The sequence below is a fragment of the Glycine soja genome, chromosome 8 (genome assembly GCF_004193775.1).
Source record: "Glycine soja cultivar W05 chromosome 8, ASM419377v2, whole genome shotgun sequence".
NCBI lineage: Eukaryota > Viridiplantae > Streptophyta > Magnoliopsida > Fabales > Fabaceae > Glycine > Glycine soja.
In genome coordinates this window covers 20,027,006-20,171,184 of record NC_041009.1, presented here as the reverse complement: position 1 = coordinate 20,171,184, position 144,179 = coordinate 20,027,006, and the positions used below count along the sequence as shown (strand labels likewise).

General features: G+C 34.0%; 4 protein-coding genes, 1 non-coding gene and 2 pseudogenes across 11 annotated transcripts in view; 4 read left to right on the top strand and 3 right to left on the bottom strand.

Moving 5' to 3' along the window:
- The window catches only part of LOC114422641, a 10,539-nt gene extending 301 nt beyond the window's left edge, over window positions 1–10,238 (bottom strand). Inside the window, exons 1-11 of one of the 4 annotated variants that reach the window (XM_028389109.1) lie at window positions 9,968–10,237; window positions 9,302–9,354; window positions 9,162–9,205; window positions 6,222–9,039; window positions 6,058–6,129; window positions 5,399–5,551; window positions 5,079–5,242; window positions 2,788–2,935; window positions 2,576–2,698; window positions 2,133–2,220; window positions 1–196 (exon numbers count right to left, since the gene is read on the bottom strand). The exon at window positions 1–196 is cut by the window's left edge and continues 301 nt beyond it. In XM_028389109.1, the coding sequence (XP_028244910.1) occupies window positions 1–196; window positions 2,133–2,220; window positions 2,576–2,698; window positions 2,788–2,935; window positions 5,079–5,242; window positions 5,399–5,551; window positions 6,058–6,129; window positions 6,222–9,023 (3,746 nt within the window). In that variant the 5' untranslated portion in view covers window positions 9,024–9,039; window positions 9,162–9,205; window positions 9,302–9,354; window positions 9,968–10,237. Of the gene's footprint in view, window positions 197–2,132; window positions 2,221–2,575; window positions 2,699–2,787; window positions 2,936–5,078; window positions 5,243–5,398; window positions 5,552–6,057; window positions 6,130–6,221; window positions 9,040–9,161; window positions 9,206–9,301; window positions 9,355–9,967 lie in introns of all 4 variants that reach the window. The other 3 variants (XM_028389110.1, XM_028389108.1, XM_028389111.1) reach the window with 3 other exon arrangements.
- An 18,053-nt stretch (window positions 10,239–28,291) lies between these two features.
- TRNAR-CCG lies at window positions 28,292–28,364 on the top strand. The gene has a single exon. It is a non-coding gene; the product is annotated as a tRNA-Arg (tRNA).
- Window positions 28,365–38,183: 9,819 nt separating this feature from the next.
- On the bottom strand, window positions 38,184–40,348 carry LOC114422828 (annotated as a pseudogene).
- Window positions 40,349–56,774: 16,426 nt separating this feature from the next.
- On the top strand, window positions 56,775–62,491 carry LOC114422640 (G-type lectin S-receptor-like serine/threonine-protein kinase At1g67520). Its single transcript, XM_028389107.1, has 8 exons — window positions 56,775–57,816; window positions 58,240–58,499; window positions 60,094–60,201; window positions 60,292–60,491; window positions 60,824–61,034; window positions 61,428–61,665; window positions 61,753–61,903; window positions 61,997–62,491. Exons 1-8 carry the CDS (start codon window positions 56,861–56,863, stop codon window positions 62,309–62,311), a joined length of 2,439 nt encoding a protein of 812 aa, XP_028244908.1. The 5' UTR covers window positions 56,775–56,860; the 3' UTR covers window positions 62,312–62,491.
- A 2,159-nt stretch (window positions 62,492–64,650) lies between these two features.
- LOC114422639 (CST complex subunit CTC1) lies at window positions 64,651–79,111 on the top strand. 2 transcript variants are annotated; one of them, XM_028389105.1, is made up of 16 exons: window positions 64,651–65,808; window positions 66,263–66,381; window positions 66,860–66,934; window positions 67,030–67,108; window positions 67,206–67,268; window positions 67,356–67,433; window positions 67,627–67,824; window positions 71,016–71,120; window positions 71,754–72,032; window positions 73,266–73,751; window positions 73,873–74,511; window positions 74,596–74,687; window positions 74,971–75,172; window positions 76,040–76,154; window positions 78,103–78,368; window positions 78,702–79,111. In XM_028389105.1, the coding sequence occupies exons 1-16, from the start codon at window positions 64,780–64,782 to the stop codon at window positions 78,870–78,872; spliced, it is 3,996 nt and encodes a 1,331-aa protein (XP_028244906.1). In that variant the 5' UTR covers window positions 64,651–64,779; the 3' UTR covers window positions 78,873–79,111. The 2 variants fall into 2 exon arrangements, with proteins under 2 accessions (XP_028244906.1, XP_028244907.1); XM_028389106.1 differs by lacking the exon at window positions 78,103–78,368 and having other exon boundaries at window positions 78,702–78,866.
- Window positions 79,112–93,071: 13,960 nt separating this feature from the next.
- Window positions 93,072–94,596, bottom strand: LOC114423998 (annotated as a pseudogene).
- Window positions 94,597–123,096: 28,500 nt separating this feature from the next.
- On the top strand, window positions 123,097–143,354 carry LOC114422638 (ribosome-binding ATPase YchF). Of its 3 annotated transcripts, none has more exons than XM_028389102.1 (11): window positions 123,097–123,461; window positions 125,518–125,706; window positions 125,855–125,908; window positions 126,142–126,252; window positions 126,487–126,546; window positions 126,635–126,889; window positions 128,075–128,221; window positions 128,566–128,593; window positions 128,948–129,018; window positions 134,272–134,331; window positions 142,916–143,354. In XM_028389102.1, the coding sequence occupies exons 1-11, from the start codon at window positions 123,243–123,245 to the stop codon at window positions 143,057–143,059; spliced, it is 1,338 nt and encodes a 445-aa protein (XP_028244903.1). In that variant the 5' UTR covers window positions 123,097–123,242; the 3' UTR covers window positions 143,060–143,354. The 3 variants fall into 3 exon arrangements, with proteins under 3 accessions (XP_028244903.1, XP_028244904.1, XP_028244905.1); XM_028389103.1 differs by lacking the exon at window positions 142,916–143,354 and adding an exon at window positions 141,892–142,363; XM_028389104.1 differs by lacking the exon at window positions 142,916–143,354 and adding an exon at window positions 141,869–142,363.
- Window positions 143,355–144,179: the final 825 nt, after the last annotated feature.

Sequence of the window (144,179 nt, the reverse complement as noted above, 5' to 3'; positions counted from 1 at the left end):
CATTTAGATGCTTTATTGCCCTGTGTTTTGGTTTGGCTAGCTGCTGCTGCAGACATTATGCGCAAACGACTGGCAATTTCTGTGAAGGATGGTCTGGCTGCAGGATTGGGTGCCCAACATTGTTCCATTAGTGCTCTCCATTCATGATCACAGTTGCTTGGGATGATTGGCCTTAATGTGTTATTTACAATCCCACCTGCAAGGGGAGACAAATTAGTGATCAGTTCTACACAAATTATAGCCTGTTTGTTTTGGCCGGAATTGTTTTGACCAGAATCACATTTAGGGACAACGGAATCGATTTCAAGTGTGTCATTAATGTGTTTGTGTAACTCTCACAGTGTATAAAAGCAAGGTTGCAGTAGATAGAATTGATTTTGTGAGAAATGAAAATACTTATTAGTGCAGCAGCCACAAGATTTTTAAAAGCATACCTATGTGTACCCTCCAAAAGTGATTCTACTTTACCAGTCAAACAGAACCAAATCTTTTAAACTCACTTTTAACATATCATTTACATACTACACAAATGAATTTGTTTAGCATCAATATTTTCCAAAATTAATTCTACTAAAATCTGAACCATACGGACCCTCTAGATAGAAAGCTAAAAACAACCATAAGTATGCGGGTGAAATAACTTCTACAACCATTCTAAGGTAAGGATACAAACATTGAATGTGAGCACAGCATGTTTCGTTTTGATAATTTTTCAGGACAATGGCTTTCAATTTTCTTCCAATAGATTTTGATTAAAAAAACTATTTGGAATACAAAATAAGCTAATCCAATCAGATTAGTCTATCAGTTTCTTATAAAAACTTGATCCATTTCCAAAAAAATTAACATCAACAAAGCAGCTGGAGGAATGATAGAGACTTACAAAAGAAGGCTGCTTAATTCAGGACTCATTAGACTGAAAAGTATATTTTTCTCAAAGATTTATTAATATCCACCATTTTCTCTAGTTACTTCACCAACACTCAAGTGGATCCAAGAGTTAATTTAGTCAGTCCAAAAAAGCAGAATAGACACATGATATTATTTCCTTCTAAGCAGAATAGACACATGGTACGAAAATAACATGAAGGTTGGAAAACAAGGGTCAGTATCTTCCTTTTATAAAGACCGCAGGTATTTTTCGAGACCAATAGTTAAACTAGAACAATCATGTAGACTGATTTCCCATTATTTAATTGTTACTCTGGTAGTTATCAGTGTATTCCAACAGGAGATTTATCTTTTCATGGTTTTTTTAATCTGTTCTCAGCCGTTTGAGTAATTTTAGTTTAGGCATTAGATTTTATTCGGTTCAAAAGATCTAATATAAAATCAACAATTTCTATACAAGTCCTATCACATAGAAACTAACATATCTCTCGTAATGCATAAAAGTCCCAGGTATAAACTTAACTTCTTTGCAGCTTAACTAATATTCTTTAACCATATTTTAAAATGATATCAGCTAGCTCTTTCAAAAGCCCAACCTCTCCCCACCTAAATCTCAAGTTCTCAACACTAATTTGTCAATTCAGAAAGAGCTGGTGAGGCACAGTTCAAAGAGCCTGCAATATAAGCTTTCCTCAAATTTTTGGGAGAATTGAAAGAAAATAAAATGAAAACAAGAAAACTCAATTCCAAGTTGTCAAAATCGCATTTTAAATCATGGAATTACACAATTTTGCAATTTTTCTGTGTGCTTGCAATCTAAAACGCAAGCAAAGTCAGTTTCTAGTGGAATTGGTGAGTTGGGAGTGCGGAATCATGAAGTCAAAGCAACTCACAATTCTACCAGTTTAAGTTCAGTTTAATGATGTGATTTAAAGGTTATTTTTATTATCTGTTATTTTCTAAGCATCTTAATGTGCGTAAGTATAATTTTGCAGTTTTAGTAGGATTTTACAATTCATGTTACAATCCTGCTATTTTGAATCTTTTACGGCCAGTCCCCCCTCCCCTCCTTTATCCTGATCCTATTTAAAATCTCAATTTTGACAACGTTGCTCTATTGTATTGTCTATATTATCTAATGCTAGTTACTTCAATACAAAGAGCCAATTTCAAGAGGACACAAAAAGACTAAAGTTCAGGCTCCACTGCAGTACAGATAAAAAAAGAGCATAAGATATTACCTATAATTGCACCATAGTGCATATTAGCATATGGCTCCTCACCCGTCAGAATTTCCCATAATACTATGCCAAAGGAGAACACATCAACCTACACAGATAAGGGAGACAAGGGTGACAAACTAAAATAAATTTGAAGAATTTTCTTCCCAGTAATGATTGAGGTAAATTCCAAATATCCCATATGAACAATAGAATTCAAAAGTAGTAAAGGAATGAAATAGGAGAATTTAAGTGCACAAAATTTAAAATGAAAAATAATTATACAGGAAGTTCCTGAAGACCAGAGTATTGTGAACTGGTAAAGAGAGTTTTGTTATCATGTGAGAGTTAGGAAATTTCAACATCTAGAAAAGAAATCAATACAATTCATTTCCCTGGTTAAATTTCAATTTTGTCATGCAATTGGAGGAAAGCCTTTTGCAAGAGATAGGTTGAAATATTACCTTTTCAGAGACCTTGTTGCTGCTTCCATTCAGCAGCTCTGGTGCCATCCAAGGTAGAGTCCCACGCACACCACCAGTAACCAAGGTATTGCGTTTAATTTTTGATAAGCCAAAATCACCAACCTGGGAAAGAAAATTTCTTAGTCTTCTTAACACACAAAAATGTGACATTCATACTGATAGAAAAATACTACCAGACACAGTCTACATACCTTGCATATTGGACGTAAAGGATCTTTCAAGTTTACTAGCAAATTGTCACATTTTAAGTCAAAATGCACAATGTTTTTTGAGTGCAAATATTCCATTCCAAAAGCTGCATCCATTGCAATTATCAGCCTCTTGCGACGATCAAGATACCTTAAAAACAATAATGCTAAGATTCTTAAACCAAATTCGTAATAAAAATAAAAATAAAAAACTGGACATGAAATTCATCACTCAAATGCTCTTGCTGACACAATAAACTTTAGTGGTGCCCATGACTTCAGATTCTACCACATCATGAAGTTATCCTAACAAATATTCAGAAAAATCTGTTCAGAGGTTTCCAGGTGGGTGCCAATAGAGTGGAACTCAGCATTTTACAATATGCTGATGACACAATATTTTTTGGTGAGGCGACAATGGAAAATGTCAAGGCAATCAAGGTCATTCTAAGGAGCTTTGAACTCGTTGCAGGTCTCAAAATAAATTTTGCAAAGAGTAGTGTTGCTGCAATTCGAATGCCTGACCAGTGGAGCCAACAGGCTGTTACCCTTTTGAATTGTAGCTTGCTGTCTATTCCTTTTGTTTATTTGGGTATACCAATTGGGGCAAACCCAAGGCGATGCCAACTATGGGATCCTATTATCAGCAAGTGTGAGAGAAAATTATCAAAGTGGAAGCAAAAACATATGTCATTTGGGGGGAGGGTCACACTGATACAGTCTATCTTAACATCTATTCCCATTTATTTTTTCTCTTTTTTCAGGGTCCCTTGCAAAGTGGTAGACAAGCCGGTTAGATTACAAAGACGATTCTTATGGGGTGGCGGAGCTGATCAAAATAAGATTGTTTGGATCAAGTGGGAAACGGTGTGCCGTTCAAAGGAAGAAGGGGGACTGGGCATCAAAGATATTAGAAACTTCAATCTTGCACTGTTGGGAAAATGGAAATGGAGCCTATTCTACCACAATGGAGATTTATGGGCAAAGGTGCTAGAGTCAAAATATGGAGGTTGGAGGAACCTGAATGTAGCATCTTCGGACCCTACTGATTCCATTTGGTGGCGGGACCTAAAACAGGCCCTCCACCATCAACAGCTTGCAAGCGCTTTTTAGAATGGATTATCGTGGAGGGTTGGCTGTGGTGATAGGATAAAATTTTGGGAGGATAATTGGATTAATGATGACATATCTCTAGTAGCAAAGTATCCAAGACTATATTCCATTTCCAATCAGCAAAACCACGTCATACAGCAAGTGGGAGCTCACACAAATTCTGGGTGGGAATGGGACTTTAGGTGGAGGAGATCATTATTTGATAGTGAGGTTACCATTGCTGACAGCTTTTTAAATGATATTGAGGGCAAGACAGTTCATCCATGTAGAAGAGATGAGTGGGTTTGGAAAGCGGAGCCAAGCGGCATTTACTCGACACAAAGTGCGTATAATCTGCTGCAGGGGGAAAATCATAGAGGCCAGCAATTATGGAGTTTTTGCGGAGCTATGGAAGTTAAAGGTCCCAAAGAAAATTTCAGTATTTGCTTGGAGATTAATTCAAGATAGATTGCCAACAAAGACAAATTTGAGAAGACGACAGGTTGAGATGAGTGATTGCTTGTGCCCATTTTGCAGGACCAGTGAGGAAACTGCAGGGCATTTATTTTTCCAGTGCAGTAAAATTATTCATATCTGGTGGGAGTCATTATCTTGGGTTGACACCTTCGTGGCTTTACCAGAAAATCCCAGGTTGCATTTCCTTCAACATACACTTGGTAGGGCTGCTGGAATAGGGGCTACTAGATGGAGGTGTTGGTGGCTGGCTTTGACTTGGACAATTTGGAAGCAGAGGAACAACTTACTTTTCTCTAATGGCACCTTCAATGCCAACAAATTGCTGGACAATGCATTGTTTCTGTTGTGGACTTGGCTCAGAAATTTTGAGCCACATTTTGTAATCTATTATAATCAATGGTCCTCTAATCTTAGAGAATGCTTTGGATAGGATATATTATGTATCTGGCTGTCAATTCATGGCCAATTAGTCAGTTTGGTTCCCTTTCAGACTGTCTCTAGTCTGATTTTGGAACCATTTGCTTGACAACCCTTACTTGTAATCTTTGTACCTATGGTACTTCAATATATATATATATATATATATATATATATATATATATATATATATATTTATCTTTGCTGATCAAAAAAAAAAATCATGCATTTCATAAAATTTGAGGCAAAGTAAGCCTTCATGTTATGCACTATAATAGGAATGCAAGACCTATTTTCAAATGCATTACCTATCCTTGCAAAGTAATACATGCCTAAGAGAACCATCCACCATATATTCTGCCACAGTGGCCATTGTTCCTCCTGGCCCATGCTGTACCACACCATAAAATGCAACCACATTTGGATGATGAAGCTTGGAAAGAATGTCAGCTTCCCGCCAGAACTCTACAGTCTGATAATAGAGTCAAATTTCAACTCACCTCAAAATATATCCTTCTCATTAAAGAATTTTCAAACAATCATGATAAAATGAAGCTTTTTCTTATTTCATTTTAATTAAAACAAAAAAAAGTGCATGCTATTCAACAGCCATTAAATAACAACTTACCAGTCTCTCTTGCTCAGATGATCGACCAGTGAAGCAGCTCTTCTTTATTCTTTTAATAGCAACATCTGTTCCTCTCCACTTTCCATGATACACAGTCCCAAAGGTACCAGAACCTAGTTCTCGCAGCTCTTCAAGATCTTCATTCTTAATGACCTACCAATTGCATCAGAAACAATGAACTATTACTACAAATACACACTTCTGAACTCTGAAAAATTCAACTAAAATTATGTAACCACAATTAAAGAAGTAATTAAGAACCATGCCTGCAATATGTCATATCCAAACATTTCTTATTAGCTCTAATGCACGGATATATGAATAAAGACAACTAAGCATATGTGATCAACAGAGATATAGATACACACACATATATTATATTGTTGTACCCATAGTTAGAAAATTGTCAAATTTGTGAATTGAATCATATGCAATACTCATACCCTTATCCATGCAATGCAACATAGTTTATTACCAATTATTAATACATACACTAACAATCCATTTACACAAGTCAGATAATCAGTTACTAACTTTCCAGCAGGTGAAAGGCTTTGAGAGGGCTATAGAGGCTTCAGTTTGCCAAAAATATCAAAAACATGTTCCATGAATCATAAAAGTACATAAGAAATGCAGCATTGGTAAGAATGAGATTGTACCTGCACAGTACTCAAATCTCCGAAAGAAGGATCAAGTGGAGGTAGATTGCTATTTGCATCAAATTTGCCATCCTAAGTTAAAGCAAAAGATCTTTTGTTAGTGGAAAAGCAGATCCATGCAACCTTAACCAAAAAGAAAAAAAAATGAAAACTTGAAATAGTACCTCAAACTCTGACTCTTGCATTCTTAGATTTTCCATCATAGCATGAAACTGCATACTCTCGTTTTCCTTAAGTTGGGATTGATTATAATAGGACTTCAGAACAGTGGTTTCAGTTGCAATCATTCTATGCAAGTCCTCTTGATTTTCTTCATTGAAATTGAGATGGGAATCTTCATGATGTAGAGGATGTCCATCAGTTGTTAGTGGCGTAACATGATGCGTTCTATTATCTCCTGCTTTTACTATCACGGGTGAAAAACCAAGATGATCCTGATCAATTAGAGAGACATTATCAAGCCCTTCTTGTGCTAACTTGTGAAAATATGACCATCTTTTAGGTTCATGATTTTCCATATTTATGCTTAAGCCTACTCCATCTCCAGGCGGTGGATGTAGACTGGAGGGATCTTCTCCAAGTATTGCTTTAGAAAACATATCAGAAAGTATTTCCCGAGGAAATCGATCATCAATATCAATAAGAATGTCACCTTGAGATTGTTCAGAAACAACATTTGGAGGGAAATCTTGATAAACATCTTTGGTTATGTTCCCAGTTACAAATACAGGTAGTTCTTGTACCATACAGCCATCACAAGATTCCTTCCCTGAGGCTTCACCCCAATCAATCTCAGGAAGATTGGATGCTAGATCATCAAGATGCTTACCAGACGAAACATGATGAAAAGCAGGAAGATCTGATTTACCATCTTTGGTTTCGGTTTCATCAACCAAGAGCTTGGTGTTGTTATCTTTACAATAATTTTCAGTTTCAACATCTTTAGTTCCTTCATTGCTGGGCAACACTGACTTCAACTCAGGATCTGTGTGCTCAGAAAGTTTGGACTTAACCAGACTGTTTGTATCAGGCAACGGTTTGCTCATTAGATTTTTGGATAACCCATTGTCAATGGTATGGCCATCTGCAAGCAAGGGCTTTGTCACAATACCCAATTCCTCAGTTGGATTCAACATTTTACCATCATGCAAGTTGTCACCAGATTCTGTTAGACCCTCTGGGTTGACATCAGAAAGTATATCTGACACATGAATTTGAGAACTGTGAGTGTCATCTGACTTGGAGGAACGATTCAGCAACTCCACTTGCTCCCTCGGAGTTCTTTCTGAATAGTAAACTCTCTCAGGAAGTGGAGGAGGATGAAGACAACTCAAATCAATTGCATTGGTGTGGGAATCAACATAAGAAGGAACAAATGTACTGCTAGAAGTAAAAGAGGCCTCTTCATAATCCTTGTGCTGAACCTTTTTTGTTGAAGGCAATGAAGGTGGATGCCCCTCAGGCATGGTAACTACAACCGATGCTTCAGGAAAATTACTTTTCAAGCAACTATCAAAGGGCTGTGAGATAGCAGGGGATGGGGTTTCTGAGGATAAAACTTTACCAGGGTCACTCCCTTGTTTAACTGAACTATCGCTTATCTTTTTTACCTGCATTGTAGATAACTGAGAATTTTGTACTTGTAATCCACAAGGTAGATTATCTTCATTCAGAACCCCTTGTTGATTGTTCAGCAGATGAGGAGCCATAGGAACAGGAGTCTCTCCAACAACAGGGTTATGACTGGAAGTAAGGCCATGATGAACAAAATATTGACGACTATAATCCCAAACTTGTGTCATTTGATCACCATAAGACAGTCGATTGATTTCATAAGCATTAGAGGCATTTGGTAGAACTGGTTGTGAAGAATGAATAGTCAATGAAGAGTCAGATTTATTACTCAAGGGAGCATTGCTGACACCTATAGATTCTACAGTAACTCTACAAGTTTCCCTCTCCGCAGTTTGCCTTTCCAATTCATGTAGATCATCTGCTGAAAAACTGACACCTAGTGGGGTTGAGCTGTTTATCGATCCAAAGTCCATGGCATTAACAGCAAGAACATATTGGACCTGAGAATCACCACCTATGCTACCGAGAGCAAACTGAGCATCTTCTAAATCACTCAATGAGAACAAAAACAACCTAAGCTTTTGTGAGCGTTCTCTATCTTCTAGAAGATTACATTCCTCCATCATATTCTGCAAATCCTCTTCAGAGGATACAGATACCAAAGCATCAAGATCTTCCCCAGGAAGTTGATATTTTAGTACATGAACCAGATTATAGATTAGTAATGCTTTCTGCATGAGCTCCTGCCAAGATATGTCCTTTCTTAGACGAATAATACGAGTTTGACCTCCAACATACCTTAGCTTTCCATCACTTGGTCGTGGTAATATTCTTCCACCAAAGCTACAGAGACACTTCATCATTGTTGATGAGCTGTCAGAACCAACAGAAGAGCCATACCCATGTACAAATCGACTATTCTCCTGATTCAATGAAGTTCTTGGTATTGATCTAATTGACCCATAATTGCTTCTGTCTCCATGTAATGAAGTACTCTGTCTGTTAAACTCTGTTGAACCTTTCTCGGCTTTCGAAAGCATAGAAATGTCAGACCCACTTTCAGAAGGTGCTTGACTGATTCCTAAGACGCCTTTCAGTTCCATACAACCAGTTGCGTAATTGGAATTGGAATCACTAACATTTGAAAATACGGGCTTCCTGAGATTCACCCTATCGCGCATGAATTCAAGAGCAAATTCCTCACCTGTCTGTATTGAATAATTAAGTACTGGTTTAAAATCTGACATGCTATAGTCAGGCGGTCTTCTGATAGTATGCATGCCATCCATATGGTCCTGAATTACTGATTGAGATCCAGACTGGAACTCTTCATTCCTAGGTTCCATGGTATTGCATTGAAACTGTTTGTAGAACCCCGATTGTTCCATCATGACATTTTTTCTATTTCTTAAGAGAACAATGCATTAAGAAACCAAAAAAAAAAAAAAAAAAATCATTTAGTAACTCTTAGACACCATATAAATATGTGACAAATCTGAAATCTTTGAAACTCTCAAGACAAGACTAACTCTCTTTTTCCAACAAAGTGCAACTTAATTGTACAGCAGTTGCCCTGTGAACAAAATGGAATCAAGGTAGGCAGTATAAGCAACAAATTAAAATGCACCAATATGGTCACTACAGATGGAAACAAATGAATTACACACACCTCTATGGTCAACTATAAATGCCAAGTTACATATTGATAGCCTGGATAATTGGCTGAAAAATAACATAAAAAATCCATTAGGACGCCAAGTAATTACTAATTTATAAAGAAGCATAAGCAACTTCAAATTTTGAGACAGAACAATGAATTTGCACAGTAGAAAAATGCCATTTGGTGGACAACGCTAGCTTCCTTTCCATGGCCAGGGGACCATTATGTCTCTCATGTGTGGCCATAAAACTGGGTATAACATCTAAAATCTCTTTCTCTCTCTTACTAACACACACACACACCCACATTTGATAACCTATCTTCATTTGGGAATGACTTGTATGACAATACATCAATGTCACAAAATGCAAGCTAACAAGCGAAAATTTTCTGTGGGAGTTGATTAAGTTCTAAATAAATTGCACACAAGCATCTAGTCCTGCAACTACAGTTATGGAAACTTGTAATCTCAGCAATCAATTTAGCCCATATAATTTTTTATGAAATAAATTTCATTACCATAGCAGCATGCTTTGATGATTTCAACACACAAGACAGACACGTCATCAACACAAGATCATCATCATCATCAACTTAGCATTCTATTACTCTAACGTTCTACCATTCTGTTACAGCAAAAAACAGACAACAGAACATGAAAATGAATCTAGGTACCTGATGAAAAAGGAAAAACCTTGTCTTTGTGTTTGCTGAAGTTGAAAAACGGAAAGATTGAAAATTAAAAAAGAACGAATTTTGAATCAGAAACAGAGGTTTCAGGGCAAAATCAAAAGAACCCATTTCCGGTTTCTCTCGTTTTCGCCCATTAAGCTATTATCTCTTCAGAGTCTGCTCTTGCTTCGACCCTTTATCCCGGAAAATGACGGCGCTTTATCTTTCTCTCTCTAGAAAAACGGAAAATTCCCTCTCTAAATTTGTTTTCTCCACACCGCTACTTTCTAATACTTTGTGTTGAACATAGTTTTGGATATTTTGTGGAGTTACAAAAATACCCTTGCAAATATTTGAGTTAGGCTTAATTCTACTTTTTATTCTAACTTTTTAATTTGATATATTTTACCTTCAACTTTTAATAATCTTGTGAATTTTATTTATTCATTTATTCATTAATAAACACAAAATTTTAGGGTAAAATTTCTCAAAAAAAAAATAAAAAGTAAAGGTAAAATTCACCAAAAAATTAAAAAATTGAAAGTAAAATATGCCAAAAAATAATAAGTTAGAAGTAAAAAGTACAATTATGTTAGTAGTAAAATGAAGATTCACAAGAATTAAAATTTTGGGAGTAAAATTTGCCAAAAATTAAAAAATTGGGAATAAAAAGTGCAATCAAGCCTTTGAGTTATTATTGCTACATTATCTGTAGTGTGGCAATTGGAAAATTTGTTTAGCAATCGAATAGAGGAAAGGTTTTGTCGTCCATAGTAATCCTATCTAGCTCGAGTAGGATTGTTTCCAATATAGGAGATGTGTCATTTAGACAAAAAAAATGATTGTGTAATTGATCATGTAATTGAAATACAATATAAAATGAAGAAAAATAAAAGAGAAAGAATTTAGAGAATAAATGAAGATTGGAGAACAAGTGTAGAAGTATCGAATTGCATAAAGTAAATTTATCAAAAGAAAATGAATGGCAGAAAAGATAAATTGTGTTAAAATGCAGGTCGAACATACACATTGTTCCTAGAACCGATAGACTTTTCACGTGCGACATGGTGGTGTAAACGAAACTTGTGCAAATGTTCTTCCCAAGGAAAAATGACTATCATTGTGCCTATTTATAATTTTTCATCTCAATGGCCAAAGTTCAATATTTATACACATGTATAGCTTATTCAAATAGATTATCTAAGATTTTGTCATTTGCCCTTTCATTTCGTCGATCGAAAAAACCTTTGATAATTGTCTTCATTTCTTCTATAGGAAAATCACGGATAATTGTCTTCGAATGGGCAATCGAAAGTATATGTGTCTTCAATAGATTTTTGTTTGTGTTTTTGAATGATTTGTCTTCATAAACTCTTTTCACAAATCGAAATCACCAACTACTTAGAAACTTTCTAAATGTTTCATCAAGCAAATCTCTTTATCAACTTTCACATTTCGATTGTTCATTGAAATGATCATTACACTTCAAGTAAGCTTCTATTGATTTGGTAATCAAATCCTCATTCGATCATGCAATCAAATGACTTCCAAATCTTTCTAAATAATATATGCACTTTATTCGAATGTCAATACTTAACCATAACATCAACTTATAGAAAAACATTTTCGACTCAATCATAATATACTCCTCATTGAAACACCAATCAAAAGCAACCTTATATCTAATAAATCAAATCAAATCAAACCAATTTTTGAACATGACATAGAATCTCTACACTTGGAAAATTTTACTCACACCCCAACAAAAGCCCCCAAAAAATGTTTATTTGAAGCATGAAAATAATACTTTTTAAAACCAATTATTGCCAAAGTGAAAATATCATAAAACATTTTAACACTTAGTCAAAATAATGTACTAAAATACTTAATCGAATTGGTCTATCAAAAAGACCATTTTTATACTTAGTCGGAGACTGTTAATCGAGTATTGAAACCCATATGTTGCCATTGATATTCGCACATTAATGAATTATAATATAGTTGGTCATCAAATAATGATATTGAACTATATGTTATGTCAATTGAAAATAGCATTAGCCTTCTAAGAATCATTTTTATTTATTTATTTATTTATTTTAACTTCAATTTAGTAATCGAAGAATTGTTGGTCATTATCAGATTTTGTAATGCCCTAAAATTTCACTAACTGTAAATTGATGTTTAATGTATTTCTCGTGTTATTTGATTATGTGATTTATTTGGATGAGTTGAGGGTGTGAATTAGCCATGTTTGATTTGTTTTATGTAGATGTTGAGTTATGTGGAGATTTATTGACTTAGGTTGAAATTATGAGGTTCCAAGTTTTGTCTCAACCTGTTCCGGTAAAACTGCAATCCCAGACTTGTCAACCGTTGGATAGCCTTCAAATTTGGGTTGTAGGTTTCTAACTTATGTTTTCACGTTCTGATCGTTGGGATTTACAAAATAAATTTTTTTGGCATCCCTCTTAGCGAGAGAAGCATGCTAAGCGTAATTCCAACCCATGAGGAATTACGCTTAGCGCGAAATGATGCACTTCGTGCAAATCCCAACCCGAGAGGAATTGCTTTCAACATGAAAAGTTGCTTTGAGCTAGTCTCACTAAACGACATCTACAGATTATAAATACGTTCAACAGCATAAAATTACGTGTTTTGAGCTCTCTTCCTTCTCAACCTCAGCCCAGAAACCCTAACTCCTCCTCCACCACCACTCACGACCATTGGTGGCCACCAGGAGTCGTCGTTGCTTGTCGCCGAACCACCGAACGGAGAGTAATGCTTTAATCAAAGTGTAATTCTCAGAACTCACCTCAAGGATTCAGTATAGAACAAGCTCTCAATCCTTTCTTTCGTGATTTCTCTAAGGTAATATTGACTTCTTTGTCTTTCTCCTAGTTAGTTTGAGCTTTTCTTAGTGTATCTTGTGTTTTGGGTACCATAATAAAATGTTTTTACACTCCCTTTCAAAAACCCTTAAAAATGAGATGTTTAAAAGTTCTTTTATAAAATTGATGTTATTTTCATAACCTTCCCTGAACCCCGATCACATTAGTGTGATCAAAATTTCAAAATGGCATCTCTTTGTAGTAGAACCTGAAACACCCCTTAGCCCTTTTTGTTTTGATAAGGGTAATTGACCCCCCTGAATGTTATTATTAACTTTCTTTTTGAAATCTATACTAAATTTTCTTCGATTTGGTATATAGAACTCTGCGTTTGAACCGACGAACGTGAACGAGAAAGGTCTCTAAGTGACGCAAAGAGGAGTTGACAAAGAACTAACAATAGGTGAGGGGAGTTTATTATAATTTATGGATTTGATACCATAATTATGGAAAATACTTGTACTTGGGGGCATGTGACTCAGTTTGGAACTCCCTTGAGACTCAGGCTAATCACCATGGGGGGAGTTTCCTGTGCATGCCAGGGTTATCTCGACACTTGCTGCTTAGTTTTCCTAAGTGAGAGTGTCGTGTGGACGCACGTAGGCTATTTTTTGACAAATGGTACCACATTGCATTTGAGAAAATTTGACACAAATAATCTTGGTAATAAATAGATATAATTCAACGGTTAAATCAATTGAAATCATATTTTATATCAAGTTATAAAAATAGTTTAGTAGTTGTCAAAGTTACACTCGTATAATTTGATCTCTCCTTATATATATATATATATATATATATATATATATATATATAACTTACTCCCACTAGTTTTTAAAAAGGAGTAAGGTAACATTCAACACCTTTTCTTCTAGACAAAAAAAAAACCTTTCTTTTGAAAAGTAATTTACAATAAAGAATATTTTGTGATTTTATCTATACTCTCTCCCATCAATCAAATTATCCCATAAAATCTTCTAAAATCACACTTGCTATCACATGTTTCTTCATTCCCTAATTCCTAATTTCTTTATTTCTGGCATAAAAAATGTGGTATAAAGAAGTCAATGATACGTGGTTAAAAAATGTTGGCTATAAAAATACATATATGTGGTTATATAAATACATATATGTAAATATTAAATTTACATAAATTTTTACATGCATAATCCTCAAGATGAATATATGTGTGTTTGGTTGATAGATTATTAATGTTCATTACTTTTTTTTTTAGAAGGAGTATGTTGCAAGTTACAACTTTGATTATCTTAAATACACCTAAAATGTAATATGTTAAAATATCTTATACAAAAAACAAATGAATATACATTACTACAACATTTTTTACTTTAGGCCGCAACAAGAAATCATGTCTAGTGTGTAAAAACCATGGCTTCAAATTTAAGCCACAATTTTTAAGGTGCACTCCAAGTGGTTATGGTATATGCTAGTAGACCTTTTTTTTTTTTTACTTTCAGCCACATAGTACAAGTTTTTTAAGCAAAAAAATTGCTAGGTAATCACAATAGAAACCCATAATCCCAACTATGTTGGTACCATGAGATTTACCATTCATTTGCCAACAAATCTTAAATATTTAAAATAAATAAAATAAAAGACAAACATGGGACATAAAGCCTAAACCCATGAACAAATAAACAAAAATGATAATTGAGTAAACCCATTTTATCCCTAAAAGACCAAGAACTAATGAAATTAGGGACAAGATTCCACCAAATGTAATTTTCTACTTGTAATCCATAGTTAGCAAGCCTACTAGCACAATAGTTTTCTTGATGATATATGTGAGAAACCTGAAACATCATTCTACGAGTATAGGTAAGACAAATAAGCCAACAATTTTAAATTTTCCAAGGATATGAATTATTGAAATTGAAAACCTGCACAATAGACTTGGAATCACACTCTGTTAGACAAGTGGCCTCAGATATCTTAAGCGGGGTTTAATTAAGATATCACAAACTATTTCCTCAATTAAAAATTTTACTCTTCTTTAATGAAAGTTTCAATGCACCCTTATTATGAATTATTATAAGACAATTCAAACTAAACTTCCTTAAGGAAGAGAAAGTGCAAACTCAGTTTATACTGGTTCGATCACACCTTGTGCCTACGTTCAGTCCCCAAGCAACCCACTTGAGATTTCCACTATCTTGTAAAAACCTTTTACAATCTCTGAACCACACAAGGACAACCCTTCCTTTGTGTTCAGATCACTTTACAACAAGAGACTCTCGGTCCCTTAATCACTTTTCTTGAGTAAGAAGAAAGAGAAGAAGATATCTTTCTTGTAAGAAACAGATTGTACAATGAAGCACTCAAATAATTCCTTATTGAATTGCAAGTGTTTTGGCCAAAGAATTTTTAGAAGATAAGACAATTTAACCTTTTGAGAGGATAATACTTTTTGGTCAATGAAAACTCTAAGGAAATTTGTGTCCCAAGTCACCTATTTATAGGCCTTTGATGGCCATTCAAAAGTTAAATTATAAGATGTGACTGTTGGGAATTATTTTCAAAAATCCTTACTGGTAATCGATTATCATAATGGTGTAATCGATTACATAGTTATTTCTGAAGAGTTATAGCTCTTCTTATTTGAAATTTGAATTTTTAAACACTGGTAATCGATTACCAACTCATTGTAATCGATTACATAATTTGAAATTTAAACTCAAATTTCTTAAGGTTGTTTTAAAACATTCAAAACCACTGGTAATCGATTACATGCTTTCAAAAATATTTGAAACCATTTAAAACCTTTTTAGAAAGCATATTGGCCACTAGTAATCGATTACCAGAGGCTGTAATCGATTACTAGAGTAAATCCCAATTTAAAATGATTTAGATAAAATTCTTTGGTCAAACCTTTTGCTTTTTCAATTTGGAAACTTCTTCTGAAGACTCTAGTGATCAACTTGGCTATTTATCTTGAATTTCTTGATGTATTGTCTTGAATTAAACTTGAGAAGCACCTTTCTTTGGCATCAACAAAACATCATGATATCTTGCTTCTACACACTCAAGCCATAACATATTCCAACCCTTGTTGTTAGTTGTCTTAACAACAACAATCATAGTTGCTTCCAATTTTCCAAGAAAGCATTTGAGATTGACATCGACTTAGAAAAGCAACCTAGGATATCCCCTACACGATTTCTAAAAATCCCTCCACAAGTAACTCGACTTGGACATACAAGAGTTGCTCCATCCTATTTATGGTGGAAATTCGCTTAAGTAATTGAAATGGAACTAGTTATGTTTTCCCACTTAATTCTAATCAATCACAAACAACTTATTTTATTTAGTGTGACAAAATCGCAATTATAAGTTCTTTTTTATTTAAACCAACATTTGTTATAATTTTAAATTAAAAGAATTATGAGATCAATTGAATAGAGATGATCTTATAATATAATTATATGTTATTGTATCATATTCAAAAATAACCATTTTGATGATTAATCTTTGTATAAAATGATATTTTCATAAATCAATGTATAATTAGGCTTTTAATCAAAATACATTTTTCTCAAGTATGATTATGAAAGTAATTTTAAGTAAGATTATAGTTTTTATATTAAAGATGTTTTTAATAAGTAAAAATATGTAAATTGGCTGAAAAATAAAGTTAGAATGCAAGAAAGACAAAAATTAAATGTATAGTGCTTTAAAAGGAAATCAAATTGAAATGTAAAAACATGATAAAGATTGCAGAATGTAAAGTACATCAATTAAATAAGTTCGAGTTTAGAGAAGAAATGGTGATGAGAATGAGTTAAGAGTTTGGAGAAGAAATGTTCCATGTCAAGGACCTCTTTGATTGTGTTGGCTAGATGCCATTTTTTGGAGAAGTTCAGTTCCTGACATTATGACCCTTATGCCCTCTTTTGGGGAACTACAAGGCAAGATGAGTAAGTATTAGAGGGAACATCAAGGGTAGGAGGTGATGATTTCTCCTATGACCATTAATATTGTAAGTGATTGTTTGATGGAAGGTTTGTTGTTTGACGAGGACTGGGAGAAAGATATAAACCAAGAGATGGTGGATGATCGAGGTCGTACCCGAATCAAATAAACATTAAAAATGCAGTATCTAGGAAGTGATCCTAGGTCGTCTCCCAATGAGCAATGGTCAACCAAACGTTCATAACAGATAGTAATAAAACAGTAACGAATTGGCGGGGGGGATTGTTTGTTTTTGTAAATTAAACAACAAGCAAATTTGAATTAGAAAATAACATAATTAAAACATGTTGTTTCCCCTTGATTCACAAGCAAGTATCTTATCCTAGGTTACGAGAATTTATCCTTAATCAGTTCAACCACTTAATCCAACCCTAAATTAAATTACTAAGCAAAAATTAACACAAGGTTGTCATTATGTGATTAAGCAACACATACGCCAATTAATCATGAATGAAACTGATCATTAAGCATGAACGTAAATTAAGCGCAGAGACAATTAATCAAGCACTAAGCATGCATGGATTAATAGCAACAAATACAGAGTAATTGGTGAAGAGGAAAAACTAATAAGAATTCAATAGTAATAACAAAACCTCAAAGAGAGTTGTGTTTGATCCTCAAGAGAAAACAACGCTGGAGACTTAGCCTTGCATTAATCAGTAGAAAACGAAATTATAGATTGAAGCAAAAACGAAATTGTAGAAAACGAATTTTATTCTACGTGAACAGTGCGCATGAACAGTAAAAACTAGAATTCTAAAATCCTAGAATTATTCTCCTCTCCGAAAAAACTCTCTAAACTAAAACCCTGGTGTTGTTATATAGGTCCTCAGCCCCAAAGCTTACAAATCTATTTTAAGTCCAAGCCCATAAATAAAATAAAATCTGGACAAGATAAGATAAGATTGGATGAAATAAAATCTAGATAAGATAAGATAAGATTGGATGAAATAAAATCTAGATAAAATAAAATATGGATAAGATAAGATTTGATAAAAGAAAATTGTTTGCTCTCTTCAAGTCCAAGCCCAATTCCGGATTCAAGCCCAATTGCTTATAATTCTCCTGAAATTAAATTAAAAACACAAAATTAGTCAAGTAAGCCCAAATGATAAAATTGCATAATTAATTTGACAATTAAGGCTAATCAGTAATTAAAATGGTGACAAAAAGGGTTAAGAAATAGGAGAAAATAATGACACATCAGTGGATATCATGTTTTATGGTAAAACCCATATAGATACAACAAATAAGAAGAAAAATGTCAATTTCTTGAGGACTACAAACCTCACTTGTATGTGCAGACTCATATATAGTTTTCTCTTCAACATAGTGATGTCCAAAATTGGGTTAAGAGATTATGTCAGTGACAAAGATAGGTTTTGCATGTCAAAGTGATGGCGGGTGGAAGAAGGATTTTGACATTGTGCCTGACCACAACATCTATTTTGTTGTGGTCTAACTCACTCCAGATTTATCTTCACTCATCATGTGTAACCTATCATTGAAGAGGTGGATTTTGATGTTGAGGATGCAATTGATTAGGAAGCTCTTGCTGTAGAAGTCTATGATCCCCCTCAAAGAGTATGCCAGACTCATCGAGACTAAGCTTCTAAGAATGAGAAAAGCACTTGCTCAAGCTTTGGAAGACAAAACTTATGCTAAGAAGGAAGCTAACAAGTGGTTTCTCATTAGAGATTACTTCTACAAAAAGCTTACTAGATGAAAGCCTCCTAAAACTCTTATTCCTCTAGGCAGTCCTATTCCTCTATCATTAGATTCTGATGATTCTAGTGATATGTTCTTGAGGAAGCTTGATGAAGAAGCTGCTAAACAAAAGGGGAAGAAGAAGTAAAAGACGAAGATCATATAGGGAGGAGAAGTAATCATCTGAGGGGGTGCTATAGTCTGAAAAAGTAATCATCTCAAGGGGATATCTTTCACTTGTCCTTATTTTTCCCTTTATTCATATGTTTTCCTTTATAATGAAAACACATCCTCTTGATGTGAAAAACTTTGATGACTAAAATGAGATGTTTTCTAATGAAAGAACAAACTTTTTTTTCACATATCAAATTATTTTTTGCATCTAATAAGATTATGATTATTGCTAACTGATATACATTTTTAGTCTGCCATCAACTTTTAAATTCGTATTTGTTTGACATCATCAAAAAGGGTAGATTATTAAGTAAAAGACATTTGTGTCTTAAGACAAATCAAAACTCCTAATTATTTTGTGGAGCTTGTAGGCCTTGGATCTTCTTCATCAATGAAGTCCTTTGCTTCTTGAAGATTAATGGTAGCGGAATTGAGAAGGAGAAAGATGATTAGAGACGCCACTTCAAGAAGAAGATGAGTCAAGAAGAAGCTCACCACCATAGGAAGCCATGGATAAGAGCTTGAAGGTAGGAAAAGAAGAATGGAAGGAGAAGGAGAGAGGGAGCACGAAATTTTGTGCCTCAAAAGAGGTCTGAACTTTGAAGTGTAATTCTCAAATGATCAAAGTTGAAAAAATGCACACACATGGCCTCTATTTATAGCCTAAGTGTCACACAAAATTGGAAGGAAATTTGAATTTTTATTCAAATTTTACTTGAATTTGAAATTGAATTTGTGGAGCCAAATTTTCACTAATTATGATTAGTGAATTTTAGCTATGATTCAGCCCACTAATCCAAGATCAAGTCCAAGATTCTCCACAAAGTGTACTTAGATGTCATGAGGCATGTAAAGCATGAAGGACATACACAAAGTCTGACTATATGATGTGGCAATAGGGTGTAGCAAGCAAATGCTCACCTCCCCCTCTAAAATTTAATTGGATTGGGCTTCTCCCATTTCAATTAAATTTATTTACCAACACACACATCAAATATTCACTTAATGCATGTGAAATTACAAAACTACCCCTAATACAAAAACTAGTTAGGTTCCCTAAAATACAAGGGTTGAAAAATCCTACATTTCAAGGGTATCCTACCTACATTATGAAGTCCTAAATACAAGGCCCAAAAATAATGAAAACTTAATCTAATATGTACAAAGATAAGTGGATTCATACTTAGCCCATAGGCCCGAAATCTACCCTAAGGCTCATGAGAATCCTAGGGCCTTCTCTTGCATCTCTGGCCCAATCTACTTGGAATCTTCTATCCAATGCCCTTGCAGGGTAAGATTGCATTAAGTGGTTTTTCTGCTGAAAATTTTTACACAAAAATCAATCAGAGTGGTTTCATTGCATGAGAAAGGATGTGCATTTAATGCAATCATTAAATGCTCCAACAACAAACATAATTAGACAAAGCTTAAGTGAAGAAATTCATCTACTGTGAGACAATGGACACTTAAAGATGAAGACCTATAAATACTAGAAACTTTGAAGAAATAGGACATGAACCTTATATGCATTCATTCAAATTCTTTCTATAAAAATCTATTTGAAAATTCTTGTAAAGTTTAGAAAATCTCTCAAAACACTTTGATTATCTTGAAAGAATGAACTAAGTGTTAAGATTGTATATTCGTCTATAAAATGCTCAAAGAGTTAGTCATTGTGCAAACATAAACAACAAATTTTTATGATTTTAAAGATCCAACAATGACTTGGTAAAACAAAGAATATTAGGTTGATTAGAGCTTGGGGTAGAGCTTGATTTGTAAAAGTCAGAAGTGATCATGACAAAATACTTATAACTTGCAATAAATTAGTGAAACTTGGTGATTTGCTAAGAATTGGATGTAGTCTCAGTGGTAGAGACGAACCAATATAACTTCTTATGTTTGATCTTCATTTATCTCTTAGCTATTTTAAGTGACCTAGGGTTTGAATTTGATTTTGGTATTGAAATCTCTTTTGTTGTATAAAATCTGTTTTCATCGTCTGAATGTGTTTTTCTGAAGAACATTTACTTGTCTTACAAAGTTCTCTTCCAAATGATAATTTTTTTTCCTTACAAAAATGCCTTACAAATTTCTAAATCACAATTCAATCCCCCTTCTTGTGATATTTTCCTTTACACAAGTGTACAAATTATTTGAATAACCTATCTAAGATGTTGACACATCTGTTTTCATGCTTCTTTTTGGAAAACCATTGATAATTGCCTTCGTGCACATGATCGAAAACCATGCATCTTCACTAAATATTTACCCACATATTCGAGGAGTGTGCAATTTCAGTAACTTGTCTTCATAACTTGATTTTATCCGAAACTTAGTGATTTTAACACCTTCTTACCAAACATGACTTAGTCTTCAAAGTTTTAATATTTTGATTGCTCCATTGAACTCAACATCATATTTGAACCCCTTTCCAACCAACAATTGAACATGACACCTTTATAATGTTCTTCAAATTAAATTAACTCCAACACAGATTCTAAGTTTCCATGCTTAGGAAATTTTACATGCACCCCTTACACATCCGTGTTGCATTTTGTTTATCCAAAAGGAGGTTGGTGCCTAGACACTTGAATTATTTTAGAACACATCCCACATGGTTTTTCCATTTCAAAGTTATGCAACTTCACAGCAAAATTGACGCAAAAATGAGAAATTAGGGGAAATTAGTGAAATCAAGGAGAAAATTACATTGTCGCCAGTGAGATCCAAGCAATTTGAGGGCGTGTAGGGTTATACGGTGTTGAAATTTCAAGCCTTTGGTGTGGTGACTAAGAAGTTTGATAGTGATAGTGAGAATGAAGTTGTTACAAATGTTGGTAATGAAAACAATGATGATAAAGCAGGTAAGGCAGAAAATGTTGATGCTTTTCAATTTGAGTTAACAAATTTTATCAATGTTGGAGTTGATGATTTTTCGCATGATGATGTTTGCGAGCGAACATGATGTCTATGAATGGTATTTTGCCTATCCAAATGTCATGGGTTTGGCATTAGGAAAGATGAGGTTGCTTATGATAAGAAGCATAATAGGGTAATGCATAAGTTTTTATGTAACAAAGAGGGGTTTAGGGACAAGAAGCATTTCATAAGGAATAATAGGAAAAAGGATCACAGACCCCTTACATGCACCAATTGTGAAGCAAGGTTGCATGTCCGTTTGGATAAGGATACCGGTTTGTGGGTAGTAAAAACCTTTTTGGATGGTCATAACCATAGATTATGTCCTAATGATTATGTTCCCCTAATCCTAACCTACTGTGGATTATCTTATGGAGACAAAGCGGAGGTTGATGCTTTGCATAGGCAGGGTGTGACAACATATCATATTATGGGGTTTATGCTAGATCAAAAAGGGGGACACATAGGGATTGGGTTCAACAAGAGAGATTTGATCAATCATATTAAGTGATTGAAGTGTGTCAAAGTCGAAAGAGGAGATGTATTGGCTGCAATTAATCATTTGCAAGTTGACAATGATGCTATGTTTTTTGCAAGATACATGCTTACAGAGGATGGTAATTGTAACGACTCACCTCGTCGATACGATATCACTACTTTAAACCACGTAAATTTCAATTTTTAAATGAAAACTCCGTTAATTTGCTTATGAAAAATGAGAGTAAATTTTTCGCAATATACATTCACCAAACAACGCACAATTACTTGGAGGAGTATGTATATATATATGTGTGTGTGTGTGTGTGTGTGTGTGTATTAACTCATTACACATCATTCACATAACGGAAAGTAAATTAGTTCATACATATAATTAAATCTAAGTTACATCCTCGATTCAAAAAGAATTATAGAACCAACTACGGAGGAGTTGATTAACAAAACACATCTCTCTCCCAAAATAATCTCAATGTCATCACGTTGGCTTGGCGGCTCCACAAAAGAATCTCACTTCACGTACCTATTGATGTCCATCTGCACCCATGAACGAAGGTTCGTGATCATCACAGGTACCAACCACAAGGTACAAAAATTGCAAGGGTGAGTTTATTATAAAAGAAATCAACACAAAAATCAAATGACCATGATTAGTAAGGAAACATTAACAAAGACCATAATCATACAAAACATCCATTAGTCCAACATACACTCAACAAGTAGTCATCAACCTTCCATAATTCCAATTAATCATGCTCAGTATGATGCATGCACCAGACCTCAACTCTCAAATGCAATGTGATATCATTCATCAGGAAATATCCTAAGTGTGTCCACATGACACTCTCACTTAGGAAAACTAGGCAGCAAGTGTCGAGGTCACCCTATCATGCAAGTAACTCCCCCCTCCCCATGGTGATCAGCCTAAGTCTCAAGGGAGTTCCAAACCGAGTGACATGCGCCCAACTACAAGTATTTCCCCTCATGAGAAACTACAAGTACTTACTGACAAAGTTTATACTATTTTCAGGCAATATGAAGTATGAAACATGAACTCCATCAATGCACTGACCGTGAATAATCAAAGATTCTAAGTCATCCCCCTCTAAAGATGCTTAAAACTCTTTAATCACTTTATTTCCTCCACCAGGGATATCTATCATGGTCACTGCACCCCTCATGTACATACAAAACATACATCATCATAATGACATTTTCAACATCAACAACATTTTGTCTTAATGTCATTATCAACATCAACATCACCTCATCTCAATGTCATTCTCAACATCAACATCATCTCATCTCAATGACATTATCAACTTCAACATCATCTCATCTCAATGACATTATCAACATCAACATCATTTCATCTCAATGATATTATCTACAACAACAACATTATCATTTTATATCAATATAATCATCAATAACAACATCATACTCTTTCAACATTATCGTAAACATCAATGTCACCTCATATCAATTAATTCATTAATAAAAATATCATCAATAAATCACATTCCACACATACATACATACATACATACATATATACATACATACATACATATATAGTTCATGCCTGAGATTCACACTCCCCAGGTCTTCAAACAACACAAGTCTAATAAAACAATAATGTCATTTATCAATAATAGATGTATCACATCCCATTAGTCAAAAATATTATTTTTCTTGAAAACCAGCATACACAGGGACAGACATACATCACCATAATTGGGTTCCCTGACCCCAATTATGACATCAGAGCCATAAAATTATAATAAACTTCCCTCAACTATCGTGAGCTCTTTGTCAGTTCCTCTCTGTGTTGCTCAAAGACCTCTCTTGTTCACTTTCGTCAGTCCAAACAAAAAGTTCTATATACCAAATCAAAGGAAATTTAGTATAGATTTAAAAAATAAGGTTAATAATAACATTCGAGGTCAATTACCCTTGTCAAAACATAAAGGGCTAAAGGGTGTTTTGGGTTCTACTACAAGGAAACATCATTTTGAAATTCGGATCACGCCAATGTGACCAAGGTTCAGCGAAGGTCACAAAAATAACATCAATTTTATTAAAAGATAACTTTTACAACGTCTCATTTTCAAGGGTTTTTCAAAAGGATTGTTAAAACATCCTTTTACAATACCCAAAACACAAGAAACACTAAGAGAAAGTCAAACTAACTAGGAGAAAGACTTAGAAGTCAAGATTATCTCAGAGAAGCTATGAAAGAAAGGATTATAGCTTATTCTCCACCGAATCCTTGAGGTGGATTCTGATGATTCTGCTCCAATTAAAACGTTCCTCTCGATGTGGTGGTTCGACGGCAAGCAACGACGGCTCGTGGTGACCACCGGTGGTCGTGGGTGGTGGAGGAGGTGTTAGGGCTTTGATGGGCGTTTGGAGAGAAAAAGAGTGAAAAATCGTATTTTTTATGCTGAAGAACATATTTATAATCTACAGATCTCGCTTAGTGAACTCATCTCGCTAAGCGAGAATGCACTTTTCGCGCTATGAGCAAACCCCTCTTGGGTTGGGATTTACGCTGAGCATGACAATTTGCACTCAGTGCAATTCCCTCTCAGTTGGAATCACGCTTAGCGTGCTTCTCGCACTAAGCGAGATATAAAAGATTGTTATTTTGTAAATCTCAACGGTCAAAACCTAAAGACTTGATTTGTGAACCTATAGTCCAAATTTGAAGGTGATCGAATGGTTAATGAATTCAGGATGCAGTTTTACCAGAACAAGTTTAGGTAAAAATCTGAAATCTCATAATTTGAACTTAGGTCAATAAAACTGCACATAACTCAACATCCAAATCAAGAAAATCACACATGGACAATTCATACCATACCTCAACTCATCCAAGTCAATCATATAATCAAATAACACGATAAATACATTTAAACATCGATCTATAGTTAGCGAAATTTTAAGGTGTTACAGTAGGTTGACAATTTTATTTTGGGCAGATGGGACTAGTAGAGCTGACTTCCAATGCTTTGGAGATGTACTTGCTTTTGATGCAGCCTATGGTAATCTTTTCAAGTAGAAATCATTATAACAAAACAATGATATTTGGTGTTGCTATTGTATTCGATGAAACAATTGAAACTTAGAAATGGGTGCTGAATGTTTTTTTAGATTGTATGTGTAAGAAGCAACCAAAAGTTGTAATAATTGATGGAAATAGAGCAATGAGGGAGGCAATAAAAGAGGTTTTTTTTAACACTAATCATAGGCTTTGTGCTTGACACATGCAAAAAATGCATCTGACTATGTGAAGAATAAAAAACTTCATGAAGATTTCCAAATAGCCATTTATGGTAATTTTCAGCTGGAGAAGTTTGAAGTTTTTTAGAAGCACAAAATTTAAGGAAATAGTTAGGTTGCCCAAACATATAAGAAGAAGCAAAATGTGGGCAACTGCTTATCTTAGGGACACATGTTTTGCACGTTTAAGGACTACTTCATCGTGTGAGGGGGTGAACTCTTGTATGAAAATATATGTAAAAAGGAAGAATTCAATTGTTTTCGGTACAATGAGTTGTTTTTAGATTTTAACATTTTTTATACTAAACCTTATATAAATACTTCATTGCCTACGATTAAGCGGGAGGCTGCAAATCTATACACACAGAATGTTTATGATTTAGTTAAGAAGAAGATTCTCAATGTCGGAGGGGTGAATGTTATAAATAGATGTCAAGTAGGAGACAAGGTTACTTTCAAGGTAGACAAATTTAGTATAGTAAGGGACTTAGTCAATATTTTGTTAAGTATGACAAAGTTGAATCCAAATTTCAGTGTGACTGTATGATGTTTGAGTCCTCCGGTATTCCATGTTCGCACATTATGTGTGCCATGCATCTTGACCACATCCATGCATTCCCCTCAAGCTTGATTTGTAAGCAATGGTTGAAGGATGCAAAAATTTCTTTATTGACTTCTCCTGTTCCATCTAAAACCAATCCTTACATGATGAAAATGGGTCATTTTGGGGCTTTATCAAGTTGCTGTAATAAATTATGTGAACTAGGTTCAAAAGATGCTAATAACTTCAAGTTTGTAAGGGATGGATTACTTAAGTTGACTGAAAGGTTGCAGAAACGCCTAGATTTGGGTGGTGATCCTGTTAGGCATCCTAGTGGTATGACAGATGATGTGAAGAATACTAATGTGGGACAAAAGGTGCACCCCGAAAGAAGAAACAGAAAAAAAAACTCAACAATGCTCCAATTGTGAGGAGATTGGACACTGTGCAACAACATGTCTTTTGTTAAAATGTATGGAAGACGACCTAAGTTGCGGTGAAGATTTTAACTTCAATGATCCTTCTGTTAATAACACTGAAGGGGCTAACGTAAGTTTCAGTCAAGATGCAGCACCGGTTGGTTGTACTGAGACGCCTGTTGCAATGTCGAAAAATGTAAGCATATTGACCTTAGTTGTTTTGGATTATGGTGTGTTTAATTGAATGCATGTCATACTAACATGACTAATAATTTGACTTGTATTTCCAAGCAGACAATGATACACAAAAAAAAGTGGAGTAAACCAAAATTAAAAAAAAGGAAGTATGTACGTGTATAGTATATGTCAGTGTGGACATATTTAGTCAATATTTTTAAGTACTTATGTTGCTTATTGTTTGTAGGCAAATGCCAACAAAGTCATGGATGAAGTGGGTGTATTAAGCGAGCGGTTAAACATGAACAATCCATTGACTTTGGAACATAAATCGGATGTTATAAGTATATTATTGAACATGAATTTGTTAGACTTTTGTTTTATAAGTTTATATTTACTATGATTCATTTTTCAGAACATGGGTGGTGAAATATGTGGATCAAGTAACCCCATTCAGACCACACAAACTTCTGATAATAAAGGTGCATCCATATATGGCTCAACTAACCTAGTTCAACAACGTTCAGGTTTCTGGCTATAGATGTAGTATATATCCTGGATATTTTGGTGGTCCCCGAGTACATCCTATGTACACTCAACAACAATTGCAGTAATACATGTTAAAACTAAGTTAGCTTGATCAAGAGGTACATTTTTCACAACAACTATTTTGACATAACTGCATTTGCAATTTATTTACCAAAAATATTTATCATGTGATACTTATTTCAACACAAAAATAAAAAGGATTTATCATTTATTAATCCAAGCTAATTGTATGTTTACTTAGGTGATCAACTTAGTAGCTTGTGTTAGATTTGGACGATCACTTGTCTCATCTATCTTGAATTTTGATAAATAACAAAAAGTATAAATTAATAATATTCTAATGAGTTTTTGACAAGTGAACATATTTTATTCTTAAGAATTAAACAATACATTGTATGTTCAAGAAGGATTGTTATGTTAACCATTTATCCAGCATCTAACACACTAAAGTCAAAAGGGGTCCACTCTTTATGAAAATTAGTGTTATATGATTATTCCATGTGTGCTCAGTAAATGATTCATACATCCTTTAGAATGAGGGCTTTACAACCCCCTAAAATAAGGTTGTGCCAAATAATTAGCCAATCCATAAAAGAGTGTTAGGAACACATTCTTTCAAATAAACTCTAACTATTTTTTTTTATTACAAAATAAAAAAAATCATTGAATACAATGTCAGATCCATCAAATTTTGTTAATTATAATAAATTTCAACCAACCAAAAAAGTGTGTCAAAAAATATGTTCCATAAAACAAAAAATTATTATTTTTACTAATTCAATAACAATTATAAAAAGAATTGTAATCAAGCACGCTCAAAACATTCATTCAAATATGAAATTTTTGAGAAAGAAAAATGTTTAAGGAGATTTTATATATATATATATATATATATATTCTTTTTTTATTGGATTTTTTTCTCTAAAATATAGATAAATAAACCAATAGATTACCTAGACCATTTTTTATAACAAGGACCCGTATCTTCCAACAGTTAACCCAAAAACACGGTTACTCTCCATTAAGGATATTTTATTATATCAAAGACTATGTTTATTCGTTTTATTTATGTTATTTTGTTTGATTTTGGTCTCTTATGTGGCAATTTAAACAAGTAATGAGGGAATTAAATAAAATAGTTTTAGGACATAAATATTATATCTGGCCACTTTAAATAACTGATCGCGTGGCCTAATGGATAAGGCGCTCGCCTCCGGAGCGGGAGATTGTGGGTTCGAGTCCCATCGCGATCGTTCCTTGCCTTTACAACCTTTTGTCAAACATACTTTTCCATGCCAGAAAAAACTTCAAAAGAATTAAAGTTGTAACCATCTATGATTTTAACATTTATGTTTTTATATTCATATATATGATAATAATTTTTATTAATAAGTATTTTTTAAATAGATTATTCCCATTATGTTAGGCTTATAGATGTGCCACTTCATCTGTTAAATACAAATATTTTTTTTGCCGTTGTATAATACATTGGGTGTCCATACTAAAACCTGCTCACAAATTATTTTTGAGTAAATTATTTTTTTAATCCAGAATTTTTTATTTTTTTTATTTTAGTCCAGTAGAATTTTTTCATCCTTATTTTTATTTTTAGGATTAACTTAGTATTTTGGTCCTTTAATTTATTATTTAGGTTCAATTTAGTCTTTTAATTTTTTTTGGTTCAATCTGATCTTCTAATTTTTTAAACTAATTCAATTTGATCCTCTATTTTTTTTTGTTAAATTTGATCATCTGATTTTTTTTAAATTGATTCATTTTTTTGTGTGAAAAATATGTATTTTCTGGCAGTTTAAAATCACATTTAGACCGAAAGACTAAACTGAAATAATTTAAAAAAATTGAGGATCAAATTGAATCTTAAAAAAATTAAAAAATCAAATTAAACCTAAATAATAAATTAGAGAACCAAAATACTAATTTAACCTATTTTTAGTCCCTAAATTTGTTTCCATGATTACTTTTAATTCATTTAAGGGACTAAGTGAGGACAGAAAAAAATTAAGGGACTAAAAGTAAAAATAAAAAAAAGTTGAAATACTAAAATTATATAAAAAAATTCAGGTACAAAAATTATAATAAATTTAAGGTTTAAAAAGATAATAAATCCTTTTTTATTTCATTATTATATTCAAAATCATATTTTTAAATATAATTATAACAAATATTACTCATTTATTTATAGAACCTAATTATAGTTTAATACATAAAACTTTTTTATTTTCTTTCTCATTTTTTATGTATACTTTTATAAAACTTTTACATGTATGTTTGGGTTGACTCCATTGGAAAATGTAGTCTCTAGCAAGGTTGAAGGGCACGACTAGTGTCGGTTAATAGTCAGATAGGCCGACTCTATTTGCGTCCGCCCCACGGCCTACACTAATATTTGGTAGCTAATTGCCTGCCCTCTTGTAGTGAGGAGAGCTAATGGATAAAAAATTCGATATTAAAAAGGTACAGAGGCACCAGTTCTCGCCTTGTTGGATGTTTTAAGATAATTATTTAGCGTGGAAGAACATTATTGAGTACAAGTAGTAATTGTAAATGTTTAGTTATATTTCTTTTTTTTTTATTATTGTCTTAAGTTTTTATTTACTTTCCTAAAAGAATTATTTACTTTTCTTGAAGACTAAAGTCTTACGGCAAAGTACATGGTTGCATGTCTGACATGCAGTCAGTTACAATCTTTGCCCCTGATTTCTTAATATGGGTAAATTGAGAATATAGAAGGGGACTAAATAGATTTTTTTAAAAAATTTATTAATTTATTCTTTAATTTAATTAAAATGACTCATTGTGATTAATCAAATTTTTCTTAAAAGATTGTTTCAAAATAAGATCATGTGAAAAATAGAATTTTTATGATCCTTTAAAATCAATTAAAATACCAAAATAAATCACAAGATTAAGGGTTTGATAGAAAGAGAATTACACAAAAGTTTATATTAGTTCATGCAAGACCTATATCCCATCGTTCTTAGACCTCTTAAAATGTTCACTTTAGAGAATAAGTACAAAACACTATGCACACATAATTTCCTAAAAGAAACTCTAATCTTTCTCTTGAAACCTAAAAGAGAGAGACCCAGATTTAAAACTCTATCAATTCTCCAAACTTCTTGGTAACTCTAACCAAGAATCACAAACTAATTTTTTTTTAGAAAAGGATTAAATGCACTTGAATGTATAAATCTTTAATATCTTCAAGCTCTTCTCATAAGATGATCGAATCATGATAGGTGAATGAATGCTTAATTCTTTGATCAACTTCAATCTTCAAACAAAATGCAATGAAATTCCTTTAGAAGAGTCTCTTGAAATATTTATCTCAAAGATATAATGTATCAAGAGTCTCTAATGAAAAGAACACAAAGGATACTTATAAATTTCAATATATAGGTAAAACATATCTAATCAACTATGAAAGTAGACAATCAATTAATATGTCAAAATCTCTTTTGTTTTGTATTTTCAGAAACTGGGTAATCGATTATGAAATTGGGCAATCAATTATTTTGTTTCAATTTGAATGCTTCTCATGCTTATATGTTTTTTGGGATAATCGATTATCACTTCGGGTAATCAATTATAGAATTACACAAAGAGCTCCGCATGTTTCTACAAGTAGGATAATTGATCATCTAGGAAGACAATCAATTATCCTAAGTTGCAGATTCTTCCTTCTTCTAAAACGTTTTGACACTCAATTATCAAGTTGGACAATTGATTAATTTGATGGTTTAAGCCAAATTTCAAGTAGAAGTAAGTCATGTTACTTTTACTTAGGAAGCTTAGAGAAAAAAAGACAATTCTTTCATTTCATATTTGATTCTAACTAAGTATGAAAAAGACTCTAGACTATATCAAACACATGTCTAGTCTAAAACATTCAATACATATGCTACATCTATTAAACATGTTTGACATTACAAAATTATCAAATCAAAACCAAAACTAAAGACTTCAAGCTTTGATTTAACACTTTATGAACATGCTACACTATTTATGTAACTGATTTTTTTTTTTTTTGGCTGCATATTTATATAACTGATTTGATGCTTCTAAACTTTATTCATATGGTTTATTTATTTTCTCTTTGTTAATTTGTCTCTAATGCGAATTTATTTTCACTAAGTTACAATTTTCTCTTTGTTAATTTATTTCCATTTCCTTCTCTCTAGCTGGAGCTTCTGCCCTCCTCCCCCAACCTCAAAGGCTTTAATAGATATATATACTACTTATAGTAATATATATATATATATATTTGGGTTAGATTATAATTAGTGACAGCAAATATTATTTAAAATATTAGTATATAGTCATTTATAACATATATTATTAGATTTATTAATTAATATATATATATATATATATATATATATATATGATAAGAAATTAATAGTGATATATTTCTATGACTTTTTATCAATTGTTTTTTTTGTAAGAAAACATTTTATCAATTATTATTACCTAGACTAATTATGCTTTGTGTATTATTGTAAGTTTCGTTTATCTATCTATATATCTATTTATTAAAATTAATTATTATTAAGATTAAGATGATATTGTAAACATATTTATATATAATTTTTATAAAATTTGATACATTTAGTTATTAGGATCAAATATTTATTTATTTTCTATATTTACAAATCTTGTATTTAGTCCCGGACATTATCTTAATTTAGTCCCTGAAGCTTTTTATTGAGTTGAATTTAACATTTTAGTTAATTGGTTATTTAAATAATTATTTTTTATTGAGTTGAATTTAACATTTTAGTTAATTGGTTATTTAAATAATTATTTTTTATTGAGTTAAATTTAATATTTAGTTGAAAAGATGCCAAATATTAGTTATTTTGAAGCCATCAAATTAATTTGATCAAAATTAATATACTTATGAAGTTAATATGTGTATAAAGTACTAGATATTCACAGGAAAATTTAAACTTAATTTACGGAAATGAAATTTTTACTACTTTTATCAATTAAAATCAATATTTATTTTATCTAATTAATATATATTAAATCAGATAAACCAAATTAAATCCATATAATAATAATTGGTTTGTTTAAGAAAAATTAATTTTTATACAAATTAGTATTCATTTTTTATTAATTATCTTCGCACTTAATAAATTATTCAATATTATTTTACCTTGATAAAGTTTAATTTTCTTTTATAAACTAATCTATATATAAAATAAAACACATTCGGATGCAGTTCTTTTTAAAGAAAAATACACTTAATTCAAGGAGATAGTTTTATTACTAAACAAAATTACTTTTTTTTAATCTAATTAACATATATGTAATTACATAACAAAAATCAAATTTAATACATGTAACAGTTATTTGTTTTTCTTTTCAAAATTAAAGTCTAAAATAAAAATAAAAAACATTAACCCATGTAAATATGCAATAGTTATTTGTTTTATGGGTAAATTATTAATCATTTCCTATTTATTGTCTTCTCAATTAATAAATTACTCAACATCTTTTTACTGCGATAACTTTTTTTTTTTTTATAGATTAACATGTATAAGTAAAATTATTAAAATAAGAATGATATACTAAATATAACACACATGGATGAAACTTTTTTTATGAAACGAAGTATGAAAATTTACATTTAACCAACATTAATGATTTTTTTCAATTTTTTTAAAACAAAATTAATTCCATGTAATTGTTATTATCTTAATCTTGCAAAATTAATGTGTAAATCAATTTTTAAGCACATGATGATTCAATCTTATTTATTATATCCTCACTTAATAAATGATTCAAGATTTGTTTTTAATTGGACAAACTTTTTTTTTTTTTTACATTGATATATGTATATAACAAAGAGTTTAATTTCTATACACTACCATTTTAAAGAATTTTTACATTGTAATAAGAAATTGCATTAAGCATGACTTACAAGGTAGTTAGTGTAAAAGCCAAAAAATTATCATAATGGTAATTTGTGATTAATTAGTTGACAATGTAAAACACTTTACAATTACTTGGGGGGTGGTTAGGCAAATCATTATTTATTATTACCTTTTTAGTTAAATAAATTATTCAAGATTTTCTTTTACCTATTGTTAGCTCTATTATGTAAAATTGTTTAAGTTATGGAATTTATATGATTTCCATAGAATTTGTTTTGAGGATGACAAAAGACTATGTTAAAAGATGACCAATAAGTGCATTAAAATTCAAGAATTTGAGTTTCGTTATCAAAGAAGTTCATTTTGATAGGAGTTAATGTTTTCAACCAGTCTATGAAAGCACATGGGGTTTGAAAGCACTTAGAAGTAAGATCGTTTCGAAATTCGAAATAATCATTGAAGTTGTTGATGGAAGAAGTTACACGAAACCATTAGATAACATTAGATCTATATATTTAGAAAATTGTTATATATGTATCGAAATCATAGAATTCAACCGTTAGTATTAGAAGTTTATAAATAAAACCTTTGACAATCATTTTTGGTGAATTGAATCATTATCACTTAAATCTTTAAACATCGACAACTTTGCACGTCGAAATTGATTACTGGTTCAGAGGTCATCATGCATATATTCATTCTCACTTTTAATGAATTTGTGTTTCTTTTATTTTAATGCATCTTTCTAAATCATCCTTTACTTTTTTTTTCAATCTCCATTTCTTTTTGAAACTTTTACTATTTCAATCTATATTTCTTATCATTATTAGAATTACTATCGAAGTCTAATGATTATCGAAATTAATTTTTAAATTGAAAGTACTATTATAAAATTTACTTATAAACTATCTTACAAACCATTATATGAAATAACTATAATTATCTATAAAGATATTTATCAAAATCATCATCACTATATTATTAAATATTAAACAATTCTCTAATAAGTTGAAAAGTATGAATTATTTGTTTGATTAAAAAAAAACTATAATTGAAATGTCTCATTCTTAAAAATTTATCGCAAAAATTACATTCACAATAATAAACTATCTTAGAAGAATAAATACAGTTTTCATGGTTAACACCTATATATTTTAATTTTCTTTTACACATTAATATATGTATGTAAATTTATTAAAATAAAAGTTTGATATAAAAATATAACACATTGGAATGAATGTTACTATTTTTTAAGAAATCAACTAAGGAAGTTTTCACTTAATTCACGGAGATAAAAGAATTACTTCAAATCTTATTAACATCTAAATTATTGTGGTAAAATTATACTTTTTAATATAATTATTTAAATTTAAATATATTTTTATTTATTTCTCTTTTCTTATTTAAATAATTTATTAAATTTATAAAATGGTTTATTTGATTTAAAATGGAAGGTATGAATGAAATATAAAAAAAGTTATTTTACTTTAACGAATTGTCTCAAGTATTAACCTTGAGTATTTAAAAGATAAGCTTTGCTACTTATAATGATTTCACCTTACTCAAATAAGATTATTTCCTTTGAAATTAGATACATTTAGTTCTTAAAAAAAACAGGGATGAAGCTAATATAATGAAATTCTCGTTAATCTAATAAAAAAATTATTTTTCTCTTGCATAATTAGTTTACATTTAATTAAATGAAAATTTAAATTTAAATTTATTTTTTTATAAAAAATTCAGATCTTATTTGAAATTTAAAATCTAAAAAAATATAGATAAATAATTATTTTTTATTTATTATATTCACGTCAAAATCTCCATGTAAATTGATTATTATAAAAAATATATGCATAAAACATATAAAACATAACCCAAAGGATTTATGCAGTAAGATCATGCTGCATTCATATAAATAAGAATGATTTATTTAATTAGCGTACAAAATTTTCTAAGAACATGACAAAAGAAAAACATATATCACAAGAGTCTAACAAAAAAAATAGCTTACCAAAAAACATAGCACAAAAAGATAAATATTTTGCACAAAGTACTTTAGCTTATGAATTATTATAAAATTTATAATTTATTTATATTTAGAAATGTTTATGTCTCCAATTTGCTTTTAAGAGTAAATTTAATTTATTCTCATTAATATTATGCAGAATTCACTTGAAAATCACGTATCATACGTATGTATTCGCTTAAATGTATTTAAATAATTTGATGTTCTGATTTTTTTTAATGTAAGTTTAAGTTTATGTAGTTTTAATATTATCTTACTAACAAAATATTTTTTATCTTTGTATGAGTGAAGGAGTCAAATTGAATGTGTTACCCGATGATTACGTGGACATTATAATTGATTATTTAATTAATGGTGATGCCATCCCTATCATAACTATTCAATATGCAAAAATAAGTTTGTATGGTTCTCTATTGTATGGTTAGTTATAATTTGATATACTATTTTTTATGTTATATCTTAAGAACTAATGTATTTTACAATCTATATTATATTTAATTTCTTATATCATTTTTCGCATGTTTTCTTTGTTAATCACATTTATTTTTTAGGTGAGGTTGCTATTCAAAATGTCTCAAAATTAACCAATGTTATATTTAATCTAGATTTGAGTAAATTACGTTTATTACAAACTAGGTATATGCTTCAATTTAATTAAAATTTATTTTTTTGTTAATACTATCAATTATTAGCAATTCACATAATATTATGTTATCTTGGTTTCACTTTTACCTTTCAGATTAACTCAATATGATCTTCAAATGGAGGGAAAAGTTCGATATGTTTCACTGCCAAAAAAATGATAATATCTTAAAAGATAAAATTAAATATTTACATTACTTTATACAGTATAAAAAATGTTTCGACTTTTCTATTAATTCGCATTTAAATTGAATTTTTAGGACAAAATAACTCTATTTGAATAGCCGTTTGAACCAAGTTCAATGGACATTTCACGCGTTTTAAGGCAAAAATGCAGACGCTACGTCACAAAGAATTGACATTGAATTTGTGTGACCTCAAATACAAACAAGCATAATATTTTCATTTGCAACACCATCAAAGAACATATTTCGATCAAGAAAAATAAAGTCTGTTGTTAACATCAAATCTATTGATATTTGATGATGATTAAATCAGATCATGTACTCTAAATTTTATACCCTCTAACTTTTTATTTTAGCCTTGCAATACATTAAATATGAACTTTATTTATGCCTAGTACTACATTATGTAATGTTAATTACACAAGTTATTATGAAAAAAGTACAAATTAAAACAACTTGTGCGTGTGCACGGTAACTTATTATATAGTTTACTTTTAATAAAGGTTAAGTAAGAATAGAAATTAATTTATCCAAAGGGTCCATGTTGTTTCTCTTCTTTCTTTACCCTGCCTAAATGATGTGGTACAAAAAGGAATACATGCAAGAAATACGTTGACATTTAAGTAAGAGTTTGACCTAAAACAATACATATGATATTAAATGTGTATTCCATGTTGGGCCTTGGACTCTTAGGCCTATATAAGTGTGCTGACAACCATCTAGGTAATAAGGTATCTAATTAGGATTGGGTGGCTTAATCCCATAATTATTTAATAAGTATGATTATTTGCTTCTTAAGGAGCCAAACAGGTATTTTATGTCCTATCCGACTACCTATCCGGTACATTACTTTTTTATCTTTTTGCAAGGTTCAAATAGGTACTCAATGTCTTATCCAAATATCTATTCGTTATCACTATTATAAAAAATACTTTTAACATCGATTATTTTAGACATTCAACATTGATTTTGACCTGATGTTGAAATTACCAACATTAAATTGATGTTAAAATACACAATTCAACATCGATTTTAACAAAAATCGACGTTGTGTAAAAATCGATGTTGTATAGTAGAAATATACAAAAAAAAATATAAAAACAACATTGATTTTGACAAAAATCAATGTTGTAATGCACCATACAACATCAGTTTTGTCAAAATCGATGTTGTATTGAACCTTACAACATCAATTTTAGGCAAAACCAATGTTGTATGATATATTACAACATTGATTCTGGAAGAACCGATGTTATTTTTGCATTTTTTTTAATATTTTGTATGTTTTGTTAATACTATTCAATCCTGCAAATTGAAAATATAATCAATCTAAACAGTATTCAAGGAGTACAAAATATTATATTCAAATTATTATTAAATAATAATTATCAAATAAAAGAAATATGTAAAGTAATGAAACAATAATCTCAATAAATAAAATCATCTATAATCTAAGCTAATTAAAGATAACTCTACAATTACAAAATCTCTTAAACACCTAATGTTTTATTTTTGACTTTCAGAAAACATTTTGCCCATTAAAATCACTTAAATAATTATTTATTTAGAGTCAAATCTCCTAAATAAAATAATTAACTCTATAATATATATTATATAATATTCAACTTTGTCTTAAAAAAAAAAGTGTCACCACAACATCAAAATTCTACCACTGTATAGTTACAGCAACCCAAAAACAGCCCACCACATGTTTAACACACAAACAAATAGACGCACACAATAATAGATTTTAAAAGTGAATTTGAAGATAACAATAGTCATCAAATTTCTATATTTCCAGTGTCACAATTATTGAACCAAAGTTGGACCATCAAATTTTTATCAATACCTTTATTAGTTCAATTACCAGTATGGAGTCCTAAGAACTTACAATACCTTACTATTATTCCTAATAATTTTAGATATTTTAGAGAGTATTCTTTAATGTAAGTTCCTAAGAATACCTTACAGTTATTCCTATGCATGTTTTAATAAATTTTAGATAATTTATCTTTTAATAAGATTATTTTTATCTTTTCAAGTACTAGTAATTTCTAAACATGCACTAAGCACACGCCATGTGCTCCTATGCACTATTTTATTTTTCATGGTACTTCTACTACCTAACTAAAATTTTCTCATTGGCTGACCAAAAGGTACAAGCCTAAAACCAAAGACATCCTATATTTTCTTTTGAAACTTACACCCTACATATTTAATTATCAACTTTAATTTCAAAGAATAAAAATTGCAGTATGACAGTGCCTACTTTTCTGTTAGTATATACTCTTTTTTAGTCTTAAATATAAAAAATTAAAATAAGAAGAAAGATATTCTTATCTAATGTTAATGTTAATAACAGATCAAGAGTAAGTCAGATTATTCAAATAAAAATTACCGTTTAAAGAAAAGGTAAAAATGAATAATGTTATTTACAAAATAATTTCAAAATGCAAAAGGTCTCAAGTCCCATGAATGAGTTGTTAAAGTTGCACCAAAAGGGAAGTTAGAACCTGTAGTCCTAGGACTCCATCAGTCAATAGGAGGGTGAGCGCGCCAGTATCTGAATGAGCAGAGCATATCTCTTGGTGAGGTCCCATTTCACCTAACATAACAAGTTGGAATTATATATTACCAATAAGATCTCATTGGATTTGGATTATAATTGGTTTAAAATTATGCCTAGGAACAGAATAATAGTAAAGAAATACAAATGAAGAAGCACATTTACAAGCATATATAATGCTATGCTATTCAGAGTGTTTGGTAAAGTCAATGCTTGAAAACCTGGTGGATAGCGCAAAAGGCGAAGAAAAGCTGATGGTTTGTCCACGGCACCTATCTTATCAAAGAAATCTTCATCCATATTCAAGGAAAGAGCAATTAGAGAATACAACTTTTTTCCAGCTTCACTGTGGCAGACAAAAACAACAATAACTTCTAAATTAATAAGAAAGAACAACACAAAAGTTGTATATTAATGCTCGATCACTCTTCCCCTGGCACATATAATCACCACACACATGCAGATTTGATAGTTAAAAAACTAAACATTTTAATTATGATGGTTAAAAAATTACTTTAAACCAAATCATTAATACCCCAACGTAATGCACATTTGAGGGGCTGGGGAAAGGAAAACCAACAACTTACAAGAGTTTAGAACATAATGTGACAATAATTATGATTAAACATGACTCTAAGACAACATGGAATAAATGATTTACACTTAGATTTTTGTGTTTTTTTTTCTAATCAATATTTTGGAAGAAAAATTAGATCTAAAGGTTCAACACAAGAATATTATGACTGAAAAATGATAGAACCTAAAATCAACACAAAAACATGATTCAAGAGTAGACCTATAAAATTTGAATCATAGAAATGCAAGAACAAGTGTAGATCTAAGATTTAATCGGTTTACGTTTTTGAATCTACTCTAAACAGCACCAAACCACAAGACAATGGAGGATATACATGGAGATTCTATAAGGGAAAAACACTTCAAATATGTAATGTGACCCTCTCTTTATTCTCTTCAACCTTTCATCCTCTAATAGCTTACTCTCTTCTCTTCAGTCAAAATAAAGAAAGCTTTTTTAGTCTCTTCTTGCTCCATAGCCATCTAGTGCTTTATTTGTGTCATCATCAATGAAACCATGACTTCTGCAAAATAAGTAACAAAAGGTTTCATCGGAATATCTAACCATACTTGACATCATGACTTCTGCAGCCTTTTCACAAAAAATCAACAAATCCCACCCACACAAAAAGAGAGAATAGGAAAACAACAATGAGAAAAAGTAGCCATTTTGTGTTTACGGTTACATGTTTCACATGCTCAAAAGAAACAGTAATGCAGATATCTATCACACTTTCATCTTCAATGACAATTTCATCTTCAATGGCCTCACCAATAAATCAAATCACTCAAGTGCAAACAAATTCATTCTACGGAGCATGAAAATTTCACATAAAAACACGAGTCCTCAATAGAAAACCCAAAAAAAGATAAGAACAAATTACCACGTTGACTGTCCATTATAAGAGAGGAGTCCTCTGACAAACCCTAGCTTTCTAGCATCAATAATAGACTCCATCAACTTGACCGCATTATCAAGCTTCCCTTTCGCATTGACCACAACATAATCAAAATTCTTGACATGCTTCATCTCCTCCCTGGCAGTACCAATCCTCACCAGCAACGACTCCATAATCTCCGCCTTCCGGTCCACGAGCCTCTCAACCAACACCATCTCGCTCTCCGTCGCCACAAACACCACTGACTTCCCGAACACCTTCAATGTGGCACCCCACTAAATATCAACCCTCAAAACGAAGTTGCAGCCTTTTGCAAGACACTCCCGAATCTGCTGCTTCGACATACCCTTGTAGTCACTGTAGACCAACATGTACTCCAGCAGCTCCTCTCGCTCCACCATACCGAGAAAATCCTCCTTGGAGATGAAGGAATAGCCTTGTCCTCATTGAGGCCAAACGTGAGCGATTCGATGTTGCATCCTCTCCTCGCGAACACGCCGACAATTCGGTTTATCATTCCACTCTCATCGATTTGAGGTAGATATCAATGGAGTGACGCCGTGAACACGGAGAAGAAGAAGAATCATTGAAGAAGGGAGGCTTTGGGGGGCGACGGTGAGATTTAGGGTTGAGAGAGAGAGGGTACCGGGACGAAGTAGAAGTGAGCTTGAGGGTTTTCTTAAAAATCTCAACATCCATTGTTTTAAAAATTGATATTGTCTAGACATTCGCATCAATTTTTAAAAAACCCAAAATGATAATTTTAACATTGATTTTTAAAGAATTGATGTTGCAACTACTTAGACAATGTTTATTTTTTTTTTAAATATGTTAAAATCACTCTGTTAACGTCAATTTTTTTTAAACTAATATTAATGATAAAATTTTATTTATAAAAATATTACTAGATTTTTGTTAACATCAATTTTATAAAATTGATGTTAAATTCACCATCTTAAAAGTTTTTGTTAGTAGTGTATATATCTCAATCGATATATGCCATCGGATACTGCCTCTTAAAGTAAGGTATATTCACCTAATCCAATGTTTTTGTAGAAAATGTATCTCTGTCATTTGTCGCACACACTTTTGTGGACCTCTGCTCTTGTTTAAACACTTGTCGTCTTTCTTTTTTTTTCCTGGTAACAAGGTAAACATGGATTTCATTCTAATATTCATCAAATTTAAAAGTTATAAGAACTTGTTTACTTTAGTTACAGACTTACAGTTTCCCCTCAATCAGCGAGTCAACATTTGCAATGCTTGCGGTTGCATCAATGCATACTATTATAATTTTTTTTGGTGTGTTGATCAGTGTGCATGTATATATATATATATATATATAGTTTCCTAATTTATATTAATTTAATAACGAAAAATAATATCATAACCATTCCCCCAACGAATATTAATATTTTTTTTCTTTTGGTGACGCAAGACAGAACCCCCATTAGAAACCTCTAAGATTTATATAAAACAGGAAGCCCTATCGGCTAACAAATACACGCAGTACTGAATGAAAGTCTGGATTCGACCAATATGTATTTGATCTTTCTTATGCTGCATGTGTTTGCCATCACTGATTTTGGAAGAAACAATTTATAAAGGAAGGAAAACATGCTTAAATTAGTCTATTATTCTTTCGTTTGGAACTTCTCCAAAAAAAAGAAAGAAAGAAAAATATGAGTGGGGACTACACTAAAATGTTTTTCGGTCAAGGATGGATGAAAGAAGGAGGGGAGAGATGATCTTTTATATAAAATGACAAAAGTGCTCACAAGTTGGCATAAATTCATGGCTTGTTTTAGTTAAATAATCCCTTACTGAATTTCATGATGTATGCTTAATTTTAAGAAAGAAAACATATGCATCAATCAGATATTTTGATCTAACTTAATGGGAAGATGTTTATTTTTCATGTTAATTATTTGTGCATGCTTATTTAACAACAATGATTATTAAATAAACATGAACAAATAGCTTGTTAATATTTGTCCAGCGTCAACAAAGTCTTGGTTACTTATTATTACAAATATGTCATCTTTTTTTTAATCCATGTTTATTTTTGTTTGTAATTTTTTGACGCTATACTAATATGACACATAATAACATCATCATGATGTCATCTTTTATCGACTAAAACATAATAAAGTCAACATAATGTCAATAAATTAACGTTTTTGTAATGTAAATTGAGAACAAAGGCTAAAAATAAACGATTTGAAACTTATAGGAAAGATTTCAAGAAAAAAAAAAGATAAAAATGAAAAAAATTCTAAATTATTGAAATAAAAAAACACATTTAATTATATTAGTAATAGATTTGTTTTTCTTCTTACTAATAGAAATTATACCTAATCGATTTTCTGTATGTGAAACAATCTCTTAATTTAAGAGTAATATTATTTTAGCATTTTTTTTATAACAAATTTTAACTTATAACCCATTTTGCACAAAAAAAAAATTATAACTCATTTCTTATCAGCTCTCAATTACATTATTCATCTTATTTTATGCCTTTTAATTTAGTATATCTTCTTTAATTTTAAAAATATTTGTAAGATGATTCCATAACTATTCTATGATAGCAATAGAATCATCCTTAATTTAATTATTTGTTCTAGAAGTTAATGAACGATTTTCTGTCTGAAGAAAATTTCACGACATGCATGGACTCCTAATAAACTAACTAAAGTTGTCTCCCCATATCTAATGGGAAAATCTCAACTTTTAGGTGGCTAAATCGACGATAGGGATTTTTTTTTTTGGGTGTGGAAACGATATATATGGAAGTATTGTTCTTCGTTCCTTCGTAGATAAGTCAACTAGTAAATATAAGAAATATATAAAAAATCCTATCATCAAATAGTATAATATTCCCTTGGGACTTAAATATAACTAAAGAAACCTTTCGGCTTCTCTCTCTGCTGACTTCGAACCAAAGACAAGGAGTTAGAAAATAGTATACGAACACCATAAGTCATCCAGAATATAAAATAACTAGTATTTTAGACTTTACTATATATAAATTGTTATAATATAATTTTTTGGACAGATAAATTATTATAATTAAAATTCATAACAAATACATATTCTGAACATTACTGCCAAAGTCACTTTTAGTGGCCATTAATATATCCTTTACTGGTCATAAATATAGCCACTAAATCCTTTACCAGCTTTAGTCTAAACCACTAACACTGATACCCTTTTTAATGGCGGAAACTAAAACTTTTTGCAGGCAATTAAAAAGTGGCCACTAAAGGTAATTTCCGGCCTTTAAGTATAGCCGGTAAAAGATACCACGTTACACAGTCAAAACATGTCTATTCAAACTTTCCCCGGAAGATCCTTCTAATGTAGACATGAAACTCAAAAGAAGACATGATATATATTGAAACAAGGTAAAATCTTGAACTTCTTCTGGCTCTATAGTTTCATTTCTTTTGAACCGTAGCCATTTCCTTGTCATCGGAATAATTAGACGGGGAAAAATTAGAAAAACTGGTATTTGATTCAGAGATAATTTTTAGTAAGACAAGATTTTACATACAGGCTAAGCTGTATTCTACAACATCATCAAAATATGTTGGTTGGTCTAAAGCTTTCAAATGGGAATAACATCGACTCAAGTTTTTTTCTATGTAATTATCTTGGGATGTTTTTGGAAGATTATCCTTGTCATATCGCATAGGAGCGTTTTCCTTTGGAGCTTTTCTACCATCAGAGCTTTTCCTTGTCATGTTGGGATGTTTTTGGAAGATTATCCTTTTCTAATTTTTTCACGAATGGTTTCAATGTGATGGAGCTTTTCTACCATCAGAGCTATCATTGACAATGTCACGGTCACCGGCACCGTGACTATTTGATTGACGGTGGCCATTGGATTCATTACCCGTTTTTGTAACTAGAACTACTACCATTCAACCGCCACTCGCCCGACTTTTGGGAAGAAATCTATACATATAATTGGGATTTCTTCTTCAAAAATTGGGAAATAAACAAAAGCATTGGAAAAAATAAAAGCAAAAAAATTAGAAAACTTACCAGTAGAAGAGGAGAAGTGTTCAGAGTAATCAAGGATGAAGGAAGACAATACTTAGAGTCAGAATCACCAAAAGAAGTCCAATCCCCGATAATGCGAAAGATGGATTATGATCCTCATCGTGTAGAGAGTAGCGAGAAATCAGTGAAAAGAAAATGAATGTGAAAAGACAAGTAGTATTTTAAAATTAAATGATCTAAACGGAAGAATCGAGTAATCATCGACACGTTCTAACACACGTGCCAATAGAATTTCAATTGCCAAAAATTTGAAATTTGTAATGATTATTGTGCTCCAAAAAAGTGCAACTAGTGGGAACATTACATGGGGGAAAGTAATTGACACCTAGCAGTTGAAATAATTATGGGTATGAAGAATATGAAATGACAAGTGGTTTTGGAGCTTAAATCAACATCACTTGTACCTAAGTCACATTGACTTGGGGTAACACACTCTATATGATATATCTCAACTTCATAACTTACTCAGCATCACCTGTACCCAAGTGATACTAACTTAGGAGTTACTGTACGATATATCTCAAGTTCATAACTTAAATCAGCATCACTTGTACTCAAGTGACACGGCTTTTGGGACAACTGGTGTACACTTAGGCTATGGGTTGGCCCCCTACTAAGGAGGCCCAAAAAGCACCTAGCACATTACTTCTACATCCAACATAATTTTAAAATTTTCAACTTTATCCATTTTTATTTCTTCTTCTTTCCTTCCTTCTTTGTTTTCTTCTTATACCATTCAGTTGCAGTTTTTTTTGGTTGAGCTCCTCCTTCCGTGTTGTGATTGGTTTGATCGAGGTGCATTGTCGCGGTGGTTCATTCGCAGTTCGCTTTGAGTTTGTGATTGTCGTCGTGGTGGGTGTTGTGGTGCAACGACAAAAAAGGTTAATTTTTTTTTCATCTGCAACTCTGATCTATGTCATACAGATTGACAATCCACATGGACCATACAGATTGCTAATCTCTATAGGTTCAATACACATAAGAAAAAAAAGCACAAAGGGTGATAGCGGAACTCACAGAAACAATAGCGGGACGATGACAGACACCAACGAGGAGCACAAACGAATTGATGAAGATCAAGCACGGATTGAAGAGAAGAGGATGAGAGAATTTGAGAGGAGAAATGGTGTAAGTGTGAATGAATGTGTGAGAGGACAAATATATTCTCAATTCGTATTTCACATTTTAAGTATGAATGAATGAGAGACAAAATTAGTTTTCCACTTTGTATGTTAGGTGTACAAGAAATTGTGTTGGATGTAAGAAGAAAATCCTACAAGCCGAAGCATATATAAACAAGGTTCAAAAGGCTGAATTAAGGATAAAGGAAGCTATAAAAAAAAGACCACTATCCTACGAATCATTTAGTTTTTTGTAGTGGGAACTCATTCCCAATTCATTTTAACATGAGATTAACAAAATTGAATTAGGTTACCTAATATTGTTAATTAGTGTGAATTAGTTTTTATGCTTTGCTTATATCGGTGTCCAAGTAGTAAGAAAGAGTATTGTTATATCTTCTTAGAAATCTTCTTATTAATTTATAGAAAATACATATTAAATGGAAAAATAAATGTATTTAGTTTATTTAGAATATAAAATGCATTCAATATTTATCATACAAAAGAAGTGCGAAATTAGTAGGGTGTACTGTAAAAAGATTTAGAACTATTTAATAACACTAGTAAAAAACACTAGATTCTACAACAGATTTATTAAATCAATTGTTTAACAACCAATATAAAAAAACACGGGGAGATTTCTGTAAATAAATACAAGTTTTTATATTGGTTATAAATTTACTCAATTTAAAAATCAGATGCATCTGCAAATTCATGACTCTCCTCTTACTTCCTCGGATCCCCACCACAATGAATTTTCTCTCTCTTCCGACTTGTGTCTTCTTGCCTACCTCTTAGATGCAAATTAACAAATACACGTGTCAACCCATATTTATTCTATTCAAATAATTCAATTAATTAATAGAAATTTTATATTTATTTTATTTTATTATATTTCTAATTGAATCTTAAATCAATTAAAACAATTATAATACATATTATTCTATTATAAAACACAAGTTTGAAATTACTATATATTATTATATTTATTTTATTTTATTTTTAAGTTATTCAGATTATTGAGTGTAACTAAATCAATTGAATTTTAAATCAGTTATAAGTATATAAGATTCGTTTAAATTGGAATATTCATTTTTTATTCTATTTTTTCGAATTAAGATTATTTGGTGTAACTAAATTAATTGAATTTTTGTAATAAAAAATATTTGAATTTTAAATCAATTAAATTAATTATATTAGATAACAATCGTGTAAATCATGCAATATAAATAATATTAAAACACCTAAATAGTTTAATTATGATAATAATTCAATTTCTGAAATTAGGAAGCGTAACAATTATCTATTTCTATATCTGATTATGTATTCAGCTTTTTTAATTTATTATTTATTATCGAAAGTTTAATTCTAGACATATATAATTCAACTTTAATAATTTAAAATTAATAATGCAACTATTTTCGTATGTAATGCAATTATTTTTCTCAAAAATTATTTCTTAATATATATTAAAAAAGATGGAAAATTTGTTAAAAAAAAAGAAGAAAATTTATTATAATTAAATAATTTTACTCAATTTTTGTTATTCAAAATTAAGCATGCAAACCACAAAAACAACTAAATATACTATTTTTTTTAAAAGAAAGCCCAAAGAGAACATATAATACATCGCCATAATGAAAGGGGTATACCTAAGATAATATTTCAATAATAATATTTTTTTTCTGAAGCATATGTATATATAAAAATATATTTAAAGATTTATGAATGTATTCACTAACATATAATTATTAAAATCTAAACTAAATAATTAATAATATATTAAAAATTCAAAATAATATATAAAAAAGTTTACTCCTATGATATAATATCCGTGCAAGGCATGAGATATGAAACTAGTATATACTATTTCGGTTTGTCCCTAATTATAAGATCAATTTTAAAAAGTTATTTGTTTCTTTTTCTAAGATTTTCTTTTAATTTGTAGATGTATTAGTTATTTTTTTTTACATACCATTACTTAATTATTATCTCTCCAAACATTAATGAAAAATAATAAACTAGATATATAGATTTTTTTTTAACCAAATGATTGAGCACAAATAATCAATATATTGAAGTTAAGATTGAAAAAATCTTATAAGTAAGGACATACACGTATATATTAGATTGCATCACTTGTCATATTTTTTTTTTCTCTTTCACTCTTTTTATACACCTAGTGAATATATAATGATATTTATTTTGATATTTTGTTAAAAGAAATAATATTGACAAGTCACTACTAGAAAAAGTATCTTCAACGACGATTTTCTAAGATATTTGATGATGGTTTTGAACTGTCTTTGAAGCTAGCATTGTGAAAAATTACTATTTTTCACGACGGTTCATTAACCAACTTAGAATGAAAGATTCGACATCGATTTCATAAGAAACTGCCTTTAAAAAAATATTATTCTAAGATGGTTTTCAAGTAAAAACCGTCTTAAAAAAACCTCCATTTGTTACAAAATGAAGGATTTAAGATGATTTTTCCCATAACCATCTTAGAAAATAAACTTTCCAAGAAGATTTTTTAAAAAACCATCTTAGAATGTCATTTTTAAAAAAATGAAGATTTTAAGATGATTTTTCTCATAACCATCTTAGAAAATAAACTTTCTAAGACGATTTTTCAGAAAACCGTCTTAGAATATTTTTTTAAAAAAATTGAGAATTTTAAGATAGTTTTTACTTGAACCGTCTTAGAATTTTCAAAGAACCGTCTTATAATGTTTATTTTTTAAAAAAAATTAAATTAAAAAAATTATTTTTATCTTTTTTTAAATATAATTAAAAAGTTATAAATATATACAAATTAAATAATCATTTGATACCATACGATTTTTTAAGAAAAACTTTTGTTGCTAACATTAAATAAAATTTCACAAAAAAAAAGAAAGAATAAATTACACCTAATTATTCAACTTACCTATCAGCTTCCTCGCTATAGTCCAAGCCATCCTAGAACCTTTGTGATGGCATTGTACGACCATTCTTATCTTTGCCATATGTTTCAACATACCAAGCCCCTATGTCATGGAAGCCGCAACGAGGCTCAAATAGCCAAAATCTGTATAAATATAATTAAGGCAATGAAATTATTAAAGAGTATTATGGACAACAATGAGAGACTAGCAAACAATTTTCATTTTCATAAATTAACAAGTTGTGGTACCATGAAAAATTCACATAAACTTGAGAGTACATCAATAAGTTCATTTTGGCAGTTAGAAGAAATACAAAGAATGAGAAAGAGGTCAAGAGTTCTGCGTAATAAATCCACAAACCATGATATTACTTCATCAATCTTGGTTCCTTCACTCGAGAAGGTGTGGCAACACCATTTTCCAGATAATTGAAAGTTAACATAAGTAAATGAACCCAATGACCACATTGCTTTAACCTTTAGTAGAAGCATTGATTAGCCTAACATCAACACTAGGAAAAGAATGAAAAAAAATGAAACCATGGAAAGAGAATATTGGTATGCATAAAAAGATCACATGTTCCAACACACAAAAAATCCTTTAAGAAATTACATAATAATAAGAGAGTAGACCACATCAGGGTATATGCATTAATGAACCCTAAGGAGATTGTTATGCTAACTCAAACATCAATACAATTATAAAGAGATGTCAAAGCTTTACTTGCTTGGGGTTAAACGTGCTTTAGTGCATCTACATTCACAAACTGCAACTTTCTCACTCACTTTATCTTATGTAAATACACACACAAAAATGTATCAACAAGTAACCAAACTGGTATGAAGTAATGATGTGTGCAAGAAATATCCAATTACAAAATGATCTTTTAGAAGTTTCTTATGATAAATATTGGAGTCTATCACCATTCATTTTATAAACAAAATAAAACTAAGCTAGTCACATCATACTATCATAATTGCTTTCAATTATAGAAACCTGTAATTTCTCCTCTATTATGCACATACATTCTCTCACACATAACCAATTGAGATAAGTGGGATTGTAGTGAGGGTAAGGATGGGAAAAAGATTATTACTGCAAGAAAATTTTATTTTTAAGAAAAGAGAAAACTATGCATCAGGTGCAAATATAAAATAGAGAATTTGTCCATATTTGAATGCTTGTCTTTTTATTCCATGCCTCGTGTAAGGCATCAAAGAGAATGTCTCAACATCTAATTAATCCATACCAAATTGTGGATATTCTAAACAGTAGATCTCTACTCAAGAATTTCAAACAATTCGTCAGAAAAAGGTTCTCATGCAGATACTTGTAGCCATGCACGATGTTCAAATACACTAACCTTTACTTGTGAGGGGTCAAGATCAGATCTCACATAAGGCCATCCTACTTCATCATTATCTCCTCCTGAAGCTAATGGATTGGACAGGAAATTGGCAAGGACCTTCATATATGGAACAAAAGGATAAATTTTAGAAATGGGCAATATTAATGGCAGGTTTTACAATCAATAGGTTTTACAATATATTGATTGATCTACCTGGTCCATTTGTCCAAATCCAAGGATAACAACAGGTTCACTAACGTTGAAAATAACAACGGGTTCACTAATAAACACATACAAAGAAGGGTCCAAACCTTAGTGTAAGTTTGGACATGATCTCTCCAACGGGGACTTGTTTTAAGAACATCTCTTAGGGTTGATAAAGACATGGCCTTTATAATATTATTGTCTTTGTTATAAGTTTTATCCTGCAACACCAAGTAAAACCCGATAAGAGAATGAATAATTCAATACAAATCTTTCAGTTTAATGAAAATATAAAATGAGGAAGCAGTAGATAAAGACATACCTTGAGATTATCGACTTTTGCAGTAAGAGGATCCTTACTAACCTGCAGAAAAGACAAATTTTCAGTGCTAAATAAACATCAAAAGTGCTTTAGCTACATACACGAATGATAATCAAAACTACCATGAATAATAAAACTTAAGCACAAATATGGAGATATTGGAACAATAATAAAATTAAACACTAATCTTTCTTAATTTTAACACATTCAACTAACCATCTCTGTTATACGTAGACACCGGTGACCAATCAGGATCGATTGATCCCCATGGATACTTGAAATCTGGTATTAGAAAAGGAATAGTTGCAAAATGTGAGGCACTTGTTAAAGTTATACTAGCAATCCATCAAAGACATAAAAAAACTAATAAGTTGCATATTTATTGCATACCTGAGCAAGAGTCCCAACTTCGTGAAAACGGTTAAACAACTTTTTTCCTTTTAAATCATATACATTTTTATTTGTGTCAAAGCTAGATACTACATTAGGATCAACATATGGGGCTTTTCGTTCTCGACTTTGTTGTAAAGTTGTTAATAATTTGGGATCCTAGATGCATAGAAAAATACTCATACAAAATTCAATATCATACTTTCGAGTTTCAAGTTACATTCCCTGGTCCTTGTCACATACATGCATTGATCATAGATTACAATTTGCATAAGTTTAAGCCAAAAGCATGTAATGAGCAAAGAAGGATATTTAACTCATTTATCCTAACAACTAACCATACCTTAACAAAGACTGGCCTGGGAAAAGTGGTCTATGTATCAATGGTAGTGCCAAAACATGTTACAAAGGTATGGAGAAAAAAGTAAACATCCAAAATATGATATATGAGTTAACAAGAAAACTAAAAATAAAGCAATGTAGAAAAGAGACTTCATTCACAAGCTTCAATTCTTTTGTTTTACAAAAAACATCTAAATAAAAAAAATACTGGAAAAACAATACAAAACAATCCTAGTTTTATTTCCATGATGGAGTGTGGGAATCACATGCACCCCCAATCCCAATTGGAACTACTAGAAAATAAGTTTTTTACATTGATTATTAAGGATTTTTAACATCGGTTATTAACCGATGTTGAAACTATTGATGTTAAAGTATCAATATTAACATCGATTATTTAAAAATTGATGTTGTTTTCTTCTCATCACCATTGAAACTACCGATGTTTTTAGTAAACCAACATTGATGTTGTTGTCAGATCGATGTTGTTAGTAAACCAACATTGATGTTGTTTACTAACATCATCGATTTTTCTTAAAACTGATATTGTTTTTGGATTTTTTTTTTCAATATCCTATTTGTTTTTTTAATTACCAACCTGTAATTCAAAGTATATTCAAAGTTGTAAAAAAACACATAAAATAAGCCATGCACCAAAAGTTATAAACAAAGTATATTATGCACCAAGAGTAGTTATAAACATTTATAAACAAAATATACCACAAATGTGTTCAGGATGTTCCAATGTTTCTCAAAAAATATATCACCTAGACTTATAAACAAAAAATTACAAATTAATAATAGTAAAATATTAATGTACTTTAATTACAAACAAATCCAAAATAAAACAAAGTATATTATGCACCATGAGTAGTTATAAACATTTATAAACAAAATATATCACAAATGTGTTCAGGATGTTCCAATGTTTCTCAAAAAAATATATCACCAAGACTTATAAACAAAAAATTACAAATTAATAGTAGTAAAGTATTAATGTACTTTAATTACAAACAAATTCAAAATAAAACAAAGTTAGAAGTTGCATTTGGGAACTTAAATATAATTTGAGTTTCAATAAGAAAATTTTGTGATTATGAAATTCCTCCATCCATTTCCAATTTTTGCAATCTTCCTACAATGATTATAAATTATCTTATACTTCGTAGTCTCTTTCAAGTTCATATGGGTGAATCTTACAGCTTTCATAAATGAGTACAGGTACTCGGCACATCCTGTAATTAACATGAAATTCATATTAGATATGTATATGATTTTAAAATTTGACATACAAGTGAGTGCTTAATAACTCACCAAACAGTTGCAAGTCACTTTGTACTCAGTCAGCAGGACTTTAAAAGTGACTAAGTTATGAACTTGGTTGTACAAGGAGTGTCATTTAGGGTAAGCTTTTGGTTCAGAGCTTCTTTTGAAGATGGTGAGGAGGAAAACACTTTGTCCAAAGTGGGTCAAGGTCACCTAATGATTTCCAGTAAGCCCATAGAACTCTCTAAGTGTTGTCCATCTAGCTAGTAGAGTTGGGCTCACCAAATCTTGGTTATATGTAATAGAGTGCATGTTGTCACTAGAGTGTAGAAAAATTTCAAGTAGGCTCTAGTTCATCCTTCCATCTTACAACAAATGACCTACTAACTTCACCATAAGGCTATATTTAATAAGCAAATGTGTTATATCATGTCATGTTTATTTGAGAATAGTGTTGAAATTTCTAACCTGATCCATAATATGAACAGTATTGAACATTTCCTCTATTTTTATGTTAATCTTTATCAGTGCTAGCCATTTCCTTCCAATTTTGTTGATCTTCATCCATTGTTTCTAAACTCCATTTACAATATAAACATGACATTAAGTAGATTTCGTCAAACCATCTAAATCCACCAACTGATCCATGCACAAACTGACTATGCGTCATGTTTATCTAGGAGCTTATTCCATGCAATTAATATAATAAGGAGGAACCAGAACCATGCAAAACAAAACCTCAGTAAATCTGCAACAACAAAAAACCTAAGTAAAATTTCACTGACTTCACTATCAAAAAAGGCATGCATTGTTTGTTTTGCAATATCACTTAGATTCTTTGGAAGGCCTACGCTATCGAAGACAACCAAAACACCAATAAATGGCCTACACTATCGAAAACACCAATACAACCAAAACAACTAGAACCATGAACAACAAAAACAATGTCGAAAACATTGTCGAATCCAACCAAAACACTATCGAAAACAACCAAAATAACCAGAACCATGAACAACCAAAACAATGTCCAAAACACTGTCAAATCCAACCAAAACACTGTCGAAAACAACCAAAATAATCAGATCCATGATTTCACTATCGAAAAAAGCTTCGAGAGAAAAACATATTGTGAGAGCGAGAGTGACAGTGACACCTACACCGTGAGCGAGAGTGAGACTGACAATGATGACATAGTGAGCGACACGATAGTGGGTTGACTATGAGCAAGAGTGGTTTCACCATGAGCGAAGGGTGGTTTCAGTGCCGTGAGAGTGAGAGTGAGAGTGAAACCATGAGCGAGACACCAACAATGACAATGGTTTCAGCGCCGTGAAAGTGAGAGTGAGATTGACAAAGGGTTCGTGAGGGAGACAAGTCGTGAGGGAGACGAGTGAACTGCCATAAGCGTGAAAAAAATTATAAATAGGACAATACAACGTTGGTTTTTTCAAAAACCGATGTTAACCAACTTAACGAAGTCACATTAACATCAGTTTTTTGAAAAATCGATGTTAACCAACTCATGTTAACATAGGTTTTCTAACAAACCGATGTTAACTAACTCATGTTAACATCAGTTTTTCGGAGTATCGATGTTCACGAAGTCACGTTATTTATGATTATGTCATCGCATTTTGGTTTATATCGGTTTTCTATAAAACCGATGTTATTCTAACGATGTTAAAAGTAAATTTTGTAGTAGTGTGGGAATAATAGCCTAGAGATGATGTAGTATAACAAGGACATCAAAACCTTCCATCAATTTACACACAAACATTAAATTTGAAAAAAAATAAAGAACTAAGGTACAAATACACTTTTGACATTGCAATGTGATGCAATCTGTAACAATGCAAGATTTAAGAATTCATGGAACCTGCAATGCAAGATTTAACATAATCAAAGGCACCAATTGACATAACATTTCAATTCATTATTTGGCAGTATCATGTTCATGTATTTCAATTCATTATTTGGGAGTAGCATAGTCAAGTTACAGGAACTAGTGAGGGGTCACCTTGTAAGGAAACAAACAACTGCTACACTGCGTGGAATGCATGCGTTCATGGTCATACAAGTTCTACAACCTTTTGAGAATCCCTTGCATATCTTCGTAGAACAAAACTTCCCTCATCTGCATAATGAAATTGTGAAGAGAACCCTTTCTTGACAGTGCAATACGCGGATTCCCCTGCCTCTTTGAACCCTTCCTTCCATTGTAGCTTCTTCTTGATTATCCTTAGCAAAAACATAAGCTCTACGTTGTTCGTTTTCCATTGGATGTTTGCCGGAATAATCTCCTCCAGCAGCTCGAACTCCTCTGTGAAATTCACCAACGACAAAGAAATCTCCTGAAAATCCTCTGAATCCAAATCGTTCGTATTGGTATTTTCTTCATATAGCTGAAACTTGAGTGCGAGATCTTCAATCTTCTTCGTGAACTCTTCAACGGAGAAAGGCTCCAAGCTAGCATTGCAAGCCCTTCTCAAACCCCCCCTGCGCGTGAAAAGCACATGGTGCTCAAACTATTTGGTTCTTCAAAGGCGTGAGGTGGTCAAAAAGAGGCTCGAGCGATTCACGAAACAACACACTAGGGCTTGCGTTTTGGACAATGAAGGGGAAGAAATTGCATAAGCAAGGGTTTGAGAAGAAGAAGAAGAAGAGGAATGAGGAAGAACGTGTTGCGGACCATTGCGAACCTCTCTCAGTTTTAGTTGATAAATCTTTCCTACAACTAGTTGTCTGGCGAGATTCTGACGAGCCTTGGGTTTAAGCAACGCGACCTAGGTATGTGAACACGAGAGGAGAGGAACGGGTGAGACCTAGGTATGTGAAGAGGAACGGGTGTGAGTGTAAACGAAAAATGAAGGCCTACGACAATTCCTTTATAAAACCGACTTTGGATATCTAATTTTAAATACGATTTTGACAAAAATAGTCTTTGAAAAGATATTTTAAAGATGATTTTACAATAATTGTCTTTGAAAAATAGCGATTATTTACAAAAAAATACCACCTCATTTTTTAAGACAACGGTTTTCTAGAACCATCCTTGATGCAGTGTAGTAGAATTGCTTTGTTGTAGTAGTGAGTAAAAATCTATTTAAAAACTGAATTTTTTAAAATTCAGTGTTTTATACGTGGAATTAAAGCAGTCAAAGTCTTGAAGTTGTATATATTCGTTGGATACAAAAATGTGGATATTCATGCGTTCAGATTGAATTGAAAAACAACACATGTCTTCGCTCGTTATCAAAGCAAGTGTTAAAAAATCAAAATGAGAAGTGGCAGCCACTGGTTCACATCATCACATGGATGTTTTCTTGCATAAACTAAAGAGTGAGCCATGAATAAATTACTCTGACGAAGAAGTGCGCGCGGTCTCCTTTTGACTTGATAATCAATCACTTATTATATTTATACACTTATATTCTACTTTTTATTTTTTATTTCTTCGCATCACATCTTATTACTTACAGTATTATAATTTATATCTTTATTTTTTTCTTAAATAACCTATTCATCCTATAAAATAGGGGTATTTTTGTTTTAGCACTTCATGTTTTTTCTTGTCTGTGTTATTTTATTTTGTTTCGTTTTGATTCCTATTGTTGAATTTCTTACCAAATCTAAGGAAGAAATTCATAAAGAACAAAATGAAACAACCAAAATTAAGAAGTTTAAATGAAATCAACTTGATATTATAAAAACTACTATTTAAGAAAATTTATAAAATTATGGGCCTATTTACTCTATTTTGATTTTATGTTTCTATTTTTAATTACAAATTTGTCACCTTATTTTTAATCAATTTTTTTTGTGTTTTTAAATATTTTTATAGGAAATAGTGAAACAAAAGTTATTTTCACTGTTTTTCGTACAAAATATTTGAAAACAGGAAATATATTAAAAACAAGGTGATAATTTGTAACTAAAATTAAAAAAAATGAAAACAAAATTTTTTTTGAATATAAATGAGCCCTAAACTTTTAAACACTGCAAATGTATTGATAGGGGATACAAAAAAATTAAATCTATAGCGATTGCATTGGTATCCAGCAAAAATCAAACCTTAATTTCATGACTTCTATGAAGTACTATATTTAAGGTTTTTATTTTTTTTTTAATTTTTGTTGGTTACTGGTGCATTTCATTATAAGTTTAATTTTTGTACTCCTCATTAATGCATTTTATGTGTTTGAAGGTTTAATTTTTATAAATTTGGCTTAAATAATTGTTTAGATTCTTTTATGTAATTTTTTTGGTTTTAGTTCTCTTAAATTTTTGTCTCCATAAGTTTTTATGTTTTGTTTTGATCCTAGTCGTTAGATTTGACTTACAAATCTATATGCAAGGACCAAAATCAAACAATTTTTTATAGGGAAAAAAAACTAAAATCATGAGTTATTTAAGTCCTTTTTTTTAATAATTCACAGATTCTAAGTTATTTGATTCTTAATCTTTTTTTTTTCGTTTGATTCCTTGAACTTGTATATTTTCAACTACTTCTTCAATTAATAATTTTATTTCTCTGGATCTCTAAACTTTTTTTTAATTGGATCCTTCAAATTTTTATTTTTTTCAAACACCTAATTAGAGATGGACATAGTGAATTATTGCTTGTGAAATATGTTGTAAGTACAACTCAATCAATTGTGAGAACTTTTTTAAGCCAAATAATATTTACATTGATTTGACCTATAGAGCCTTGAAGTCGAAAATCAAACCTCAAAACTTGCTTAAAAAATCTAAATACCGAACAAGTTGTGCTCTCAATAGATTATTCTCCTAAAAAGATTGGGGTATATGTTTAACTATTTCAATTCGAATAATGATTTTTTCCACAAATGATAGCTTGTCATCCAATAAAGCACCATATATTTTACTAAACCAAAAGCTTATTGCAGTTGTTCAGCCTTTTCCGTAAATGAAAGTTTGAAACATTCTGTCACTAGCTCACTCAAATCATGACTTGCAGCGAACAAGAGAAACCTCACCATGTCTTGCTTTTTCTCATCTATATGTGGTTGTGGTGGAGTACTACTTGTATCCACGTTGAAGCCAATGATAGTTTGAAGCCAGGTGATACTCTGAATGCCACGGTACCAGGGGCAGAGCTATGTTCAAAAAAGGGTAAATATTGCATGAGTTTCGACCCAATAACTCATGATAATCAGGAAGCAGTTTACTTGACTATATGTGCCCAAAAGAAAGATGATTGGGAAGTGTGGGTTGCAAATAGAAACCAACCTGTTGACTCAAATTCTGCTGTTCTATCATTGGATCACAAAGGGGTACTCAAAATAGAATCCCAAGATGGTAAGAAAAAAGTGAAGAAATCACCAATAATCCTTTATTCACCACCTCAACCTATCAATAACACACTGGCCACTTTGTTGGACACAGGCAACTTTGTGCTTCAACAACTTCATCCCAATGGGTCCAAAATAAGAGTCTTGTGGGAAAGCTTTGATTTTCCCACAGACACATTGCTCCCTGGGATGAAGTTAGGTTTGAATCACAAAACTGGTGGTACTAATTGGTCACTTGTTTCATGGCTAAGCGGCCAAGTCCCTACTGCTGGTCCATTCAAGCTCGAATGGGAACCGAAAACAAGAGAGTTGTTGATCATCAAGCGCGGCGGCAGCAGCAGCAGCGGCGGCAAGCGGGTTTTGTGGGCTAGCGGGAACAAATTGGAGCACATTCCGAGCGAGATTCGGCGCGAGATTGTGCCAAGCGAAACCGGAGACTACTTCACGTTGAAAAGTTCTGATTCGGAGGAAGAGCCCACGAAGTGGACACTGTTGTCAACTGGGCAACTGATAAACCGCAAAGGCGTGGATGTGGCGAGGGCTGATATGTGTCACGGATACAACACAGATGGAGGGTGCCAGAAATGGGATGCGATATTACCCTCTTGCAGGTACAGATACTAAGAAAAAAAAAAAACTAGTTTTAAAATAATAGGAAGAATCAAGTTATACGGATACTATTGTAAGAAAGTTATTTTTTATTATCACTATTCATTTTCTTGAAAACTAGTTTGGAAAGATGAAAAATAACTTTTTTTTAGAGTTATTATTGGTGTAATTTCTCTTAAAAAATAATTATAATTAATTTTATAAAATAATTTAATATCTAAAATAGTTTTATATTATCATTCAATTATTATTTAAATTATTTAAAAATAATTATTCTAAAAGTCAATAAATTTATCATATATTATAAGTTGTAATTAGATGATTATGTAAAACATTTTACACTATTAATATATAACTCTTTTTCTCTTTGTTGTATAATTATAATTATGTAAATACCTAAATCATCATCAGCACTCTACTTGCAGGCGTCCTGGTGATGCATTTGAACTCAAATATGGGTACCCTAAATGGGACACGGAAGTGAAGAGAGACGAAGAAAATTCGAGTTATGGCATAAGTGATTGCCAGGAAATTTGCTGGAGAAACTGCAGCTGCGTTGGATTTGCTCTTAATCATCGTAATGAAACTGGCTGCGTCTTCTTTCTGTGGGATTTGGTGAAGGGTACCAATATTGCAAACGAGGGTTACAAATTTTATGTGCTTGTAAGGAGCAACCATCAAAACCGTAAGTCGGTCTACAACTATTATTGTTTTTTCTTTATTGGTAAGAATTTATAACACTGAGATACTCTTTGTTCAATCAATTAAATTAAATTATCTTGATAGATGTATAAGAATTAAACACAGTATTAAATAATTTACATAATTTCACAATTTTACTGTCTTGGACTTAATTCTTTTTTGGTTAATCAATGTGTTTTTCTTCGTGAAAAGACTATTCATTTTCGTGTTAGTCATAAAAAAAAAACTATTCATTTTCACTCCTTGCATTTTACAATTTATTGTTGATATACAAAATATTTTACATTTTAACCATAAAATTTACTTTAAAGATAGAGCTTTAGATCATAAGAACTTAATAATAAGAGTTTAATGCTGTTAAAAAAATAGAGTTTAATATACATCTATTAATAACATAGAAGTTGTTATCCTATCAATCGATTAAAAATCACATTCTTCAGTATAAAAACTAATAAATCCACCATATTTAATAGTATATGATTAGAAAACAATGTAAAAAATATTTACTCTATCTTTGTATATATATTGCTTATTCAAAATAAAATAGAAATTGCTTGATAGTTTTAACATAAAAAATCTTTTGGAAGTAAAAGTTTTGTTTCTATATCTCACATTGAGTAGTTCTAGATGAGAGGGAGAGGTTAAAATGTGTATGTTAGTTTTTAGAGTTTTATAGTTTTACAAGTGTGTGGAGATATAAGGTTATCTTGGTGGTAAAAGATGAAAAAAGCAAGAATAGAACCTAGATTTGGATTCTCTTGTTAACAAAAATTAATAAATTAACAATTAATATTTACCAATAAAATAATAATTTTACAAATGTAACTTTTTTACATATATTTTCAATAAATCAGAAATCATATTTAATATGACTTTAAGATCTATATTTTTTTTTTATAAAATTTAACAAATTTATGATACTTGACTTTTTAATTGAAAGACAGTATGGCAAATTGACAATGTAGTATATATATAAACTTTTATACAAAGAGTTATCTATTATTTATTCTACTTTTAAAAGCTACTTTAGTTAATTAGCAATTTTTAAGTTTTCTTTTTTTGAAAAGCTGGCATTTTTTAAGTTTCCTTTTCCTTCTTTTCTCTTTATAAAAAAAATTAAATTTCTTAATTTCTAAAACCTTTTTACTAGCTGTGTTTGACCCACTTTCTCTTTTAAGGAAAATAAATAAAAAATCTAGTTAAACATGTTTAACGAATGACTAAAACCGTATTGTATTATTAAGTAGAATAAAAATGAATAAAAAGTTATACAAACCAAAATCAAAAGTCTTATAGACTAAAGAACATATTTAAACTGTATTATCTTTTACTACTTACGTAGTACACAGAAGGATTCGTCTGTTAAAAAAAAAGTTTCGTAATTTTACTTTAATTTTTTTTTTAACAATTGGGAATGGTTTTGAAAACTAGCAGGCGTTTTGTCAACACAATTGATGTCTCTTGATTTTTATTATAGGACTTTATAATACTGTTGTAAGATGATTCAAATTATATTATAAAGATATTCTTGAAAATAACTCAAATTAGTTCCGTATATATATTAATATTCTATGCAGGTATAAAACAGTGGATATGGGCAATGGTTGCAACAGTAGCAACCATACTCATAATCTGCCTTTGCATTCTGCGCAGAGTCTTAAAGAAACGAAAACATGTGCTTAAAGGTATATATATCTACATTTCTTTTATAAGTTTTACTTTATAATTTTTATCACAAGTATTATAATTTTTCTGTCCCATTTTCATTTAAACAGAAAATAAAAGAAATGGAATGGAGATTGAGAATCAGGATCTTGCAGCTTCCGGTAGATCCTCTAGTACCGACAAACTAGAAGTTTATTTAAAGGAGGAACATGACTTGAAATTATTTAGTTATGCATCGATAATAGAGGCTACAAATGACTTTTCGTCTGAAAACAAGTTAGGACAGGGAGGCTTTGGAGTAGTTTATAAGGTGATTCTTTTTCTTCTTTATTCCTGCTGCGGTGTAAAGTTTGACATGAAATGTTACATATATTAATTTTTGGTGAATGAACATTTTGGTCTCTTTAAAAGTATAAACAGGTAATAATTTAATTTCCAAAAGAATGACAATTCTTCTTAATTCTTAATGTGTAAAAAGTAAGATAATTATATCTATTTGACATTAAGATATTAAGTTATACTGTAAGAGGTAAATTATCGTATTTTTTACATATTCGAAGAATGATTTGAAATTTTCATTCATTCAGAAATTTCATTGTCAGATTGATGATATTTTTTATTTTTTGTTGTCACTTTGATTAGGGAATTCTATCTACAAGGCAAGAAGTTGCTGTGAAAAAACTTTCAAGATCTTCTGGGCAAGGACTTATTGAGTTTAAAAATGAATTAACACTCATATCTAAACTCCAACATACAAATTTGGTTCAGCTACTCGGTTACTGCATTCATGAAGAAGAGCGGATTTTGATCTACGAGTATATGTCCAACAAAAGCTTGGACTTCATTTTATTTGGTAAGAAAGGTTAAAATCTCTCGTAAAATTATTGGGTGTTGGATAAGCATATGAAAAAACAATTATAGTCTAGGTACCCTTTTGCAAACAATTTCTAAAGTTGACTGTTTTAGGTGTCTATTCTGAACCACTTCATGGGAAATTTTATTTGGATGAATCCTTTATTTTCAGGTTCAAAAATTGATTACTAGTCAAACAATTGAGTTTCTTATTATGTTAAGAAGCAAAAGTTGATCAAGTTAATATCATCCCTGCTAATTAAATGTCAACTAATGAAAGTTGATATCATTCACCTTTTGAACTAAATTATGTCTTACACAAAACAAACTATGATGATTAAATAATAACAAGAATTTCTTACATGACAATGATATTTATCTTTCTCTTTGGAAGATTCTACTCAAAGTCACTTGCTGGATTGGAATAAGCGTTTTAACATAATAGAAGGAATTGCTCAAGGATTACTATACCTTCACAAATACTCAAGACTTAGAATCATTCACAGAGACTTGAAGGCTAGCAACATACTCCTTGATGAGAATATGAACCCCAAAATATCCGATTTCGGAATAGCAAAAATGTTCACACAACAGGATTCTGAAGCAAATACCACCAGAATTTTTGGAACATAGTGAGTCGATCGCGTTCATTAATTATTATGATCGTTGTATAAAGATATTTTGTATCGTCATGTTTTTTTATTTATTTATTTTTGCAGTGGTTACATGTCTCCAGAGTATGCTATGGAAGGAATTTTCTCTACAAAATCTGATGTATACAGCTTTGGAGTGTTACTCTTTGAAATTGTTAGTGGTAAAAGAAACAATAGCTTCTACACTGAAGAACGACAACTCAATCTAGTAGGACATGTATGATAAATAATTCTCTTTACGAGCATACGTTATTGTAATATTGTTGTTATTATTATTTTGGACTCGAAAAATTAATGATCACTCTCGTAGGCATGGGAGCTATGGAAAAAAGGTGAGGCTCTTAAGTTGGTGGATCCAGCACTGAATAATGATTCATTTTCAGAGGATGAAGTGCTAAGATGTGTTCATGCTGGTCTATTATGTGTGGAAGAAAATGCAGATGATCGTCCCTCCATGTCCAACATTGTATCTATGTTATCAAACAAAAGTAAAGTTACCAATTTGCCTAAAAAACCAGCATATTATGTTAGAACAAAACTCCTTGGGGAAGAACTAGAAACGTCTACTAAAGAATATGGTTTAGATTTCTTATTCGAAAATTCCCTTTATGTATGTTCAGTTTGACCGCAAAAAAATACTACAACATGTTAGGGTATGATCAGTTAGTTGTGAAGTTGTTATTCTTCCATTATGGGTTATGACGATTATGTGGTTGGTTGTAACAGATTGAATGCACTTTCCTCTATCTATATATATACACCTGTATCTATATCCTGCTGTATATAAAACTTTGGGTTAGCTTGAGATGGAGTTGTCTTTCGGTATGCAAGCTAAACAAACTGTTATGAAGCTCATATTTGAACATTATAGTGCATGGTAGATTTTAAATGTATACCTGATATCTTTAGCTTATTTTTTATTTTAGACTTCTGCAAATATTTCAGTAATCTAATTTGATTTTATGTTTTTGATTACTGTTTTGGCTATGAAATGCTCAATGCATGGTAAATCGATTGGAAAAATATTGCCGCAATTATCGAAAACATACCATAATGTATAAATAATGTCTATTATTTGTATATTCAATTAATCGGTGTTATAGGACAACTACAGTAAGCAATAATACTTAAAAAAATTTTACCATTTTGATCCATTATAGAATAATAAAATATTTAAATTTAACAATTGACTCGTGTCAATTGTTGGAATCCTGTACGGAATTGAAAATGGCAAATAGAATGGTGTTAGATATGTCAAACAATTACAGTTAATTACTTTATGGGTTACGATACTGATAGTTCTGTTATATATTTCAAAATTATAATTTTAAAAAGTAATAAGTTATAAAATTATACCATTAAAGTAATGAATGAGTATATATACTAGATATACAGTGATAGTTACCCAGGTAACACCGGGTAGAATGAATAGTTAAGAAAACGAACAGACATAATTAATTGAGACACAATTAATTTGGTTGGAGATTTGAACAGAAAACTTAAAAATTAAATGTATAATATTTTATATAATAAAAAAATACTCTTTTGGGGATAGAAGACACGTTCTCATTAGGGGTGGGTAAACGCTCCAAGTCCATGGAATGGCCCGTAGGGTCTACGGTCCGCGCGGGTTATGATCAATTTTTTTAAACGGTCCATGGTTATGTCATATTTTTGGGTTTACCCCGCTTAATCCGCGGATTATGTGGGTTTGGCCCGCGGGTTGCCCGCAGCCCGCATTAGGTTTGATTTATGTTATCCTGATCCGATTATATTATGTTTGATTTTCTCTTTTTCACTTTAAACTTTTGTTTTGAGATAACAGATAAAAAAATATATTAGATAAGATAAAGATTTAAAGATAAAAATAAAAGATTTAAATTAAAAGATGATAAAGATAAAAAAGATAAGATAAGAAAAATAAAAGATAACTGAAATAAAAGATTAAGATAAAAAAAGATAAGTGATAACATGCTAAAAATTTTTTTTTTTGATATTTTCTCAATCTTTTTTTTAATCTATCATTTCTATATCTGCAAGCCAGATAATAAAAATATAAATTCTTATCATTTAAGCTAAAAATAATTGTTAAATAAATATTTTTAAAGATATTTGAATATATTTTTATTATAAAAAATAGCTCACATCATATTTAGCAGTTATGATTGTAGCATACTAAGAACACTTTTTCTCTTACGAATTTTCTCCACCACGCAGTCACGCACGCGCGCAAGTCAGACGACTCTTTCCCTTACCAGAAAAACAAAACGCGACTCACATTCACGCAGACACACCACAGCGGCACAACCCACCACTGCGCCACCACGCAAATTTCATCTCTTCTTTCTCTAGAATTTATTTTTATCTTATTTTTGTTGGGAGAATTCATTGTTGTTGTACTCTTAATTGTGGAGATGGAGAAAGCTCAAGCTACTTCAAATATGAAATCATTTGTTGTGGAAGATGTGTAAATTTCATATTTTAGATTTATTGCTTGGATTTTCTTTTGTTAAAATGTTATTTATTTTATTGATGTAATTGACTAATTATTGAGATTTTATCTACATCTGTATTGAACTTAATTTGATTATATTTTATTTTTATTAAAATTGAAATTCTTTTAAAACGAGGCTCGCAGACCGGCCCGTTTGATCCGCGGGGTCCGCAGGGCGGGGGCGGATCAATTTATTTGGTTCGTGTAAGAAACGGGGTGGACTGGTCCGGTCCGCTGCCAATGCAAATTTATGCGAGCGAGCCGTACGCAGGACAGGTCGACCCGCTTACCCACCTCTAATTCTGATGACTGCAGCCTATCCTATCAAACTACTTTTACAAAATTTCTCCACATGTTCATTCAATTGGAAAACCTGGTTCCCGCCAGTTTTGAAAGCGGGTGTGTTTGGTTTAAAAACCAAAGAAAACCGATTTTGTTGTCTAAAAAAATCAATTTCTATGAAGAAAAAAAATAATTGATTTTGCAGTATCTGGAAAGAGAGAAATTTGTAGCTTGACTCTCTCTAAAACTACACATAGCAAACTGATTTCTTACTTTGGAACCAAACCCAGCCGCGCAGTTGGCGTCACCTGCTTACAATGGAAGACGCAAACGTGACGGTGACGACTCTAGCAGACCTCCTCAACTCCCCTCGCCCTCTCACCGCCACCGCCTCTTCCCCCTTCTCCTCCACGCCGCCGCCGAACCGCTCCACCATCCGCCGCGTCCTCACCGCACTGCCCCGCCCCACCGTCCTCGTCGGAACCCTAACCCTCCCCTCCCACTCCCCTCCCTGCTACTGTCTCCGCTTCTCCGACGCCTCCGCCGCCGTCTGCTGTGACCTCCTCCACTTCCGCCTCGCCGCCCTCAACAGACAAATCCGCGTCACCGCCTGGAACTTCCTCCCTTTCAAGTGCCACGGCCGCGACGTCGCCCACCACGGCCTCCTGGAGATCATCAGCTGGCGCTTCTCCGACCCTAACAATGGGTCCAAGTCCAACCCCGTGGACTCGCTTCCGCTGGCGCCAGATTGTCAACAATCTGGCGCCAGCGCAAGGAGTGTCCACGGCCTTTTGGAGTCGGTGGGCCCTGTCTCCGTGGTGCCGTGCACCATGGCGGCTAGCAGCTCTGACTTGAATTCAGGCTCCAAGGTGAACCTGCAAGGGTTTCTGGTGCAATTGCTGTGTTGTGAGTGCAGGTTGTGTGGTTCAAGGGAGATTTTAATCGAAAAATTGAAAAACAGTAGGGAGGAACACTCTTTTACCAAATTGGAGATTGTGTATTTTTGTGGCAGTGCTTCCTCTTGGCACCCTGCAATCACTAAGCTGATCGGTACCCGCGTTGTAGTGTCAGGTTTGAAGAAGAAGCTGGTTTACGTGACTAAGAAGGAGTCTCGCGTGATGTATGTGACTATGGATGAATCGGTTCTGCATGTTGGTTCTTGTTCGGAGAAATGCGCTCCGAGCTTGAAGAGTGGGATCAAGGGGAAGGGTGAATGTGGTGCTTATACTGGTGTAGTTAAAGGTGTTTACTTGCAAGGGATGGTTTTGGAGTTGGACCATGACGTGTGGCTTCTTTTAACTGATCAACTGCATACTTCGATGCACGGTTTGAGAGTTGGCTCCATTGTAAGTGAAGCAAATTTGCTGTTTTTTTTTTACCTGAGTATCTTTTGGATTGTAAATGTAACACCATGTTGGAGAACAGATTTCTTTTTTCACTGTCAGCGTATGTTGTGACCTGTGATATCTTGTGGATTGTAAATGTAGCACCATGTCGAAGAACAGAGTCTTTTTGCACTGTCAGCATAAATTTCTTGACCTGGGATATCTTTTGGATTGTAAATGTAGCACCATGTTGAAGAACAGATTTCTTTTCACACAGGCATCAAATAGGATGTGACCATTTTACCACGTCATCCTGTTCATTAACATGACATGGCAATGGGGTCAATTCATGTTAGATGTCTGTATAAAAATGTTTTACACCTTAGTGCTTATAAATTAAATTCATGTAATATACCCTGCTAGCCATTTAGAGTTTTTTTTGAGTTTGACACCAAAAATGATGGCCGTTGTGCAGTTATCTGTGAGAAATGTGCATTTTGTGGATCCAAAGTTTTCGTGGACAAAAATTATTATTCTTGGGGCCTGCATCAAGACTAGCATTATCGTTCAATCCTTCTCCCCGTTGGAAACTGCGTATGTATTGCTACCGTAAATGTGGTTGCTTCTGTTCAAATTTGCATCACATAAATGCTCAAAGTATGACAGTCTGTAGACCTTATGTGTGGCTAATTAGAAGTCTTTTATTTTGTTCTGTTATCTTTCTTTCCTTTTTCATTGGTGAGATTGGGCAAATGCAAGCAACTGCCGCTAACTGAAGTCAATCTTGGTTATATTCTGAATTGTTGTACGTTTTGCATGATATATTATTAATTGTTCCTTGAATACTAATAGCATGTTTGGAGATGCTTTTCGAAAGTAGAATAACTGCATAGTTTCTGAAAGCTCTCTTAAGAAGGCAGCCAAGAAAAACAATTGTTTCCTCAAAATAAGCTGAACCAATCATGCACTAATTGTTCCTGGAATGTTTGAGTTCTGACTTATTTGATTTGATATGTCTAGTTTCCTAGACATATCCTTTGCAGAAAAGTTATAATTCAGTTCAGTATTGCAGGTGTAATGTAGTTTCTCCATCTACTGGTATGCTAGGAAAGTTCACTCAGTCGCTGCCATTATCTGCAAGACTCTGGTATTAAATAATGTTATTGCAATTAATTTGGAACTTAAGAGTTTCAAAGACTGCTGGAGTATATCTTATTCCTTTTTATTCCTTTGGCTTGGCAGGGTATTACTTCTTATCTCAAGCTTTCGTAAAAAGTTTGCTGGTATCTTATCTGACAAGGAGATTTTGGGATCAAAACATGTAATCTACTTCCTTTGGGTTGAAGTACTTTTTAGTTTGGCTGAAGCTTTTTGCTCTGTTCCATTTCTAACGAAATATTTTTGCAAGGTTTTACCAGAAAGAAGGGCTAGTTCAGATTTATGCTGGTTCACTTTTCCCTCCATCAGTATTTCAAACTCAGGTTTGTTAACAAATTGACATTTGGGAAAATTTCATGGGAACCAATTTTTTGCTGCCTTAGTTTGGTAATAATGTTTTCCTTTGGTAGCATGGTGCCTTCGTGGGACTGTGTACACATGACTTGAATGGCTGCGGTAGAGAACTGCATTGTGGTTTTCTAAAATTGGTATGTTATTTGTGTTTATATTAGATTTTATTCTGGTACTTTATAAAGTTTGGATCAAATATGGTCTATATAGAATACAGTAATTATTTCCTCAAAAAAAAAGAAAAAAGAATTCAGTTGTTATGTTTTTATGGAAGGAATTTCTTATTAACCACTGAAGGATATAAATTTCTTTATCTTTGTTTCATTACAGGTAGTACCATTGTCTATCTTCATCTGTCACTGTATACACACCTTGCTAAGAATTCTTAAGGCAGAAAATCACTGTAAATTATTGCCTGTTGGCAACCATTTCAGTATTTTATCACGTGAAGCCACATGTAATGATAGTTCATTTAGGAGGATTGTTCGAAGTGAAGATCTAGGTGTTGTTTTGCTTGGATATTTGAAGGTTAGTATTTCAATTCTTTCATTTCAATACTTGCGAATAAACTGCAGCTTGCAATGGCTGTATCACTTCTATTTTATTCTTTTGAGCAAATTACAGCGACACCCCTTGAGGTTTGCCCGAATTACACATGCATCCCCTCATTTTTCAGACATTTCATTGGCACCCCCTCATTCTAACGGTGTTAACTTCTGTTTAACTATTTAAAATAAATTACAAATATATCCTCATACTTTTTTAAAAAAATAAAAAAGAAAAAGAAAAAAACCAACAGGCTTGTTCCCCACTTCCACAATTCCGTCCTAGTGACCCTACATCTACACTTTGTCTTCTCTCACACTTCCCGAGCTTCTTTGTTCCTCACTTCTCTTATCTACTAAAAAAATAGTCATTCCCAGATTCAGACCCACCACCCCCTGTCACTGACCCCTTTCTCAAACCCACTGCCATCGACTACAGTGTCCGTGTCTTCCACGATGTGTCTGCCCTTGGCGTCTGTGTCCAAGATCGCGTAATATTTTTTTGTTTTGCTTCTTTATTCTTGTATAAAATCTTTTGAATTTTTTGCTGATATTTCTTCTAATCTCGAGGATGTGTATTTTGTTCTGAGATTTTAGCAATGTAGTTCAATTAAAGCTTTAGGAATTAGGAATGGAAACATAGTACACGAGGAAGAAAGGGGTATTTTTGGTTTTTTTTTTTTTTAAAAACACCTGCTAATCAAGTGCCTTTTTTTTTAAAAACGGAGATACCAAAATTTAACGGATGAAGTGGTTCACGAGGGAAGACACCTATTACAAAGTGTTCTCATTGCGAATGAGGTGGTTCATGAGGCCAAATCAAACAACAAATCGTGTCTTGTCTTCAAAGTTGATTACGAGAAGGCTTATGATTCGGTTTCTTGGAACTTTGTGTTATACATGCTGGGAAAAACAGGTTTTAATTCTAAATGGGTCAAATGGATTGAGGGGTGCTTGAAATCAGCGTCTATCTCAGTTTTGGTGAACGGTAGCCCCTCGACTGAGTTCCTCCTTAAAAGGGGCCTTAGGCAAGGGGATCCTTTAGCACCTTTTCTGTTCAATGTGGTGGCTGAAGGTCTAAACGGGTTGATCAGGAGAGCCAAGGATGAAAACCTGTATAAGGGCTTCCAAATAGGTGCAGATCTTGTGGATATCAGCATTCTCCAATATGCTGATGACACGATCTTTTTTGGGGAAGCAACCATGGAGAACGTTACGGCCATTAAAGCTATTCTTAGAACGTTTGAACTTGCCTCAGGCCTAAAAATCAACTATGCAAAGTGCTGTTTTGGAGCTTTTGGTCAATCACATCAATGAAAGCAACAAGCAGCCAAGTATTTGAATTGCGGAATGCTGGCTCTCCCGTTTTTGTACCTAGGAATACCAATAGGGGCAAACCCGAGGCGAGGTCTCATGTGGGATCCTATTATCCACAAATGCGAGAGAAAGCTAGCCAAGTGGAAACAGAGACACATATCCATGGGGGAGAGAGTGACCTTAATACAATCAGTACTAACATCGATTCCTATTTACTTCTCTTTTATCAGGGTACCTAAAGTTGTGGTGGATAGGTTGGTGAGACTGCAGCGTAGGTTCTTATGGGAGGCGGATCGGATCAACATAAGATTGCATGGGTCGGGTGGGACACAGTGTGCCTATCAAAAGACAAGGGCGGGTTGGGCATTAAGGATATCAATAATTTTAACATTGCATTGCTTGGAAAATGGAGGTGGCATCTCATGCAACAGAAAGGAGAACTATGGGCTAGAGTGGTGGATTCCAAGTATGGAGGATGGCGGGGTTTGAATGAAGTAGATAGAGTGGGCTCTGAATCAGTATGGTGGAGAGACTTAAAAAGGGCCCTAATTCACTCACAACAGGGGCAACTTATTCAGAATGGTCTGAAGTGGAAGGTGGGCAGCGGAGACAAAATTAAATTTTGGGAGGATAGATGGATATGTGGGGAGGAGTCATTACAGCAGCAACAACTCATTCAACAGATGGGAAGTCATAAGGATAATGGATGGGAGTGGAATTTTACCTGGAGAAGGACGCTGTTTGAAAATGAAATAGACCTGGCTGTAAGTTTCCTAAATGAGGTTCAACACAAGGCCATTCAGCAACAAGAAATTGATGTATGGAAGTGGATTAGAGAACCAACAGGACAGTACTCGGCACACAATGCTTATAATACACTAATGGAGGGAGTAGCAGTTGGAAGCCTGGAGGATTGTTTTGATAAATTATGGAGTTTATAGGTTCCTAGCAGAGTAACAGTCTTTACATGGAGGCTAGTTCGGGATAGACTTCCCACAAGACAGAATCTACAGCGGAGACAAGTGTCGATCCTAGAAATGTCTTGTCCTTTGTGTAGAAACGCAGACGAGGATGCTGCTCATCTATTCCTTCACTGTAGCAGAATCCAACCCATTTGGTGGGAGTCTATGTCATGGCTGAATTTAAAAGGTGCTGCCCCACTCACCCCAAAACAGCACTTCCTCCAACATATGGATGTTCAAGCCCATGGTGTTAGGATCAACAGGTGGCAATGCTGGTGGCTGGCCTTAACATGGTCCATTTGGAGGCATAGGAACAACATAGTGTTCTCAAATGAAACTTTCAATGCCAACAAATTGTTCGACGATGCAATATTCAATCTTTGGACTTGGCTGAGGAATTTTGAGAAAGGCTTCACAATCCATTTTAATCAGTGGTCTAGCAATATTAGACAAGGTTTTTTGTACCAGTAGTGGACAGAATATGTACATTTCATCTATACCCATACCATGGTTCCCGCTCAGAATATGTATGTCTGAATGTGGAACCATCGTTATGGTTCTCTTGGCTGTAATATAGTACCACTGGTACTCTATTTCATATATATAATATTATTTTTGCTGATAAAAAAAGAAAAATTTAACGGAGAGGGTGTGTAACTGTAACTTGAAACCTTGGGGGTTTCTGTAGGGTGAAAAATAAGAGGGGCTGCATGTGTAATTTGAGTAAACCTCAGGGGGTGTCACTGTAATCTGCTCTATTCTTTTTAATGTGACATATAATGGTTTTCTTTAATCTTTTAAAGATGGAGACAGAATAAATTTTTTACATGATTCTTAGAGATTGTCGGCATAACTACTAATATTTGGGTTCTCAGTTTTTTCTTTGACTATTCAGATTGATCCATCAACTAGAAGACTGCAGCTGGTTGATGCAACTGGTGGCATTGATATTCTTATACCAGACCTTCCCTTAACTTGGAATCCTAATGAAATATATGAGGTATGTTGTGTTATATGTGGTCCTTGTTTTCATAAACAAGAGACTAGAATGAGACTATTTATTTTTTAGGGACTAATAATTAACATTGCCCTTTGCCGGGACTAATATAATTTTTAACCTTTATAAATTATAATAGAGAAGAGGTTCTGCATTACTGTAAAGTGGCTTGGTTTCGTGGACTCAGATGAGGGTTCAACAGGTTTCATGATTTTGTGAAAACTTGTAGGGAAGTATTGGAATTCTTTTTGGATTAAGTTTATAAAATTTTAGAAGTTTAACGTTGCATGGCAACTGGCAATGAAAACCTGTCATGGGGAGATAAAAAATTTGTATCTGTGCTGACAACCTGAATTACAAATCCATGAATGTTTCTCTGGTCTCATATGATAAAATATCACCTTATTTCTTATTTCTATGTCTAGTGTTGTTAAGCTGCCTTAATTGTACTCACCTCTAGCCTACCTTGATTACTTTCAGTTTCAGTTTCAAGTATAGTCCCTATAATACAAGTACCGAAGTCCAATCACCTAGTCTCCAAATCATAATACTTATAAATTTTCTAACTAAATCACATAGTATTAGGTTGTGTTCAGCATTACGTGTTTCAACTTCACAATCATTTTGGATTTACAGGTGACGGACTTTGATGTGGTTGTGGACAGCATAGGCGAACTTGTGGATCAGATTGAATTGCTTGGGAGCGAGTCATTATCATGCAGAACAATCTTTAATTGTACCAAAGCAGAAGGAGAGTTAAGCACATCAATTTTTGTTTACTGCCATTGGAAGAATGCTAAATGCAAAAACATTCCCCTTTACTCATGTATAAATAGTAAGAATGAAACTGAGACTCTAGAACCTGGATCCTACCATTTGCTTAGAGTATCTCACAAATTCCCTCTTCAAGAAAAGGTTTGGTTTAACTGTATATTTAATCAGAAATTATAGTCATTAATTGCATTATGAACAGCAATTAAATGTTCATTAGAGAAGTTGCATGGTAAAGATAGAAGTGGAGTTACAGATTAGAAGATTGTAAGACCAGCTTGTAGGATTAGTAACAGCTAAGACTAATGTGCTTAACCCTTTCAGATTGATATTTTTGGAGTTTTTTAGTTTCTCTGAAATTTTAATATTATTGTTTGGCAGACTGGCACTATTATTTTTTAAATATTTTTGGTTATTTGTATATAATGAATAGATTAATTAACCTCTCTTGGTTATGATAATTCCATAATCCATATTACGTGATAAAATGCTTGCTACTGGTCAGTTGAAATTCTTTAAAGTCTTAAGAATACAATCTGTTTAAGAAACCTGAAGATTTATGGGAGTTATGTAACTTGTGTTTGAATTTTCAGAAGATGAATGAATAATATTCTTATGTTATAGTTTCCTTGAGCTAGTAAATGTCAAAGATACTTAGGAGCTCAGACCTTAGTTTTTCTTAATTCTGATGTGCCTAGGGTAGGGAGATCAGAGATGGAATCCTAAATTCATCAAGGACCAAAGATTACCTAACCCAAGCAATTAGCTGGGTTCTGAATCTGAAGATGATTTTTTTTGTCTCTAGCTTGAACCCATGAGTGAAAATCTTTGGGCTTGTCTTGAAGCATCAAGCATAGACATAAACAAATGCTAACTAAAACCCTAACTGATATTATAATTTAACCATCACATAGGAATTAGGAATTCCAAGATTTGACCTCCTGACCACTATAGGTTGAAGAAGTTCTGATTCCATGTCAATTACCAAGGACTAAATGATCAATTCTCCTAAGAGGTTAAGCTGTTAGGTATCCTAGAAATGGTTTTATATATTTAACAATGTTCAAAATACTTTAAGCCCTGTATCCACATCTTAATCCTATAATGTATTCTAAAACATCAATGTTAGATACAAACAATATTCAAAGATTCAAAAAAGCGTAGCCACTTCTAGTTGCTTAGCTGTTGAGTTGCTTGCAGATCCATGCAAAAACTTGCTGATGTATTGTGATATGATTTTTTGTTATTAATTAATCTTTACATGTATAGCATCATTCATTACTCATCCTAAAATATTCCATGATTGTATAGTATCCTCATTTTTTTTCAACAATTTTTCCTTGCTAATGCCCCAGGCCCCTATTTCAATTCTTGCAGTATTCTAATAAAGCAGTATCTTGCAAGTCAAGTACTTTTGTTGAAGCCATACTTTTTCCATTCATTTTATTGCTTTCTGGGAAGAGTAGAATTGCACATCCATGCAATGCTTCTTGGGACAAGACAAAGGAACTTTCGAAATATTGTATCAGTGTTAATAATGAAGATAAAGTTTCCAATAAGAGACAGAAACTTATTAAGGAATCAGTAAGTTCATCAAAAGATGAATTTCACACTTCCATCTGTGAGCTGAATGCTTGTTCTAATTCTTCCAGGAAACCTGAAGAGAACAAAAAATGTGTCAACTTGAGATCTTCTCATGATGTATCTTGTCTGGTTACTTTTAGACGCCATGAAAATGAGAATGTGGTTTGCACGGCCATCTTGCGCTCTATATCACCTATGAAAGAGACAAGTTATAATTCAAAACCTTCTTCAAGGAAAATTTTGCTGGAGTTCTCATCAGATAGATTTTTAAAGTACCAGGTATCCTTTTGTCTTGGGCTTGCTTGCCAAGGGCAGTAGGTATTAACTGATTTTATATAGTGCTTGTGCTTCCATTTGTAGTGTGAACCTAAGTATTAATTTACTATCTACTGCATTTCAGTTATTGCAGATTGGTGATTATTACATCATAGATCATAATAGAAAGGACTGCTTCAGCAGTACAAAAGATGCCAACTTTGGTAGCAGTGGCAGTGCTAAATTACTTGTTGATTCTGGAAAACATATCTGGAGCCTTTCGTTTATTTACGATGAGAATCTTTCTGATTATCTATCAGAATATACATCTGAAAAAGATTCTTTATCTTCTACCATTGATGAAGTTTTGCCTAAAGATAAAAAAATTCTGCCGAGGTCCAATGGTGAACCTTCAGGTGTCTGTTCAGATGTTTGCCTTTATCTCCCCATCAGTCTTGCAGATGTCTTGGAGGATAATATTATGGAATCGAAAGATAGTCAAAGGTTGCATTTTGCAATATCAAAAGATAGTGCTAACCTTTCTTTAGGTACTGCGGCTGTAGTGGCTAGGCCTAAATCTTGTTTTGGAACTCAGAGATCAAGCAGCTTGTTCCCTGAGGGCAATTTGATGTCTCTCGAGGGAAATGTTGTTGACATTCATGAAATTTGCTCTGGTTTCAATAATTCATGCTCAAATGGTGCAAACCTTGATGCTCTTCAGTTGAAAGGCCTCATTGGGACTAGAAGCAGTTTCTGCATTCACGTTTCAGTGCATCACCATATTGTAACTGCAATCCCGTCTCACTTTATCTTTATATTTTCTGAGCTTATTTTTGCAACCTAATCTTGTTAATTTATTTCTTATTAGGTGAATATTTTTGGTTCAGTAAATAAACATGCTTTCCCTACTGGATTTGGACCTGGTGTAACTGCTGCATTTCATCGAATTCTCAATGCAGGGTATGGACTGGTAACTGACAAGAAATAATTGGGATCCGGTTTTTGTTTCACTGCACTGTTACAGAAAACAATAGTATATTGGCAGTTGTGAACTGTTTTGTAAAAGTGAAATTTCATTGATGAGTATGTGGTGTGTATTCTTGTATGCCAGTCTGTTCTGTCTATTCAATTTTACTCTTCCATTTTCTCATATGTACTTTTATGAAGGACTTATCCTTCCATTGATCATATGAATCTGTTTAATATTTGCAACAAAATTGATTCCGTATCTTTGGTTCTGCAGGGCACAAAATAAATATATGTTGCTGCCTGTGTCATTTATTGTAATAAAATCAATAAAAGTATGCGATAAGCAATGCAGTGACAGGTCCTCTTTTTTAAACCCTACAAAAGATTCTGACAATGCATCTCAAGGTTCTATCTCTTGTTTGATTTCCCAATTGCCTCAGAGCTTGAGCCACAAGCAAATAGTTCTTCGATGCAGGGTAATTTGTTTTTACATTTAGGCTAAAATATGTTTTCAATCCCTAATAAATACCCAGATTTTGTGTTCTCTTGATAAAAAAATTCTTTCCATTGAGTCCTAATAAAATAACAATTTTTTTTGGTCCTTGATATTTTGATTAACTCCCTAATAAATTAGCAAATTTTGTTTCGAGTTCCTAATAAATTTTGTTCATTTTTTATTAGTCCCTTTGAAAAGGGACTAATAACAAATGAATTTTTTTATATGGGAGCAAACACAAAATTCACTAATTTATCATGGACTAAAACAAAATATCAAGGACCAAAAACAAAATTGTTGTTTTATTAGAGACTCACTGCAAAGAAAAATGCTTTGTAGAATCTCGGGCTACTCCTTTTAGATTGAGCCATATATTTAGGGAGGGTAATAGTTGTGCTGATAAGTTTGCCAATTTCGGGGTGGGCGAAATTGGGTTCAAATGGTGGGATACTTTGCCTAAATTTGTTGCCTATGATTTTTCTCACAATAGGTTAGGCTTTCCTTTTTATAGGTTTTCTTGATGGCTTTCATGGGTTTGGTTTGCCCCCCCTCACCCTTGTTTTGTTTCATGTTTTATCTTATTTTTGTTCTTAATAAAATGGGATGTGTGAAGTAAAGCAGAGGCTCTATATTAAAGGGGTCACAACCTAGTTGGGATGCTTAATATAGTCTTGATACTTTTACATATCTTGCCATTTATAAAAAAATGCAAAGAAAAAAATTTATCAGGAACAAACACAAAATTTGCTAATTTATTAGGGACCTAAAACATATTTTATCATTACATTTATCCATTAAACATTTGTGCTCTCAGAACATTATTTTTGCTGCTGTCTTTTGTGAACAGGTTGTTGCAGTACTTGTTTTAGTTATAGAGAGAAAGACAACTCATTTTATTGCAGAAACAAAAGTTAATGCTAAGGGGACTCTTTTGGACATTCCACTCGCTTGTTTTTTGTTGGGTAAGTTATTTGTGTCAAAATTAAGTTCATTTGAAGTGTTACTGAAGAAGAGTCAGCTAAGAACAAGTCAATTACTTTCTATGTCTTGCATGTAATGTTTTTTGTTGGTCAAATGTGGTTTAACCTTTGAGTTATTTTACCTAGTGTTCTATAGATTATAGACGTCTTTTTTCAAGTATTTTATAAGTTACTACTCAAAACTTGTGTCTATTTTTTGGTTTGGTTGAGTTTCTATTTCCCATCCATTTAGTTTGTGTTGCTCTTTCATTTCTGGCATGTATCATAGTGTTTGTTTGTAATTTTGTGTATGGTCACACAACCTTTATTTATAATGGGTAAATAGGATCAATATTGATCATGTAGGATCAATCTAATAATGAGTAATAATGACTAAATCACTAATTACTATCTAATCATAAATAATAGTATATTATGTAATCTTAACACTCCCCCTCAAGTTCGAGCATATGTCATATGAATCAAGTTTGTTACAAACGTGGTCAACCCGATAGAAACTAAAGACGGTTCGGGATAAGACCAGTGTGATGCTCGCTGAAGAGATGTGTCACGCATCTGTGTATGAACTTCATGCGCTAGAGCCTTGCATGGGGCCACGTGCGGCAGTGTTTTGAGTTGCCTGCACATGTGGACAGCGTGGTGGTCTTTGTATGAAGATGGGCACCGTTCACCTGTGAAAAAAAAAGAAGAGATGTCCATTGGGGACGCCTAGAGGCGGAGGGAGAGAAGACTAGTGTGATGCTTGCCGAAGATGCATCACACGTCATGTGCATAAACTTCACATGCCAAGGCCCTGCGTGGGATTGCGTGCATTGGTGTTGAGTTGGCTGTGCACGTGGATGACGTGACAGTCTTTGGAAAGGTTGCTGGAAAAGCTTTAAAAGGTCTCTGGAAAGAGACGAAGCATGATGGTGTGGTCGCTAGACTGTGGGTTAGACTGTGGGTCAGCCCAACAGCAGCAAAACAGGCCAAATGGTATGAAAAGCAGCCAGACAGTAACAGGGTCATCGGAAGTGGAGAAGGACGGCGGGAGGGTCGTTGAAAGAGGGCACCCCAGAAAAGACGCGTCACGCGCTGGAATGGTGTAGGCGCGTGTGGCAGCAGACGGGGTCGTGAATGGCGGCGTTGGGTTTGCCGAAGAGAGGCGCTCCTAATCGGAGGGTCACACCGGCGTGATGACAGTGTGGTGGCAGTTTAAGTGCGATCGCAGCATGCGCTTAACTGTGTAACTGTTCACGTGAAGAAACACTGCAGCGGAAAGGGAAAAAAAGAAAAACCCTAAAAATCTGAGAATGGCTTTTTGTAATTGTGTAGATAGGTCACCGGAACTAGGATGACTAGTAAAGATGTCCCCCGGGGACAGTAGGTTCTCGGTGGAGAATGGCTTTTGTTATAACCTAAGTTCTGATACCATATGACCATGTTTGTCTATAATGTTGTGTATGACCACACAACCTTTATTTATAATGAGTAAATAGGATCAATATTGATTACATAGGATCAATCTAATTATGAGTAATAATGACTAAATCACTAATCACTTGGATGCATTCTTATTTGTAATCAATTGTGCATTTTGTCAAATTCTTCCTGGTGTCAATAAGCTGTCTTGTATTTTATAGGAATGAGACTTCATGTAGACTATTGAATTGCACAATATTTTAACCAAGGCCGGTTGTGAGGATTCTAATATATTAACGATGGTTAGCATGTGCTTTCTTCAATCATAAATAGGCAATACTTGACCTAGGACAATCTGTTTTGCCATAAAAAAACTAGCTCTTTTTATGTGTTCCTTGATGTGCAGAACCTGCCAAGCAGGCTCACTATCTCCACGTTTTCTCATGCTTTGGATCTCCACTATATGCTTGCTTCTCTGTGACCATTTTTATTTAATACTATTTTCCCCGACATTTCATGGTTCATGCAGAAGATGGGTCATCATCATGTTGTTGTTGGGCTAGTGCTGAAAGGGCAGCAACTTTGTTGAGATTACATGAAGATTTCGCCACATGTTCTCATCTAGGGAGAATTTTGAAAAATCACCATAGAATTACTGTGAAAAACAATGGATTATATATTGATTCTCCTTACCAAGATCTTCTTGTTTCTGTTACTTCTGGTAATGCTCTTTGCAGTTCCGATGAAAACCTCCTCAAGTTAATAATATTCAATGCCTGCGTGGGTGGAATATGGGTGAGTTAACATAAATGGATCTGAAGTAGTCAGAAATAATTAGTTTATCATGAAGATTTTGGAGTATAGAAATACAAAATTGAGACTGGTATTGTTATTAAAACTACATTCTTCACAAGCAAAATAGAAGAAAAATCTCCCTTTGTTAATAAGAAAGTAATATTAAGTTCGGTGATGCGATTTATTTAGTATGACTTTTTGTGATTTGTTGCTCACTGCTTGATCCCCTTGTTTATGGGTTAATCATACAATTTCCATCTCGCTTCATCTTATTTCATTTTCTTTGACTCTTAAATATTTGTCTAAATAAGGCTTTTAACCTGATCTGAGCAGAATGTAGTTGCTAGTGGGATGGATGCTGAGGAAATAAGAGAGTTGGAAAAGGAATACCTTACAGAAATGGTGAATGTGCAAAACATGCAGAATATATGGACCAAAGAAGTCTCTTACCCACGCACCCTGGCTGAGGCAAGGAATATGATTCAGGAACTTTTGATAAGTTAATGCTTATGGTTAAACTGTTGGGAACTGAATAGGATTACAATATTACATGCATTTTGTGAATAATTATACACTAATGTCTATGTAAAATTTAGCAGAAGTAGCATACTACAATAGGCACCGACTGTTAGTGTTTGGTCCAACTTTTAGGCTTCTCTGTAATAGTACCAAACACATCTTTGAAAAGCTTATAAAATATTTAGGCTATTACCATATATAAAATCAATGTCTTAATTGGGGCATGTGTCAACCTCTTAGCTTTTTTTTCCGCTCAATATTATTACTCTGTGCCTCACTCTCTGTTAGTGTTGAACTCCGTATACTTTCTTACTTACATACAATAGCCTAATAAGTAAATAGTAGATACAAATGAAAATACAAAGGAGTCTTTGAAAAGACTTCAGGGTCTGTCTAGTAAGCTTATCTAGAAGGACTTTTAGGAGAGAAAAATGAGAAGAAAAAAAATGAAATGAATTTTTCCGTAAGCTCAAATTAACTAATGCATAAATTAATTTGTAGAAATTTTCTCATCCTTTGGAGAAATTATACAAGAGTTTCTACAAATTAACTTTTTCATAAGCTAATAAAAAGTTTATCTCATTTTTTATATTTTTTTTAGATGTCTTTTTGAATGAGTTTACCCAAATAGATCCTTAGACAAATGGGGTTCGAACATGTAATCTCTTTCATACTTAGCAACATATGCATTTTTCATATAAGCAAGACAAATGTAATACAAATATAATATTATGATAGCAGCTAAAGCTAAAGAAAAATAAAATATAAAAAATATATAAAAGATATAAATACTTTGAAAACAATTATAAAACAGTCCCTCCCTCCCTGAGCTACGTGACATTGATGTCGAGATGGAAGACGAAGATCTGACAGTGACTTTGCTAGCCTCTCTCCCTCCCTCCAATGAGAATCTTTTGAGTTCTCTTACTGTAGGCAAGGACTCTATTACGCTTGAAGAAGTCATGTCCAGTCACTATTCTAGAGAGCTTTGACTAAAGCCATTTGTGAATGGTGATGAAGCCTCAGTGTTCAAATTATCGATGATTGATTCTACTAAAGGATAGAAGAAAAAGAAGATAAGGAAAAGTGGCAAGAATAGAAAAGTTGGTCCCAAGGACTTCTGAAATTACTGCAAAGAACTAGATCATTGGAAGCGAGACTTTCGAGAAAAAAAAGCAAAGAAAGATTTAGTTACTACTCTTGTTCAGAATGACTCATCATCGAAAAGCGATTTGGTTTTGGTTGTTGGTGAACAACTACAACAACACTTTGAACAATGGGTAATTAACACAGGTTGTTCTTTTCATATGTGTCCACATAAACATTGGTTTGTGACATATGAGAAGAAGTCTAATGGTAATGTCTTCATGGGTAAGATACTCCTTGTAAGTTTTTTATTATATGTTACGTACAAATCAGAATGCATGGTGTTTTTAGAACCTTAACTAGAGTTCATCACATTCTAGAGCTTAAGAAAAATCTTATATCTTTGAGTGTCATGGATTTTAAAAGTTTTTCTTGTTGGGTTGAAGGTGGAGTTATGCAAATAAGAGAGAAAGGGAAGTTTGTGGTAATGCAGGGAATCAGGAAAGGAAATTTGAACATCCTTTAAGGGTCCATAATGATAGGCTTTGTTTATGTTGTTTCACAATCTGAAAGACATGCGTCTAACGACTTGTCTGATAATTTTCTGTGGCATCTGTGTTTGGACCATATGAGTGAAAAATGTTTGGATATTTTGACCAAGCAAGACTTACATGGACATCACAAGGTGGAACATCTTCAGTTTTGTGAACACTGTGTTTATGGGAAGCAACATTGGACGAAGTTCCCAAAGGCTGCACAAACTATAAAGGTTGCATTCTAAATCTGGGAAAATTTGGGCAACACTAAGGATGCCACTAAGTAGGTAGAGTTTGAGAGTTTCACAATTAGAAACATTAATGATTAGACGCAGTTTGAAGCACCTGATGAGACTGATCAGAATCTTCAAATGCACCCTCAACATTAGAATGAAACACCAATTGAGGGGACTGACTAGACAGGTTGAAACCATCCAAAGCAACCCAAAACCACAACACCTAGAAAGTCAAAAAGGAAAATCAAAACTCATAAAAGATATGGCTTTGATATAGTGTATTATGCACTACAAGTAGCAAAAGACATCGATTCACTCGAATAGTCCACTTATCAAGAAGAAATTTCATGTTTTGGAGCCGAGGAGTCAACAATGGCTATGAATGAAGAGATGAAATCCCTTCAAAAGAACTTGACTTTAGTTGAGCCACCTGAAGGAAAATGAGTAGTGCGGTACAAGTTAATCTTCAAGAAGAAATCTGGATCGTCCACTAAAAAAGTCGCTCATTATAAAGCACATGTGGTAGCTAAAGGCTATAGTAAGAAGTAATCAATGGATTACAACTAGATATTCTCTCCAGTAGTTCGACACACCTCCACACATGTTCTGCTGACCCTCGTGGTAAATCTGGACATAGAGATGGAGCAACTCGATGTCAAAACTGTCTCTGTCCATGGAAGAGTGGAGGAAGACATTCTGATGCAACAACTTAAACATTTTCAAGTGGAAGGAAAGCAAAATTTTGTTTGTAGATTGAAAAGGCCTTTTATGGACTGAAGCAATCACGAATGCAGTGGTATAAGAGATTTGATGAGTTCATTGTCTCTCATGGGTACATCAGAAGTCCTTATGACTCATGCGTTTATCATAGCAAGTGGGAGGATGGTTCCCACATCTATCTATTGCTTTCTATGGACAACATGCTCATAGCATCTCAAAATTTGTTAGCAATTTAGAAGTTGAAGTCATTACTTAGTAATGAATTTGAGATGAAGAACAAGGTAGTTGTTTAAAAGATTATAGGCATGGAGCTCAAGAGGGATCGAGTCCGAAAGAAGCTTTTTCTATGTTAGAAGGAAAACATTCATAAATGCTAAATCATTTTGGGATGGAATTTGTAAAACTAGTATGTACTCCTCCAACAACGTCCATACGCCTATTTGAACTCTACTACTTTATCAGAATCAGAGAAGGAGTACATGTCTCATATTCCTTATGCTAGTGTCGTAGGTAGTCTCATGTATGCTATGATATGTACTAGACCTGACCTAGCACAAGCAGTCAGTGTTGTAAGTAGGTATATGGGTAATCCTGGGATGGAACATCGACAAGTTGAGAAACGTATATTTAGGTACCTTAAGGGTGTAGTTGATATTGGTCGTCTATCATGGAGACATGTCATGTGGGCTCGCAGGTTACTCAATTTTGACTATGCTATAAATTTGGATGCAAGGAGATCTGAGAATAGGTATGCATTCATGATTAACAACTCTTTTGCCAGTTGGAAGGCAACACTTCAGCCCATAATGGCTTTATCTAGTATAGAGGCAGAGTACATGGCTCTGGCAGAAGCTATAAAGGAAAGGATCTAGATGAAGGGTTTGATTAGCAATCTTGGATTTCCACATAAAAAGGCTATCATTTTTTGGGATAGTCTAAGTGCAATCTGCTTAGCCAAGGATCAAGTCCATCATGAGAGGATTAAGCACATTGACATCAAATACCGCTTCATCACAATTTGCTTCCCCTTAACCTCCACACACAAAATCCAAATTCACCATCAATATGAGCAATAGTGTAAAAAACCCTTACCAAATCAGAGTAGTATGTGCCTTTCATCTCCACCAGCTTCTTCATCCCATGATACTCAATAAGTTTTGGAAAAGCAAATCCTTGACCTTTTAACCAAGCCAAATCCACATACTTGGGTTGAATTATCTTCTTCTTCACGTAGTTGTACCCTCTTAACTAATACTTTATTTTCTCAAAGATTAAAGTCATGCTTTTGAGCTACAAAAATACCATTGGATTTGATTCCAAGATTTTTATTAAAAAAAAAATAAGAGCAAAATGCACTTTTTTGAATAGTCCCTTCTTAGTTATAATTTAATAAAAAAAAAATCATGAAACTTAATAAATAATTGTTTGCCGATAAAAAAATGTAAGACCCACAAAATTGAGATTTTCAATCAATTCCAAACAATAAAAAAAATATATTACTTCTTATGTCTAAACCACAAATATCTTCCACCAGAGACAATCTTATTTGAGTCGAGTAAGATCACTATGGACAACAAAGCTCTACTTCTAAATATTTAATTCAGTTGCATACCTAGGACTTAAATCCAAGATCACTAGTTAAGCCGGAACAATCTCAAGAAAAAAAAAAGCACTTGACCCTACATTTGGATGGGGAAATTTAAGGAGAGTACGGGGTATCAAGGAATCTAACTCAGTTGATTGAGCAGGGTGTATGAATATTGTAAATCCCTTGGTTTCGTGTTTAATTCATTCAGATCCAAAAAAGGATGAGAAATTAAAGTACTCACCTCTGAAAAGCTATTTAGATGCAAAAATTAAGGAGAAATTAAAATTCTGGTATCTATATAAGTAATTTTAATTAGTTCAAATAGTAAAATTTCAAATTCTCTCGTATAAACTAAGAATTTGAATTTCCTCTCTCCCACTAACTCTCTCTCAAGCTCTTGCAACTTATGCCTCCCTAATCTCGCAACTCTAACTCAACACTCCACTCAACCCTAGGGAACTTCACTCTGTTTTCTCTCTAATTGTCTTTATGTTCGACAAAAACCTTTATCGACGGACACCAATGTTGTTATCATAATCATCGAAGTTCATGAGCACAAAGTCAATCTCTTGTTTCTACTCTTATGACTCATATTTATTATGCTTCTTGTTGTTTTCGCTTTCAATGTTTGGCCATGGAATCTTGTGTGTAGCATTTGCATTTTGAGAGGCATTCTCGCAAAAACAAAATTGAAAGAACAATACTATTTTTAATTGTTTAATATCAAATTAAAATTATTTTTAAGGTTTAAATATGTTTTTGATCCTTGATATATATTTGAATTGTGTGTTTGTTCCCTAATAAAAATTGAATTTTCTCCCTAATACTTGAAAAGTGTTATTTTAGATCCTTGTTGTCAGTTGAGGTGACGATCTATATGTTAAATATTTGATGGACATAGTTTGTAATGACTAAGAAATTGTCAATATTTGTTTCAAACCAAATATTAACCACTTAATTGACGGTAGAAACCTAAAACATCTCTTCTATGTTTTTTGTCCCCCATTTTCATTGAAGATGGAAAATCCCATTTTCATTGAAAATGGAAAACAGTGTGTTAAAAGTATGTTTGGTTGAAATTTTGAAAATATTTTTAAGAAATATTTTTAAATTCAAAAACGCAAAATCCTCATTTTCCCATCTTCACGGAAACAGAAACTGCCTTTAGAAAACACGGTGGCACTAAGTGTAAATATTTTGATATTCTTCTCTTTCTCATTGTTCCAGTGTAGGGAGTCTCCTACCTTCACGTTGTTTTCTTCTTGAAGATTCAAGTGCCTCGAAACTGAACAATCTCAATCTTCCCGTTTCAACATGTGTTCTTTGATAATCTCAACTAAACAATTTCATATAATCTTCCGAGAATCTTGGTTTATATTTTTTGTATTCAGTCTTTTATTAGCAAATTTCAGCACAGAAAAATCGGTTTACGTCTGTTTCAAACTGAGGTTACGAGAATCTTAACTGAAAATATCTTCTATGAGTGTGTATTAATATTCTTTCTATTTTTTTATACTTATGTTTATCATTTTCTACACCCGCATCTTCATATAACATAAGTAAAATAAGTGTTTTTTAATGCGTGATACAGATCCCAAATTGCAATTTGCTTTATTCTAACGTATTTTAATATATTGTATTAAACGTGTGCTTCTAAAGTTTAAAATTAATATGTATTCTAATATTATTTCTTCATTTCACGTCTTTAAGAATGACAATTAAGGGAAGTGAGTTTTTTTTTAAGTTTCCTTAAAATTCTTTTTTGGACTTGGTTTTGCTTATAACAAAATATTTTAATTCCTTTTGTAGGTTTTTTAAAATGATATTATTTTTATTAAATATTGTTTATTTAACCTTTATGAGTTATTAAATAAATGCATTGTTTATTTTACAGATCAATTTTATCTTGTTGACTCTATATTTTCAAATATTACTGGTTATCTTGTGTCATTTCATAAACAAATGTATCATTTGTATAATTTTTGTGACGGGACAGGACGACCTTTAAGGTTGAAAGATGTTTTGGAATACTAAAAGCAAGGTTTCCAATTTTAAAGTTTATGCCAAATTATCCTCTTAGAAGACAAACTAATGCGTATTGCTTCTTGCACTATACATAATTTTATTGGACTGCAACAAAACATAGATACACTTTTTAACCAATATGATAAAGAAGAGTCAATTGTAGACGAACAAGGCTTAAGTGTAGGCCAAGGGGTTAATATGAATATGCTAATTGATACGGAGCAACTACTTGAGAAAAGCTGTTAAGATGGGTTGTTAGTAACAACTTTATGTAGCCAATTCAGTTCTTGAGGCAATTCATTCCATTACTTGTAAAACATGCTTCTTTGTACCCTTGATCTTCATTAAAAGCTTCTCGAAACCTTTTCTTTTTCAAGGTTTCTTGGTTCTTGTAGTTCTTTGGTTAATCTTCTTCCCCTAGAACTAACTTTTCTCTTGTATCAGCCTGTACCTTCCACCTGATCAACAATGGCGGAGAATACACGTTCTGCGACAACAATAAAGGAGGTTGAAGATCGAGTTGTGGCTAGGCTGGAAACACGTCTCATCAAGTTAGCGGGTAATATTCAGAAGGTGCTTGAAGACTCTTTGAAGGATTCACTGCAAGAATTGGTCAAGGACACCCAAGAACATAACACTCATTCTCTAAGCTCGGGCCTAATTCCTCGCGGTGACCATTCTCTTAATCTTCAATACAATTGTGGCACGAGGTTAGCTCGCATCGATTTTCCCATTTTAATGGCAAGAAGGTTCATCAGTGGATTTATCAAGCTGAGAATTACTTTTCCATTGGTCATACACCAAATGATTAGAAGGTCAAGATTGTTATCATTCATCTTGAAGGGAAAGCCCTTCAATGGCATACTGCATTCATGAAATTTGTTCATTCCTTCCCTGTTAGTGTAACACCCTGAAATATTATTAGTAATTATATTTGATGTTTGATTATTTTACTGTGTTATTTTATCCGTGTTTTATTTTCAAGGAGGTGAGTTTAGTTAATAGAAGGGTGTGGGTAGATAAAATCTAGCTTCTCAAAGAAGGCTCTCGAGAAAAGCTTCTCAAAGAAGCCACAAGGAAGCCTCTTAATGAAGCTTCTCAAGGAAGCTACATGAAGTTGTCTCGGTAAAAACGCTTCATAGCCTTCGTTAACCGTTGGATCTTCTCGAAATTTGGTCTGCAGCTTCACAGGACACTTGTCCACGATCTGATCGCTCGATCTTTGATACAACGTCTGGCGTGTGAGGAACGCTTCCTTTCCCGCGAGCAGAAACACTTGAGTATTTCAGCCTTTGCTTTTCGTGTAGCCTTAGAAAAATGTCATTTCCTTCTCCTTCTTTCTTCCAAAACCATTTTCAACGTGCCAAGCTTCTTCTCCATCACCCACAGCCACCAGTAGCCACCACAAATCGCCGTTGTTCTCCGTTGAAACCCCACACCGAGAGGAACCCTTCAACCGAAGCGGAATCTTCCAACTTGCCTCGCAATTTCGATAGAGAACGAAGCCCTAATCTGACCTTTCGTTTTCCTTCGAGGTAACCATGGTTCTATGCTTGTTCCTTGTTAGTTCTAGCTTGTCTTTGCATCTTTTCTGACTTTGGAACCACCATTGCATGTTTTACGCTTCCTTTGAAAAACCATAGAGCATAGAGACTTTGTAAATGTTATCTTTTCATGAAATGGGTGTTATTTTCGTGACCTTCACTGAACCCCGGTCATATTGGCATGATCGGGATTTCAAAATGATATCCCTTTGTAAAACCCGAAATGCTCTCAGCTCTTTCATGTAGTGACGTGGGTGTTTGACCCAGAGCATTGTTATTAGCTTTGTTTCTGAAATCTATATTAAGTCTCCTTCGTTTTGGTATGGTAGAGGCTTGCATGGAACTGACGAGCGGGGACGAAAAAGAAATCTCCAAGTGGCGTGACGAGGGACCCGCGGGTAGCTCACAATAGTTTAGGGGAGTTTATTATAAAATTTACCATTTTAACACCATAGTTAAGGTTAGGGATCTTAACTATGAGGATAATTGTCTGTCCCTGTTGCATGCTGATTTTTCCTTTATAGAAAATAATGTTTTTAACTAATGGGATGCGATATAATTGTCATTGATATGCATGCTGATTTTCAGGAAAAACTATGTTTTGACGAATGGAATGCGATATATATATATATATATATATATATATATATATATATATATATATATGTTTACAGTGATGAATGAATTTGATGTCTTTATTTGATTTGTGTTGTTGGAAGACCTGAGAGTGTAAATCTCAGGCATGAAAGAAATATATATGTGCGGAATGCGATTTATTGTTGATGTCGCTATTGAGGATTTTAATTGACATGTGGTGATATTGATAATTATGATGATATTGATTTGAGATGACGTTGTTAATAAAGATCATGTCAACATGAATTGATGTTATTGTTGATGATTATGTGAATATGAAATGAGGTTGTTGTTGTTGTTGGTAACGTCATTGAGATGAGATGATGTCCATGTTGAGAATGATATGAAAATGGAATGTTAATTGATGTTGGAAATGCATTGGCATGTGCATGTTGTGTATGTTCATGGCGGGGTGCATTGACCTTGTCGGATGGCCCATTCGTGGGGGACTAGAGCAGTTAAAGAATCTAAGCATTCGCTGCGGGGATGCTTAGGCGCTTTAATTTGTCCATGGTCATTGCACTTGATGGTGCCCATGTTCGATACATTGGATGTTGTGTGTGTTCATGGGGGGTGGAGTGCACTGACCTTGTCGGATGGCCCATTCGTGGGGGACAAACATGGTTAAAGAATCTAAGCATTTCTAAGGGAATGCTTAGGCACTTTAATTGGTCCATGGTCTTTGGCACTTGCTTTTGGCCACATTCATACCTCATATGGCAGAGTGTACTTTGTACTAATGGGGCGTGTCACCTGGTAGGGAACTCCTTTGGGCCCCAGGCTGATCACCTATGGGGGATAGTTACATGAACAACCGGGTGGTCTCGACAAACTCTGCATGGTTTCCTAAGTGAGAGTGTCGTGTGGACACACTTAGGCTATTTCCTGGAATTTGGTAGTTGGTACGTATCGCATTGCATCTGAGAGTTGAGTCAGGTGCATGCTTCATTCTGTGCAGTCTTGATCAGATCCATAGATGGATGATGAGTAATTGTTGAATGTGGATGATGAACAATTGTTGGATGTGAGTGTCGAATAATGAATGTTGTGTAAGCTCATAATGTTTGCCTATGTTTCTTGCTAATTGTGGTTATTTGGAATTGGTATTGTTTCTTTTTATAATGAACTCACCATTGCAATTTTGTATCGTGTGGTTGATACCTGTAATGATCGCGAACATTGTTCGTGGGAGCAGAATGACAGCAGCAGGGTGCAGGGAGTAAGATTCCGGTGAGGAGCCGCCGAGCCGACGTGATGACGTTGGCATCATTTTGGGAGAGAGTTGTGTTTTGTAATCAACTCCTCCGTAGTTGGTTTTCAAGTTTTATTTTGTTGAGTTAAAGATCTAAAACTTGGATTTTAATTATACTTATGAACAAATTTAACTTCCGTTATGTGTATGACGTGTACCGAGTTACTGTTTCTATATAATTATATATTCACTTAAGTAATGGTGTGTTGTTGAGTGAATGTATGTCGAGACAAAAAAAATTACTCTTATTTTCATAAGCAAATTAAGGGAGTTCTTTTTTATAAAAATTGAAATTATCGCATATTAGAGTGTTGATATCGTAGCGACAAGGCGGGTCGTTACAGTTAGTGATTGGTATGGATGTACTTAATTGTTAATAGAAAGATTTGGTGAAGTTTTTGATGACCCTATGGCGGAGTTGATGAAAATACAACAAATTGGGTCTATGGAGGAGTCTCACGAGGCTTTTGATTGCATCATTTCACGGTTGCAATTATCGGATGACCATATCCTGAGCTGTTTTTTAGGTGGCTTAAAGAAAGAGATCCAGATGCTTGTCCGAATGTTTCAACCAAATTCGGTGAAAAGGGCCTTTACCTTAGCTAAAATGTATGAAGCTTCCAACTTCCATTCTGTTACTTCTGCTACTTTTGTCAAACAAAAACTGTCCACTACAAACAGCAAGTCCTTGTTAGGTGAAAAACTTATGGATTCAGGTTCCAAAAATAAAGGGGCAGAAAACACTACCATTAGACCTGGTAGAAGCTTAAGCCCTGCTTACATGGCGGAAAAGAGAGCAAAAGGTTTATGCTACTTCTGTGATGAAGTTTTTTCTCTTGCCCATAGTCAGACACATAAGAACCTTCAGCTACAAGTTCTGGAGATTGATGATGCTGACCCTACTCCTATAGAACTTGAAGATGCAGTAATTCCTAGTGAGTCACCTATTTCTAAACCTCAAATCTCAATGAATGCTCTTACTGGTGTTGCAAATTTCAAAACTATGCGTGTGACTGGTTATCATAAGAAGAGGGCTTTGCATATACTCATTGATAGCGGAAGTACACATAACTTCCTCGATATCAACATGGCAAAGAAGTTAGGTTGTCCAATAACTTCCATGGATGCTACGAATGTGGTGGTGGCAGATGGCACAAAGTTGCAGGTTACTTCAGTCACCAACAACTTCTCTTGGACCCTTCAGCAAGCAACTTTCAGCTCAGATGTTACTTATTTCCCTGGGCTGTTGTGACCTTGTTTTAGGAATTGAGTGGCTAGTTAAGTTGGGAAACATTACTTGGAACTTTGACAAGTTAACCATGGAATTTCATGTTCTGGGTAGAAGGCATGTTTTAAGAGGAGCAACTAATGCTGGTTTACAAACAACCATGAAACAACACTTACAAAAAACACTTTCTGATGGGGTTCATTTAGCGATGATGCAGCTAGGCACCGAGAAGGAGTCTTTACTTTAGGCCCTAACCACTCATGCATATCAGCCTTCAGTTCCTCTTTCTATCCAACAGCTTTTGGATCACTTTAGTGATATTTTCAAGGAGCCTACCGAATTACCACCATCTAGAGAACTACATGATCATAAGATACCATTGTTGAAGGCACAAATCTAGTTAACAAAAGACCATACAGGTATGCCAAGCATCAAAAAGACATTATTGATGGCTTGATTCAAGAATACCTTAAGTCTGGCGTAATTCAGCATAGTAGTAGTCCTTTTGCTAGTCCTGTTGTGTTGGTTGGGAAAAAGGATGGGTCATGGAGACTATGTGTTGATTATAGAGTTAAACAAAGCCACCATCAAGAACAAGTTCCCTATTCCTTTAATAGATGATTTATTGGATGAGCTGCATGGTTCCCACATTTTTTCAAAAATTGACTTACGAGCTAGGTACAATCAAGTAAGGATGGCCACTTGTGACATTCCTAAGACTGCATTCAGAACACATGGTGGTCATTTTGAATACCTGGTCATGCCATTTGGCCTAAAAAATGCTCCTGCAACCTTTCAAGGCCTTATGAATGCTATTTTCAAACAATTCCTGAGAAAATTGTTGCTAGTTTTCTTTGATGATATTCTCATCTACAACAAGTGTTTAGAGGATTATATCATACATCTACGGCAGGTACTTTCTACTATGAGGGCTAATTCCTTATTTGCTAAGCATTCTAAATGCTACTTCGTTGTCCCTAAGGTGGAGTATTTGGGGTATTTTATAAGTGGAGAAGGGGTTGCCACGGACCCAGCTAAAATTGAGGCAATGATCTCCTGGCCTCTGCCTCAAACATTAAGGCAACTGAGAGGATTTTTGGGTCTTGCTGGGTATTATCGAAGATTTGTTCCTAAGTTTGACATTGTGGCTAAACCATTGAATGAGATGCTACAAAAGGATAGTTTTGCTTGGTCTACTGCAACAAAATTAGCCTTCTAGCATTTAAAACAATTGTTTTCTTCTACTCCAGTCTTAGCTCTTCCTAATTTTTCCAAGGAATTTGTGGTTGAAGTAGATGCCTCAGGCTTTGGTATAGGGGCAGTTTTAATGCAAGAGTCTCATCCCATTGCCTACATCAGTAGGACACTAAACAAGCAGCAACAATCTCTGTCTACCTATGAAAAAGAACTTTTGGCAGTGGTCTTTACAGTTAAAAAATGGAGACATTATTTACTGCCTAATCATTTTGTTATCAAGACTGACCATAGTAGCTTGAAGTATATCCTGGAGCAGAAGTTTTCAACAGTGTTCCAACAAAAATGGTTGGTCAAGCTCATGGAGTTTGATTTCTCTATTGAGTATAGGCAAGGCAAGGAAATGCATAGAATTCTGAAGTTCCATTTACAGCGAGCCCAAAATCGTATGAAGCAAGTTGTTGATAAGCATAGATATGAAAGACACTTTGCCATCGGTGACCTTGTTTTTGTCAAGCTTCATTCTTACAGGCAAGTTTCTGTTGCCCAGAGGGCCAATGCAAAGCTCAGTCCTCGATACTTTGGTCCCTTTCAAGTGGTTGATCATGTGGGTGTTGTTGCTTATAAGATTGCTTTGCCTACTTCTTCTCGCATACACAATGTGTTTCATGTTTCCCAGTTGAAGAGACGCGTTACTGCTGATGAAGCTAGTCCTACACTCCCTGATTTTTATGCTGCCAGTTCTAGTCTTAAGGAACAAGAGGCCATTTTGGATCGGATGATGGTTAGGAGAAGAGGTCAAGTTGTGACCAAGGTTTTAGTCAAGTGGAAACATCACTTGCCTGAGGATTCCACATGGGAGTTCTACTATGATCTCAAGAAGCGGTTTCCTTCTTTTCATCCTTGAGGACAAGGATAGTTTTGAGGGGCTGGGGTTGATACGGAGCAAATGCAGTGACTGAAGGAAACGCGTCTGAGAGAGACTTGAATTAATTAGTTAGTTAGTACAATTTTTTGTTTTCTATTTAGAAAAGCTGTTAGGATTGGTTGTTAGTAACAACTTTATATAGCCAATTTAGTTCCTAAGGAAATTTATTCCATTACTTGTAAAACATACTTCTCTATACCCTTGATCTTCAATAAAAGCTTCTCAAAACCTTTTCTCTTTCAAGGTTTCCTGGTTCTTGTAGTTCTTCGGTTAATTTTCTTTCCCTAGAACTAACTTTTCTCTTATCACTAATCAAGTTGCTGAAATGACAAAGTTCGAGAAACAACTACAAATCAGAGGTGTGAAAGTTATGGTAGGTCATAAAAAAATTGATTCGATTGCTATTTTATTGGTCATGATTTGTGTATTTGTTTTGTCTTGGGAGACTTAAGATTTGATATTAATTTTTGTTTATTTTTTAAAAAATAAATAATACAATGATTTTAATAATTTATTATTCAGGAAACATATTATATTTTTAAAATCATTTCATGAGATTTTATTGAAAATAGTTAAACCGAACACATTGTTTAAACTTAAAATTTTAAAAATAAAATTGTTTTCAAAAAATAAAAAAAATTCTCAAACCAAACAACTCCTAAATGGCTTTAACAATTCATATAATTGACGAAATCAATAAGAAAACACATCTACGTATTAGAAAAAAATTAGGAAATGATGAGATAAAAATACGCATTAACTTAATTTATTCCACATTAGTCCCTATGTATTTCAGTACCACCAACTTGTCAACATGTTTCCTAGTAAAGTTTATGGCCGCACCACCCACCAAATGCCACTTTCATTAGAATAGTGACCTATCAGAAGTAAATTTGAATACAACTAATCCCACGCCTTGTATATATAATAGAAAGAAAACATGGGAATCAAATATGTGCCTAAAACTGTACAGGCTAACCACTAAGTTTATACCAGCCAGCCACACAAAAATAAAATAAGCTCCCCTGTCATGAGTAAAAGAAAAGACACGAGGAAACAGATCAAGCTGTCATGATGCATGGAGAGCGTGACTACAAATATATCACAATGCTACCACATTGTTATGACATTATGATAGAAATACAAAAGGGGCAGTAACCTCTGGCCATAGAAGCAACTTGCACTTCCACTTCAGATTGCTCCCAATATACTCAAGTACAAATGCAAAGTTGTACAGTTGATGAGACCTTCAACACAACCATTATAATTAGGAGGACTTCTCTCCAATCATCTATCAACTTAGCACAGTCTGAGTTCACAAGACCACTACTGCTCCCAGTATAACTATTAAATCCAACCACGGGCACAGACCGCTGAGCAAAATCTAGTAGTAATTTCCTCTGGTGGTCATTGGTGTGAGGAAGACTTGCTCGTAAGAGTTTAACAGGCATTTCCCTACTGATTGCTTTAGAAGCATCTGATCCAATTGCAGACACATTTGGCGTCCCTTGTACACGCAGTGATTGCATGATACTCTGGTATTTATTTATGCAATACATTGTGAGAAGGCCGAAAAATTCATCAAATGAAGCCTGCCAAAACGAAGATTACCTTCATAGCTGCCAGCACCATGTGGATCAGTAAAAAGTTCAGTTGTCCTCTCAAGGACGGATACTATAATACGGGAGGCGTCGTCCCCAGGAGTGCTTCCAAGGGGATGTAGAGGAGGCTGCTCAGAGGAACAAACCACTGCTACAAGACAAGCACCTAAGGCACCAAGATCCATTCCTTGAACACACTGACAAACAACCTTAGCAAGGTCACTTGTAGTCTCTGCAGCTGCCAGATCAGAGGGAAGACCACCAAATAAGAGTCTCAAATGATGGAAAATGGCCATGCAGACTATCCGCATAAGCTCACTACCAGGAACAAGTAACTGAAGATACTTTGCTAGGAGTTTACGCCCTTTGGGTATAGATACTAATCATAAGAAAACAACATCATCTTTAGCACCAAGCCCAACTTTGTGTCCATTCTTTCCCAGTGGGTCAACAAGTTGGAGTGATGTTGCTAGTCCTTCTAAAAGGACCTTTCGTCTTCGTCTTATTTGAGTTCTACCATCTTGTAGTTGATTACACTGCATAAAATTATCAATATCCTCTACATCAAGAAGAAGACATAGACCATCCTCAACTGTGACTCTGGCTACAAACAGAGGCTCCTGCTCAAGGGCCTTCTCAGAAATATTTCACTCAGAGCTAACACTGTTTGATGGACCAACTTCAAGAAGAGCACGAGGCTGACGAATGGCCAGGAATGAAACCCTCCCTAAAGAATCAACCTGAAGAAAACCATGGGAATCTGTGTTGGAATGGACTCGTGGAGGATGTTCCTTTATTTGTGTTGGGCAAAACGAATTTTTCAACTTAGCCCCCATTTTTTTAGCAAGACAAGCTGGGTGATAATAGTCGTCAACATAGGGATCATTACAATGAGTCACAGCTAGCTGCATTCTAAGAATACTCTCAATTTCATCACTAGTCATATACTTGGACCTAAATTGTAATGAACCACTTTCATTCTTTTGGCTACTTGCATCAGAACCCTATTGAGAGAAACGATGACTCTGTTTACCCTTATGATTTGATTTTGGTCTATGTTCTCTAACATCAGCAAGACCAAGTATATGTTCATATTTTCTAACCATGAATGATCCAAAAAAAGCTGAGGGCTAAATAAATGGGATTGAAAACCTGATATGTAGCCTCCTGATTGCTAAACAGGATGATGCGGTCTATGTTGTTGTGGCTGCAATTGGGTCAATAAATGAGGTGATAATAATCCACTATGATGGTGTAATTGTTGTTGCAACATATTACTGAGGAGGTTTGGATGATCTCTAGAATACAACCCTGATTGGTTGACCCAGGGATTCTACATTCGATAATTTAGAGGAGAGCCAGTAGTAAATTGGTGCACGTTTCCACTAAAATGTGACTCATGTATTGATCCACTCAACTGTAGAGCAGAATTGAACAAATGAGAACCATTTTGTGACGGCAAAGCCACATGAGCTCCACTAGCATGAAAAGGAATTTTCAAATGACATGTACTGTGATTTGGAGAAGACTGTTGGGACATACCACCAGGAGGGATAGGAAGTAAATGAAGATTTTGGTACCAAAATAGGTTCACTAGAAAAATGAGTTAGCTCCTGTCGCTTGTTAGGATAAGATGATGTTCTATACAAGGGCTTTGATTCTTGTAAGTGGGCAATGGAGGAATGTGGGTGTGATGACCATCTTTTTCCATCCTCAATAGTTTCACTATCATAAAAATGCTGATCATACAAGTTAGAAACAGGTTCACTGGAGCAATGTTGGAGTTGGTGTTGCAACTGTCGTTGCTGCTCAGGATATGAAGATGTTCTGTACAAGGGCCTTGAGTCATGCAGCTGAGTTAGAGAAGAATGGAGATGTGATGACCATCTTTTTTCATCCTGAGAGCCTTGCCCTTCATTGTTGTAAGCATGCTGATCAAACCAGTAGGGAATGTCATCCCTTAGTGACCATTCAGAAGCAGAGGAATCTGTAAAATATAGGATTAGAAATAATTCAGCCAATGGAAACAATGCATGGAGAGAAAAGAGGAATAGTACAGCCATAGAGCCAAAATACATATTTCACTCAGAACACTAGATATGCATCATCTCATACAGGTCAACACAACATAATGATATCTATCAAATAAATTTCCAAGAACCTGGCTAGTGTATTGCTTTGTGTTTCCTACAACATTTTTTTTTTGCTCAGCAAAAATAGATATGTTATTAATAAGGAATAGTACCAGTGGTAGTAGAAATACATATGTAGATGTAAGTATGTGGTTGGTTCGAGTGTATACACAGAACCAAGCTAATGCACATTCTATTATAGCATTGCAGAAAACCCATCCCCTCCTAATTACTGAATGCTTCCTGTAGGTTAGAGGACCATTGGTTAAAATGTATGAGAACTTCATGGATTTGATCCACGTCCAGAGTAAGAGAACTGCATCATCCATCATTTTCCTTCCATCAAAGGTCTGATTTTGGAATACTATTTTATTTTTGTGATTCCTAATTGCCCATGTAAGAGCGATCCACCAACATTTCCATCTTGTAAGCTTCTTTCCACTAGGTATCTCGGTTTCATGTTGCATGTAATTATCCCTAGCGTTTTGTGGCAAAGTTGTTGCTAGATTAACCCAAGATAAAGACTCCCACCATAGAGGTAAGGTATTGCTGCAACTGAAAAATAGGTGAGAAGCCTTCTCTTCATTAAGTCCGCATAATGGGCACATCGAGTCATTTACCATCACTTGTCGCCTTCTAAGGTTCATCTTGGTTGGTAGTCTATCCCTGATTAACCTCCATGCGAACATAGCTGCTTTAGCTAGGATTTTTAGCTTCCATAGGTCCACAAAATTAGAATTCAGATTTTCCCCCATTAACTCTCTCCATATTAGGTCGTACCCGCTTTTTGTTGAGTAATCCCCGCTTTGATCATGCTTCCATACCCAGTTATCTTCCCTGTGAGGTTGTATTTGCTGCTGTGATATTTCCCCAATAAAAGTATCCGCCATTTCTACTTCGGAGTCCAAGAGATTCCTCCTCCAGGTGAGCTTCCATTCCCATCCATTGTTATTGCTGCTCCCCATTTGCTTAATGATTGTCTTTTGTTGGCATGAGATGTGATACAACCTTAGGTATTTCTCCATTAGTGGCATGCCATTGTGTGTCCAAGGATCTTCCCAGAATCTAAACTTTTCACTGCCACCTACCTTCCAAGCGGTTTCCCTTTTGATTACTAAGTTTTGTTGTTGTTGCTAAGTTGAGATCAAGTCCTTCCACCATGTGGAATCATGATTTCCTCTTGTGCCTTCTTCTAGTGCCCTCCATCCACCATACTTTGAGATGATTACTTTTGCCCATGGCTCCTCCTGCTTGCGAAAGAGATCCCAGTGCCATTTCCCCATCAGAGCTGAATTAAATGTCCGGATGTCTTTGATTCCAAGGCCACCTTTGTCTTTTGGTTGACATACCGTCTTCCAGTTGACCCATGCAATCTTCCTATGCTCTGGTCCTTCTCCCCATAAAAATCTTCTCTGAATGGCTTCCAATTTAGCTATTACTTTTGAAGGTACCCTGAAAAAAGAGAAAAAATAGATAGGAATGGCTGTTAGGATTGCATTTATGAGAGTCATTCTCCCCCCGAAGGATATGTGTCTGTGTTTCCATGTGGCTAGTTTTCTCTCACACTTTCAGATTAGAGGATCCCAAAGTTCACTACGTCTTGGGTTATCCCCAATGGGGATACCCAGGTATGTGAAAGGCAAGGACAAGATTCTACAATTAAGGTATTCTGCCGCCTCAATCCCTCATTGCTCCGGCTTCCCGATTGCCCCAAAACTGCTTTTTCCAAAGTTTATCCTTAGCCCGGATACAAGTTCAAAGCTTCTCAAAATGGACTTAATTGTCTTCACATTCTGCATTGTTGCCTCCCCAAAAAATATGGTGTCATCTGCATTCTGAAGTATGTTGACTATTGTTTTGCCCCACAAGGAAGCTACTAAAAAGGCTCTTATCCAGTGCTTCTCTCATCAAGCCAGTTAACCTTCAGCGACTATATTGAATAGAAGAGGCGCTAGGGGGTCACCTTGCCTGAGCCCTCTTTGTGGTATGAATTCTTTTGTGGGGCTGCCATTAACCAAGACAGAGACCGAAGCTGATTTGAGACATCCCTCTATCCAGCATATCCACCTAGGGCAGAATCCTAGTCTCTTCATCATATATGATAGGAAAGACCATGAGACAAAGTCGTAAGCTCTTTCATAGTCCACTTTGAACACCATACATGGCTTATGGCGTCTCTTTGCTTCCTCCACTGCCTCATTAGCTATCACCACACTGTGCAACAAGTGTCTTCCACTTATGAATGTAGACTGTCTCTCATCAATTATGTCTGACTTGTCCTCGCAGAAGGTATTTCTTCGCACTCTATGTCAGCTATCCATTCATTGAAATCATTGATGTTATTGACTTGCCCTCCTCTGTAAGATACGCCCTCTCTTTCAAAATGATGTCTGACATTGTTAAAGTCATCCAGGAAGCACCACAATCCTTCATGGTGTTGTTGTCTCAACTGCTTGAGTGATTCCCATAGTTCCCTTTTATTTTGACTATCACATGGTGAGTAGATGTTAACTACATATGTTTTCTGGTTTTCCAAAGTCCATACCCCTTCCAATAGGATGAATCCTTTTCCCTTTTCACTTTATTCTAGTTTGAAGGCCTGCTCATTCCAAACACACAATAGTCCTCCACCTGTATTTATTGCTGGCATGAATTCCCAACCGACATCCAGATCGTCCCACAAGGCCTGACACATAGCCTTATCAATTTGATCCCTCTTTGTTTCTTGGATACATAACATATCTGCTTTGTGTCTCCTGACCAATCTCCTAATTGCAGCCCTTTTAACCCCTCCCCTTAATCCTCTGACATTGTAGGATATTATGTTCATGATGAAATGTGTTTATTTCCTAATTCCTCAGCCTCTTGCCTGTCTCTTTTCTCCATTTCACTTATCTTGTTGATGATATTTACCTGGTCTAAGTTACTGTGCACCCCCATGCATTTTGCTAACTCCCATTGATATTCCGCCTCTTCTATGATATTTTCAAGGGGTCCCTCAGAGTTTAAGTCCATCTCTATGATGTTTTGTGAAGGATACTCTCTGTTAGTTGTGGCCTCGGGTCAAGTTTTTGCTAATTCACCAGTGAACTCTGATGGTAATGTCGCGTCCAGGATTGGAAATTTGGCCTGTGGGAGCTGGTGACATCTCTGTTGGGCCTGATTCTGATGACATCCCTTTCTCCTAACAAAAACTTTCCATTCCTTACCACACCTGAGATTATGAATTGAAGGGCTATTATTTTTGTATTGGGTGTTGTTAGTGCTGATCTGATTAAGAAGGCCCATATCATTTGATGGCCCAAGTGATGGTTGTTGTATGTCACGTACAACTGCTAAAGGCAATGGGGGTCTGTTGCTACGTGTTTCTTGTGTTGGGTTGGTTGTTTGTTGTTTAACATGGCCCACTTCATTATTTAAATTGTTGTCATCTTTGTGGTGGTAATGTGGCAAAATTAAATCATTTTGTGGCCCATTATGGCTTTCTTGGTCAACTCTCCTTTGGCACTCAACGACTCTTTCCTCATCTGCGCAATATTCTCCCTCTTCATCTTCTGACGATCCACCTCTGCTCCCACCAACCTTTCTCTTTTCGGCCTTATTCTTCAGTATTTTCCATAGCTGGGTGCCTGTGTCTGTAGTGGGGTATGGCAAAGCTGGCTGTTTCCATGCATTTTCTGAATCAGGCCGTGCACGATTTTTGGAGCTGGGGAACTGTGACCAGGGTTGTCGGGCCTCACCTAGCAGACAATCATTTGGCCTCGGACTATCGGGTAATGGCACGCATCGGGTTGTATCGGTGTCGTCCGTTCCTTCGCTGTCGAGGCTTTGCTTTCCATCGTCGTCGATGATGTTTGGCATGTGCAACACTGGGTGAACTGTTGGCGTCTATGTGAGCTCGGCATCGGTATCAAAGTCATCGGATTCTATGTCTTCCGACGACTCTACTACTGTACGGGATCGATTAGTGCGCATTCCAACTTCAACCGACACTTCTTCAACGATGGATACCAGATGCATCTCCCCTCCGATCGTCACTTGGACTGTATGGTGGAAAAGAAGACTCCATGGAGTTTTGATGAGTACTCTTGCCTTGTCCAGTCTTCTAAAATCTTCCACATCATCATCAACCTCTACAAGTTCTCCGATTGCAGCCACTATCTTTCGAATACTCCCTATGTCCCATACTTCTAGAGGAATTCCCCAGCATTGAGCCCATACTAGTCGATACCCCAGCCCCATCCTCAGATTCCACCTTTCTATCGTGTGAAACGGAGATGTGCCATTTTGGGTTTCATCTTTGATGATTTCCTCCGCCTTGGAGTCCGAGAGTCCAAGGAGAAGTATCATGTCATCGCCGATATATTTCGGCACCACATTCGCTCCTAGCTCCCATGGTAGATCTTCCTCTATATTTTCGAAAGCAGTAAGCTTCTTTAGCTGTCCTACCCATGCTTCTGTAAGCCATTTCTTTCCCCCCATTGTACATCAAGTTGGACCGTCGATTGTGACTGCATGTGTCTGGTGTTTCTAGGTGGAGGTTGCTTCCTCTGCCCGACATCCATTGGTATGGTGGCTGCCACGTTCGTATATATCCTGAGAAGGGTCATGTGTTGCGTTAACCTGTGACCCACACTTCTCCCTTCTTTTTGGGTTCTTAGGTTGATAATGTACTCAGCGAATCTCTCATTCTGTCTCCCATACTTTGGAAGGTTGACATACAACTTGAGGCCTTCTACTCTGAGATTGTCAAGTTGTCTTTCTAGTTTGCGTTCATCGGTTACCCCCTTGAATCTTGCAAAGCCGAATCTTCTCCCCCCTTTGTTACTGTGGTTTGGGATTAAAATCTCCCTCACATCACCCCATTTCTTAAAATGGACCCAAAGATCTTTCTCCGTTGTATGTTCATGGAATCACGTGAAGTAAAACACGGTGATGTCGTGATTCTACCTCCAGTTTTGGTGGCGGTACCTCTATAGTTGTCTTGTCCTCGTGTTGGCATAGTTTGATTTGGAATCCTCTCGTATTCTCTCGCTCACTCTCTATTTTCCTTTCCGTCTGCTCACCGTGATCCACTCACTCTCCCCCCTGTCTTTCTCTCTTTCTCTCTCATTCTCTCTCTAAGTCGGGATATTTAGTGATTACTCAGAACCATGCATTAAGTGAGGCAGCAAAAATTTGTTTCCTACAACATTCTTAAGAAGCCAAAGAATTTTTTACACAGACAACTAGAGACCTTGTGAATGATGATAACCAAACCAGAGCCAATTCATCTGATACATATTGTACCGCTTTGTAACCTTCCCTTATCATTAGTGTGGTTACTACATGAGCCAAGCAAATGTCAAATGAATCTCAACCTAGTCAAGACGTAAAGTTTCACAAGCCCCTTCTTTAGCGGGTCGAACTTTCTCTAGTTAAAAGATCATTACGTTAACTAGGGGGAGATTTACATTTTTTCCCCCTTTATTAATACTATAGATAATAAGCTTGTAGCAGACAACAACACATTTGCACAGTAATAATTAACAAATCAATGCATGTACACAACTTAATATTTCTTGAAAGTATAGAGCATAAGATCCTAGGAAAAAAAACTCTTGATAAGTGACAGCAGAGAAAGAAAAAAAAGATGATTGAGAGCAAGTTCGAAACTCAACCTCTTAAGCAACATATTTTTGGATTATTTAGAACATCATGTTCTCAAGCATCGGATAATTGGTATGATCACTATAACCCATATTTCTTTTTCTTATGAATTACCAGTAATTTGAAAAGACTTATAATAATTTTCGAATTTGTATACCAGGATGTGTCCCGTAAAGATCACAGAAAATTGCCAAGGCAAAAACTGTTTGACCAGTGTTTGAGTTTCCTTACTAGAGTATGTACAAAAGAGTTGCAGTATTCAACTGTACTCTTAGTTAAAGGGAGTTAGTTAGGAAGTTTGTTAGTCTTCCTAGTTAGTTAGAAGTTAGTTACAATATTCAGTGGCCAAATATATTTTTCCTTTCTTGATTCTCGAGTTTCTCTCTCTCATCCTCTTTTATGATATTGTTTAGTTTCTAAAATGGTATCCAAAGCTTGGTAAGATCGATAATGGCCACACAACAAAATGCGTATCTTTCTTCTTCTTTTCCTAACTCTACAGCACACAAACTTGATGATTCTACCTTTCTTTTCTAGCGCCAACAAGTTGAGCCAGTGATTAAATCAGTGTCTTCAACGATTTGTAGTAAATCCCCAAATTCCGCTGCGAATTTTGTTAGAAGTTGATCATGATGCTGGAATAAAAAATCCAGCATATGAGATTTGGGAGCAACAAGATCAAGTTCTTATGACTTGGCTCCAATCGACTCTCCACACCAATTTTATCAGGAATGCTTGGTTGTGTTCATTCCTATGAAGTTTGGAAGCGAATTCATGAGTATTTTCACAAATAGACGAAGACCACAACACATCAACTTCGAACTCAGCTTCGTTCGACGACTCTTAGAATGAAATTGATACACGAGTTCCTATCTCAGCTTTGCGCGATTGCTGATTCCCTAGCCTCCGTTGGAAGTCTCATCATGCTTCAAGAACACATCGACCCGATCCTTGAAGGTCTATCCTCGGATTATCACTCAGTCATAGCGATTATTGAGAGCAAGTTCGAATCTCAACCTTTTAAGCAAATTGTGTAACACCCTTTTTTTTGGTAAAATAAATAAAAAAAGTTTTATTTAAAAATTAATAAAAAATTTAGAAATTAAATAAATGAGAGAAAATGATTTATTAACTAAAATAAAGGTTTCATACTACTAGAAAATAAATAGAATAAAATGATGTTTAAGAAAATAAAAGGATGTCTTAATTGAATATTTATTTAATGAAAGACTTAAGATTTTTTTTATAAAATAATAAAATAAAGAAAAATAAAGTCAACAACAGGCTCAGAGTATCATAACTATAAATAGAGACATATTACGTCAATTTATACAATTATGATACATTTCTACACTATCTCTTCCTCTCAAATTCGTTCTCCCTTCTTCCTCTTTCAAAACCCTATTTTTTCTCGCATACACCCAAACCTGTCATAGTAAAACTACGATCCTGAACTCGTTAATCATTGGATTGTCCCAAAATTTGGACACCACTTTCGGAACTCATTTTCACACATTCTCACCATTGAGATTTGCAAAATAATGTCTGCGGACAGAGAGATATGCCCCTCGCACAGAAGAAGAGAAATTAAGACTTCAATCCCTTCTCCTTTTCACTTACACTTGAGAACCCTAGCAGCGCAATCAGAGAAAAAGTTTGACGAATCTTAGAAAACCGCCAGAGATGCAGCTATCACTGTCGAACTACACACGTGAGCCCAATTAGAGGTAAGAGATGAGTTTATCGCAATTCGGGTTACAATGAACATGTGTAAGGATCCTTAGATGATCAAATTGAAATTTATTTTGGGATGTTTACTGTATTGTAATTTTGCCTTTATCATTAAAATCACGAGATTGTTATGTTTGTTGGGATAATTGATGCCCTAATGCAAATTAGTTGATAAAATTGAGTGCTTTTAGTGTTTTCGTGTTTTGGAACCTGTGATTTTGATTTCTTTAGTTTTGATATGATTATGTGAAATTGTTTGAGGGGTTTTACTTCCCATGTTCTAAGAAGCATTTCTGTATAATTCGTTTGTATTTTGGACAAGATTTACTAGATTAACGTGAGAATTAGATTGTTGGAAATGTTCTTTGTCATGTTTTGATCTCATAAGCTTATTAAGTGTTGATGATTATAAAAGCACACATATATATGTATGAATATGAATTGTTAAAATAAATTAAGAATTAATAGTTCAAATAATAAAATTAAATTGAAGGAAATTTATATATTGAGATTCAATGATTACAGATGGCGACGAGCAATTTCGAGGGGTGTCAGAGGTATGACGAACCGAAGGACAAAACACTATTTGCATGAACCACGGGGCAATAAGGCTGACACGAGTACCAAAGCTAGTCACATCTGAGATAAGTAGCGGACAAAAAGAAGCTAGCTGAAGCAACCATAAGGCTAATAGAAGTGAACAAACGGGGGCTGAAGGGATAGTAATTGAAGCCAATCACAACTTTATCCACTGAAAAGAACTTAGGGGTAAAAGCAAGAATGAGATGATAGAGAAAGGACTAATGAAGGAGACAGGAAAGTGTATAGTAGAAATTAGGGAAGAGGAAGATGTACTGGAAGGGATAAAGTGCAGAAATGACAGTGGGCATAAGGTGGGCCCACTGCTTTCAGAAAAACAAAGAGTTGTAATCTTAGGCGAGGATGAGTAAATTGATGATATCAGGAAAATAGAAAAAATTGAACAAGTGAAAGCAGTTGAGGAAGAAGGTAATGAAGAGCAAGAAGTGGTGTGTTAGTGGATGGATTTATGCCTATGTTCTGTTGGGGGGTTGACTCAACCGCAAACCATGAAACTCCAGTGCATGGTTCAAGGTTAAAAGGTGCTAATCCTTATTGATAGTGGAACCAGCCACAATTTCATTTCTGGAAAATTGGTCCATATTTGGGATTGAAGGTGGAATCAACCAAACCATACCAGGTAAGACTTGGAGATGGCAACAAGAAACCAACCCAAGGATGTTGCAAAGGGGTATAGGTAAGCATATGATATTGAGTTATCTGAAGAAATTTCTTTGTTTGACCTAGGAGGAGTGGATGTGATATTGTGGATAGCTTGGCGAGCCACGTTAGGAGAGGTAAAGGTAAATTAGAGAAAGCTAAATATGACGTTTGAGCATCAAGGCTAGGATATAAGAATATAAGGGGATCCCAACTTGGAAAAATCCATAATATTTGTCAAGACATTGATGAAACTAATGGAAGATGAAGTTGAAGTCGTAGCTATGTTGTGGGTGTTAGAGAAGGAAATCAAGGAGAATAGGGAGTTGCCAGTAGAAAAAGAAGAACTGCAGAATCTGCTAGTTGAATTTATGCAGGTGTTTGCTAAACCCACTAGACTACTGCCTCATAGGGAAGTAATTCACAAAATCCAGATTAAGGCGAGGGAGGATCCTATAAATGTAAGGCCTTATCAATACCCCTACATTCATAAAAATGAGACTAAGAAGCAGGTGGATGAAATGCTCTCTATAGGGGTTATTCAACCTAGTAATAGTGAGGATTATTTTGCAGAATTTAGACACTTGTTGCGGCGTGGTAAAACATAAGTTCTTGAAAACTTTTCAGCTGTAAGAAGCATTGGAGAGTGGAGAGTGAGTAAGAGTGATTATATGTTGTATTTTGTCAAACAAACTTGTGTTACTGAAGAAGAATGCCTTGAAATCCCCCTGAGAATGTCTATGATTTCACATCTTTTGAAGACATCATTGTGGGTGAGGCAAAACCGGACACTTTAGTTGGTATGTTCTTTTAATAATTTTGCTACACATTCTATGGATAGTTATTGTTTATGTCATTTTTTAATGCTTATGTAATCGTTTAAGTTTTATAAAATTTGTAGATATTATCGGTGTGGTGGTGGATATCATAGTGCGGTGCAGGTGTGGGTGAGGCAGTATTTGGCAATTTTCCCTGTTTGGGATTCTTTTAGAAAGAATTTCCCAAACTAGGGCTCTTCTGGAGATATTTCCCAGGGGGTGTTTTTTTTGCACGTACCCTACATGGGAAGCGCCAGTTGAACTGGCGACTTCATGCATGTGCGACAAGTGGCAAGCTCTGGACGAAAGCGTAGACATGGTTGGCGATTTCACGTTGCAAGTCACCATTCTCGTTAGCACTTTGACTGCAGCAGGGTCAGGCAGCAGCAGCACCGTCAGGCAGCAGCAGCAGCAGCAGTGCAGGGCTAGCCATAGGTGCAGGGAAACGCCATTGCCATTGGCGTTTCCTGCCTCCTGAAGGCGCTGCTTCCATTGGCGCGTCGTTCTTCTTTTTAATCCGTTTGGCCTTCAAATTGTAGCCTGCGTTTTTGAGTTTGCAGAGTGATATTGTGTGAAAAGAGAGTCCTTGGTTGGTGTTTTTCTTGCTTGGTTGGTGCTGTTTGCTTGTGTTCCTCCATTTTTCTAAAAAAATTGTAAGTTATATATTGAAGCTTTTCTATATTTTTATTTATATTGATGTTTATATTCTGATAATATAATGGTTTTAGGTAGTATAAGATAATAATTTTGTATAATTTAGGTAGTGTAAGATAATAATTTTGTATAATTTAGGTAGATAGTGTAAGATGATAATAATTTTGTATAATTTAGGTAGGTAGTGTAAGATAAAAATAATAATTTTGTATTGTTTAGGTAGTATAAGATAATAATTTTGTATAGTTTAAATAGTGTAAGATGATAATAATTTTGTATAATTTAGGTAGGTAGTGTAAGATAATAATAATAATTTTGTATAATTTAGGTAGGTAGTGTAAGATAATAATAATAATTTTGTATAGTTTAGGTAGTATAAGATAATAATTTTGTATAGTTTAGGTAGGTAGTGTAAGATAATAATAATAATTTTGTATAGTTTAGGTAGTGTAAGATAATAATTTTGTATAATTTAGTTTGAATTCTTAATGTTATAGGATATAATAGATTTAGTTTAAATTTTTTATAGGATATTATTTAGGGTTAGTGGATGGGGTTTAGGGTTAGTGAGTTATTTTTAGGGTTAGTGGATGGGGTTTAGGGTTATGGGTTAGTTTTAGGGGTTAAGGGTTAGGGGTAGAGTTTGTGAGGTAGGGTTAGTGGATGGGGTTTAGGGTTAGTGAGTTATTTTTAGGGTTACTGGATGGGATTTAGGGTTATGTGTTAGTTTTAGGGGTTAAGGGTTAGGGGTAGAGTTTATGAGGTAGGGTTAGTGGATGGGGTTTAGGGTTAGTGGATGGGGTTTAGGGTTAGTGGTTTATTTTTATGGGTAGGGTTTATGAATTAGGGTTTAGGGTAATGAGTTAGGTGTATGGCTATGAGTTAGGGGTTAGGGTTTATTAGTCAAGGTTTATGACTTAGGTTATGAGTAGGGTGTATGAGTTAGGGTATAGGGTTATAAGTTAGGTGTAGGGATATGAGTTAGGGTTAGGGTTATGGTTAAGTAATCATAATGACTATATTTATGTCGCGCATCAAACTAAAATAATAAATAAAATCATAAAAAAAATTAAAGTACATAAATCAAAATAAGTAATTTTAGCTACTAATTTTAGCTTTCTCATCTTTTATTGATTTGAAGCTACTAATTGTAGGGGGTAGTGGTTGAGGTTAAGTGTTAGGGGTTAGGGTTGATGGTTAGTGATTAGGGTTTAGGGGTAGTGGTTGAGGTTAAGTGTTAGGGGTTAGGGTTTATGGTTAGTGGTTAGGGTTTAGGTTTAGGGGTTGAGGGTCAAAATTAGTGGTTTAGGTTTAGGGTTTATGTTTATGGTTTTAACTAACGAATTCATTGAACCCCACAAATAAGTCATGTACAAAAGGCAAAATGTTTTTAACTACTGAATTCATTGAACCCCAGAAATTCAATACATTGAACAAAACGGAAACAAATACAAGTCACTCGACTAACATACATAAATCAAGGATTTGAACAACTCCCACGCTCAGATTGCATTGGACAGCGACGCCTGTTATGCCCTTCGGCTCCACATCTACTGCATTTTGTTCGGTGCTCAGATGGTTCGACCCAATCCATCTCATTTCTTATCCTTGTTGATTTTGGGCGACCTTTCGCACGAATTGTAGTTGGGTCAGGGATAAGTGTCCATGCGTCATCAGAAGGAGGAATAGCCGCTTCACTCCCAAGAGGCCACCATTGTGCGGAGTAAGCTTTTAAGATGTGCTCGTTTGTATAAACAACATCTATATATTGGTAGTAGTTCATGCTCACGTAACCACAAGCTGCAATAATGTGTGAACATGGATAGTGAAGCGCAGAATACCTTCCGCATTGACAATGACGACCATTCAAGTTTACTGCTCACTTTTGTCCGCCACGTTGCGTTATAGGGTTGAAGCTCTCCTCTACTTCAAACCTTGTGGAGTGGATATCATACACGCGAACGATGTGCGTACAAGCTTGTTCTTGATTTTTCCTCAGTTCTTTAACAAGCTTTGAACAATATACTTGGCCTTCATTTAACTGTCTTTGGGCTTGGCGGCCACGCTCAACAAAGTACTTTCGACACCTACTGTACGTTGATTTCACTAATGCTGTTATGGGAATGTTGCGACAATCCTTTAAAACCTTATTGATACATTCTGAGAGGTTCGTTGTCATGTGGCCATATCGACGTCCTTCTCTATCGTAAGCCATCGTCCATTTTTCTTTTGAGATGCGATCAATCCATGTTGCTATGGCTGGACTCAGTTCACGAAATTTTTCTAAATTTTGATCAAAAATGTGCTTGCAAGGAGTGTAGGCTGCATAAAATTAGTTATGAATAACAATTTAAAGTATAAATGAAAGTAAAATAAACGTGGCCATCAAATATGAAATTTTACCCAACTTCTTCAACATTTCTTTTTGTTTGACGTTATTGAATTTTCGATTGAAGTTGCTTGCTATGTGTCGCACGCAATAGACATGATAACCGTGGGGAGGTTGCCAACCAAGTGCTTCGTTAGCGACAGCGGACTTGATACTCACGTGTCGATCAGATATGAGACAAATACCATTCTTATCAGTGACGTGTTCACGCAAGTGTGCCAAAAACCATGACCACGCTGTCAACGTCTCACCTTCAACCACCGCGAATGCTAGAGGAAGGACGCCACCATTTCCATCTTGTGATGTGGCCATTAAGAGGGTCCCCCGGTATTTGCCGTACAAATGTGTGCCGTCAACTTGTATAATTGGCTTACAGTACTTGAAAGCTTCTTTACATTGCCCAAAAGTCCAAAAAACTCTATGAAACTGACGGTGTTCGCGACTAACCGTATTCCCAACGATAAAATTGTCATGTAGTACTTGAAAATATGATCCAGGAGAATGATTTTGCATGTGTGTTAGCCACGACGAAAGTTTCGCATATGACTCATCCCAATCGCCATATTCAATTGCAATGGCTTTCTGTTTCGCCAACCAAGCTTTTTTGTTCGACACCTTGTACGCAAATTCACTGTTAATCCTCTCTTGAATCAAAGAAATTTTTATTGATGGATCTTCTCTGATCATGCCTGTCAATAACATAACAAAATTTAAATGATAATTTAAAAAATGAACATAATATGAACATAAAATACGTACCTACTACACAAGTGGCAATTAAATCTGAATCAAGTTTCTCGTGATCTTGTGTCATGGTCATATTCAGACATGTGTGTGGTCCACCCCATTGTGTGACTTTCCACGTATCTGTTTTTTTAGATATAATTGCCCTCATATAGAAAGGGCAAGGATACTCTGCATTTTTATTCACACAACAAACCACATACTTGTTCGTTTTGCTTTCAACAACTTTGAAGCTTTGATGCACCTTCATAACATATTGTTTGACTGCATTTTTTACCGCATCTTTACTATCAAATTCCATGCCAACATATAATTCTTGGCCAACCTTAAAGGTTGACGGCATCTCCAAACCGCAAATGTCCTCCTCATCAGGATAAGTCCAGTTGATATTGTTATAATGTGAGGCATCATTCCAAAATGGATTTTCAATTCGTTGTGCACCTAACAGTTCAAAATAAAAAACCAAATAATACTTATTTAGCATTGAATACAATTGTCATCAAATAATAAATGTATTGTCTAATTTTTTTATACAACACATTATACCTTCTGCTGGGTGAACAATTCTTACTGGTTGAGGAATGTTGGTGACTTCATCGTCTGTGTCAGATATACCGTCAACACTGTCATCTTCGTCTAAAGACTCTTTAACGTATGAGTTAGACACAAGATAATCATCATCATCATCATCGTCTTCGTCAATATGTAAATTACTCATATTTGTTGCCGGTTGTGTCTCATCATTAGATAAGTAATTTCCACATGATGTAAGCGAATTGGCAGAATGAAACATTGAACCACCAGCCACATCCTTTTCTATGTACAATTCCAGAACTGACATTTGGTCTTGTTGTTTAAAACTTTCCAACATTGTTTCAATGTCTTCGTCGTCACAAATTTGCAAGGCAATATATTTTCCTGACACTAAAAATCTACAGCTAATAGCAGAAATAATTTCATTATTTTGTAACTTTACCTTATCTCCAATTTTTTTCTTCAAAGCATTGAAACTAATTCCACGTTTAATCTGAATCGCTTTTTTACTGCCTTCAAATATTACACCATCATTGTCTTCATATACCCTTCCATTGAAATACAACACTGTTATAACCGAATTCATCGTGTACCTACAAAAATAATATTTGAACACATCAAATAAATTACAAAATGGGTATCACAAAAAATCATTACTGAAACTTCAAAATAAAACAATTTTAAAAATAAATTAACTTAAAATCAATTTCACATTAAGACACTTTAAAAAAATTAACAATTTCAATGTAGTAATTTTAAACTAATCAAGATGTAATTAAAATTATTAACTTTAAATAAATTTCACATCAACACACTTAAATAACACAAACGATTTTATAAAACTTAATTTTTTAACCAAAACTAATAAAATTTAATCACAAAAGATCTCTTTATTGGAACTTCACATTCAATTTTTCTTTTAAAAATATTTAATTAACTTCAAATTACTTTTATGGGACAAACTTATAAAAAATGAACAATTTCAACATAGTCATTTTTAACAGAAAATTTAATAATTCATTAACAAAGTTAGTAGTATAAATAATTAATTTTAACCATTAATAACTTTAAAATGGAAAAAGGTAATTACAAAATTACTACAAATATAATAAAATACTTGTAGTACGAGGAAAAATAAAGCATCAAATAACACTTTCAAATTCAACGTTTCTACATTTTTAACTCACCAACAAACCAACCTAATTTATTTAAAAATATACTACAAATACTTACTTCAAATACTTGCTTCAAATAAATATCATCTATAATTTTTTTTTATTCAAACTTCATACGTCCATCAACACCAACCTAATTTAATTAAAAAAATAATACAAATTTCATATTCCAAATATTTTCTTCAAATAAACATCGTTACACAATTTTTCTGTTTATTTTTTAAATTTAAACACACACTAACAAGCCTTTTAAACATAAAACCTAATATAATTTTTTAAAAATAAAATGCTTCATACAACATAAATTTCTAAAGCCACCAAAATACCAAAGCTACAAAAACGAGAACAAAATTCAAAGGGAAAGCGCTGAAGAAAAAATATAAAAGCTAATATAATTTTTTTTTAAAAAAAATTGCTTTTCTTCCCATAGAAATTTTCAAATCAACTAAAATGCTACAGCTGCCGCAACGAAACCAGAATGTTTAAACGAAAGTGCTTCATACCACAAGATATTCAAAATGCTTAAGCTACGAAAACGAAAGTAGGATATTAAAAAGGAAAGCTCAGAACAAATGTAGAAGCCTCTGAGAAACGAAGGTATTTAAACACCTTCAAACGCCATCACCATTGGCGTTTCCATGCAAATCGCAGGTACCAATGGCGCTTCCAAGCATCAAAAGTGAAAACGCTGTGATGAGTGGCGCTTCCCTGCAAGCCTCTGCAACTGCAACAAGGACCTAGGGTCTGCACAGCAGTCGCCACTGCTGCTGGCGCTTCCAAAGGACCTAGGGCCTAGTCGCCACTACTGTTGGCGCTTCCATAGACAGCTCAGCAAAAGTGAAAACGCTGTTGACAATGGCGTTTCCGTGGCCACGTGCCTCGTCCAGCTTGAAGGCGCCATCAGAACTGGCGCCATGCATGGCCAGTTACGTGAAAAAGGACACCCCCTGGGAAATACTTTCAGAAGAGCCCTAGTTTGGGAAATTCTTTCTAAAAGAATCCCAAACAGGGAAAATTGCCGCAGTATTTTGTGTTCCAACTTGAAAGAATTTAGTAGGTGACCTCTGCTCTGCTGAACAATGCTTTAATCATTCATTACTTTGATGTAACCTTCTAAAGTACTTGACTATCTATGGACCAAGAAAAGTTGTATGTGATATGATATGCCTTTTGTTAACTACTTCTAAATTTTGTTTGTGAAGGGTTATGATTACAAATCACACGTTTTTTTTGAAAATGGAAAGTAGAAAATTTGATACAAAAATGGTATAAACAAGCAAGTTATAGTGCTACTGATAAAATTCCTATAGTTTTGATCCATTTTATAATGAATTTCAACACTATTGATAAAAAAATGAGTGAATGTTTATACTTCATAAGTGAGTATGATATTGTTAGGCATTTCTTTAAAAACATTTAATTATTTAATGTGAACAAAGTATTCATTTGAAGATTTTGAATGTCACTACACCTCATACTATAATTTGTACAAATGAAGAGAAACTTTTTAATTTAGTATTATACTTATTTGCAGAGAGACGTTGTGATTTAGCCATGAATAAATATTTCATGAATTTAAATGATGAAATTTTTGCTGCAATGGTTCATGCCAGTTGTGACAATATAAAATTATTATGATTACAATTACTAATAAAAATATAAAGATAAAAGATTAGTTTTGATCATTGTTTTTTATTTTTGATATTCAATTTTGATAATTGTTTAATTGTCTTAAATTGTATGTATGGGTTTTAGTATTACATTTAGGAAAAATTTTGTAATATGTGAATATTCCAAAGAGATATCAAGTTGAGTTGCTTACACTAAAATTTATTATCTTTATAATTTATAATAACATAAATTCTATGTGATTTATCTATTTGATTTATAAATTGAATGCAGATTATTAAGAAGATGTATCATGTATCATATATAAGACTAACATGGTGACCCTATAACTCTTCATAGACGTGTGAATAGAAGTGACTTGAAGAGATAGTTACAATTACAATAGGGAAGGGAAGAACACTGCACTCATTATCTGTTTTGATTCTGTGGGAGAGAGAAGCCACTCCCCTTCTGTCATAAATAAGTTTTTCATTTGTCAAATCTGCACTTTGATTCTGTGGGAGAGAGAAGCCACTCCCTTCCCTAACGCACTGTTGTTGTTGTATCTCTTTCTTCCATCCATCCATCCATTACACTAAGAAAAGGTAGGCAAGTTTTCTGAAGTTACTCTTTGAAGGATTAAATCTTGATGAAATCAATATATGTTTTCTATTACATTTTTAATGAGTCAAGTTATTAAATTTATTTTCTTGCCCTGTTTATTCATTATTTTTTTTGCCTTAACATATCAAAATTGAAGCAGAGAGGGCAAGAATTGGACAAAACGGATTGAGAACAAGAGTGTTTATGGCTGTATTGCACGTGGACAGAGTTAGTGTGTAATTCCTTTACCAATTGTCTTTTTGCTATTGTGCTGATGGGAAGTCAAGTGACCAAAGTCAGATTTAGAGGAACTAAGTCCAATACCAATATTTCAACGGGAAATAGCCAAAACACACCAAAGACTACTGTGTTATCACCTACAACCCCAAACCCAGCAAAAACCACAGAAAATCTGTTTTGATATCACCTCCAGATTTGTTATGTGGTGCACCTTCATTCTATTATGCATGTTTTTGTTTGTCACAAACATTGTTTGAGGTAAAGCTTCACATTATAAGTTTGAAATTAACTATAATTAGTACAAATGTTTCTTAATAATATATATCATCTACTCATGTGCTGTGTAATTGTTATATTATCTTGAATATAATGAATAATCAATAGAAAAAGGAAGTGCATTCAGCATGCATAGATTTGTCAAGAATGCCAAAAAATTTCTTATATTTGATTTTCTTAATAACTAACTGTTCATTGTCCCTATTTTCTGATTAGCAAGTCTTCAATTTACGAGACATATGCTACCATGGAATTGTGAAACCAACATGGGATTGCAGCTTTTTGGATATCCATTAGAAACAATGATAATTTTTTTATATGCATATGGAATACCATATGTATGACGCCTTCAAAATATATATATATATATATATATATATATATATATATATATGGCATACCATATTTGATTAGTATAATATATGTGTTGTAGGGTGATTGTATTTATCAAACAAACACTGAAATATATTATGCAATACTAATGGATATCAAAATTTCAGTTTAATGCCTAACATAGTGTGTATAGCTAAATCTTTTCATAAAATTATATGATACATAGACATCAATCTTTTCATACAGCAACTACTGAAAATAGAATCGATAGTAAAACATAGACGTTAGTCCATCCGTACAGACAGGTATATAACTAGTTCACATTAAAAGCATCACTCCTATAACTGAAAAGTGACTTCCTTTTAGATGGCAAGGTTAACAATAGCCTTGAACTTTGATACATTGAAGGTTCTACCAAGGATAACATCAAGCTTCATACCCATTTGCACGTACCTTAATTAGTTCTCAACGATAAAAACAAAACAACACACCCTTGTGTCAATATTAGCAATTTAAGGTACAAACCTAGGGAACAAAGAAGCAGGCACAAGCTTGTAATAAGCTTGACATTTCTTTGAAATTGGTGAAGGGTCTCATATGAAGTTTTGTCATCACCTTCGTTCTCAGTGTCCCCTTGTGTTGGGCTCTACTTCTCTTACTCAAGCATTACAAATTAAAAAATATTTGAAGTAAAATTGTAAAAGTAAAATAATAAATTTTGTTCCTAACCATTAATTTTAATCCAACGGTTATAATTTTTTAAATTGAGATTCTACATTTTTTTTTATAAATTAAAGAGATCCATTCCTGGTATGTAATTGGTAAGATAGTGTACCTATTTTTTTATAATTTGTTCAAAGCTTTGTTGGGGAAGGAAATCAGACCAAAATAAATGATTTTTTTATTTAAATTTATATAAATAAAATAAAATAAATTACTCGAGTTTCTCAAGTTTTTACTTATTACACTCAAATATCCCTACATTTTATAGCCCTAAGACCAAAATCTCCTAGATTTTTTCATATATGACATTGGACAACCTTTTTCACCACTCTCACCCCTTGTGTTTTATGTGAATTGTAATTAATACTCCTTAGATTTTAACTTTTTATTTTAGTTTTTCTTATTAAGTAACAATGTTAATTGATGATGTAGTAATAACATTGACACCTCATTATTTTTTAACAACATCAAAGACTATGGCGAGATAATCAAGTGTAATTGTTTTTTCGTTAGTTGTGTATTTTTTTTAATCATTTATCAACTTGTTTGAAGTCATGAACTGGTCTAAAGCGATGAGAAATTAAAAAAGCATAGTTTACCTAAAAAATTACATGAGGTTGTCTTGTTAAACTACTTGATGATGTGGTAAGTTATTGTGTTGTCTGTATCGTCGTTACATTATTAGTTAATGTTGTTACTTGATAGCAGGTACTTAAACAAAAAAAAGGCATGTTACTTCAACACCCTATAAGGTTTTTACAAATTCCAGACAATACTCTTCCTTTTTAATTTAATATTTACGACAATTTCCATTATAGGGGTATCAATGTAATATATAACGAGATGTCAATGCAATGCTTTTAAATATTAAAGGCGTTAGTGAAATAAATAAGGGGTGTCAATGTAATATTATCAAATATTAAGCAAGTTAGTGTGGGAAGAAAAAAAAAGTTAAATTGTAATTTTGGTCCTCCTAGTTTTTTAAATTCATGATTTTGGTTTTCCTGATTTTTAATTATAACATTTGGTTCCCTAGTCTTATAAATTGGTGATTTTGGCCCCTTGATAGATTATTAACTAATAATTGTGATTATAAAGATATTAAATTAATTATAAATTAAATCAAATTTATTAATCATTAAAAAAATTAATAAAGGACTATTAACCCTAATGTTGTGTTGTTATCGATGGAGTTGCATGAGACAGTGGAGATCAAATAGGTGTTTGCGGAAAAGAAAAGGAACACAATGTTGTGGAGAATTAAGATTATTCATATTTATAATTAATATTTTTAATAATTAATTATTTTAATTAACTTATAATTAACTTAATAAGTCAATTAATTGGAATTATTTGTTAATAATCTATCAAGAGGACAAAAATCACCAATTTATAAAATTAGAGGGACCAAATGTCACAATTAAAATCCAAAAGGACCAAAATTATGGATTGGAGAAACAAGGCAGACCAAAATTGCAATTTAGCCTTAGAAAAGAGTGATCTTGTGTGTAATTTAGAAAGAAAAAAAACTCAACGGTGAGAATGTAATTTGCTAAAAAAAAATGACAAAGAAGTATCAGATACAATTTGTAACACCCCACAAAAATTACAACTTCAATGTTTATATGCTTGTATGATTTAATTATGATTTATTTGTTTTAAAAGGTGTTATCAAAATTGGTGCGGACCAACCAGTCCGACTAGGAACCAAACTCTTGCTCGGGGGAAGTGAGCTTTTGGATTGGTTTTGCACGTGAACCGACTTGGCCTGATAAAAATGGGTCGATTTTAGCAAGAATCAGCAACCTAGTCGAGTTTGGAGACTCAGTCCAAGTTGTGCAGGTTGATTTTAAAAAAATGTTGTTTTGACTCAATTTTCATTTTGCACTCTCCACTCCACGCTCCCACCTAGTTTCTAGTTCCCAAGCTTATAACACATCTCGATGACAACCTTTTCTCACGACGGTCTCCACCCAATCTCAATGCATGAAACCTCACTAGCGTCTTCTAAATTACTGAAGTGGTACATGGATCTCGCCGCCCCAACCATTTTGAGGTTCGAGTTTGTTATTTTTTATGTTATCTGAACTTGCCATTGTTGCAGTTCCTAGGGGATGACCAAAGAGGCATGAACCATTGCGTGAGCAAAATCTCATTCTTCCTTCTTCTTTGTTGAAGCATACAATGCTCTGTATGCCATTATAATTATTGGTTTAATTTATCCTCTCATACATCAAGTTGGGATTACAAAATCCTGGTTTAATTATTGGTTTATTACTATTTTAATCAAGGGTAAATAATCATTTTTGTCCCTGAATGTGTAGAGCGTTGAAAAAATCGTCCCTTGCTTGATTTGAAGCCCCATAAAAAACTTGAGTTCTCCCGTCATGTTCATTTCAAACTTACTCTCAGATAAGAGAAATCCTTGTATAGAGATTCATTAGTAGCTTCAAAGATAATATCATCTACCTATATTTGAATTATAATGAAATCCTTGCCAACTTCTATTCTAAAAAGAGTTGTCTACTTTGCCTTGCATAAAACCATTTTTCTAAAAGAAAAGAGCACAATCTATCATACTAAGCACGGAGTGCATGTTTTAGACTATATAAAACCTTTTTAAGTTTGAAAACATGGTCTAGAAGAGTATGATCCTTAAAATCAGGAGGTTGTTTGACATATGCCTCTTCTTCAATAAACCCATTTAGAAAATCATTTTTAACATCCATTGGAAAAAACTTTGTTTTTACAAGCAGCAAAAGTAAGCATGATTCTTATAGTTTCAAGTCTAGCAACAAGATCAAAGGTTTCAGTGAAGTTTGTACCTTCTTGTTGATTATAGCCTTCAACTACTAACCTAGCTTTCTTTTTAACCATTTTACCTTGTTCATCCGGCTTGTTTCTAAATACTCTTCTTGTTCTAATGATACTCTTGTTTTCAGGCTTGGGAACAAGTGTCCATACATCATTTCTTGTGAAGTTATTCTTCCATTGCAATGATCCAATCATCACCTATCAGTGCTTTGTCTATTGTTTTAGGTTTTATTTCTTATACAATATCACATGACACAAGATCTTTGAATGATGATCTGGTTTTAACTCTTTTAGTTTGATCTCCAACGATTTGATCTTGTGGATGATAGTGAAGAAACTTCTAATCCTTCGTTTGAGGTTGTTGATCAGATGATCCTTCAGTCAGAGGAAGAATTTCGTCAGACTATTTAACTTCATCTCTTTTAGGTACATTAGATAGAACAATCGCCATATTAGAAAAATCATTCTCGAGATCTGATAGCTTCCTATTAGACGTTAGTCCGTCATTTAACATAGATGTTTTTTTCTTACAACCAAAAGTCATTGTATTCAAAACTCTAAGGCATATGCACTCACATATGAAAGATTCCTTTATCGATGAATTTAATGTATCATAAAACCTAAGGAAGATTCCTTTATTGACCTTTGATTCAAACTTAGCAAGTTAATATTTGGTGTTAAGGAATAAGCACTCATATCTGAATGAATGAAAGTATACAATATTAGGTCTTCTTCCTCTCCATTATCTAGAAGGAGTCTTTTTTTTTATCAAAGGTCTAATCAATATTTTGTGTTGAACATAGCAAGTTGTGTTCATTGTTTCTGCCCTAAAGTGTTTAGGGAGTGAGTTCTCACAGAGCATGGTTCTAGCCATTTCCTGTAGAGTTATGTTTTTCCTTTCAACTATCTCAAACTTAATGATTTGGATAGAAGTATGGTACTTGATAGAACATTATGGCGGAAGTTGATCCATGTAGCCGACCCCACCTAGTGGGATAAGGCGTGGTTGTTGTTGTTGTTGTTGTTGTTGTATCTCATTTTGCCGATGAGTTCCCGATGAAGAAAAGTTATGGAAAATTCCATTCTTTTCACAAAATGATCTAAACTATTTTACAAAATATTTCAAAGACCTTAAAAGACTCATGTTTTTGTGCAAGGAAGTATACCCATGTATATATAGAATAGTCATTAACTATGACAAAGCCATATTTCTTTCCTATCAGGCTCAACATTCTAGTTGGTCCAAACAAATTCAAGTGCAACAGTTGTAATGGTCTGAAAGTGGAAACAAAGTCTTTAGATTTAAAAGAGGTTTTGATTTGTTTCCCTTACTGACATGATTCGCAGAGAAGATGGGTTTCCCAACATATCTTAGGTAGTCCTTTTACCAAATCCATTTTGGGTAATTTTGAAATATGTTTTAAATTAACATGCCCAAGATTTTTGTGTCAAATCTATCTTTTATCTTTTTTGGATAGTAGACATGTTACATCATGTTTGTTAAGATTTGTCAAATCAACCTCATACAGATTGTTGTGTCGTTGGGCAATGAAGAAGAACTTGGTATCTTTTGTCTTTACTAAGCATTTGTCTACGTTGAAGGACACAATATAACTACTATCACAAAAAATACGTGTTTTTCTCCCGTCTTCTCCCCCAAACCCTCATCCAACACCTTAAACCTCTTCCTCCACCACCCACGATCATTAGTGGCCGCCATGAGCCGCCGTTGCTTGCCGCTGGACCACTGCAAGGAGAGGAACACTTTGATTGGAGCAGAATCTTCATAATCCACCTTAAGAAGTCAGTAGAGAATGGAGCTCTCAACCCTTCCTTCATGGTTTCTTCGAGGTAACCATGATTCCCTTGTCTTCTCCTAGTTAGTTTGAGCTTCCCTTAATATCTCTTGTGATTTGGGCACTATAATAGGATATTTTTACACTTCCTTTGAAAAATCTTTGAAAATGAGACATTGTAAAAGTTACCTTTTTGTAAAATTGATGTTGTTTTTGTGACCTTCGCTGAACCCCGGTCACATTGACGTGATCAGAATTCCCAAATGATGTCTCTTTGATGTAGACCCCGAAACACCCCTTAGTCCTTTTGATATTAACCTTGTCCTTGAAATCAATGCAAAATTGTCTTCAATTTGGTATATAGAGCTTTGTGATTGGACCGATGGACGTGAACATGAGAGACCTTTGAGCGACACAGAGAGGAGCTGGTAGAGAGATATCGATAGGTGATGGGAGTCTAATTTTGCTTTACAACTTTTGATACCATAGTTCGGGTCAGGGGACCTAACTATAGTGATGCATGACTATCCTTGTGCATGCTGGTTTTCAAGAAAACTGCATTTTTGACTAATCAGATGCAATATATTTGTTATTGATGAATGAAATTATGAATGGTATTGTTGTTTTACGAGACTTGTGTTGTTTGAAGACCTGAGGAATGTGAATCCCAAGCATGGAATTATTTGTATATATATGGAATGCGATTGATGATGTTAATGTTGATGACAATATTGACATGAGATGATGTTGATGATGATACTGAGATGAGATGATATTAATGTTGATGATAAATGTTAAGATGAGATGATATTAATGTTGATGATAATGCCAATATGAGATGATATTGATGTTGATGAGGATATTGAGATTATATGATGTTGATGATGTCATTGTGATGAAGTATGTTGTGTATGTACATGAGGGGTGCAGTGACCATGTTGGATATCCTTGGAAGGGAAAATAGAGTGGTTAAAGAGTTTTAAGCATCCTTGGAGAGGGAAGGGGATGACTTAAAACCTTTAACTATTCACAGTCTGTGCATTGACGATACCCTTATTTCATACTTCATATTGCACGGAAATAGTATAAACTTTGTCATTAAGTACTCTTAGTTTTTCATAAGGAACAATACTTGTACTTGAGGGCATGTCACTTGATTTGGAACTTCCTTGAGACTCAGGCCGATCACCATGAGGGGAGTTGCTTATGCACAACAGGGTGACCTTGACACTTGCTATCTATTTTTCCTAAGGGAGAGTGTCGCGTGAACACGCTTAGGCTATTTCTTGACGAACGATACCACATTGCATTTGAGAGTTGAGTCAGGTGCATACATCATTATGAGCATGATTGATTTGAATTGTGTAAAAGTTGATGACTAGTTTTACTAAGTGTATGTTGAACTAATGGATTATTGATAATGATTATGGTTATCACTATTGTTTTCTTGCTAATAATTGTCATCTGATGCATTATTGATTTTTTATAACAAACTCACCCTTGCAATTTTGTACCATGTGGTTGGTACCTGTGATGATCGCGAACCTTTGTTCATGGGAGAAAATGAGCAACAGTAGGTGATGTGGAGGGAGATTCTTTTGTTTGGAGTCGCCAAGTTGACGTGATAATGTTGGGATTATTTTGGGAGAGAGTCGTGTTTTGTTATCAACTCTTCTGTAGTTGGTTCCTTGATTCTTTTTTATTTAGACATGTAAATACCAGGCTTAGATACATGTATAAACTAAATTACTTCCTATCATGTGAATGATGTATAATGGTTTAGTATATATATATATATATATATATATATGTATGTATATATATGTATTTACTTAAGTATTTGTGTGTTGTTTGGTGAATGTAAATCGCGAAAGAAAAATTTACCCTTGTTTTCGTAATCAAATTAATGGAATTTTCACTTAACTAAAATGTTGCATTTTAGAGTTAGTGACGTCGTAGCGATGAGGCGAGTTGTTACAGGTTATACTTCTAACCTTTAACATATAAGACAATTTCTATGTAGGCTAGATAAGGAATACCAATTTTACCTATACCAATAATTTTTCCTTTGTGCATGCCTCCAAAGGTAACTACTCCTCCGTCAGGTGGCTTTAGGTCGAGGAACATAGACCTTTCCACCATCAAGTGTTGTGAGCATCCATTGTCTAGATACCAACTTAAACCATGGCCTTTTCTTGCCAAGGATATTTGTGATAGGAACTATATGAGATTTTGGTACCCAAAAACATTAGTACCCTTAGACATTTGATTCTTCTTATGGATGCATCTGAACTTGGAGTGTCCTGACATACAACATAAGTCACATTTGGTTGACTCGAACTGTGTCTTAGAGTATGATATCCCTTTTTCTAGACCTAAACCAAACTTACCATGTGGGTATTTAAGGGATTTTAAAACCACGATCAAATTGTTTGAACTTTCCAAAAACTTCCTAAAGTCTTTTGTAAGACTTGCTACTTCCTCTCTTAGTTTTTCAACTACAGGGGGTTCATTTGTCTTATTGACCTGACTTAGACCTTTTCCAGAGTCTTGATTTTCTTTTTTAGCTCTTCATTTGATTTCCTCAGTTTAATGTTTTCAGAAACAAATGATTTAAAAATTTCTTTATATTTTTGAATTGAAGAGAAATCATATGACATTTTTGAAGAAGAACATCATAGGTTATATCCTCTTCGTTGTATGATGAATCATTGGAAGAGGAATTAGAGTTAGAGCAAGTTTTTACCTCAACCTTTTTGTTTGTATTAGCCATAAGATAAACATTGGCTTGCTCATCGTTTGAATTGCTACTCTTCTCATTGTCTGGATTGTCCCAAGTGACCATCAAACTCTTCTTTTTCTTGTCTCGAAAGTATCTCTTTTTCTTTGGTTGGGGATGTTCATCCTTCATGTGTCCAGGCTTACTGCATTCAAAGCAAATGATTTCATTGCTTTGTTCCTTATATTTCTTTTTGAATATTGTATCATTTCTTTTGTAGGAATGTTGAAACTTTCCTTTCTTCTTCATCATTTGTTAGAACTTCCCACAACCTAGGATAATTGTAGTCTTATGTTCCCACAACTTAGGAAAAATGTCCAACACCTTCAAGTTTATCTAGGCTTTGGAATATGTCTAGCCGAGATCATCCATATTGTTCACAAGAACTTGTAGTCTTCCAAACATATTGTCCACAAACTCTCCTTCCTTCATGTGAGATTGTATATGACTTTTGTGTTTAGCTCCATAATGGGAAGAAAAATAAACATATAGTATGACTCTTAGAAATCAAGCTATATCCAAGTTTGATTCAACTTAGTATTTTTTATTCTACCAAACCAGTGTTGGTTCTATACAAATAAGAAAAGATGCAAATTTGAACTTTCCCAATAAATATTTTTCTATACGCCCAAGCTAGAGATTGAACCCATGACTATATGTTTAAGGGACAGAATTATTTGCCAATTATATCATACTTTTTTGGTGATTGAAATATCATTTAAATATAAAATTTTAATGTTTGCATTCAAAATATTTAAAAATTAGTATTAATTATCAATACACAAAATTCAAGTACATATACAAATCATTTTCATAATAACATAAATTAATACTTAAATTTAAATATTTATAAATTTATATTTATTATATTTATTTAATTTAAATATTTTATATAGGTATTACATCAATATTATTAATTGAAAAAAATAAAAATGAATTTCTTTATGCTTAATACTTTTTAATATAACAACTCTTCGATTAAAAATATAATTAATTATTTTATCAATTTTAATATATTATTTTTATTTATTAATTACATATATATTTTTATATAAATACTAAATAAAAATAAAAAAATATATAATATCACACCCGTTTAAAATTTAGTGTATAATGAAACTAATATTAAAGATGATATTTGGGTAAATTTGATATTATTTTATTTGTTGTATCCATTGTTCACCCAATAATACATAATATAGCAATAAATTGCCCTGTAATGTAATTATTAAATCATAACTTAGATTTGTTGGAGGACTAAATTATTGTCCGTTTATATATTCATGATCAAAATCATCGTTTATCCTTTAATTTAAAAATAACTTTTAGTAGGAAAAAACTAAAAACTATACACTAAAAAGGCTTTAGCAATTGTTTGCATAAAAACCTAATCAGAAACGGGGGGCATAGAAGCACCCACCATACACACCCATTGGAAACCGTTCAAAAGAGATACCTTACAATCGTTTTACAATGCAGCATAAGAACAACTAACAGTAGCACGCTACCCTCTTTTTCTCTCGTGTGTGTAATCCTGCAAGTAAATGGCAAGAGCAGCTTGCAATCACCTTCACTTGGTTCCCAGTTTAGTTCATCCTCTAAAGTCAACCCTCTTCACAAATCACACTCTTTCCACCACACGCACTCGCTTCTATGGCATTCACCGAAGGTTCTCTTCTTCTTCATCCAAAATAAGCATGAGCCTCAAGGCTGGTATTGTTGGCCTTCCCAACGTTGGCAAGTCCACTCTCTTCAATGCCGTTGTAAGCCTCTATCTCTCTCTCTCTCTGGAGTATTCCTTAAAATGAAGTTTTTTTTTTTCGGGGCAATTCTATTCGAGATACTATCGGAGAGGTACCCTTTTTGCAAATATTTGAACTTTTTTTAGTTTTCCATGTTGTGATGGATTAGCTCCTTCCACTAGACCCAATTCTTGTTGGTAAATGAAGGGTCTTTTTTTTTCATCCATGCAGTTTATGGGTATATTTGGGGGGTTTAAGTATTTATTGTCATATGTATTTGGGTATGCTTATAAGTTATAAATTGTGTTGCTTCCGTGAACTCCTTTGGGAATTCGAATGACTCTTTTAAAAGTTGCAAGATTTTGATCTGGTTTCATGTGATTTATGGAGGGAATGCTTGTTGTTGATTTATGGTTTTTGAAACTCTTTAAAATGTGGTTCAAATTTTACTACAGATTTTGCATTTATTTGTTCCTTGGGGTTGGATGAAGGCCTGTTTGAGGAGGGACAGCGGTACTTGTTGTGTATTCCAAATGCAGTTCTGGTATCTGATGTGTGCCTAAATTTGTGCTCATATTTTGTATTTCCTATGTAATAACATTCTTCTTTTAGTTGTTTAAACCCTAAAATAAATTGAAGGTAGTTTCTTACTGGTGGGTGTGGGTTTGTACATCTATGCCTGATATGTTCTCCATTAAAAGGTGGTTACCCATTGTCTGGAAAAAAAAACCCAAAAGAGGAATAATTCAAAAGAGCACATTATTCAAATAAAATGTTGATGTATTGAAAATTGGGATTTTGCTACAATTGTGAAGACATGTTTGCAAGGATTAAATTTGCTTATAAGTTATAATTCAATGGTCAAGTTTTAATTATTATGATTTATTAAAACATAGTTCTCAACTTCAAAGTTTTTCTAAGAAGCATATCTAAAATTGAATTCAGTAAGTTTTCAATTGTGGGTTTTTGGTAAGAAGGCATAGCATGCTGATCAATTTGAGTCTTGTGTTTGACTTGTAAGTATTTAAAATATAATGGGGAGGGAGGACACTAAAATTATTGTTATTAGTTTTTGTGGCTCTATAAATATTTGGGAACTGGAGTCCATAGACAGGTATCTATTAATGAACAATGTAAGCATCTGATATTGCATTATTACTGTTTTAACCATGAAAGAAGAACTATTTTTGTGAAAGCAAGCAAGAATGTTTGATTAAAGTGGATGAGGAGTGGTCAATGTCTAAAATTTCCAAGCTTTCCTCGATATTTGGAGATTCATACTTTACAACAGCAAAAACAAAAGTCTTGTCCATCCCACTAGGTGAGGTTGACTACATGGATCACATGATGCCATTTGGATCCATTAAAGACTGGAGAGTGGAGATTCATACTTTCTTTGTAAAAGTAGGCTGCATTTACTTTTGACATTAAGTCTCTGCTCATGGATATCTGATAGCGAAGATGTGCTTAACTGTAGCTATTACAAAGAGAAATAGATGTTTACAACTTGTTTAAATTCCTTTCTAATTGTCCAAAGATTTGTAGAGTACCAAAGTAATATATATCTATGTCAAGAAATCCTTTTGGCAATCCAAACAGAATAATATATTTTTACTGTTCTCAGTGTGCAACAACTTGTAAGTTTCTAATGTTTACTTATATGCTTCCAAATAAGATTTCTTACTTGTGATGGGGTGACTTGTATTTCAAAACTTAAACATACTGAACACCAGAGTACATGTTATGAGATTTTAAATTTACAGTTTTTGGAATGATGGGATTTATTATTCTAGGTAAATTGATAGTCTACCATAGAATCAATTCTTAAATTTCCTCTATTGAATACAAATGGACAATTATGAACTTTGAATGGCTGCTTTTCAAAGATACAAATGTCATTGTTGATTGTTATATATTTGAATTATATTTGGAGTAACTGCATATGCCTTTTGATCTGGATTGTTTGATTTCTGTTCAATGTTTTGGCTGATTGTTCAATTGATATTTTGTATGTAGCCCCTGTTCCCAATGCTATAATAATGTATTGAATATTAATATAATATTCTTGTATGTCTAGGTGGAAAATGGAAAGGCTCAAGCTGCTAATTTTCCATTTTGTACAATAGAGCCAAATGTAGGGATTGTTGCTGTTCCAGATTCTCGTCTTCACGTGCTTTCTGATCTCAGCAAATCTCAACGAGCAGTTCCAGCATCAATAGAGTTTGTAGATATTGCTGGGCTTGTCAAGGGTGCAAGTCAAGGAGAGGTTTTTTTTTAATTTCTCTTCTTTGTTTTTGGTCTCAACAAACACTTGTTTGATCTTATTTTTAATAGCTTCTAATATGTTTGGTGGTAGTAATTAGTGAGTTAGCATAGCATTTCATTGATCTCTATTCTTACTTTAACTGTTGCAGGGTTTGGGCAATAAGTTTTTGTCTCATATTCGTGAGGTGGACTCTATACTTCAGGTGTTTATCTATTGTCATTTCCTTGTCATATCTTATTACATCTAGTCTTTTTGTTCTTTGTCTTCCTTTTTTTATGAACCAATTTAGTAGCTATGTACATATTGCCAATTAGAACTTTAGAGGTTGGAAATAAAATATCTTTATGTGCTAAAAAATACATGGTAGTTTTTATTTTTTATTTGCTTTTCTGATTTAAGATAAAATTGCTGTGGATCTATTGATCATCAAATTAGGTTGTACGATGTTTTGAAGACAACGACATTGTTCATGTGAATGGGAAAGTTGATCCCAAGTCTGATATTGATGTTATCAATTTGGAGCTTGTTTTCTCAGATTTGGACCAGGTCTGCTTACTAACTATAATTCTACACCATTTTACTGCTTATGTTTTCCTTTAAATGTTATTATCATTCCAAATTGTGTGGGTCGCACTGTGGTCATATTCATCATCATCATCTATTAATTTGTTTGGATGAAATTATATAATTTTCCTTTCTCTTTGTATGCACAAACACTTGCTATGAATTTATGACAAATTGACTGATAAGCTAAGATATTCCATTTTTTAAGCAATGCAGATTGAAAAAAGAATTGATAAGCTAAAGAAAGGCAAGGCAAAGGATTCACAAAAGCTCAAGGTCTTTAAATGCTACCACATGTCATCAACTCTTGTTTTTATTAATTGAAATACATGATTCAACTTGATTTTGAAATTCTTGATTTTAGGAAGAGGCAGAAAAGTCTGCACTGGAAAAGATTCGTGAGGCGCTTATGGATGGAAAACCTGCGCGATCTGTTACCTTAACTGATTTTGAAAGGGATGCTGTAAAGCATCTCTGCTTGCTCACCATGAAACCTGTTATATATGTGGCAAATGTTGCAGAATCTGATCTAGCTGATCCTGCAAACAATAATTATGTCAAGGACGTAACAAATGTTGTGTCTGAGTTGCAGTCCAGAATTGTAACAATTTCAGCACAGGTATATATATGTTTAGAAGGTTTTCTGAGATCATTATACTGTTAGGTAAATAGTAAGAAAATTGGACCGAACCGACTGGTCGGACCGGAAAACTGGTCAGGTAATTGGTTCAAATAAAACAGAGAACTGGCTTGAAGAAAAACAGGTAATTGGTTCAACAATCCACCTAACTCGTCTTTTAAATAAAGGATTGCTATGACATCGATTAAATGAGCAAAAATAAAGGATTAAATAAAGGTCCCTAAAAAAATAGTAAATTTCAGTTCTGGTCCTTGATACTTTTTTCTTTTCTTTTGATCCTTACTTTATATGTAATGTTCACCATTGGTCTTTGTCATTAATGAAGCTTTATTAAGTGATAAATGTTCACAAGTGGTAGTTATAACTAGGTTCATCTGCATTCTGAGCTCTTTTTATGAAGAAAGTTATCTAATCAAAACTACTTGATTAGTCACAAGGACAGAAGATAGAAGTGTTGATAATCACGGGTTTTGCATTAATGGAAGATAAATATTGAAGAATGGGATCATATTATGGTGATACAATAATTTTCATTTACTCCAATAAGGCAACATTGGCTAAGGGCATCAATAGGTTTGAGTTTGGAATTGGGTGGAAAACAGAGAAACCACACGCAAGTCATGTGACTTGCTTTGTTGTATAAATTTTCAAAGGATGACCTTCAATGGTGACATGTGTGTGACAAGTAGGGTATTAATGATGATCTTTGTTAGACAACTCATTACTTAACAAATTCTCATCTATGATGAGAATCAATTATGGTTTTTTATTTTTATTTTTTTAAAAAAGGGATCAAAATGAAAGAAATTTTTTTATAGGAACCAAAATTGAAATTTACTTATTTTATGGGTACATTTTTTTTAAATTTTTTCCACGTTTGACTGATGGCATGATACTCCAATAGCTGTGTTAGTGTTGTTTTTTCAAAATGGCTGTACAACTGTTAAGCTTGCTGAGAAAGCTCTCTTTCTCTGATAAAAATATCAATAAGGTTGTGAGCCCGTGACAGAAGTCACACTTTTCATCATCATTAGGCATTATCTACTTCAACTTTTTCTAGAACTGTTGCTTGTCTGTTTAATAACCTCTGAAAGATTAAAACCAATTATTGATATTTTTGTTAGTCTCCACAGCAAATCAAGATGGGGTTATTTGTCCTTGCAGGTTGAGGCAGAGCTTACTGAACTACCAGTTGAAGAACGACAAGAATATTTGCAATCTCTTGGTGTTAGTGAAAGTGGTCTTGGCAACCTAATAAGGGCAACATATGACCTTCTGGGTCTCAGAACTTACTTTACTTCTGGTGAGAAGGTAAGAGGAAAACTGGAATTTTTTTTGGAGATAATACAGTTAGAATATCCCATTAAACATGTATAGTGTGTTAACAATATTCAAAGATTTGAAACTCTTTATTATTCTAGTTATTAATAATAAACAATTTACCCTGTTTGGTACAACAGTGAGTTTTATGCACTCAGCACTCCTCCTTAACCTTGGCTTTTAGACTAGTTATGAAACACATAGGCGGAGTTAATTAATTTACCCTAAACATTAAAAAATGTTCACCAAGACATCCTGAATTATAACTCCCAAACTTTTGATTGCATATCATATTTCATGTTCAAAACTGATTTTGTTTTCTAACGTGTACACAGGAGACAAAGGCATGGACAATACTTGCAGGTTAGCTTTTGTCCCCTGGATGAAACTTTTACACTGCACAATACTAAAAACATTTTTTGACTGGATTTTATCCTTTTTCTAAACTCCCTGTTCAAGTAATTGGCCATAAAGTAATTTAAAGAGGCTATTAAAATGGAGTTTGTTTTATCTCTGAATGGCAATTAAGAGATACTGTTTTTCCTTTGTTGACAAATGCCTGTGATAAATGATTATATGCACCATTCTTTTGTAAGATTGATTGCACATTTTTGTTATGTAATACCTGATTGATTTGCCAAATAGAATTAATAGTAATATAAGAATTCTACTTAGATTGGATTACTCCTCTAAATTTTAAACCTCTTGTTGTACTAGGAATGACTGCACCTCAAGCAGCTGGAGTTATTCACTCTGACTTTGAGAAGGGTTTCATTCGAGCAGAGACAGTAAGCACCAAGGATATAATTTTGAACTACTATATGCATATAAAATAGCATATGACTTGATATAGCAAATATTTTAAAAATTAAATACAAAAAGAAAAAGGTGATGATTGATATTCAATATTCTGGATAATGTGGGGGCTACTTGACAAACATCAATGGTAAGAGTTGCTAGTTTTTGGCCAAAGTTTATGTTTGAATATGTGAAAAATATCTCATAATATTAAATATTATATCCGAAAATATTTTAGTGTTTTTTTTTTTGCTCAGCAAAAATAAATATATTATATAGATATTAGGAGTACCAGTGGTACTAAAAATACAGTATGGGGATTATGTAACCAGCTGGTTCCTTTGGTTATTACAAGGACCCAAGCCAGCTCCACATTACCCTGTTACAAAAATCCAGCCCCTACCCTCCCATCCTAGGTACAGAAGCCTACTCTTAGATTAGAGGACCATTGGTTAAAGTGTAATACAAAATCTTTCTCCATTGATTTGAGCCATGTCCAAGTAAGTAGTATTGCATCATCCAACACTTTGCTTCCATTGAACACTTCATTTTGCAAAACTATCTTATTTCTTTGCTGCCAAATGGTCCACGTTAAGGCAACCCACCAGCATTTCCACCTTGTAGACTTTATTCCACCAACAATCCCATTTCCATGGTGCAGAAAGTGATCCCTAGGATTTTGCGGGAGTGCGGTCACTATGTTAATCCAAGACAGTGACTCCCACCATAAAGGTAGGATTTTACTGCAATTGAAGAACAGGTGGGCAGCGTCCTCCTCATGATTACTAAAAAATGGGCATAGCAGTTCACTCACCTCCACTTGTCTCCTTCTGAGATTCAGCTTTGTTGGTAATCTATCCCTTATTAACCTCCATGCAAACATTGATGATTTAGCTGAAATTTTGAGTTTCCATAGCTCCTCAAAAACAGCATCTTGAGTTGCCCCCATCATACGTGCTTTTTGATGAGTATTGTCCACCTGGCTCGGGTTTCCAAACCCAAGAATCTGCTCTATGAGGGTGGATTTCTTTCTGTGCTATCTCCCCAAGAAAGTCATCAGCCATTGCAATCTCACTGTCGAATAAAGGTCTCCTCCAATTGAGCTGCCATTCCCATGCTGCACCTGTGTTGCTCCCCATCTGTTTAATGGTCTGCTGTTGCTGGCATGATATCTGATATAACCTTGGATACTTTAACATTAGTGGTACATCATTGTCTACCCAGCAATCCTCCAAAAATCGACACTTGTCGCCGCGTCCCATCCTCCATTCAGTTTCCTTTTTAAGCGCACTGTTCACCTGCTGATTGTGAGTGATAATCAGGTCCTTCCACCATGAGGAATCATGGCCACCTCTTCTTCCTTCTTACAAGGTCCTCCAGCCGCTGTATTTAGAGTCTAATATCTTGGCCCATGGTTCTCCGTGCTGCTGGAACAGATCCCACCGCCATTTCCCTAGCAAAGTTGTGTTAAAGGTTTTCCCCCCTTGTCTTTTGGTAGTAGACACACTGTTTTCCATTTGACCCATGCAATCTTCCTTTGCTCTGATCCGCCGCCCCATAAGAACCTTCTTTGAATGGTGACCAGTTTATCAACTATTCTTGAGGGTGCCTTGAAAAAAGAAAGAAAGTATATGGGAATAGATGTTAGGACTGCATTAATGAGTGTCACTCTCCCCCCAAAGGATATGTGTCTCTGTTTCCATCTGGCTAATTTTCTCTCGCATTTCCTAATTATAGGATCCCAAACCTCGCTACGTCTTGGGTTTGCCCCAATGAGAATATTTTAGAGTATATCAGATTATCTCTTAGGATTAGTTTCCCTATTTCTTTGGTTTCTTAGTTTTCCAATTATCTGTGATTTGTTTCCTTATTTAGTTAGGCTTATCATCTAGCATTAGTATAAATAAGATTTATTGCTTTGTGATTTAGTATCACACTGTAATACATCACATCACGTCATATTAATATCAATTTCAGAGTATTTAGTTTCTATTCTCTCCTTTACTCTTTTGCTCCATCTATGCCCAAAATCCTATAATTTCTACATGGTATCAGAGTGATACCTTCCTTTGTGACCTCTCTTCATTATCTGTTGCTAAGCTTCCTAAGATCAAGAGCTCTTCTTTATTTCCAGTCACTCTGTGCCGTTTCATCTTTCCAGCATTGTTTCTCCATTTTCTGGCCAGATTCGGGCCTGTGCTGCCACTCTCTGGTAACCCTACCATTGGAAGCTCATAATCCTGATCTGCCATCTCCTGAAAGTTCCCTACCAAACAGCCCATGCACACTTTCGTGTAATTTCTGTCCAGCTGTTTCTGCCCAAGTGCCACCAAGCACGGTAATGTGTCAGGCATCTTTTTTGGCAGCTATTGATGGTACCGTTCTTTCCCAATCTCCCTCGTTCTGGATCTGTCCTCATACCTCCTGTACAACTTTTGGTTTAGTGTATTCCTCCACATGGTGCTTTTGCATGCTTCTCATGTCTTGTTTTGCTGTTTTTGGCTATACCCACTTTCTGTCGCTCCTTGTTGTCTCCTCCTTGTTCTGTTTTGACCTTGGTTTATCTTCAAGTCTTTCTTTTATGATTTCTCTTGGTTTTGTTTTGTCTATGTTTGACTCTAGTTTGTTGACAGTTACTGTTTTGCCCCAATTGTTGTTTGGTATGCCCCTCATTTTGGTCTGATGTGGTTCATAGCTTTGGATTGCTGTGCCCCTATTTGGCTATACCCTTAGCTTTGGTTTGATTCTGTTTGGTTCTCAAATTTTGCCCGTTGTCAAACTCAGCATTCTATGTAGGATTAGAGGGGGGGGGGGGACATGTTAATCATGGGATTATAAGATGGATCATAAGATCCTACTCCTACTAAATCTAGACATATATATTTGCATATAAAATAAAATAGATAGTACCAACAAAGCTTGACATAGTTGATAGATTGTTGATTCCCTTAAGCATATGACCAGGGTTTGTTTCATTGCTTGTATATTGAAAACTCTTTGTTGGGAGAGATAAAACACACTTCATTAATCTTCAATTCATGCCTCGAAAGAGATTAGTCTTCAACTATTAGTGCACACGCCAAAAGAAAAACATAGATAAGTGTAATGTAATAGATAAGAAAATTGACCTTTGAATCACAATCAGCGCTAAGATAATTAATTAGTTATGAATTATTAGATACAAGTGTAATGTTTAATAATAACCTATGTTGCATGGATATGGTACCAGTATTGGGTACGGATATCGGATACGAGATTTTCCAAAAATCTAGGGTACGGGTACGTTAATACAAATTCTTTAAAAATAACAAAATATGTATATATTAACAATAGAATTTAATATAAGTGTGACTACATTTTATAAATAATGAAGAAAAACATAAATAAGCATAATTTGTAATATAAAACGAGATTAAATTCTTCAACATGATAAAAAGTATCGAATAAAAAAAAACTGTAATGAGTACATGCTCAACTAAAACTTATGACACCTAAATAGTTTCAATCTCATCATTTTTTTGTCCATAGTCAGTGAAAAGAATTGCCTCCAAATCTAGTTCATCAAGAGAAAGAGTAGCAACTTCAATAATTTCAGCCCCTTCAAGGGGATCCCATTCATCTCCACCAATATCCCACATTTGGCTGTCACCCTCTTTATAACTCTTACTCTTTCTTTGTAAAAGGATAATATTTTTAGCTATTGGACTTGGGTATGAGCCCGATACGTACCCAAAAAGTACCCAATTTTGTTTTTGAAATATTTTTTTGGTATGTACCCAATACGTACTTACAAGTACCCAATGAGTACCGGGTATAGGTAAGTACCCGGTACGTGTACGGCATGATTTTAGGAGTACCAATGCTTCAGAGATAATAACTTTCTTGTTGGTAGTTACCGGCCGAAATTAGGAGTACAAATGTATTATTACAATACGACAACAACAAAGCCTTGTCCCAATAGTTGAGGTCGGCTACATAAATCATACAACATCATTCGACTTGGTTAAAGATCAAAGTTTCAAAGATATTATTACCATGAGATCTCTCTTGACAACTTCTTCCAGTGTCTTTCTTGGCCTCTCTCCCCAAGACTAAAAACCATACAATCTACTCCTCATTGGTGCTTTCTTGTGCCTTCTTTGTATTTGGCCAACCCACCTTAACGGATATTCTGTTATCTTTTCCTCATTCATTGTTGCACCAATTTCTCCATGTATACAACCATTTCATATCATGTGGAATTTGACCAATATAGGTATTTTTTTAAATTAAATACCACTTTGGAGTAGTCTTCAAACAATTTACTAGACTAAGTGATTCCTGCCACATCGAAAATTGGTGGCGCCAATCAACTCAGCTCCACCTGGTAGTGCCACTCTGAAGAGTGTCACCCAATCAAACACGTTTTTTAATCAAATGCAGTCTTCCATGCACGTTTGACCAAGTGACTTGGAAAAACGTGTTTGACTGGGTGAAGCCACCCAGTGTGGCACCACCAAGTCATTCACACACTTGAACTGGTGATACTCTTTAGAGTGACACCATCAAGTGGAGCTAAGTTGACTGATGCCACCAATTTCCTACGTGACAGATCCAGTTTGGTAAATTGTTTGAAGACCACCCCAAAGTGGTATTTAGTTAAAAAAAAAAAAAACCTATATTGGTCAAATTCCTTCATATCATGTATTAGAATGCGTGATAGAAAACAACTTATCTTGCATAAGCTGTTTTGTATTAGTTCTGTATTAGAATTAGGAACTTCCTTTATGACAGTTATTCATAGAAAATGACTTATGGCAGTTATGTATTCGGGTATATTTGATAGTAGGGTGTGTAATTAAGTGTTATTTGCAATTTGTGGACAGAGAATACTCTTTGTAAGAGACTTTTTGTATCTCTCCAGGCAGCACGTGTCTTGCTGTATTGTATGTGATTTGTGTTCACTGTTATTATCTTTTGTTGTTTTTCTATTGGTGTTCTATAACGCAGAAAATAACAAGTTTTGATTAGTAAGAATTTGTTCTAAATATCCTAGAATTGGCTTTCTGTATTTATTACTATTTATACTACTCTAGTATTGACAAAAATGAAAGCTAGTTCTGACTGTATTTGGGCAACTGAAAGTGAGACCCTAAAATTTATTTGCTTTTATTACTCATACTGCTGTGTTTATTTTAAGCATATGTCAAAGTTCGGATCATACTGTATTCATTAATCTTCATTAAAATGTTATTTTATATTAGGTGTCTTATGAGGATTTTGTTGCTGCTGGTTCACTTTCTGCAGCACGAGAGAAAGGACTGGTAAGTAGCTTATATAATTTTCCTCCCAGTAAACTAGGTTTTCTTTTATATTCATGGTTATCATTTTAGCATTAGTAAAATGTTTACCTACCGTGCAATTGACTTTTGTTATAAAATTTGATTTAATAATTGATCATTGGATTTGGATTTTTGTTCAATATGACTTAAATTAATTGCTTTAATCAAGGAATTATACTCTGCATACCATCCTCGTACCTGATGTTGGAACAATTGTTCCAAGATTTTTTTTTTTTTTTTTTTTCATTTAGATATTAAAACCTAAGTGATCACATAACTTGAATGTAACTAGAGATGATTGAATGGAAATCCTCTAGTGTGTTCTCCACACTTAAGCTCTATTATATTAATAAACTTAGCTTACTCAGTAAGTTGAAGAGAGGTAAGTACAAAATACATAGCTCTGAATAGAGCAGGTACAACAGGTATATAAAAGACAAAAATAAAATGTAAGCTACTACTCTAGGTACATCATGACCTATTTTTCAACATTCCCCCTCAAGTTAGAGCATATAAATCATATGCACCAAGCTTGGAACACAAAAATTGAATCCTAGACCCCCTTAATGACTTAGTTAAAATATCTGCGAGTTGATCATTAAAGCCAATTTTTTCTGTACTAATTTCCTTAGCCATTAACTTCTCTTGAACAAAGTGACAATCAACTTCTATGTGCTTGGTTCTTTCATGGAATACTGGATTAGAGGCAATATGAAGTGTTGTTTGATTATCACAATAGAGCTGCATTTGTTGAACTTCACAAAACTTACGTTCTTGAAGAAGTTGCTTGATCCACATAAGTTCACAAGTAGCTGAGGTCATTGCTCTATACTTAGCTTTTGCACTAGATCGAGCAACAATATCTTGTTTCTTGCTCTTCCAAGAAATCAGATTTCCTCCTATGAACACACAATATCCCGTAGTAAAGCGCTTGTCTATAGGAGAACCTGTCTAATCAGCATCAAATACCCAGTAACATAGGTGTTTCCCTTATCTTCATACAACAACCCTTGTTCTAAGCCTTTGTAATGTACCTAAGAATTTGAGTGACAACATTCTAATGATCAGGGTAAGGATTTTGCATAAATTGACTCACTACTCCAAATGCAAAAGAGATGTCAGGTCTGGTGATTGTGAGATAAATGAGTTTCCCAAATAGTCTCCTGTACCTCTTAGGATCTGATAGGGGTTCACCCTGTTCTGTCCACAGTTGTCAATACCGGCGTAGCGGAGCGGAACGGTCGACCCCAAAAGTGGGATAGCGGGTAGCAGGATGACCGTTATTCTAATGTTTTTTTATATATGTTAAATAATTAATAATATATATATATATATATATAAAGTTTAAAAACAGAAAAATAACTCAAAACATAATTACTTAAAAAAAAGTTACAAAACATAAAGTAGAAAAATTTATTGAAAATGATAAAATACCCTCCAAAACAAATTAAATAATTATGCTTAGAGGAACCGAGTTTGTAGCACTTGCACCAACGGTTACATATAAGTTTTTAGTTTTCCTACTAAATAATATATAAGAAAAACATAACGTACTTAAATATAAATTATTTTATTTTATTTTATGTTATTTAAAATATTTTTTATTTATTTTTATTTTTATTTTTAATAATTTTTTATTTATGATATCAAATTTTAATAATTTTTTTAAAAAATAATTATATTTTTTTATTTGAGATTAATAAAATTAAATAACATTAATTAATTTTCTTAATCAATATAAAATTAATTATTTGTAGGAGTAAAGAGAAATTACTAGTACCGCTACTAAAATAGATTAAATGAGAACAAAAAGAGGAGATAAATGAAAGAGATAAGAAAATCAGAAAAAGATCAAAAGGAAAGAAAGTCCAGACAAGCATTGAACTCATCACTCAGCCAGTGTCACTCAATGCCAACAACCACACTCATATCTTTAGCTTTTATTTTTAATTAAATTTTAAACCAAGTGTTCCTTCATAAACTACGTTATCCATCCGTATTCTTCATAAACTACGTTAACCTGTGACGATGGAGAAGAGGAGGCGGTGGAGGGGGTGTTTGGAGATGGTGATGATGAGAGCGAAGTGGTCGGAGGGGAGCAATCTGAGCATGGTGGAAATGGTCTGCTTCATGGAGTCTTTGGCGGCGAGGGACACGTCTTTTGAGATGGTCGAGGGGCTCGATGCGGCGGAGGATGGCGGCGATCACGGTGAAGCCACGGTCGAAGTTGCGCGTGGAGACAACGTGTCGGAGAGGCAGGAAGGGATGAAGCCGCTGCGGTGACGCGTGAGGGGGAGGAGGACAAAGGGTGGCAGAGGAAGAGGAAAAGGGGGAGGCTTGGGTGGGAGGAACGGGAAGAGTGACCTTCAAAAAACCTAAAATGCCTTCACTTACCCTCATTAAGTGAGGGTATTTTTGGAAATTCCAATGCTTCGAAGTAGCGGCGCGAAAAACCGCTCCAGAACCCACGCCGCTCCGCCCCGCGCCGCCACGATAGTGGCTGCTCCAGCCGCGACATGAAATCGCTCCGCTACAGAGGTGCCCGTCGCGGATGGGAGCAGCTCCGCCGCTATAGTGACTGCTACGGCCCCTATTGACTACATAGGTTCTGCCTTCAACTTTTGATTTGGATCCATGGGACTGTTAATGGGCCTACATCCACTCATGCCAGCCTTATTTAGAATATCCAAAGCGTACTTCCTTTGAGAAATAGTAACGCCTTCGTTTGATTGAGCTACCTCTATACCAAGGAAGTATTTTAGACATCCAAGATCTTTGGTCTGAAAATGGCTGAATAGATGTTTTTTCAGCTGAGAAATTACAACAGCATCATTTCCTGTGATAACTATTTCAATACATTTTTCTTGTGAGGTGTGACCATAGAAGATTGAATGATCTGCTTTGCTATGTTTTAATCCAAATGCCTGTACATTTTGATTAAATTTCCCGATGGCAATTGTTTGAGGCCATAAAGAGATCCGCGCAGTTTACAAACTAACCCATATTCCCCTTGAGCAACAAATCTAGGAGGTTGCTCCATGTATATCTCCTCTTCTAGGTAACCATGTAGAAAAGCATTTTTTATCTCCAATTGATGGAGAGGCCAATGACGAATGACAACCATACCAAGAAACAAACGGACAGTGGTGAGTTTGGCGACAGGAGAAAAGGCATCTTTCAAGACCATATATCTGAGTGTATCCTTTTGCCACCAATGGAGCCTTAAGGCGATCAACTTCACCATTAGGCCCAACCTTAATAGCATACACCCATCTACAACTGACTGTTTGCTTCCCAGGAGGTAGGGGAACTAACTCCCATGTGTCACTGCTTTCAAGAGCTTGCATCTCAACAACCATGGCTTGTCGCCACCCAGGGTGATCAAGTGCTTCATGAATATTTTTAGGAATGGTGAGAGGTGATGTGGATGAAATAAAGAAAAAATAAGGAGATAACCGGTGATAACTTAAAAAAATTATAAATAGGATGAGAATTTCTGGTAGATCTAATACCTTTCCTAAGGGCAATTGGCCACCTAGAGTCATCATTAACTAGAACCGTGGTATGAGTCGTTGAAGGTGACGAATTTGAAGCAGAGGACTCTCCTTGTGACATAGTACTAGACAACTCTCTTTGTGACTCATGCTGGTCAATGCTGCAAGGAGATCGAGTAGGGCTGATTGGGTAGGTGGCTTGACTTGTGTCCATGTTAGGGATTTCATGGACTGGTGACACTAATGGAGTAAGAGATGGAACAAGCAAGACTTGTTGGACAGAATTGAAATCCTACATTGAAGAAGAGAAAAGGGGAGTTTCTTCGAAGAAGGTGACATTAGCCGACATATAGTATCATCTAGTGTGTGGTGAATAGCAACGATATCTTTTTTGTAGACGAGAGTAACCAAGAAAGACACATTTAATGGCTTTTGCTGATAACTTGTCCAGCCTTGGTGAAACATAATGAACAAAACAAGTACAACTAAAAATACCAGGAAAGACATGAAATAAGGGTTCTTTTGGAAAAAGGATTGAATGAGGAAGTCTATTCTCAAGAGATGAAGATGACATTCTATTAATTAAAAAACATGCAGTAAGGATGGCATCACCCCAATGATGAACTGGAGCATTTGCACCAAACAATAAGGTACCTGCAGTTTCAACTAAATGTCTTTTTTCTTTTTGCTATACCATTTTGCTGTGGTGTGTGTGGGCATGTGAACTGATGTAAGATGCCTTGAGTGGTTAAAAATGAAGAAAGATTAGAGGAGAAATACTCTTTGGCATTATCACTCATGAGAATGTTAATCACTTTTCCAAATTGGGTCTTGATTTCATTAAAGAAAGACATAAATATAGGCAAAAGTTCAGATGTTTCATTAAATAAACCCAAGTACATTTGGAGTATTCATCACAAAGGTAGCAAAATATCAAAAGATGTGACATGGCTTGGACCCCAAATATTAGAGTGAATGGTGGAGAAAACAGAGTTACATCTTGTTTCAGTTCTTTTAAAAAAAGAAGACCTAACATGTTTTCCTAACTGACATGACTCACACTCTGAGACTTGAAGTTTGTTGAGACTAGGAACCATTTTCTTCAGCTTCGACAAGTGCGGATGACCTAAGCGATCATGCAAAAGCTTAGGAGACGGATACTCAAAACAAGACACTGATGAACTCGTTTCCAAATAGTAGAGACCTTTAGATTCATGTCCTACACCAATCAACCGATCTGTACCACGTTCCTGTATAACAAAGGAATCAACATCGAATGTTACAGAACAATTTAATGTTTTTGTTAGCTGACTAAGAGAAACTAAATTGAAAGGACAGTTAGGGACAAAAAGGAGAGAGAGAGAGCCAGAGAGAGCAAGAGAGAGAGAGAAAGGAGAGGCAGAGTGGGATACATAGAGAGTTTGAGAGAACATAATAAAGTGTGGGTGGGAAAGGGACCAAGGCACAAATATGACGGGAAACGGTACAGCCAGCGAGTAGGGTTGAACGGAGCATTAAGGCAAAGGGAAGAGGAAATCACTAATTGGAGGGATGCAACAAACATTCAATCCTTCTACTTCACATGATTCCTAGAGGAAATGGGGGAGAAGGATATGTGGCTGAAGTTTAAGAAATGGGGAGATGTGCGAGAGGTGTTCATTGCATGACACCAAAACAGGAATGGCTGGCGGTATAGTTTCGTTTGTTTCAAAGGAGTTGAGGATGTGAAGCTCCTTGAACAACAACTAGACAGCATGGTCATCAATGGCCTTAAACTTCACGCTAACCTCCCGAAGCATGGAAGGGAGAGGACAACAGATAGGAAAACTAATTCAGAGGTGCAAAGTAAGGTGGGTATGAACAGGAGCAGAGCATATGTGGATGGCCAGGAACATAACAGAAATGACGCGGTACTCAACGTAAGGGATGTAAGAATGTTCAGTCAATACACACATCAGTGGACAAAGCCAAGGTCATATGCAAACATAGTGGCAGCAGACATTAGAAATGTGGGGAGGAGAGAAATTCAGGGGTAGAAATATCAGACATTAACAACATCCCACTCCTCATTGCAGCTGAACATACCCATGGAACAGGTGAAACGATTCAGTAACACCTAGGTAGGGAGGTTATGGAAACTGTTTGATTTTGACAAATTAGAAGATGAGTTCATGTGGGAGGCAAGACAGGAGGTTAAGCCAAAGTACCTTGGGGACGACATGGTCCTCTTGGTTGGCCTCAACAATACCAGAGCGGAGGAATTGTGTAACACTGAAGAAGATAACAAAATGTCTCTATTCCATTCGCTAGAGAAGTGGAACCCGGGTTTGCAAATCGGGTATAGGCTGGTATGGATTCTATGTTGGGGTGTACCATGTGTGGGGAGAAAATATACCTGGTACAGGCCTAATGGAACAGCTATAAGCAGACTAGACAGGTTCCTAGTCTCTGTAGATTGGTTTAATAAATGGAAGGACAACTCTCAATTCATTTTACAAAGGAACTTCTCTTATCACTGCCCAATCTTGTTGAGATCATCCAATGTGGATTGGGGCTCGAAGCCATTTCGAGTTCTGGATTGTTGGTTTCAGGACAAACAATTTAGAAAGGTCGTTTGTGATTGGTGGACATCACACTCAATACAGGGTTGGGGTGGCTATGTGCTGAAAGAAAAAATGAAGGGTCTCAAGCAAAGATTGAAGGTCTGGAACAAGGAACAATTTGGGGACATTCAGAAGAAAATTAGTAGGATTGAGTTGGAGCTGAACATGCTAGAAGTTGACGGCGTTGGAAGACAACTGAGTGATAGAGAAATAGAGTTGAGAAAGAAGCTACAGGAAAAATTGTGGGTGGCAACCACCTCCTATGAGTCTTTGCTAAGGCAGAAAGTAAGGACAAAATGGATCAAGGAAAGGGACTGCATCTCTAAGTTCTTCCATATCACAGTCAATGGGAATCGCAAACATAATTCGCTCAGAGGACTCTGGGTTGATGGATGCTGGACAGAAGAACCTATCAGGATCAAAGAAGAGGTCTCTGGGTTGATGGACTCTGGGGGTTTCTTGTAGGGCATTTGTGTTATGTATTTTTGGACTCATGATCCTGGAGATGTTATCTCCTTCTTCTCTTGTAGTACCTCTGGTACTATTCTTTGATTAATATATATATTATATCTTTGCAGTCCAAAAAAAAAAAAGAAGAGGTCCATCAATTTTTTAGGAAGAAATTTGAGGAGGGTGAGGAGGAGAGGCCGAGGCTTGATGGGGTAACTTTTCAGACAATTTCACAAAATCAAAACGACTTTCTGGTACATCGTTTTGATTAGAAGGAAGTAAAAGATACAGTATGGGATTGTGGAAGTCATAAAAGCCCTGGACCAGATGGTTTGAACTTCAAATTTATCAAGGAGTTCTGGGAAGTAATTAAACGTGAGGTGCTCAGATTCTTGGATGAGTTCTATGTAAATGACAGATTTCCATACTTCATTCATAAAGAAGATTCCTTAAATAATCTGTATATGTTGAAATGAAAGGGAGTGCCTATTTGCCACTCATGCAGGGACAGATCCACCTTAAGTTTTATGGGGGAAATTGCTCCCACTAAGATATTTTTTTTTTATTTAAATATATTTGATAAAAAAATTTACCCCCATAAAAAAATAAATATCATCCCCATAACATAAAACTGTTTTATAAAAAAATATAAATAATTATAAGAGATAAAAGACAATAAATTGATACTAAATTTATCATTTCATCTTTTAAACAAACAAGTGACACAAACACACATTGACCCAATTATAATTTGTAAAAGCTTAAATAATTTGAATTTTTTTTTCCATGAGATTATGTATTTTGTAAAGCTTAAAATTAATATTTTTTTTTCTTTGAAAATATTATAAACTAGTACGTAGGATTTTTTTTTTGCCTCCACTATAAAATATTTCTGGAAACGTCCTTGCTCTCATGTAATTCAGTATCCATCATTTCTTTATCCCCTGTACAAATCTATAAACAGGAAATTAGTTCCCTTTATTATGTTGTTGCAGTTGAGATCTGAAGGTAAAGACTACGTTGTACAAGAAGCAGATGTCATGTTGTTTCGATTCAATGTTTAGCAGAATTTACTTCTCCTAGCTGGTTGTCAATGGAGAAGTTGAGATATGATATATTTGTGACTAAGGTCAGAATTTTTTTTAAGCCAATGGTTGATTATAGTGTTTGGATAAGCATTGTTTTGTTTAGTGACATGCTCCCTGCTAGAAGTGGAAAAGTTGAGATATAATTTATGACTACAGGTCAGAAAATTTTGGCATAATTGATTAGTAGAGGTCAATTTTTTTCAGCCAACTTCTGGTTATAATTTTGGAGCGATATTTTTTCTATTTAGGGAAAAATATTTAAAATTGTTCATAGTGCAATACTATAAATGTGCTCGACTATTTATAATAATAAGGATGAAAATCTCTCCCTTGTATTTGATTAACAATTTAAAATATAATAAAAATATGTATACAAGTATACATGCTATGTTGTGCATTAGACTCCTAATGTACACACACAAGCAGCGCTCATTACATGCAACTCTTTTTATTAATGTTTTTATTTTTTATATGTTCTGTATTTGGCCTCATCATGCAATGAATAAATTATACTAGAGTTGACATTAGTGAACTGTGCAGATCTCATAGATTTAAGAAAGTTGCTAATGTTTGTAACGGGAAAAAAATGCTGAAATTTTGATAAAAGGATAATTAGTGTTCGGCGTAAGATCTTTGGTAGAGAAACACATGAAAGATTGTTTGGCAAATTGATGAGGTCAAGCATGATGCTTTTAACAGATTAGAGAATACCCAATTTTGTCTCTACGTTGTTTTTTAAATCATACAGGTGTTTGAATTAGTTAAAGCAATGGTTTAAGGTTAAATTTGCAGGCATTAATAACATATCACACTTCTTTTTTAGTTGGAATATGTTAGCATTCTAAACTTATTGCGCTCTCCTCTCGTTTCTCACGTTTCATTGGTCACCCTCAGTGCCTTGTGATGCTAATCCGATTGTTTTTAATGGAAGCCATCATTGCTACCCTTGCCCAATTTGGTTGACCCATTACTAACGCTGAAGACCATCGAGTTCTTGAACAATTGCAATACTATTGCCGATCACACCGTATCTCCATCGAAACCTAGCATGCCTCCACGACAAGCAAGTTATTGATGAGATGGTTCAACGTTGTCCATGCGTCGGTGCCAGAGTCCAGAGTCTGTCAGAAACGTGGAAGGGAGAGGCTGGGAAAGACAGCTCCGATAGTCGAAGACACAGTGCATAGTAGAAATAGAAGTGTTCATCGTGAAGCAACTAAGGTTTCTGCGGAAAGAGTCTTCCTCCATTGTTCATAATTGTGGCAGATTTTGTCACCGAAAAACAAAATTAAAATGTAAATAAGCTATTCGAAGTAAAAGCAAAATGCATGATCTCTGAGAGTTTACCATTTGCACGGTTATATTGTCAATGTTTTGTTTGTTTTGGCATCTTTAACTTAATGGTAAAACAAGTATATTAGTAACGTACTTCAATAAATTCGGCTTGCCATTTTGTTTATAAGCGGAAGAGGAGAGAGGAAAATTTGTTTTTTTTTTTATTCTTTCTAAAATGTAAATAAAATTACTGAAATGTCCTTAAGTTAAATTTAGTAAAACAAAATAATTAACTGGTTTTTTGTCCAAAAAATTTGGTGTAAACCGCTAACATCAACTATAAAAAGGAGATACAAGTATGTTAACAATTCTCATATTGTAAAATAATGTTAAAGAAACATAATAAATACTTTATTATACTAGAGTAAAAATAAAACATTATTTTATAAGTTCTTAACATTTAAAATATATACAAGTGTAAATCAAATATTGCAGTACTTAAATATAGAAGAAAAAAAAATATTCATTAACAATAAAAAATTCACATATATAATAAAGAAGAAAATGATAAATTTCCTAAGTTGATTTTTCTTTTTCTTTTAAAAAAACTGAAACGGCATGATTTTAAATATTTTTTATTGGCCCATTGTAATAACATTTTTACCGGTTATTGTTATTAAATACATTTTTTGTCCTTCTAATTTAACGTTTTTTAATTTTTATTTTTGTATTTGTTTTTGTTTTAGTTCTTATAAAATGTGATTATTTTATTTTTCATCCTTAAAGTGTTTTAGATAATATTTTATTTAATGTTCAAAGTATTTTTTTATTATTCAAAATACTATCTAAAATACTTAAAGAAAAAAAAACATTTTACAAGAACTAAATCAATTTTTTTTGCAAGAATGAAAATAAAGAAA

Excerpts from the sequence above, each read along its gene's own strand:
- LOC114422640 (XM_028389107.1), top strand. The coding sequence starts at position 56,861 with ATGACTTGCAGCGAACAAGAGAAACCTCACCATGTCTTGCTTTTTCTC. Across the intron at positions 60,492-60,823 it reads GCTTTGGAGTAGTTTATAAG|GGAATTCTATCTACAAGGCA; the intron begins GTGATTCTTTTT and ends CACTTTGATTAG. Across the intron at positions 61,035-61,427 it reads CTTGGACTTCATTTTATTTG|ATTCTACTCAAAGTCACTTG; the intron begins GTAAGAAAGGTT and ends TCTCTTTGGAAG.
- LOC114422639 (XM_028389105.1), top strand. The coding sequence starts at position 64,780 with ATGGAAGACGCAAACGTGACGGTGACGACTCTAGCAGACCTCCTCAAC. Across the intron at positions 71,121-71,753 it reads ATCCTAATGAAATATATGAG|GTGACGGACTTTGATGTGGT; the intron begins GTATGTTGTGTT and ends TTGGATTTACAG. Across the intron at positions 74,688-74,970 it reads CATCGAATTCTCAATGCAGG|GGCACAAAATAAATATATGT; the intron begins GTATGGACTGGT and ends TTGGTTCTGCAG.
- LOC114422638 (XM_028389102.1), top strand. The coding sequence starts at position 123,243 with ATGGCAAGAGCAGCTTGCAATCACCTTCACTTGGTTCCCAGTTTAGTT. Across the intron at positions 123,462-125,517 it reads CCACTCTCTTCAATGCCGTT|GTGGAAAATGGAAAGGCTCA; the intron begins GTAAGCCTCTAT and ends TTGTATGTCTAG. Across the intron at positions 129,019-134,271 it reads GTTTCATTCGAGCAGAGACA|GTGTCTTATGAGGATTTTGT; the intron begins GTAAGCACCAAG and ends ATTTTATATTAG.